The sequence below is a fragment of the Thunnus thynnus genome, chromosome 8, assembly GCF_963924715.1.
Source record: "Thunnus thynnus chromosome 8, fThuThy2.1, whole genome shotgun sequence".
Lineage (NCBI taxonomy): Eukaryota > Metazoa > Chordata > Actinopteri > Scombriformes > Scombridae > Thunnus > Thunnus thynnus.
Genome location: NC_089524.1, coordinates 2,326,617 through 2,470,795, shown reverse-complemented (window position 1 = coordinate 2,470,795; position 144,179 = coordinate 2,326,617). Strand labels below are relative to the sequence as shown.

Below are 144,179 nucleotides of genomic sequence, written 5' to 3'. Positions count from 1 at the left end.
TTAAAGCTCCAACCACAGGGCAGGGGTGAAGCCAGGCTGGTGCCGCGGTGCCCCATTAAACCGTACCGCGGTACCCTTTAAAGCTCTCGTCAGACATCGGTTCGTCTCAGTCTGCTCCTCTTCGCCTCCTTGAAGCGTCACCCCGCGAGCCGCCAAAAAAGCAAAGTGGAGCATCTATGCAGAATTAAGCCCCCGCCGCAGGGACATCGATTTAATCATCAGTTTATGGAGCTGGATTTCGCTGAGCCCATAGTCACAGTGCCCACAAGTATTTTCACATTTCATTAGCTTGCAGGCTTTTGCCAGGGTGGTGGCGTGGGCAGAGGGAGGGAGGCGGCGGCGGCGAGCTGGTGTTGATCCCACCGTTGGAATTTTGACTTCTTTATTTTCCACACATTAATTCCCGCCATATTCCTCTCCCTCCCATGCTCCCAGACGCCGGCGCTGCCATTTGCAACCATTATTAAAGTCATATTTCACAGCTTAGTTCATAAAATCACTCAACTTGCTTCAAATTAGTAGGATTGCTCTCCTCCCTCCCTCCCTCCTCCTCCTCCTCCGCTCCCTCTTGGCTCTCCTCCCCCTTCACAGCATCAGAGAGAGAATGATGGGTTAGCGCTGGATTTCACACAGTTTATGCCATCGAGCTGTCAGCTGCCATCTCGGGTCAGGATCACTTGGCTCACATCAGGTTCAGGTTTGAGTCTTGGCTCCTGTACACATGGCAGCGAATTTCCTCACACCATAAATACTGTGATGATTGAGACTGTGAAGTTGATAGAGTCTCTGCCTGCAGATACGAGCTTCCTGTTCAGGCTGTTGCTAACGGGCTGCATGCTCTCATGATCATCTCCTGCATTGGTATTGTTTTAGTAAACGTGTTGCAATGAATACCTGTCAGAAATTGGAAAAGGGTGTTTTGATCATGACCAGCAAGTCAGGAGTCAGATTTGCTGCCAACTGAAGAAAATCACTAAACTCTACGTGTACATTAAGCCAGCTAAACACTAAAATGCAGTTTTCGTGCAAAAACAACATGTGTCCATAGCAGGAGTTCTGCAAATACCTCCGTCCACATTAAAACGGCACAACAGGTCATTCCTCTCCTACTGGGCATGTGCGGAGGACAGACGAGGAAGTCAACCATAGAAAACCAGCAAAGAAGAAACAGTATACTCTTTCCGTTTCTGCGGTGGCTTCCCTGACATTTAGGGTGCATTCCAGTTCCCATACTACTATACAATTTAGTACACCAGAAAAAGATTTAGTATGTCCCAATACATAGTATGTTAAATGCAGAATGCCAAAAGTCCCAGGATGTCCTACTACATCTAGTTGCAATTTGCAGTATGCAGGCCAGCATGCTTTTCTGGTTATTCTGACCCACAATCCTCTGCACAGGGGAAGATGCATCACATCGACTGAGTCACCGCGACAGCGCGTCAACAGAAGCCGTTATGACAGATGAGAGCGCGTTCAAGCACCAACCATTTTGTCAACAATATTCAAATTGTGTGCTACGGACTGCGTCAGATGTAGGAGTAAGAGGGTCAAAGTTCACGGTGCAATGTTCAACGTGTGCAATGCAACAGCAGCAGTACGTACTGAAAGTAAAATGTAGAATTACAGATTACAACAGTTTGGTGGTAGATAGCTACGTTTAACCCTAAACTGTTAAAGTAGACAACTCATAGTTTCCCTTCTTTTTATGCACTTATTTATTACCGTAGAGCACCTGGTGACTCTTCAAAGTTTAACTTATTCAACTACTTTTACAAAATCCTTTTATTTCTGTCTGATTCTCCCTTCTGCTCCTTTTTTTTTTTTTTTTTACCAGTAATTTGATTTTTTTCTTCAATTCTCTCAAAAAAACAAACAAATAAACCTTTTGTGGCTGTTTTTTTTAAAAGAAGTATACCAGAAAAAGATATTTCTGATTCACATAAAACTCAATATTTGATGTCAGCTATGAAACACTTTGATTTGATCGTTAGCGTCAATGATTAGCGTCAGTAATCATCTCAGTTATACCCAAATTACTTCTAACTATCCTCCTTCCCTGGAACAGTCGGGGTAAATTACAATTAGGTTTGACTAAAAATGTCGCCCATGTGAGTCCAATAAATTCCCCCCTCACATCTTAACCACCGGGGTGTTTCAATGTTCCCCTTGTATACAAGCCCAGGAACACGACTGAACAATGTCTCCCTCCATCATAAACTCCTTTAGTGTGGTCTTAAAAGTTCACATCCTGTTTTCCTCAAAATGCAAACACTCTGCTTGAGGTTGAGAAACTTTGAGTGGCTTAAAACCAGGAGAGGAAAAAAAAACACACACACACACAAAGAAGCTTAAAGATGCTGCTGCTCATTCCTGTGTGGGAGTTTTAGGAGGAAGAGTCATTTCAGACTGAAAGAGGCTTTCACTGTCTCTCTTCTTCTGTCTCACTGCTGTGTAACAGCTGAAAATCTACAGCTGTGGGTGTTTCTCAGTTGTGGAAAGTAACTAAGTACATTTACTCAAGTACTGTACTTAGGTACAATTTTCAGGTACTTGTACTTTACTTGTGTATTTCCATCTGATGCTACTTTATACTCCACTACATTTATAACAGCTTTAGTTAGTAAAGCTGTCTACTATAACAAGCTTTTAAAATACAACACATTGTTAAAGATGAAACCAGTGGTTTCCAACATTTTTGGCTTTTGACGTCTTACAAAAAGCAGTGTGTAGTCGGGGTCACATTCAAATGATCCAATATTTCAGCAAAAATCAAAGATTAGAGAAAAAGTCCAAAAAACTGAAAACAGATTTGTGTATCAGAACTTTGTTTTTTCTTCTTTCCTCTCCCATTAATCATCTCACCACCCCTCAGATTTATCTGCTGACCCTTTGGAGGGGCCCGACCCCTAGGTTGGGAACCAGTGGACTAAACTAGCTAACTGTATATAAAGTAGTGTAAACTAGCTCCACCTCCAGCAGCTACAACAGTAACATGCTGCTCTAACACTGATGCTTCACTATTAATAATCTAATGATGTCATATATAATAATATATCAGTCAGAGGGACCAAACCACTACTTTTACTGCAATACTTTAACTACATCAAGCTCATAATACTTATGTACTTTTACTGCAATACTTTAACTACATCAAGCTCATAATACTTATATACTTTTACTGCAATACTTTAACTACATCAAGCTCATAATACTTATGTACTTTTACTGCAATACTTTAACTACATCAAGCTCATAATACTTATGTACTTTTACTGTACTTTTTCATGCAGGTCATTTACTTGTAATGGAGTATTTTTACATTGTTTTATTGGTATTTTTACTTAAGTAAAGGATCTGATTGCTTGCTCCACCACTGGTGTTTCTTTAAATGCCTAAAACAACCACTTTCAGAGGCGTCGTGCCTCCTCAAATATTTGAGATCGGTTGGCTTAAAAAATGGTTAAATTCTCTTTTCACAATAAGTGTCTTTAATTAACCTTAACAATATAGTATATAAACAAAAGTCACTTTTCTATATGTTTTTATTGGTATTTAACTCTGCCTGCCCTTATCTGTTTAGGCTAAAAGGTTCCTTTAAGCTAGAAAGCTCTACATAGCACCAGCAGAGCTCATAGAGCTGCTCAGCTGCGGCTGGAAGTTGTGTCGAATTGTTGTTAACCGCAGTGTGAGGTATGAATAACCAATCTCAGCTCACCACATAAGACAGTGTGACTTGACTGAATTTGTAAATTACTCAGAGCTTCAGAATTTCCCTTTAGGGTGACTTTAGCATCAGTGGTTTTAGCTATAACCCACAAGTCATTAACATGCTAGCTTATTGTCTAGCTGTTATTAGCAGCTAAATTTTTGCTTTTGTATAAACACATTCGCACTGAAAAACAGGATGCACATAAAGAGATTTTTTTTTTTACAAAGAGTCAAGAGCTAAATAGTGTCAAAAGTGTAAAATCAGCAGTTGCATGTTTGTGAGCTTTCTTTACGTGACATGAAATAATCAACAGTGCTGCTAGCTAACGGCTAACATTAGCCCTGAGTTTAAAGGCTTTTCATAAACATTGTCTTGTTAAATATTGCTATTAAATACAATATGGTGTTAATAAGTGTCATTCAATTATAGTTGTAGATGTTTCTAATGAGGGGGTGGTTTGATCATAAACATAGCAGCCAAAGCAGATAATTACTGGTAACAAGTTGGTTTGGTGTGAACATTTAACATTGTGAAACTGCCCACTCAAAAAAAAAAAAAAAAAGGGGGTTTCAGCTCTACGTCCAGACTAAACCAGCATTTTTCTCGCCCTAAAACTGAGCTTTACCCAAACAATTTGTCCATACTGTTCATCTTAAAATGCCACCTTTCAGTAAATACGCCGCAAAACCAAAACTAGGAGCTAAGAGAGGCTAAGAAGCTCAGTAGAGCTGCAGAGTTTAATACTCCGAACAACCCCTTCCAAATGACATGTAGTGATTTCATTCATTGTTAATATAAAAATTTGATCAGGGGAGCTTTAACAAAGTGTTTCCTGAGTGCTTTATGATAACCATACCTCACCCACACTGTGGTTGTAATACAGGGATATTGTGGGAATAATTGATTTGAAAAACTGGCAGTAAGCATTCAAAAACGTTGCCAATGAATGTAATGTGCAGTTTTATAGAATCGCCCAATTACAACAGTTGGCGAGGGGGCTGCGAGCTCTCACTGTATTATGGACATTCACACACACACACACACACACACACACACACACACACACACGCAAAGCCTTCACAAAATGAAATTGAATAATAAACTGTTGGCATCAAACCGCAACTTATTATGAAGGCCGAACCCCCACCGGCAGAAATGAGTTCTGCCTCCCAAGATCAAGAGACAGGAAATACCTGCCGCTGAAGGACCGACTCTCTCAGGTCCCAGCAGGTTTACTGGAGCAGCTAATGGCTCCAGCAGCAGGTCTGTTTCTCTGCCCTCCTTCTCATGAATACATCACATCACACTCACAACCGGACCAAACACACACACTCAGGCAGATATACACAAAGACACACACAGGTAGTTTATGCTTAAAGCAGCTATAATCTATATTTTTTCAATTATCAGCGACTCTGCAGCTCCCCTCGGAGCTTTATAGCGAGTTTCGGCTCATTGTTTAACTGTGTGGCTGCAACCTTACTGTTTTGGTTCACTCTCAGCGCTCTCATAGTGTCATTTTGGGCTGCAGCAGGTAGCTGTTTTCAGAGAATAAGCCCTAAAAAAGAAATGTCAACAGAGCTGCATAAGATGATGACAGAAGATGATGAAATATGATCCATGAGATGACTTTGAGGGATTGTTAGACACCATAAGATTTCTCAGTGGTTTCAATACGTTGACAAAGCTGGAAATTTTTGTGATAGTGATTTCAACCTTCATTTCAATGATACAGTAACAGTAATATGCCAGAAATGTGTGATTGCTTGCGTATTTGATTGGAAAACAGTGTGTCGCAGGATGACCTCGAACTGGGTTTCAGCAAATGTTGAACCAGATTTAGTTTAGTTTTTTGTTTTTTGCTAGAGACTCCTGTGACGACACCCCAGCTGTGTCAACGCAGTGGTCTCGTTAGACTACGTCTACATTAAGCCGGCTAAATTTTTAAAACTCTGCTTTCAAGCAAAAATGCGTAATTTTCGAACAGTTATACACTCTGGAGACCAGTTTTCAGGGGACAAAAAGATGTGTTTTCGAATTTAGCCAGTTTAAATGAATGAGGGGGCTTCATTTAGCAAATGCTAATGTTGGTATGAACAAAGCCTCAGTAGTAACATGGATTGAAACATCAAATGTATAAAAATACTTCTTGTGAAGAAAAGTGGCATTAGTTTAGTTGTCAGGTTACAACCATGAATCTCTCTGTGGTCTGAGGGTTTCTGTGCTTTTAAAAAATCAGTTGAGGAAGGAAAGAATGAAAAAACAGAATGAAGCAGCGAAAAACCCAAGCAGAAAAGGAGAAAGAAGAAGGAAAAGTGATGAGAGGGAAAGTAAAGAAAGAAGAAATGATCAGTTAAGCTGAAAGAAGATAAGCAAAAAAAGTGAAGTACCGTGCAAAGAGAAAATGAGAAGAAGATAAAGAAGGAAGGAAGTGGAGAGCAGGGAAGATGAGAGGAAGAATGCAAAAAATCTGTCAAAAAAATGTGTGGAAATAAAATAGAAGGGAGGACAGTGGGAATGGAAGAAAAAGAAACAAATGATGTCAGTGGTATTTTAGAGCTTTTCTCATGTTTAAATGAAATATCAGATTCTGCAAAATAACTCTAGTGCTTATATAATTATACTGAAGTAAAAACAACAATATTTCCCTCTGAAAAGTCTCCAAAGTGAAAATAAAGAGTAGCTGAACCCCTGAAATGTACTTGAGTAAATGTACTTAGTTTCTCGCCACCTCTGATGAACACACACACACACACACACACACACACACACACTTGACTCCACGGACACACATTTGACACACACACTTGACTCCCTGAAGACACAAAATGCGCTCCAAAAAACCTCGGCCTCGCCTGGCTCTCCGCTCTGACTCACGTAGGAAAAAAAGATTTAATCATGGGAGTAAATTGGCTCGGTGGAAAAATGATTCGTCTGGGCATAATGTGCATGTGCGAGCCATTTCGACTCATTATGCCGTGATCTGAAAGGTTATGGAATTGAAACCAGCATGAGGGACGGAGCTTCCAAGGGCACCGAGCAGCAGCGCAGGGCCCCGAGAGCGGCTCCACATGTTGTCTGACAACGCGCTACCACGGCAACCCTGAGGAGGGGGGTGGGGGTGAGGTGGCGGCATGAATTGTGGGTAAATCTAATTGGGTGGCTCTGTTCTCAAACCTCACTCAAAGCAATGAAATGAGGTGTTTGTTGTACGAAATTACTCTGAATTAATGTATACACTTGTGCTTACCACACACATACATGGATGCCATCACCAGTAGTGTTTGTTTCCAGCTGCGCTTCCAAATCCGCATTGTTATGTGTTGTTGGGGGCAAAACATGTTTGCTTAGGGGCGAACATACACCACATGGCCTGAAGTATGCGGACGCCTGAACATGACCGTCATATGTGATAGTTGAACATGTTTATTCCAACACCGATGGCTTTCATCTGCTGCTATAACAGCTACACTTGTCCGGTTTCAGGCTTTGCACCAGATTTTGTATCCTGGTTGCAGAGATTTACTCCCATTCAGACACAAGAGCATTAAATAGGATATATTCTGCACATTTCCAGGTCTATGTTTATATTCTGGGGCTCTACTTGAATATCTTTGCATGTTTTACAGTTAAAAAAACTCCTTATTTATCTTCTACTGGTCCTTTATGCAGCCCCTCAGTTCAGCCTCTGTCTGAAACAGGCCGTTTTAGCTCCTGTCTCTTTAAGGCCCGCCTCCTGATGAGCCCACTCTGTTCTGATTGGTCAGCTTCAGGAAGCTTCCTCTGGCTCCAGAGGCTACGTAAACAAAATATAGCAGCAGAATTTCACTTCTTTTTCTGCTGCATTGACCATGTTTAATATCCATATCCAACATTATAACAGTATAAAAATAACAGCCCAGCGTTTAAAAGAGCTGGTATATTACCTCAGATGTGCTTGTCGGATGGTCAAACTCTTTCGGAAACCCCGCTCCCCCCATTCCTTTCACCTTTCATAGTCTTCAAATATGTATCAATCTATCTATAATTTTGTCATCTTGTAATTTTGCTTTCTTGGTCTATTCTGTACACTCATCTGTTTTCCTTCTTTAACAGGTTTTGAATTGAGGTTTCTAAGGATAGAGGATGTTGTATTGCTGTACAGATTGTAAAGCCCCTTGAGGCATTTGTACTATGTGATATAGGGCTGTACAAATAAAACTGACTTGACTCTCAGACATCAGATTTGTGGGAGCTGCACCCGACAATTTCTGTAACTTTCTGAAATCGACAATCCAATATTCACACCCACGTCACGTGATTAGCCAGCAGGGCGGAAGTGAGATAAGCGTCAAAGTTTTAACTTCTCTTTTTACATTCCTGACATGACTTTTAATGTGAACAGCCATGTGCAACACTATGAACATCTTTCAGGAGAGACTGTCTAAAAATATGCACCGTTATTCGTGTATTTAAACACTGTTGCGTCTCGTGAAACCGGTGACTCTGTCTATGACGGTCGGCTTTTCACTTTTGCCTTCGAGTGGAGCTGTTCGGACTCTTATTGGTGGAGCTGTATCTGACAATTTCTGTAACTCTCTGAAACTGACAATCTATGCAACACTGTAAATGTCTTCAAGGAGAGAAAGTCTGAAAATATCTGTCCGTCCGTCCATCCATCCATTTTCTGCTGCTTTTCTGGGACTGGATCACCGTGGCATCCTTCACCCCAGCAACGCCATCGAGCCCCTCCTGGGGGATCTCAAGGTGTTCCCAGGCCAGAAGAGATATGTAGTCCCTCCAGCATGTTCTGGGTCTCCTACCAGTTGGATGTGCCTGGAACACCTCCAGGAGGAGGCGGCAGGTGGGTTCCTTTCGATGCAAAGGAGCTTTGGCTCTACCCCAAACTCCCCCCGGATGTCTGAGCTCTTCACCCTCCTCATCTCTAAGGCTGAGCCCAGACACCCTCCTTGTATCTGCGATCTCATTCTTTCAGTCACTCCCCAAAGCTTGTAATATATTATCCCCATATTTAAACATTGTCGCATCTCGCCCCTCTCTATGGCAGTCGGCTTTTCACCCTGCCATCGAGTGTGGCCATTATAAGAAGCTGTTAATCGTTGAGTGAACTAGTTGCCTTATAGCATAGCATGTACCTTCACGACCAACACTGATGATGGTAATAACGTCTGGCTCGTTGGAGTTGGATGGGGTTGAGGCCCAGGACAGCAAAGTTCTCACGCACCAAACTGAAATCATTGGACGGGGTGTCCACATACTTTCAGTCTTCATTTGTTTAAGTGTTGAGTTTAGTTTCGCAGCTTACTAAAAACTCCTGTTTTGGGTTTTTGTATTTCATGCTCAAGATGAGTTGAAGAAAGAAAGAATGATCCTCATTACTGGTAACTCAAAAATCATAGCCAAAAAATAAATTGCTCTAAACTGGAAGAAAAACTAGATTCTTACACTCAAACTGTGGTGCTTAATTAACTCATCAACGGCCTGTAGCTCCGAAGGGTAATGTTCTTGTTAAACCTGCATCACTTGATTTTTTGGCCAGAATAAAAAGCTGTAAACACAACATTGATATAATTATCACCTTATAAAGTTGTTGTGGTGAATGTGTTAGCAAATGCTTTCATATTTACACATCCAGCAAACATGAGGCCACATTATTTGATTCTGCATTTATTTGTGTTTCTGGCCAAACAACGAATGTAAGTCCAATATGCACTCTCCTTTTAGCTCTGGTTTGGTCTCCACTAAGTGCTGAGAAAAACATCTGGCTCTATAGCTGCTAAATGCTTCACTTTCTACACCAGCTAGTGTCTAACTGTGTCTGTCTGCTGTTTGCTGCTGGGCAGGTGGTTTACAGTGGGTTTATGAGACTGAACCAGACAGGAAATGTGCTGGAAAACCAAAACTAGGAGCTAAAAGAGGCAAAAAAAAGCTTAGTAGAGCTGACAGGTGATGATTTTCTGTGGGTTTGTTACTATAAGGAATCCCTTTCACTCATCATATTTATTATTTTGTTGAAAACCTACAAATATCATTTTAATTTCATTAAGTTTTTTGTCCTCTTTTTTTAAAATATATCTGAAACCAAAAGTACCAGATTCTGTTACTTTTGTGTTGTGTAATTCGGTCAGGTTGAATGGGACTCTGGTTGGTTTTCCCCCTTGGTGCGACTCCTTTGGGCGGATTTGAATGAATCGTACTCACAGAGACCCTTTAGAGGAAGTGGTCTCGGTCCGGTCACAAAGAAATTCTGGAGTGGTTCGTTTGTGGTGGGAACGTGATCCGACCTCCATCTGACCGACTACAAGGCTACAAGTTTGAGTGAAATCAATATCAAGGTCCGACCTGGACTAACAACAAAGTACGTTGTCTTCTTGATATTTGGGCAGGAGCTTCTTCAGGACCTCCTTCCCGTGTTTATGTTCTTGCTCCCACTCCAGACACATTTGACCAAAATAGAGCTTCGACTAACGATTTTTTTCATTATCAATTATTCTGCCAATCATTTTCCCGATTCATCGCTTGTCTCTGAAATGTGAGAAAATTGTTACCCAACTATTTCTGTAACTTTCTGAAATCAACAATCCGATATTCACACCTGCTTCATGTATTGATTGGCCAGCTATTCAGAGGGGAGAAAGTAAACAGGGTTTCAACTTCTCTCCATATCTCCGTTTTTTCATTCGCAACACAATTACGATATATGTCACTTTTCATGTTTACAACAGGATTGACAGAAAATTCAAATTAATGAGCGTTTCCATCCACTCCTGTTGTGTGAATATTGGGAGATAAACAACAGGTGGCGCTAATTCTCCAGTCGGTGCTAGTAAACCATTGCGGCAGAAGAAAACACATCGCGATGACGTCATTAAGAGTGGCAGTCAAAACTCAAACAATGGAAAACCATGTGGAAAACATGATGGAAATATGACATTTCTGTTTGTTTCACGTATTCATTTGAGGAAGGTTACAGTTTCCTCATTGCGCCACACAGATCTGATGTTTTCGTCTTTTCAGTGGAAGCTTGAGTCACGATCAAGCCACATGTTTCACGTGCGTCATCATTTGTTCACTAAGTCTGTAATTGCACCTTGTCGCATTTTTGTTTTTATTGATACAACAATTTTTCTCAAGCATCAAAACTTATGAAGTGTTAGAAAATAGTCACAAAAGTTACCTCTTTAAATGTTTTATTTTGTCCAAACGACTAATCGTTGCAGCTCTATTTGAAAACACTCTAATTCGGTATATTTGGAAGACAGATGGAAACGCACACACACACATTGCAGAAATGTTACACCACTCTTTTACCGTGTATAGGCCTCAGGGTCTGGATCTGCACATATAGCCAAGAACACACTGGCCCTGCATTGCTCCACAACAGTCACGGTGAATCACACACACACACACACACACACACACACACACACACACACACACACACACACACACACATTCACTGCTTTCCATGCCAGCTCCAGATGGGAAGAAATTCCTTCTTTTTTGTTGTTGTGAGCAATGCTTTCCGTCACACACTGCTCAGCAGGAAGGTCATTTTTGGGAAGAGAAATGATTCCTTCCCCTTTGTGTTGCACACACAGTTTTAAAGGTATATTAAGCTGAAGTTACCAGAGGGCCTACTGTACTGTTCCTGCTTTGAGACAGTCAAGATGTTGTCATTTGTCATCGTTTGCCTGGCTCGGAGATTAAACCCTCAAAGTCAGCAGCACCTGATCCAGGCTCCAAACCCACATTGCTGGATGAAATATTACATGTTCAGGGCAGGGTCTGTAAAAAGTCTGTGCTACTAATCCCTGCCCTCTGAGCTTGAGGAGAGCTGAGTCGGGGGGAAAAAAGAAAAAAAAAGAAAACCACCCTCAGACCCTCGACAACATGCTGGTGGAGTTAAAACTCTGGATGGGCAGCCAAAGAAAAAAGCAGCCCAAAAATCATCAGGTCTATTTTTTTTATTTCGTTTTCAGTGACATGATTTACTATGAGAACTGGAGATGAATAGAAAGCACATTCCTCTGGTCTGAATTCTCCCAGGGAATGGAGGTTAGGCTTACTCCTCACTCTGTCTCGCTGAAACCATCGCGCCTCCAGAGACTGACTGACTCAACTGAGGTTTCTCTCGACTGTAGATTCCACAAAGACTCAGACTGTTCAGGATGAAAGCTTCAGGCAGTCTGAGCTGGAGGCTCTGCTCCGGAAAATGACCCCTCTGCTGCTTCCTGGGGGTGTTTACCATCTTCACATGAGGGCGGAAGCTATAGTGTGACCATCACTCTGTGGGTTGTTGCATCTTTTAAAAAAAAAAACTAATACTACAGGCTAAAAGGCTAAAGACCTGTTAGCAGCCCCTAGAGGCTGCAGTGTTTATTACACCCATAATAATGCACTGAACAGAACAATGACAGTCTTAGAGCTTTTCCCATAGTGAGACTATGGATGTTTCAAGAGAACTGGATAATGTGTCACCATGTTTCTTTCACGAAGCAACTTCCTTTCTAGCTTAGACAATTACAAGTGCAGACTCCCATACACACATGAATATCTTCAGCACATTTCATGGAATCCAGTAAGATCCTGAGATACTGTCAAAGGTCAGAAAGTCAAAAATCAAAGTGTTGGTGAGGGGAAAATCTGACCCGATGATGGTGTTGGATGAAAAGATCATGGTCATCAAAATCAGAACTTTCACACTAAATTCCATTGTGAGTAGTCAACACATGTTTTTAAAGATTTAACATCGCAGCTAGCAGGAAAAAAGTGCTAGCACAGCCTCTAACATCATAAATTTAGCCTACTCCCGGTGAGCTATCAGACACCTGCTTTTTATCAACAAAGTTATGATGTAGACTAGCCTCTCACACTTTAGGATTGTCATGAACCACACAGACCAGGAGAAAAGATGAGTAAAGCAGCTAAAACAATGTTAGCAAGTTAGCTTGCAAGCTAACTCGTATTTTGTATACATGACTTACTTTTAGACAAGTTCCAAGTTTAGGACTGATTTTCTTGGCCTTTCAAAGAACAGCCACCTTTTGATTTTCACAAGTTTCATCTGTTCTGGGTTGCATGTGCCTTCTTACAGTACAGTAGTGCAGCCCCATGTAACTGTGTCCTGAGCAAACATCATCAACATGTCCGTGCACAGCGCTCTGGGACAGTTCAATGGGTACAGGAATGTTTTTTTAATGACACTGTACACATGTACGCATAACACTGTCCTCTTTTACTGGATACTTGGTTGTTTTTGGACTATTTAAAGTGAAGAAATATGCTATTTTCCACCATTAGTTTTACTTTATCCAGTAATGTTTGTTCCTATTTAGCAGCTCAGCTACTTTTTAGCTGACGTGGCAGCACTGTTGCAGCCATACCCCCATCCGTTATCCAGTGCTTATAATCCATCAACTAAAAAAATGTTGTTACAGATAAGCAATCTTAATGAACCTCTGCCAATAGCATACCATATTTACTTTTTATCCCACATTTTCCTCCTACTGTTAGTGCTGTAGCTTTGGGTTGAACTGTTCCCAGAAACATACGTTGGTTTGCCAGATTGAGTGTTTTTCCACCCAATCGCACTACATTTGATTTAATTGGGCTTGTAAAAATTGTTTTAGGCAGGTTGTGATGCTTTTTGTACCATTTGGGTGGTTTCCACCAACGAACAGTTATATTCCAACATATCGGCCTTCCTCCCATCTGAGTAGAAGGAGATCAACACTGCACTGAGCTCAGTACGCTGATGTTACTATAATTCTGAGTTTCCAACTTGTAAATAACATTCATGTTGACATTGTGGTCGCAATTACGACTCGGAACATTTTTCTAAAAGCTCCATTGTATTCTTCTTGGCAATTAATGCCAAGTGCTTGCTCATGGGGCAATTGTCGGATCTCTGTAAATTAAAGAGTCTTGACCTGCTCTACGTGAAACGTGCCCTGAGATGACTTTTCTATGATTTGGTGCTTTATAAATAAAATTGAATTGAATTGAATAATGATACGGAAGTGCCTGACGTTCTTAAACCAACTCTGTAATCATACAATGGTATCGATCCATCTCTACCATCCATCACATATGACCTGAACATCATCAGCCCAACATGGCTGCCAACTGATGTCCATCAAAACCAAATGTCATTCCAGTTTATTAAAACAAACTTTTTTTCCTAATCCAATTATTATTCTGTCAGAGTTCTGTGATAAAACACCTGTAAAAGCTGTCATCTAAAACATCTAAAATCACAAAATTGCATGATTTCTATAATAAATCTTTCATTATTACAACTGTGGTGTTGAGTTTCCCTAATTATACTGATAAAACAGAAGACCGGATGTCATTTTGGGATACTTTTATGACAATTAGACAGGTTCTAGTCTTTGATTGGGCTACTTTTTATCATTCCCATTTGGCAACACTGCTTGCAGATAAAGGTGATCACACTTGAACACAGCGTTGGTCTCTACCTCCCCCTGTCCTCCTCGTCTTCCTCCTGTCTCTGTGAGCTGTCTGAGATATACTCAGTCTGGACTCGAGCCCAAAGCTCTGCTCTGCTGACGTGACTGGACAAATTAGTGTTACTCCCGCTAATATATTCAAACTGCTGCCGAGTGGCTGCAGAAGACATTGAGAAGTATTAGAAATGATAGCCTTGACTGTCAGCGACGCTAACCACTCCTGAAAAGGTGACAGCACATTTGGCTGCTATTTGCTGGGGGAGAGAGAAAAAAGTACCTACAAGTTTAACTTTGGGGCATTTTGATCTTTAATTCATACGGGATGTGGAAAATGTGTTTGGTCTATTCACATCTCAAAAGAGTCATTCTGACCAGAGAAACATGTTGCGGAGATCATCTCACGCCATCGCGCCTTCAACACTTTGATGATTTTGTCCTTTTTTCAGTGCCAGGCTGCTCATTGACAAACTGTCCTTTCATGAAAAGCTCAGGGAGGAACAACTCCGCACCACTCCCGCCGAGCGCTTACGCACGCAAATGCTGAATATTTGAGGCGACTCCTGGATGTGTTTTATGCAGACAACATCTGACAGGCCTGAAATGAAGCCAGGGCAGATATGAAAGCAGGCACTGTCTGTCAAAACCAGGAAATAATCAAACCCCCCATCCACCTCAGGGCCCCAGCTGAAAGTCATTAGCCCAAAACAATGTGCTGTTTCTACTGTTAGTCTGAAAAAAATAATAATAGCAATAATACTTAGGAGAATTACCATAACGATTTGAGAGGATCTCAATTATCTCGTGTGTTTTGAGCCCACTCTGTGGAAGATTGCAGCTTGGTCACTGTCAGGGTGTGGACGGACTGCACTGTAGGAATATTTAAAGAAAATTGGTCGGCAGTTATGTTCCAGCCTTGATTATAATAGCCAACGGTGATTACCCATCTCTAATCCTATTAGCTTTTGTTTGGAACATGGGATGAAGAACATTATATATGAAAAGAGCATTCAAAAATCATAAAACTTTTCTCGTAGAGAGTTTGGTTCAACAGCTGAAAAACAAAGCGACCAGCTAACTTCAGCTGCATTTAATGAAAGCACACATATAACTTAATACACATATAAGACAATGCACTGAACGGTATTGATGCTGTTCTGGAAAGATTCAAGGCGGAATTTAAGCAGTTTAGTCTAAATAATTAGTCAAAATGTAAGCACAACACAGACAGAGCTGCACAGAGGAAATCAATATAAAAAGTACTCATATACTGTATTAATCTTCAGTATTACGAGGAAAAGTATAAAACACATACGTACATAAAAACTAACTCAATATTTACACCTGACCAACCTGTACTACATGCACTGAATCAACATGATCTCTCCTGTGACATGAAGTATTACAATGCTGCATTAAAAGGTCACATATGAGTCCATTTCCACCTGGTAATAACATGTGATCTGTGTCTGGATATTTGATCTGGATAAAGAGAAAACACAGGTTCATGCAGGTGTAACTGCATGCAGATTTCATTGCTATCAGAATGCGACTGGATAAGCCAGACCCAGTCCCAAGCCTGTGTTACACACAAATTAATGCATTTACTGCTGTAGCTAAGTCAACTTTTTAGTGGACTTTGCGGATCATCTAACTCTCTAGCCATCCATCCAATCCACCCTCTCCTAATAAGGTTAATTATCACCTTAAATTGACATCATTTGAATTGCATCACTTCCCCGGGTCATAATTACTACGGCCACTAGATGGCGTAAACATAACTATAAGTCGTTTTTGCCAGCCTGAATTTTAGACCTACACCCATTTTTCTTGTGAGGACGGGCTGGTGACATGACGTCCTTTTTCGGGGCCAAATGTGGGGAAATTTCATTGTAATGTCATGTTTCAGCTGCACACGACACAGATACACTATTTTATTCAATACAGCTGTCTACACAGGCCACGCTTGCATTTTACTTGAGCTATCGGCGCGTAAGCGCATCCCAAAGCGTATTTTTTTGCTTCTATTTTCCTCTGTTATAACACATAACTATGCTGATTGTGTGTTGGGCTGTGAGCAACCTCCAAAATCCAAAAACACCTACAAAGACAACTGCGGTTCTCATAGTTGCAGTTTTCTGTTGTTCATTTTGTAAGTTATGGTCCCATTTAATTTAAATTCAAGGATAAAGCAGGGTATCCTGGCTACGTTGTGATTGACAAGTCGCTGCCTCTGTAACATTGGTTAGGTAACATAAACATGGTGTAGCCCCAGATTCACAGAGTATAGGCGTAGTTGTAGCCGTTGTTGTTTCAGTGTGTTTTCACTTCATGAAAGTTAATTATAACATTTTGGTCGCCTAAAAAATTCTTGTTCAGCGTTTGGTTGTGCTGAAAGACCCTCTAAGGAGTTGGATGTTCAGTTTTTCCAGTAAGTACATTTTGTTTTAATGGTTTTAAGCCCATATTTTGCTAGCAAAAATTGGCATTAGCATTATTACAATTAACCATAGACTGCAACTGCATCATGCTAACCAAGCTAGCAGCTAGCATTAGGTTAGGCTCCACCCTCTTGTCCAAAAATCCAAGATCGCGACGGTCAAAATGCCAAACTCGAGGCTTCAAAACACGAGTCCACAAATCAATGGATGCCTGCACGGTGGCTACGTCCGTTATTTTGAGAGTCTATGACTTAAGGTCGATAAGCAACACAAAGGTGAGATTTATGCTTTATCAGAAGTGTTAGACTAGAAGCACCTGCGACCGCTTCACGCAGTGGACAAGACCGTTTCGAGTGGTGCTAGGGTTAGCTTAGCTATCACTCATGCTAGCAGGCTTCTCCACCGTCTCTGATTACCCTCCTACAATATAAATAACATTGCCCCAGTTAGCAAGGATACTGAAAAGTAGCCTATGAATGTCTTTGACTGCTGCCGTCTGTCATGTGACCTTAAGGTCATGGTGCTCTCTTGAGAGCCTGCCTTTACCTTGAACACACCATGTTTGACAGCTCTACCAGTTTTGCCTTCATAATTTCCATATTTAGATCCGTTCATAATACAGGTTGAATCACGATAACAAGAACTCTTATTAACACCAGGTGTAAATGCAAACACCTGTGATCAGACATCATTATCTGATAACATCCAGATACAGATCACAGGTTAAGAATAGTTAAAAAATATAAAGTTGTAGAGTTTTTAAAACAAATGTAACATGATACGTTATTGTTGTTGATATGTTGCACTTGTGATGTAACATGTTGGATTTAGTCAAAACTAAATACAAATCATTCACTCAAAGGAGAAACTCAGCAGTAAATCTGAATTCACATGTTATTCCAATGATCCTCACGGTTCAGACAGGAACGATCTTCTCCCTCAGAGAACTGAGGCTCTAATCTTTGATGTCATCATGATACAAAACCTGGAGGTGGTCGGCTGACGATATATTACAGTCTGCATTTGTGGACGCACAGAGTAGCTCTGTAGAAGTTTAATGTCCCGGTAAAAGCTTTATTTCATTTCAGCACTGAGCAGAAAAAATGCTCCTGTCTCCATAAAATCGCCCCGGGTGCCATCAGGCTGTCCACGCTGTTGTTTCAGGATTTATCTCTTGATGACATCGTGAAAGTTTCCTGCTGTGTTGTTATAGTCTTCAGAGGCTTGATCACAAATCTAAACTTAAACTAAAGTGGAATAACATGTGAATTCAGCTTTAGGGTGGAATTTCCTCGTAGTATTTGCCAAATGGAGCAAAGAACAATCTGCTTTTTACAGTAAAAATGTCCCTACTATTTCATAGCAATCATCCAGACAGGCATGATGACCTCAGGGAAGCCTTCCTGCTTCTCAACATCCAGGACCTCCAGGCCGGCTTTGGTGATGATGTGCTTCATGATGTCCAGGTGGCGGCTGATGCTACTGTCGATGGGGTCCAGCTTGCAGCCCTGCCGCGCCATATTGTCCTTTATTATGATGACGCCGTTTGGACGAAGGCTCTTCTTACAGCGCTTCAGGAAGTTCATCAGGTCCTTGTCTGTTAAGTGGCCTGAAGAGAAAGAAAGATACAGAATGAAAAGAAAAAAAATCCAAACTGACATCATGTATAGATTCCTTGTAGGGAATTTCTTCCTTGACTTGACTTCATATAAAAACAGGCTAAACTGCAGGTTGTCCTGCTGCAGGCTGCTGGTCAAGACAGGCACTGACATAAAGACATTTTTTTCTTTCGTTTATTTCTCCATCTCGCCATTCAAGCTAAGTGACCCGGACGTCCTTCTCCACACTCACGTTCTCCAGCTCCTCCAGGAGAATCTTGCTGTGTTTCCAGGCTGGATGGGATATGTAATTTCTCCAGAGGGTTTTCTCTCAGTTGATCATGTCCAGAGAGGCGTCGAGGGAGCATCCTGCTACCACAATCCCCAATCTCAGCTATTAACCCGGTGCGTACAATGTTATTATAACCTTTAGTAGCAATAGACCATTTCACAAATACTGCGATGGTGGATTTTGACGAGCCAGTGACATTGACACAGTGAGACTCATAGTTTGGCAACATTACAACAAAAGCTAGTCGTCCAACACAGTAAGACTAACGCAATAAAAGGGTATAAATTAATGGAAAGAAGACAGTTTTGAGAGCGGAACAGTTGGAGAGTTAAGGAGCTGAAGAAAGAAAACAGTGTCTGTTAGACTGTGAAATCTCCATCACAGACCGAAAGAAAAGACGTTTTAATATCACAATGTCAGACGGCTCATCTGTTAAAACTCCAGCCGAGGGCAGATCGGTGTGTTATGTTTTATGTAACACCTGTAGGATGTGTTCTGACATATGCAAGAACTTCCCATCCTTCAGTGTTGATAATTTGGTTTTCTAAAATATTTATCACCGTGCAGTGTTACAACCAAAAATATAGTATGTCCACAACCATTTGTGCAGATATTAGCTAATTAATTAAACACAATTCACACGATTAGAGTCACGAGAACTTTATTGTCAGCCCATCCATGTACAAGTACAAAGTAGGGATGACATTTAGTTTCTCTGGGTTTAATGGTGCTACTTTTAACATTAACATTGCAGCAGTGCAAACAACACATAAAGTGCAGAGTCAGTGTAAGGATGTAGGATGTAAACTGTGTAGACATTTGTCTGTATTTATAGACTTTGACCTTTGAGTTAGAATGGTTGTGGTAAAGTGGATGTGTGCATTTAAGGTAGTTAAATATATTTATTACATTTAATTGTCTTAACAACTTTAAATCTTGGGATTGTGGATTTTTCTGTTGAAAAGGAAATTTATTTTGAGTGTTATGGTTCTGGGTGGTACTTTGGCTCTCAGAGAGAAAAAAGAGGTCAAATAACATAATTCATAAGTAAATGAAAATATCAAAATAAATAAATGATCTCTGTGATATGCAGATTGCAGACTGAGACGTCTCTCGTACTTACACGCCACCCACTGCATCCAGATGACGTCGTACTTGTTCAGCGGAGGCGTTAATTCTTGCAGGTTGTAGCAGTAGTAGGTCTCGATGCGGTCGGCGTCATCACCCAGGTACTCCTCGTGCGCGTGGAGCAGGAAGTTCTCAACCATGTCCGCCATCTCCATTTTCTCAAACACAGGGAGGAGGACACCTTTGGTCACACGGCCGATCCCGCAGCCGCAGTCCAGAGCGCAGTGTGTGTCGGCCTTACCGGGACCCTGAAGATGAAAAGAAACGGGACCAGGAAGTAAAACAAAATTCTACTTTTACTTAAAGGTTGAGCTGAAAGTTAAATACCTTAAATGGAGGATAATTGTAGAGGTGAGCTTAAAAAATACAACTTAATTTATGTTTCACAAAAGAAAAAGTGCATTTAAATGTCAGATTCCTTGCTGCATGTTATTATCATATCTATAGAAGGTCTATACTTCATTTTCTGTGTTGCCAGATGTCGAGATTCTGCACCTCAAAAGCACCGACAGCACAAACAAGCAGCCTTCAGTTCCTCGGGGCAACCAGACTATGAACTTTACCACGAGGGAACAAAAAGTCACCTCACTTGAATCATGCTGGTTTTTCTTCCTTTTCATTTGGTATTCTGACCTCACTCCAACCCCTCCACACCAGGGGCCCCCGGTGTGTGATTGTATGAAAGATGGGGCCCCGGGGAGCTCTGCGCTTGTTACAGGAGGCTTCCTGGTTTCGGTGAATTACTGCCATATTGCTCTGTGAGTATGTAGCTCAGTTTAATCTGGATGTAGTCTAAATCTTTTTCTGCAGCACTTACTTTTAATGGAGATGTCAGGGTTTTAACAGGAGTTGTTTGAAGCCACAGAGGAGTTTTTTGGGAGAGGATGATGTGTCGCTGAGCGCACGGCCGTAGAAGAGAATCCTTTGGATGTATTTTGGTTTATTATTTAGCTTTCAAGTGAGATATTTAAAGTGGACAGAGCCATTATCACCAGCTTTAACTCATACATTTGCTATTTTTAGAGCACATTTTCTGTTTCAGTGTCCCAACTTTAAAGAGACACTACCTCCTAAGTACAGTGTATGGTCGAAAGTATGCGGACACCCCGGTCTGCATATGTTTGTGTGTATTTTTGGTCTGGGGTTTGTTTTTACATGTCTGATCTCGATCTTGATAATAATAATGTGCTTCCAACTTTGTGCCAACAGTTCGATAATGTCTTTTTACCCGTTTCAACATGACAATGCCGTACACAAAGCCAGATCCATGGAGAAATAGTTTTCCCAGTTTGGTGTGGAAGAATTTAACTGGCCTTGACCCCGACCTCAACCCCATCCGACACGTTTGGGATGAACTGGAAACACTGGCAGCCAGCCAGGCCTTCAAAAACCATAATAACTCTTTTATTTTGAAAAGATGATACCCAGTGATATAATAAAAGATGAAATATTGACATGCAAGTGATATTAAACTGGTTTCAAACCTATTTCTATCAAGTTTATTTTGTCTGTTGTCTCTAATCTGTCTGTCAAACAGCAGCAGTTTATTTAGTATCATCATGTTTTAAACTGTGAATGTTTTTCTTGTGGTAATCTTCTTAATACCAAAGCTGTTAGTAAGGTTGTAAAACATGACAGTAAAGGAGAGAAATTAATATTTTAATCAGATCTGAGCCAGAAAAAAAAAAGTTTTATGATTAACAATTTATTAATCGCTTCAAGCAACAAAGAGGTTCCAGCTTTTTAAGGAGTGTGAGAATTTACTGCTTTTTCTGTTTCATATCACTATCATTTGAATATATCTGGGTTTTGAGCTGTTATATTTGGCTCTAGGGACTCGTGATGGACACTTTTACTATTATCTGACATTTTATTGACTAAAAGAGTCATCACTAATGAACATAAATAAATAGTTTCAGCCCTAATCCTCTATTATTTACTGTTGTACTTCTCTTATTGTATTAGTCTCACTATGTTTTCTTATTTTTGATCCTGTGACACACTTTCTTCACTCTCTGTTATATTATTATCATTCTTATAACTCTATACTAAGTGTAGCAGCGAGCGTTGAGTCACAAGGAAGTGCCGATAGGAGCTGTGATAAATCTGGGCTTGTTGTGTTTACATTAGCACCAGAGGAAAAGTAGCCACTTAGCCTTCTGTAGTTTCTTTAAACCATCCGATCTTAGCCGTTTATAATTAGACCCACTGCAAAAATGATCCTCTAAATAACCCGGCCTCTGGGCCAAACCCATTCCCCTGAATTAGCACTTGGACACACTCGGCATCTAAAAAAAAAACCCCCCCGTCATCGACACTAACATGTGTGCATGCATACATGTGTGTTAATTATACACTGTGCATGCAATTTATGAAACTACAGATATTTCTCAACTGAAAATGTAAATGTATGTCATGTCCCATCTCCTCTCTGTGAACAAACTATACACACAGATTAACAACTGCTGGCTCAGCTCGATCTGTATGGGTGTTTATGGGGCTGACATTGAGTTTATGCTACTATTAGAATCTGCCTCCTCCCACATGAAACAAGAAGGAATTCCTTTAATGTTGGAAGATGTTGGATGATGAAATCCTTGCCCCTTAAAATAGAGTTTGACATAAATATTCAGAGAAGGTGATGGAGAAACAACAGATCTTCTCAGATGTGACAGTATCAGTTTCTTATTGAGCCCTTTTGATCTGTTGTAAACTCACATGTGAGTCGGTATCTCATTACTCACCACAAACCTCTTCAGAAACTCGCGGGAGCCCTCCAGATCAACGTTGGATATATCCACAAAATCTCCCATCATGCCTTCCTCCGAGGCGGGGACGTCCTCGTAGAACTGCTGAGCCCGGTAGTAGAACTGTTTCTCTCCTTTGATGTATTCACAGGTGATCGGAAACAGCTTCACTGTTCAGACAAAGTCATAAAACACACGTTCAGGGTTACAGGTTATATTATCAATTTATCAATTTAAAATACTTACACATTACATAACCCTTAAAGTCTCCTCCAGTAATTTGGTATTTATTTCCATAAAGAGAGGGTTTGTTTTAATGAAAATATTCTAATATATTTAAAAAAAAATCTGATTTTCTGGATTTCCATTTTAAAACATGAATGGTTGAAATCAAAGCAGCGGAGACAAACTATCCTGACTTTTACATATGAATCAAAAAACACTGCATCCTACAATTCCCATAATGCAACACTGTTCATGAGTACAGGCTCTCGACAGCCACAAAAGACTATTATGGTGTTTTTGTAATTATATTTTCACCGCAGGCTTTGTATTCTAAACAGAGAGCTGGAGAGAGCAAAGACCACATTTATAGGAAATACATCCGGCTGAAATAACAGTGACTAATGACATTTTTACAAAATAATGAAAAAAAAAACTTAAAATTGAAAGTTTAAAGCCTCAAGAAGCCACAATGTTCTTTACACCCCACATTACACCAGATGAACAGATGATTCTTAAGGCCTGTCTAACTGTCTTTACACTCCCCCCTTTTTGTTGGAAAAATACAACAATTTATATAACTTTTCCAGAGCAGATATTTCCAATAATCACACAGGTTCAACTTCTCTCTGCAGCTGCAGTCAGACAGAAATCCACCTGGCTGAATGCATTGGCGTTATGTAGCCAAAAAGCAAAGGGAGGGACATTTCACCGTCATTAATCTGTTTGTGTTATTTAATCTGCGGTTATAAAGCAAGAATGTACACAATAAATATTTCCTGAATGATTCCACCTTCTCTCTCAAACCAGCTGCACATTAGACAGTCAAGTTCAATCAGACTGAACTCTGCATGAAGCAAAGGAAAAGGGGGGTTAATTCCTGACCAGAAGCAAATGTGTCTCTCATCGTGTTCCACATAGAAATGAATGGAAAGCGACTTTCAGACTGACTGACATCAAGCAGCTTTTTTTTTGTACTCTTCACAGAACAATTTCCGTCACTTTTCATGTGTACAACCTTTCGTTCAACCTTCGAATGTGGCCGTTTGGAGCGGGAACACTTTTGCCTTTGCACACGGTCGGACGACGAGTTTTATCAGTGACGTGACTACAAATGTAAGATTTGACGTGAAGGTCATTTTATGACAATCTGCCCTCAAGATTTTTAAAATATCTGGTGCACAAGCGGATATTTTGATCCGACGGTGGCACTAATAGAGAGATAAGGGAGGCAAATAATAAGACATCAGTAACGTACAACATGAGCGTGGACTGGTCTGTATGGAGAGGATCACTGTTCACAATCTCAAAGGAAATGTAGAATGATAATTTGATTACCAGAAGACTATAAATAAGGACGTGCTGTGCTACTCTTACACTCCGCTCAGCTGTTACGTGACATAAGATAACACGCTGATTGATTCATCTCCACCGTTGCGCATCTACAAACGTTTTTAGGTTTCTGTTGGTGTATTAAACATTGTATTTTGATAACAGGATGTCAGTATTGCGCTGACATACTGTAACATTAAGAAACATGACAACTGGCTTTCTTAAACCATCTCAAACTCTCACTGCCTCGGTTTTGCAGAGCTGAAATCAATCCCGTAGAATGAACGCAACATTTCCGAAGGCTTAGATGACACATTCCTGAATGTCCGTTCACTTGTCAAGGATCTCCAGTGGCAGAATTCATGACACCACAGTGAAACAGTGAGATGGGGGGGGGTGGGGGAGGGATTTATTTCCAGCTGGACTCCCTTCTCCATGTTAGAAACATCAGAGTGAGACAGACGGCCAAGAAAAGGGAGTGAAATACTCGGCGCATGGACATCACGCTGAGAAAACAAAAGGTGAAGAATCAGACGGTTCGTGCCGTGACTTTCCTGGCAGGTGGTTATGAAATGTTTGAGGACTGATAAGACTGGCTGGAGTAGAGTCATGTGGCTGCTTAGCAAGAGGAAGGGGTAAGTATAGAAACATCCAGCAAGATCAAGAGGGAGGGAAGACAGCGTGACGACGTATCTGTCTGCCAAGGAAGCGTCAATCCGGTCCCACTATGTCTCTCTACCTCACACGTTCAGAGTGGACCAGCTCATTAGAAGCTGAGAGAAGAGTTAACAGAATAAGACATCTGATGAAACAATACAATCCACATTTACTGTATTAAGATCTAAAAAAAAAAAAAAAAAGAAGAAAAAATATATATCATATAGTGCACTTAAAGCTGTCATGGCTGTTGGTCAATAATCTGTCTGCAGCCTCTCTGACAGTCACGTATAGCACTGACTGACATGAGTTAATGCTTTCATGCTTGACATGCAATGCCATTAATGGGCCTTGTATCGAGTTAGTGGTAACAAAGTAAGGCTTCTTTGAGCCAAAGCAGCCATAAGGTCAAGATCTCCTGTTTCTGCAAGTTGTGGTTTCATGACAGACAAGTGCACACAGGAGAGGATTAAGGTTTGACTCGAACAACAGAAAGCACTGTCCGGATGTCAGGAGCATCTTCATATAAGATTCATGGAATATGTTGTTTAATATTAACAAAGCCTATTTTACTTTTGTGTAAACTTAAAGCTCTGATCCAAAACAGACATGGACGTGATTCTACATCAGCAGACATGTTCACACATGTGCAGAAGGTGTTTTTACAGTCCATATTATCCCAAATTTTGTCTGATATGCTGGACGTCTGCATTCATACTGTATCTACAGTTCACTAACTAGTAGTTTGCTACTGGTCATACCAGACCAAGTAAGACAATAGTAGCCAAACATCTTAGTCTGGCCTATTAAATAGAGCGAGATTGTGTTTCTTACTTATGAATTCAACTTTTCATTTGTGTTATTTACTCTTTACTTTACTTCCAGACATAACATGGGACAGAAAAACCCCAGAAGCATGGTTCAGCTTTTTTGTACGACCAATGAATGAAACCATCGATGAGAAAAGTAGAGTTCCATGTTTATTAGAGCATCTTTAGTGTAAATATTCCTTTTATGACATTAACAGATACAACAGATGTCCTATCTGAAGCTGTGATGTATTTTCAGCAGGTGTCTTTCCATTAATCTGGACTGTATTTACATAAGACAGTATATTTACATCTTTAACAATGTTTTAAAGATATTTATGCATGAACACTGCAGTAGATTCTATAACAAAGGCAGATAAAACATTGTAATACTGTAGGTTTATACACATTTACAATAAAGTCTGTATACTGCTTTATGATTTTCCAAACATGGAGGCAGGTAAACGTATTTTTCTACCTCCCTTTCTTTTTCGTTCATGCAACTACAACATGGCGATCAGCTCAAGAGAGGAGATCAATCACATCATGTCTGTTTTCATTTTTCTCAAACATTGTGCCATTATTGTGGGTTAATGCAGTGCAGAGTTTTCAAATCAGTATGCACTCTCAAACGCAACCATTACCATGTGATGAATTAGTGACTTTAACCCAAACTAATTAAAAACATGATGTTTAAAGTCTCTGTAAGTTCATTTCCATGCAGGGGGAAATCAGTAGCTGTCTGAAAGGGAAACTGTTACTGTACATGGTTTGCTTTTGTAAAACAATCAGCAGCAATGTTAATGATTTGTTGTCAACCAAAACATGCAAAAACCACCAGTGTGCTTCTCTTGCTTCTTGCCCGATCCTTCATGGAGTCAAAGGGCCGAGAGAAGGTTGTAAATCTTAACCTTTTGACTGGCGTGTGGTCCTTCTTACCCAGAGGAATCATCTGCACCAGGTACAGGTAGCTGGCAAAGAACTCACTCCTCACTGTGTGAAACAAGTGGAAGGACATGCTGTGGCGACACATGCTGTCATCTGCCTGTTTCCAGCGATCCTTGAACGCCTGGTGAGCGCCCCTGTACGCAAAGTTTTCCGGTTTACTGCTGCCATCGTCTTCAATCGAAATCTCCATTTTGACTTTATTTGCTCTATTGACTCTTTGTGGCGCTTCACCCAAATATCCAGAAGGTGTTTGACTGAGCGGTGGTAGAAGGAGAGTAGCACGCAGAGTGTTTGGGACACTGTTTCTCCAGCTGGTGCTATATCTGTCTGGCTGAGTGTTCAGCACGTCTCTGCCGGCGTTCAAGTGATCGGCAGAGATCTTTTTCACAGGGCAGCGCTCAGGACGTCCCGCCACATTTACAGATCACCTACTAGGGACACTGGCTTTAGAGGAGTGAGGGAGGGGAGCCCGGGGGGGCACGGAGCGCCCTCTGTGTCGAACCAACAGCCTGTGAAGAGGCGACTCAAGGAGACTCAGGCTGCAAATTCCAGCAGCACATGAGGGAGTCCATACGTCCGTCGTCAAGGCCTCGCTGCCATAAATGTGGTACCTAAAATTAGCAACGTCTTCTCATGTTTGTATACATGGTGGCTCCGGTTTTGTACTTGCACAGTTCTTCAGACACCAGAGAACAAAATTACTCAATTTGCTCAATTTATTTTATTAATTTATTTATTTTGTATTTATTTGAAATACAAACAGATGTACACAAAGTCTTCAAGAGAAAAACACAGAATTTCATACAACACTACAGCCACTGTCCTGAAGGTATTTTCACTCTCTTCTAATTATGTGGATAAGAAATAAAAACATGTCCTCCACAATTAATTTTTTTTATTTACTAGACTCCTTTTTCCAAAACCAAGCAAAGACATAAGCTGGAAACAACATAACTGCTATCTGAACTTCAAAACAGTGGTAAGTGTTGTTAAATGCAGAGGTGGGACAAAGTTAATGCGCTTTTATGCATGGATGTTTTCTTAGTTTTCTCTTATATTTGTTCGTGCATAAAGCAATAAGAGGAAAATAAGAAAATCCTACATGGGATTCAACAAACTCTCTTAACTGAACTTGATGAATGCCACCTGTTCATGAGATGTGATCATTAGCATAATCTTCACCCCGGTGACAGTCAGACAGTAGATATTAGACATGTAGAAGTTGCTGTGCCAAAATATGGCCATAAAAACATAAAATCTAAAAAAAAACCTTTTTCCTAAAAAATCATTTTTTTAGTTAATTTGGTACTATATTTAACCTCAAATCAATTCAGATCAGTGCATTATAACTGTAAGTCAAACAGTTATAGAAACACAAAGTGTTTCTCCCCAGTGAAGAAAGGTAGAGATGATCTGTTCATGACTCATACTACAGGTCTGGACCACTTGAAAATTTCATTCATACCTGAGTGAAAATTTTAAGTATGAGAAAATTGATGAATGCCACAAATGTACTTAAATCACTCATATGTGCATTTTAAGAACAAATCTGTTTGTAGGAGTGCTTCTTGCATGACGCAAATTGTTTTGCAAGTCTCAAGTGTTGGCTGTGAAGTCCTCCAGCCTGGTCGCCAGAATAAAATGTTGGCAGTCTACGTTTCTGCAAACCACAGAAACGTTGAATATCTACGTTTCAACACGTGAAATACGTATCATCTCAACATTTCTAAAGTGACGTAGTTCACATGCGATCTATATGAGCTGATCTTTCCTATTAATAGGAGGAGGGGCAGGTGGATGGTTAGTAAGTTTCTTGGCAGCAAGTTGGAAGTCAGCAGAGAGTACAGTTCGAGACCACCAATGACTGCTTCCCGTTTCAACCGACAAAACCGGGTGTTTTTAGTGAGACCCTAACCCCTAACCCTAACCTCAACCCCCTAACCCTAACCCTAACCCTTTTAACCCAAATAATGATCTTTCCCTAACCCTAACCAAGTGGTCTTTGTGCCTAAACCTAACCAGACCTTAACCACAGCGTTGTCACACCATAAAACATCATTATTCAACAGGTAGAAATGTTAATATGCTACGTTTGTAGAAATGTTGACATGATAAGTATTACACATGTTGAAACGTAGATATTCAACATTTCTGTGGTTTGCAGAAACGTTCAATGCCAACGTTTTCTTCTGGCGACTGGGTTGAGTCCTCAGTCAAGTCCAACAAGTCCCAAGTCAACTAACAAGTCTCAAGTAAAATGCAACAAGTCCCACATCAAGACCAACAAGTCCCATGTAAAGTTAATCAAATCCTAAGTAAAGCCAAACAAGTCCTGGATCAAGACCAACAAGCCCTAATTCATATCCAATTCCCAAACTTAATGTTTCAAGCTCTAAACAGAATTGCAGAAATATCATGTTATAATATTACTGTACTGTAGGTAGAATTATATCAAACACTTGTGCAGTGTGGCTTTATGTACAACATTCCCAAATACGGTTGCAATCCAATTAAGCACTGAAGAGTTCTGGCCCATTCATCATCCACACCTTCAAAAGTTTGGCAACAAATTACAGACAAACAGTAAGTGATACCCAAAAATAAACTTAAACATTTGGTCCAGGGTCATCTAAATATGGTATTCACCAAGTTTGGTGAAGATTAGATAAAATATGTGCCAACAGAAGCAAAAAAATCCTAAATTGCGGATATCCTGGACCAGCTGGGCCTTCCAGGATCCCCCAAATACTACTTACCAAATGCAGGGTTGCCGTTAATTTACTGCAAAATGAAAAGTGTCTTGCTGTTGCTGAAATTAAGAGTTTGTTGCTGCTTTTATAAATACAGCATAAAACTGTTATTCTCTACTTTTACAGCAAAATGCTGCCAAATGGATTGCATTGTTTATTACTGTTAATTTGCACTTTTCACAAGTGGCATACTTAAGAGATTTTTACGGTAAACTGCAAAATGTACAATATACTACTCGACACAAATACTCATTGACAGTATTTACAACAGTGAATAAACAGCCATTTGAATTGTGACTTAAAATGTCAAGACAAATTACACAATTTCAAGGTATTTCTTTCAAACCATGTCTTACTTTAACATTTTAAATGAATGATGCGAAACATTTGTACATAATTAGAAAGTAATAGAAAAAAACAAAGCATGGAGCTCATTCAGTTAATTAAACATTCAAAAGTCATTTAAAAAGTAAATACTTAAACAAGTAGTGCAGTCTGTCTGAACATTGTACACAAAAAACAGAAATGTATGTGTCTCATTTGCTCCCATTTACTTACATTGAAAAAAGCTTAATATCTTAAAAAGTATAAAAGTTATAAAAATTAAAAAGTAATAGCATAAATCTCCTTAAAGAGTGGAACGTATTGATATATGAATGGATTCTGTAAATGAAAGCACAGGTAGTTAGCAAGCAGTGATTTTTAAAATTTAAAATTTGAATTTAGAAGTGAAATGATCAGCTGTGCTTTAGTTTGTTATTCCTTTCACATAATTATTTCTAATTTCTGAGCAGAATGTTTTGCATGTTTTTTTTGTTGACCACATGATCTTACTTACTGCTGCTCGTGTAACGTGATTGGCTGCTGTCATTTTAGTATGAAGTTTATCCATTTTCTGTAAAATAAATAGTTGAACTGCTGCACTTTTTACCATGATTTTTCATCTTTAGGCTTGCGGAGAACTTCAGGTCGTTTCACATCAAAAGAACTCCGAGTGAACTCACAAGTCACTAGTTTCAAAGTCAAAATCGAGGTCTTTTTGATTTTGTGGGGGTCGAGTGTAAAGTCACCTGGTTCATGACTTCAGTTAGACTTGAGTCCAAGTCATGTGGAGGTTCTCTGAGTCTGACCCACCATGTCTTACTGATCTCTTTCAGTCGACACCTTGTCATTTGACCTCAGGATGAGTTGCAGTGATTCAGTGCTTTAATTAGCTGTTAGTTCCAAATTTTGACCTAAAATATACCTCGAGAAAGCTTAATAGATGACGTGTGAACCGCAACCGTCCCTGAGAAGAAGCGACTGTTCTGTCTGCATTTGTAAAACCGAGTTCAAACCTCACAGAACAAATGGTTTTCTTGTAGCACCAGTAATCATTCAGTCACCAGGGTAAACTGTATATTTTTGACCCCTAACAAAAATAATATTCTGATGTATCCATCACGAGCCTCAGACTAAATTTAGAGCGGTGACATCAGCTGTCACATATATGGGTGGCATATGGTTGACTGAGACAAGCAGATTCTTTCTGCAGAGCAGATTTACCGTGTTACAGTATTGATTACACCTGCTGCTCATTTGTTTATTTCTCACTTCAATTAACTTGTCACAAGGCTGGAAGGTCGTTAACATGGAGCTTGATCAGGTTTGTGAATTTTACAAAATGCTTTCTTGGCAATTTAAGGCCTGATTTTACTGAACAGTTAGAATTAAGGACTTGTTGGTCTCATTTTTCTTGATTGTATATAAAGAAAGAAACATTACAGGAAGAAAATATTCCCACTATTTTATAATGAACATGTCATTCTATTGATTTCTTTTTTTTACCTCAGTTTACTGGTTTGTCTTATGTTATGTGTATTAGCTAGTAGCTGTTCATTATGATATATGTTATATATTTACTGTAATATGTTGTTTTGTGTTTTTTATCTATTTAAAAAGTTAATTTCATAAAATGTATTACAAGAATTATCCAAAATTAACATGAAAAATGCTTCCCTGAAGTGTCCCCCCTAAACTACAAGTGCATTTCAACCAGTTTTATTCTGTCTTCATTCAAGATATTGACACTCGATTATTGTAAACTTTTGACAGAAATTACTCGACTTGTATTGGAAACAGGCAGATTTTTTACACAGAACTTTTAAGGCTCAGTAAAAGACATAATTATTGATAACATGGACAGTTTTTCTTATTTCAGAGAACATTTACTGTGCTTGTTAAGCAAGTCAAGTGTTATAATGATAATAATAATAATCATAATAAACTTTATTTATATAGCACAATTCTTAACAATGTTACAGAGTGCTTTACAAAAAGAAAATGAAACAAGATGAGGCAGATAAAAAGATCAGATGAATAAAAACATATCAGACATTTCTAAAAGCTTTTACAACCAGAAAAGTTTTCAGAAGCGATTTAAAAGAAGCTGGTGAATTATTGTATCTGAGTGCAGCAGGCAGAGACTTCCATGATGTGGGAGCTTTAATAGCAAATGTCTGATCATCCTTAGTTACCAACCGTCGCCTGGGAGTCACCAGCAGGGCTCCATCTGCGGTTCTTAACGACCAAGAGGGCAAACACCAGGTCATAAATCAGATGTATTTAGGTGCCACGTTTAAGACTTTAAAATCAATGCAAAATTTAACATAGAAAGATAGAAGGCAAGCAGGGGAGTAATGTGATCATGCCTCTTTGTTCCAGTTATAAGTCAAGCAGCAGCATTTAGTACCAGTTGGACGGTGGAGGAGCTCTGGCAGATAAGTGCTGAAAGTCATAATATATGAAATTTGACTGAAAGAAGTATAAATAGGAAAGAGAGAAGTGAAGCCAATACCAGGTTGCATAACAAGCTGAACCTTAAGTTAACAGATCCTTTTTTTTTTTACCTAGCTCAGGTCATATTCAGTGTTATCCAACCCTGACTCACCCCGGAGGCCTCTTTGACTTCCATCCTGCAGCCAGGCCATCCATCACATCTGCAGAGGCATTCAGTCTAAAAGAGGAAACAACATTTTGACTGAACTGTTTTACTTTTTTGGCAGAACAAAAAAAAGATGACCAAAGCATTGGATGATTATGGTTATAACATCGGGTATTCCTGGGTATTTTTACAGCTGATTTGTACATTATATTTTGTTGTATAAAAAAAAAAAAAAAAAAGTAAATGTCTTGTGGATATCATGGTATGACACGCAGAGTGAACTTGCCCTGTAATTTGAGGATGTGGTGTCCCAGAAAACATCAGAGTTTTGGGGGTCTATTGCAGTAAAAGTAGTGGTTTGCTCCCACTGACTGATATATTATTATATATGACATCATTAGATTATTAATACTGGACTTTTTCTCTAATCTTTGAAATATTGGATCATTTGAACATTTATTGAAATGAAAGCATGTGAGAAGTTTAGAGGGAAAAATCACTATTTGGTGGAGCTGTTAACAACTCATAGACATGTGAAATGTGACCCCGACTACACACTGCTTTTTGTAAGACGTCAAAAGCCAAAAAGGTTGGAAACCACTGGTTTCATCTTTAACAATGTGTTGAATTTTAAAAGCTTGTTATATAGATATATATATTTATTTGATAGGGACGATGCAATTTAACATAGTTCCGATACAGAGCATGAAACTGATGTACTGCACAGAGAGTTTTCAACTCTAGTTGGGCTTCACATATACAGTGTAATTAAAATATATAGCTGTCATCATCATAAAAACCACAGTGCATTACAGATATGGGAGTACAATAAAATACACATACTGAAAATACATTGATTGTGATGTATAATTTGAAAAAAAAACCCAAAAGCAATACAATACAATTAGCTAAAAGTGGGTACAGCTCTGGTTTGCTTTTTGCAGCACTAAACCTTTGTTGTAAAAGATTTTATATCTGAAATTAATTGTTGGTGATGTGTTCCAGTATATTATCCATTGTGTCAAATCTTCATCTGAAGAGTAACTAAAGCTGTTAAATAAATGTAGTGGAGTAGAAAGTATAAAGTAGCATCACATGGAAATACTCAAGTACAAGTACTTCAAAATTGTACAATTCTACTGCAAAAAGTAGAGTACTTGAGTAAATGTACTTAGTTGCTTTCCACCACTGTTAATCATCAACTATTTTAATTATTGATTAGTTGTTTCTATTTGCAAAAATTCCAAACTTTTTTTTTTTTTTTTTGCTCAACAGGGAAACACTGTCCGAGGAAACACAAAGAGGGAATTTGATGCTAAAAAGACTGTAAATGTGTCAGATATCCACTTGATATGACTAACTCAGACTGATGAAGCTGAATAGAAGCTTCACAGAGACTTTTAAACGACTGTGTGGACACACTGTGGATTTTGGCCTCCATCACTTCCATTAAAAAGCACATTTGAAGGATCTTTTAATATCCAGTATGAACAGGAGGATGGGTTTCAGTGGGGTTTCCAACAGACTCCTCCGCGGCTGCAGGTGGCAGCATCTCTCCCGGACCGCCTGTCGCCGTGGCAACAAGCCGAAGAGATAAATAACATCCGCCCTGCCTGTCTCAGCATCAGCTGATACCGTTGTGGGAGGAAGAAAATCTGGTGTTGGCTTTCCTTCTTATCTAAAAAAAAATGGATAATTTGCAAGCAGGAGATCCGCGATACATGACAAGGTAACAGCTGCTCCGGTTGTAACGTTTATAACAGGTCGGTGAGACAGGCAGACAGACAGGCAGACAGGTAGGCAGACGGGCAGACAGACAGACAGCAGGATGCTCAGCTGCGCTTAATAACCGCAGGATATTTAGAGTGAATCAGTGTAATTTGGGACACATAAGCTCGAAAGTATCTCTGTCTTTTTCTGCCAAATGTTAATGATCAGTACTGCTGTCAAATTAAACCTGGAGTCATGTAATGAAATCACGTGACTCCACACATATGATGTCATAGCCTGGGCAGGGCAGCCTTCCTGCTGTGAGGTCCAGTCAGAGCTCAGTGACAAAGGATTAAGAGACATTTAATGTTAAAGATATTAAATAAATGAAGCAATGTTGCTATTAGATTATCAGATTGTGTTTATGACATATTCATGCCTCAAAATATCCTTTAATATGGTGAAAAATTTCATTATCACAGTTTAGAAAATGTGGTTTGAAATGTGGGACAGTCATAACGTAAATGTGCTTTTAAGTACATTACATATGCAATACTAACAGTTATTCAGGGGTTTTTATGCAGGTTGCAAAATATATTATTACTTATATTAATACACAATATAATATGCATGCAAAAAGAGCAAAGATTTATCCTGGAGGTAGAGCAAAGTTGCATAAAAATATAAAATGGAAAGAGTTGGATGATAAAACAAAGCAACATATTAAATATTCATAAAGGCTTTTCTATAGAGGAATGTTTTAAGAAGTGTCTGGTCACTCTAACAGCACAGACCTGGTCACTGTTGGTCACCAGCTGAGAATAACCAGCAGAGCTCCGTCCACCAGTTTAAAGGAACACTCAGGCACACAGGGAGTCAAAAGTAAATGAATAATTCATTTGGAGAAAGGCCTTTTAAAGCTTTAAAAGTGATCAATAGAAGAAGAAGGTTCCAGTTCATCCTAAAGGTGGAGTCAAGTTCTTCCACAGTAAACTGGGAAAACCATTTCTGTATGGAGCTGCTTTGTGCACAGAGAAAGTGTTGCCACAAAGCTGGAAGAACATTGTTTTATAAAATATTATATGCTGGATTCATCGGAACAAGAGACCAGAAGTACAGTAGAGTGCATGAAAAAGGAAACCACAACAAGTAAAGTGGTTTCTGGATCGGATCGTTAAACTCCACTGAGATTGAGTCCATGTTTATTTTGTCTGTGACCCGCAGGAGAGTGAAGGGATGCACTCTGGACGTCCATCCCACTGAGAAAGCCCTCGTGGTTCATTATGAAGTGGAGGCAACTATCCTGGGAGAGCTGGGAGACCCCGTGGTTGGAGAGCGAAAAGAGTGTCAGAAAATGTAAGAATAACATAAAAGGATTTAAGAATATACTGTCATACTGTAAATTACAACCTACTGATGTGATTAGAAGACTGAGTACCAAGTTAAACCAGATTATAATAGTATGATTATATCTGACAACTTAATGTTTCTGTCTAAAGCTGTAATTTTGACTGTTAATTTCTTTGTTTCCTCCTTCAGCATTCGCCTGAAAAGCTTGAACGCCAACACCAACACGTCGTCTTTGGCTCGTAAAGTGGTGGAAGAATGTCGGCTGATTCACTCGTCTAAACTGCGCGAGGTGGAGCAGCTGCTCTTCTATCTGCAAAACCGCAAACAGCCAAACGGTACCTAAACAAGCGTTTCCACGACTACTTTAATCTTTAACTACAAACAACTCTCTGATGCATTCGTGGTTAAAATTATGAAGTGATTTATCATCAGAGGACTCTTTGTGATGTTTTTTTTTTTTGTGGCTGGAACGCAACAGTGAGGTCAGTCTACGAACACGTATGTCTGTCTGTCACTGAGTCACTGACTGAGTGATGAAGGTTCACCAGACAAAAAACATCGTCCTCTGACAGATATATGGAGACGCACAGTTCAACAAATATATCAGCTGGAATACTTCACTTATAAAATCAGGGGGAATTTGAAGCTATTTGAAAAAAGATGGTCCAAATGGTCAAGTTATTATAATAAACGAACAATGAACTGAAGCTTGTGGTTTAGACATTGTAAGGCTGATGGTCACCCAGGGGTGCACTACATGTACCTTACTTGGAGTGAGGACCTTTCTTTACCTTCCTCTTCTAAAGAAGAAGGCGGGAAATTCTGATAGAAGAATAAACTCTGGATTTATGGAAAACTTCAAGTAGATTCTCAAATATGAAATGTGATCAAAGTTTTTTTATTAATTCAGAATTAATACAACACTGTAATAATCAAAGTCACTACTGTAAAATTGTCATTATTTATTTATTTATTATTTTAATTTATTGTATAATTTATTGTATGATGATGTATCACCGGGTGACACACCCACACACGTTATTTACGTATATCATTAAAAAAAATGTATTGCCATCATTACATGGGCTATATAACATGTATGAAATGCCACGATGACAATAAAATAAAGTATAAAAAAAAACAAAAAAAAAAAGAAGGTGCACCAGACAGCCAAGTATCCCAGAATGCATTACGCACCAACCGTCAGCGATGGCGTGGATTTTGAGCCAGAAGCTGTTAATATGTCACTTTATTAAGTTTTAATATTTGTTAAGACGAGAAAGTAACCGTTTAGATTCCCAATATGTGGTCTGTTTATCCAAATAACACTGATGTCAGAGATGTGAGGAGTTTCATTGCCATGTGTCACCACTTCCTGTATGTCGTTTTAAATTAAAAGCCCTCCAGTGTTTCATACATGGTCCAACCTGGTCTTGTTTGTACTTTCACAGACAACCACGAGAGGAAACGCATCTCACCTCGAGACTTCACGCCGTACGCAGGAGTGGAGGTAGTGATACGCAGCGATATTATACAGTATATACGGTACAATATGTGTGTGTGTTTCTCAGTCCAGATGCTGAGCTCAGTGTGTTAAACTATTCCGTCCTCTTCCAGCTGGACGAGGAGGCGAACATCAGCAACATCGACGAGTACGTGGAGCTGCTGTATGAAGACATCCAGGAGAAGATCAGAGGAGCAACACTCATCTTCCAACTGGCTCGTAACCCGGACAACCTGGAGGAGCTCATACAGAACGGTACCTCCGCCTCTGTTTTCATTAGGGATGACTTAATACTGTATAAAAAAAGAAAAACATGTTTCCTCCTTTATCTCTCTTCTTTATCTTTGAGTGCTGAAACGCAGGAACAACACGCTCACAGCCAACATCAACATGTTTTCAATGACATGTTTTCACTTTCACTACAAATACTGATAAAGATTTTCCAAATCAGAACAAAAGCAGGTTCAAAATAAGTTAAGTTTAAGATAATAACATGCTTTTTTTATTATATAATACTTCAATCCAGTTCCTTGTTTAATAGTTGACATAACAACCTTATTTCCTATACTTTTTATTTAAAAGAACAGATTTGAATATATTTTCTAAATGTATACTTCATTTTCTAGCTCCTGCCACTGTTAATTATGGAAAATAAACATTTTTCAAATGCATTTGACTAGCTGACAGCTCTGTGATTAGTGGAGCCGTGCTGAGTATCAACTGACCGGAATACATCAGTAGCAGAACTGGAACCTGGCGTCACGTTTCCAGTCAGATTTGTTGTTGTTTACTTTCTTTGATCACATAGTTCCAGAAAAAATAAATAAAAATTGAGCCCATTATAGACTTTTATTAAAGCAAAGTTCTTGTCTGACTAAGCATTAGGTAGCAAACAAGTATATTACAGTGTTGGTATTAAAACTCAGGTATCATGTTTCATGACCATTTAGAACTGTAGACATGGTAAACATGTTCACCTGTGCAGATACTCGATAATACAAACAGAACCACATGTTTATCTGCCTTCACATACTGGAACTGTGACAGAACACTGGTGGAGCTCATGTAGAGAGATATTTAATCACAACAAACCTCCACAGTTAAGGTTTAAGCTAATGATTATTCTGAATTTAACCTCTAAAAACTTCCACCTACTAGCTTTTTTAAGCTTTCAAAGGCATCTCACAGTCTTCCTCAGGTGGTCACATAGATTTTAACCCCTTGTTTCTGGATTTGACTGCCATCCTTCATCTTTTCGTTTACAGCTTATTTGAACTGATGTAGTTTTGTTTGTGTTTTAGCCACATGCTAAACAAACACATTTCCAGAAACTAGAAGATGTCACTTGTCAAATGAAGCCTGATACATGCATCATGGCCTTACAGTTCTTCTGTTAGAAGCTTTTCCATTTGGCAAAATAGGCGAAAATTCTATAAAAAGGGTGGATGTTAAGGGGTTAAACATCATGAACAACACACTGTATCTGCTTGATTTTTTTCCTGGTTTTCTAGTCATAATTACGACTTCTGAACGCAGCGTTATCACATGACCAAAGTTCCAACTGAACAAACTCAAAGACCTTGAGATGCAGCTGAAAGCTCTCGAGAAAGCCAATAAGTGGACCTTGAGTGAAGATTTTTCAAGGAACTATTTTATTTTCACGGACCAGAATGAACTCTCATGGTCAGTTATTTGAAATGTGTTAATTTTCTGGAAACCCAATCGTCAAATAATGTCAAACGTACAAACGCTGGAGTTTATTTGGTTGAAAAGATGTTTTTGCTTGAGTGTAGAATTCATCAACTCATATCAGCTCATCTACTTTTGCTCCCCATCGACTTTGAAAGAAAACACAGCTCGGCTCCAGCTCAGCTCCCTTCCGTGACAACCGGGCTGTTTCTTGCACAACAGCACGGCGCCATCATCCTCTGCAGCCGCCATGAGATGGCACAGCTTCATTTGTTTCTGTCATAACGCATCGTCGGCTCGCTCCGTCTGTCGCGCCGCATCAACCGGTCCGATGTTGATAAGACCCGAGTGTTCGTGTGAACCGAGAGGCCTGGGGTCAGCGTGGAAAGACGAGACGAACCCAGAGACGCCGTGTCTTTACGTTGAGGAGCACCCATAGCTCAAAATCCCCAGGAGCCTCCGACCTCATCGCATTCCCCCCACGTTTCTTTAAATTAACCTCCAGCTGCACTTTTTCCTTCCTTCCTTCTCCTCTCTCATCTCCAGCCCTTCATTCCTGTCTCTCCTCCTTTGTGTCTTTTGTGTCACGTCATGTCTGTCCTTGTCTGTGTCTGATTTTGTTTCTGTGTGTCTGTGGTCAGAGACGGCCCTCGGAGCTCTGGCCAGAGTCCTGAGGGAGGACTGGAAGCAGAGCGTTGACCTGGCAACAACCATCATCTACATCTTCTTCTGCTTCTCCAGGTAAACCAACAGAAACTTAGTTTAAACAAACACAGAAGGCCAGAAAAAAAGTGCCCAGCTTTGTCTCTAAATAATAAATAAGATACCGTACATGAATAAATACTTTATTTATTTTCTATCCAACTATCAGTCAATCAAATTTTATTCATATAGCACCTTTTGTACAGGTTAGTGCTGACAAGCTCATAATAAGACAGAATAACAAATGTGATAAAAAAAAAAAAAAAACTAGAAAAAATTGCTACAAGACAATAACAAATAAAACAGATAAGAGGGAATAAAACATCTTAAAACATGAATACAATAAAATAAAAGATTAAATAAAGTAAATTATGAGTATAAAACATTCTAATCAACTTCAACACTCTCAGATCAGAGAACGAAACGTAAAATCTGCCTCAACAAACGTCTTTGTCCTGCAGTCGCGCCAGAAGACCTGAAGGGGACGTCCTGGTTCATACTGGACCAGTCACATGTTTAGAAACACTTTCTCATTCCAGGCAGCAGGAATATGAGTCCAAACGTTTGATACTGGTACTGAATATGAATAAATCACAAAAAAAACAACATAAGATCACTCAAAGAAGTAGAAATAAAGTAATAAAACATAAATAACTAAAATCTTAACTAGAAACTGAACTAAAACATCAAACTCTAAATATATAGGACGACAGTTTCTGGTAGTATTACAGTATTACATATACTATATATTGTCTTGTACTGGTTGCCAGGGTGTCTGGTTAGAATTGCATAGATGAATATTCGTCAACATAAAAACATTTGACCAGCAGTGACGCCCAAACAGTCTTCAGCTAAAGAGTTCCTTCATATCAGCAGCATGACGACTTTTAAAACAATCTGATGATCTCAGATGATGCCATTGCCCTGTTCTGTTTCATAAATGATTGTCACTTGCACATTATGGATAAATGTTTGTGTCTTACTCTCCTCTCACTTTGCAACCACAATATTGTCGAAAATATCGATTGATTTAGATTTTTCTTAATTGGAACTGAGTGGCCTAAACCATGAAAAACCGACCCAAACCACAAGTCAGGAGTCATTTCTTCAATGAGCCAGTTATACATTTTGATTTCAGCAAAGTTCTTGTATTACTGAGCATTAGGAAGCACTCAGACATATTTTAATGTTTTTACCAAAAACTCAGGTATCATATTAACACCGGTATCAAAACATTTCCAGTCCTACCGGCATCATGACTGGTTCAGGGTGCAGAGAGCGATGTCAGATAAAACCATGACTGAGATGTAAATGAATGCATTTATTCAAATTTAAACCAGTAATAGTTTCTAGTTTTTGCATCCATGTGGCCACAAGATTCCACTCAACATAAATTTCGTCATCTGTCCACGTCTGCGAGGGTCTTCGAGGACCGAACACGTCGACAATGTAGTATAAAAAGAACATATATTTGTTCTATATGCGTCTCTTCACACTGGCGGAGCTCGTTATAAAGATTCCTCTTATTTGGAACAAAGTGGCCCAAAAGTATGCAAAACTTGTAGTTAGGGCCGTCCACATATTTTTGTCCTTAAAGTGTACATTCTTAGTTATTTTCAAGCACAACCTCAAGTTTTTTACTGAACTTTCTGTTAGCTCTTTCTACATTTTTGAACCTTACAATTACTTTCCTTTTCCCCCTCTCTCTTCTCTGTTCACTTGCTCTCCTTCTTTCTTACAGTAGTTCCCTCCACCTTTGGCAGGCGTACCTCGGACTGAAGTTTCACTCTCCAACCGGGGGGTTCGGAAACACTAAAATTAGCCCTCGCTAGAATAATACATAAACGTCTGTCAGAGCTGATTTAGGCTGCGAGAGGACGTGTTCGTCTGTAAACCGATCGTCATTCTTGGCTCGTCTCCATCTCCGTGTTATGCTATTTGGATTTTGAAACGGTTCAAGTCGGGCTGATTATAAGTCGGACCAGGACATACTGTTTGACTGAACGTGTTTTGACTTTGACAGTTTACTTTGTAAACTACTTCAGGGGTGACGGATTGGGTCATTTTAATGACAGCTCCCAGCTGGAATCCCAAATATGATTTCAGTTTTGAGAATCCACTTTTGGATAAATGGAAGTCTTTTTCTCTCCCTCTCCCCCCACCTCCCCCACCTCCCCTCTCTAATTTTCTCCTTCAGTTTCTCCCAGTTCCACGGCCTGGTCACACATTTCAAGATTGGGGCCCTGTGCATGAACATCATCGAACATGAGCTGAAGAGGTATGACCTCTGGCAAGACGAGCTGCAGAAAAAGAAGAAGGCCTATATCCTTTCCAAGAGTTGTCCTACTGAGGAATATTTCCTCTAAACTCCAGCTTTTGCTAAATACATGAGTAATGTTAGTGTGTAAGGTATACTGTGTATCTATGGCATAAGGAGACAAAGCCTGCTGGTTATTACTGTGGCACTCTGGGTAATTTTCTTTAGTGTAAACAGAGTTTCTTGACTGATTTCACATGAAGAATCAACTGAGAACCAAAACCTGAAGAAAGAACATGAGAAGTCTTTCAGAAAGTACCAGAGCCTTCTGACCAAGCAGGAGCAGCTTCTCAGAGGTACAGATGGAATATTTTTGACTCCAGAAGAAGGATGTAAATCTCATCTTTCACTTCTTGGGGCCAGCTGTGCATGCTGATCATCTTTGGTTGCATGAGTCTGTTGTTTTGATGGTAAAAGGCAAAACTGCATGTAAAGGTTTCTGTCCCATAGGAGCATTTTTTTTAAATGAAATATTATGAGGTTTTTTTGGCAGTTTACTCTGAACTAAATTGAATTTGGCTTGATCTCAGACTGCTGCTGAATACGCTGCTACAAACAAACACCAGTATACCCACTGCAGCTCCTGCACCTTTAGTTTAAACCCTGCCTGAGATCCAGAAGAAGTAGCAGACATATAAGATATTTGTAATGAACATTTCTCTCAATGCAAGCATCAAGCTGCAATGAAGAATATACTTATACTAGAAAAAAATACACTAAACCAATCAAAATAAGCCTTAGAATAAAATGTGTGATTTTTGTAATGTATCACTAAGAATAAGGAGGCTGATACTGCTCTGTCCTCCATCTCTAAACCCTGCAGTGTGTCTTTGTCTGCTGCTGAACTTGGCCGAAGACACCCGCACGGAGCTGAAGATGAGGAACAAAAACATCGTCCACATGCTGGTGAAGATCCTGGAGCGGCAGGACGAGGAGCTGCTGCTGGTGGTCGTCTCTTTCCTCAAGAAGCTCTCCATCTTCCTGGAGAACAAGAACGACATGGTGAGAGATCGTGCACAGTGTCCCTTCACTGTGCACAAAGCGCCGTTTAAGAAATAAGTTTCCCCGGTTTCAGGTGGAAGAACTCAGCTGCCGTTAACGCTTTAATGCAGCCGAGTTCCAAAAATCTGGTGGAAAACCTGAAAACAGAAGAGTGAAAGTTTGTAGTTTTTGAATTACACACTGTTACATATGTGGGTAGGACGTTGGGGTGTCCACATAGTTTTGGCCATTTAGTGTAAACAGTGAAAGGTTGTTGAGGATTTTAAATTTTAAACAAGCTAATTATCATTCTGACCCATAAAGATTTAAAAATATATAGATATAAATATCCAAATATCAGATGTAACTTATAGGAGCAGCTCAGTTTAACATTTTATTGTTTGATTTTAGACTCAATTAATCCGTTTCTACTAATAGAATCAATAACTTCATTATCTTTTCTTTACCTCATTTCATTTCGAGGCTCAATTAGTCAAACTTAAAGGAATTATTTCTTTATTTGTTCCCCCAAAGGTCATTTTGACAAATAGCTGTAACCCTGTAGAGTTCCAGTTGAAACCACGCTTATCAAATTTCAATTTAAAAACTGCTTAGAGGGTCCACTTCTGTCGACGTGTCCCACAGCGCTCGTACAGGAACATCACCGCTCCCTCCGCCGACCCCCACCCGCCCCCCCCCACCCCCCTAATCCAGCCCCACCTGGTTCCAATCTCACACAGTTTGTGGGTCTTTATCAAAGCCAGACCCTGTTAGGAACTGGTTTTATCTCCTTGTTTCCCCCTTCAGTGTATCTTTGATTCAGATTAAAGAACGCTTCGGGGGGTTTTAGACCCACTCCAGCATGTGTCCAGCGGGAAAAATAGTGGTTTCAACACTTTGACTCGGTTGGACTGTATCAGTTTACACAAGAGGAAAAGAGTTGCCCGTTTAAGGACCTGAATGTTTAATTGATTGAAAAAAAGACTTATCCAATAAGGATACAGTATGTCATACGGTTTTATTTACACAGCAAACATGTTTTGACTTTGTCCAAATCAGATAAGACTTCAACACAGACTGATATGGTTTTTTTTTTTTTCCCCGCTGCTGTCACTAATGGAACGGGAATGTCAGCGGTAATTGACACAGGCTGCAGCTGATTATGCTGCTCGAGGTCTGGTTTGTGATGGTGTGACTGGAGCTGGTTTCGCACACAGTAGCAGCAGCAGCAGCAGCGAGTGCGTTTTTTTTTTTTTTTTTTAACTGGGAGCAGGTTGCGTCACCATGATGTCTGGCTGCGGGGAGAGACCACAGGAGAGGGGGGAGCAGACATGTTAACAAGCAGCAGTGGACTGACTGACTGACTGACTGGCACTGGCTGTGTCACCCTGACAGTCACGGTGACAGCAGCAGCGTGTGCGTGTGTGTGTGTGTGTGATGAGGCCTAAACACTTCCACACACACACTCACACTTTCACACATCAGAGAGAGAGAGAGAGAGAGAGAGAGAGAGAGAGCCGGCAGTCGTGTGTTAATGTTTGAGTTGGTGTCATCAGCTCAACACCTCCACCTGCCTGCAGGTCATGTGAACCTGCTCCAAGCTGCACGTCAGGGTTAAAAGAGGAAGAAGTTTACTGGTTAGTGAAGCTTTTATTTATTCAGGAAAGAGACTAAACACTTCCTCTGTTGAGACACGGACTCGGATGATAAACTGATAAACAGAAATCAGTTTAATTATTTCTCCATATAATCATATTGTGACAAAAATGCATTGTTTAAACTGTCAGATAATATAATCAACTAAAAAAGAAGGTAAAGAGCTCATTTCTTCTGTTTTTTAAAGCTGAATGTGCCATTATAAAAATATTATTGTATTATTCAATTAATTATCCTATTTCTTTTTATTTTCTCACTAATTATTTATTCTAAAAATCAAATTACTGTATTATTTAAGTATTTTAAATCCCACACTGTTTACACTGATGGTCACTAGCTTTCAGTCTTCTTCTCTGGCTGTTTTGGTGCGTTGCTGTTATTCTTTGTGCATTAAAGCCACAACCTGTAGGTCAGTAGAATAATATAAAACCATTAACAAGATCATTTTAGCATCTAGTCGGCACTAGTATTAAAAAAAACCCCAAAAAACAATACCTACACATACACATACATATAGTTATATATTATTGTCCTGCTCCTTATTTCTTAATGATGAAGCTGTGTGTGTGTGTGTGTGTGTGTGTGTGTGTGTGTCTTCAGGCTGAAACACTTGCCGTGGAGAAGTTAGCCCGGCTGGTTCCCTGTGAGCACGAGGAGCTGCTGATCACCACGTCCCGCCTGCTGCTCAACCTTTCCTTCGACACGGCGCTGCGCAGCCAGATGGTCCAGGCCGGACTGGTTCCCAAACTCTCCTCGCTGCTGGGTAATCAATCTGACAGCTCGCTTCTGGTCGTGTGTTAAATGTTTTGTTTGTTTTTGTGTTTGTTTACGCTGGTGTGTGTTTATAACTGGGACTGTCCTGCGTGTGTTTAGCCTCTGTATCGGGGCAGCTGTTGTTTCAGCGCATCTGTTCCAAGTTTTTACTGACAGAAACAGACACACGTCAGCGGAGCCTCTAATTTGTCATAACTGAGGCGTGTGTGCAGGTGCGTGGGCCCCGCCTCTGGTGAACTTCCTGAAAGCTCCGGAGCGTGCGAACGGTGCGTTGTCTCATCCGCGGGGTCGTGTGACACGGTCAGAAGCATCCGACGGGCCTTTTGAAGCCTCTCAGGGGGAGTCTCGGGTAACGGCGCATAATTAATATAATATATTTGTTAGAACAACATGCCAGAGCCTCTGCGCAAATGTTGTTTTTGTAGGAGGCGGCCCGGAGAGGTGATGGGGTCTTCGGAGATTTAGGCAGGGTTGTTTTTTTGGGAAGTGGCGGATGGGGGGGTGGGGGGGGTTGCTCATTCAGGAAGCAAGGCACACATATAATATAACTTAGCACTGAAATATCACGCCTGCTCACCGTTCTGACACTGTTGAGTTTTCTCTGCGTTGCGCGTGTGCGTAATGCGCTCTGTATGTGAGCAGAGGCCTCATTAATCATCCGCTTTCACTGCCGACCGTCCTCCTTTCAAGCCTCTCCCCCCGCATGAGGACTCTCATCGTCTTATCTCCAAAGACAGAAAGAAAGAAAGAAGACAGCGAGGAGGCGGAGGCCGTCAGCCGTCACTCTCTCTCCATCCAGACCCGACCTCAGGTCACGACCCTTTAATGATAAGATGAAAGCCTCCACTTGATCCGTCCCACCAACACCTGAGGAAAAATAGAAGATTTCTGTCCATCAGCTTTTATTTCTTTACAGCTGCTTCTGAAACAGCTCATCAGTTAATCGAGAGTCATTTGATAAAAGGGAGACAGAGGATTTTCTTTCAGTTTACAGAAAGATGGACATGAACCAAACAGTTTTTCTCATCTCTTTAATTATCTTGTGACCCCTATAGTGCGACCCCTATGGAAGAAGTGATTGATGGATTAATAGATGATGGAGATAATTGTAGATATCAGCTAGAAGTTAAACAATAGTACCAGTGTGTCTCTGCTCTAGTTGGAGAAAACAGACAATACTAATCGATAATCCAAACCATCTATAGATGAATCTGTAATAAAAGTTATTGTCAGCTGCTGCCTTTTCCCCCAGCGTTGCCGCTGGACTCCATCTCTCTGTTCCATGATGCGGCGTCGTTACATCGCAAAGACAAATTAGTGGACTGGAGCGGAGGGGTGTGGGGGGGGTGTGGATCTCTTTTTAAGAGCAATTGACTCTGTTTTGTGGCGTGTGATGTCTCTGAAGACCAAACCCAGCTTTGCTTATTTATCCAGAAAATGCAATAACAATGGCGCAGCGCTGTCCACAAACCGAGCCCAGACGCCTCTTAATGTTGTGCGGGTGTAATTTTTACGAAGGTTAGGCGGTTTTAAATCAGGCTGGGGTGTAATTGGAGTTTAGCTCTCCCACTAACTGCCCCTGAACAGTCTAGTTAATTCTTAACAGCTCCCCCTCACCTCTTCTTTTTTTTTTCTCTCTCTCTCTCTCTCAACCTGACTGGTGTTTTGAACATTTAATGGGATCTCTCTCCTCGCCCATAAAGGATCCTCCATGTTCCTACCAGCAAAGTGAAGGAGTTCGCCGGGTCTGGAGGAGCTTATTGCCTCTCTGTGTGTGTGTGTGTGTGTGTGTGTGTGTGTGTGTGTGTGTGTGTGTGTGTGCTTGGTTGTTTTCATGTGCATTTTAAGGTACTGGTTGAGGTAAAGGATCGCTAATGAGAAGCACATGTTCCAACCAATCGCTGGCTGCAGTGGAAGGGCCCAAGCAGCGAGCAGCGTAGCTTTAACTTATTAAAGGCAGTAAAATTGATGCTTCCTCCTGTTTTCCCAATTAAAGCTAGAAGCCGTCTCCACTCTCGGCCCTCTCTCTCTCTCTCCCCTCTCCTGATGCCAGGGGTTCACTGAGGACATCTGGATCTAATACTCGGTGATAAGGCTCCCTGTACGCCAGTGACCGAACACGGCTGGGACCAGTTTTAACTGGACCATGTTGGGGGGGCGGCTTTGGAGGCTGGTGGGCATTACAGGAGGTCTGTCAGTGGTTCTGGTCCAGTGAAGAGCCTCTCTCTTAACACTTCTCTTAATGAAAAGTCTCTGGGTCAAACTCTGGTCTGAACTCTATTAATTCTCTCTGGCTGGCTCCTCCTGCAGGCCTCCAGCCCCCCAGCTCTGGTCAAAGGTCAAACTCATAAAGGTCCCGGGCTCACTGACAGTCTAACACTCAATCAATTCTGTCTTTATCTCCTTCATGCTGCTGCCGAGGCTTGATAAGTATGCAATACTGCGCTGATAGGAGAGGGAATGTGCTCATGTTTTGGTTTTTTTTGACTAATCTTAAAGGGAGGGGCCACAAAATTACAAAGAAACATATTTCCTTTAGTGTAACTGACTGAGATTTAGTTTTATGTGTTCAGATTTCTGTCTCTGCCCGAGTGTAATGGAGGTAAATGACAAACCCTAACTCTGACCCTGCACTCAGAATCACACTAATGTGTCTTCTGTCTTTTTGTTTTACTTCAGACTTTGTTTCAACATTCATCAGCTCACCTTAAATCTCAGTTTAACATGTTAACCTACAAGCAGGATTTGTTAAATCGCAACCAGTTTGGAGCCAGTCGTGGTCCAGTGTGTAATATCTCATGTGACATCTTCTGTCCAGCAGTTAAACTTTTGAAATTTTTAAATGAGGGAGAAAGATGAGGCGTCATTTTAAGATTTTGTTAACGAGGTAATTGAACCATGTCAGACACACGTGATTATTTCTGGTATTTCTATATGTCGTTAAACACGTCTGGAGGGAATCTTTAATGTTGACAAAATGACAAAGTGACAAACCCACAGAGAATTAGCAGCTAACTCTACAGAGACTTTCAGTCTATTCTGGATCATTGTTTTGGTTTTCTGGCCCACAAACACGCTCTGATAAAACCACTGTAGAGACCAGCTGGTGATGTCAACGGTTTTCATTTGAACTACTTTCTACTTAAGTTTTTATCCCAATGAAATCGCTCTCTAGTGTTGTCTGTGGGTTATCCAGAGTAACAGGGACGTTGCTAAATTCCATTTGTCTCCGTTGTATTGAGTGAATATAGTGAAATAAAACCAAACGTATCTGCATGGAGAGATATCACTAGAAGTAAGAATATGTTATTTTGTGTAATTTGGGGGGACTGTCCCTTTAAGCAGCATGGAAAGCTCTCCTTTTCCATCCAGTAGCCTGCTGCAGCTCCACATTTATCCTTTTAAATATTGTTTTTTCGTCTAAGCTAAGCTGCCCGAGGAACACGACAAACTGAGAAACTGCAGTCGACTGCTGCTGATTCCGCCCTGAATGCCAATTGACCTCCGACTGGAATCGCTGTTAAAAAGGCCATTCAGCCCATTAATATTTTCAAAAAACACACAGCTCCCCTAGATGTGGTCATTGGCATCCTGCAGAGCGTTGCGGCACAACCAGTCATTCATCCATTGACTTCCCTCCTCCTCCTCTGTTTATGTTGCAGCTGACGAGGGCCAGAGACAGCTCAGCATGTGCATTCTGTACCACATCAGCATGGACGACAGATTCAAGTCCATGTTTGCCGACACAGACTGCATACCGCAGGTAAGGCTGGCTAATGTACAGCGCCAGTAGACCAAGACAGACACATTAGCATCGGCAGCTAACGGCACCCGGGGAATTAATGCATGAGAAACAGAGCGAGAGGGAAGGGAAGCACGCCACATCTGGAACCAAAAACCACCATTGGACCGCTGCTCAGTCTTCCCTCTCGCTCCGATGACAACTCTGTGTTTTCCCTCTCCTTCTCTTTCCACCAAATATCCTTGCACCATATTATCATATACACATATTATCCTCTTAGTTGAGACACCAGCACAGACACAGAATTGTCCTGAAAATTCAGTTTGCCACTAAACCCCCCTCAAATTTCTTTCAACTTTCGATCATAACATTTTTGTCGAGTTACTCTCCCTCCTGATTGAGTTGACCCGGTCAGTCGCTGCTCTCATCATCAGCGATTAGCCAAATGTGCGTCGTGTTTGTTTGTTGAGATTGGGTGTAAATGCCGGCCAGATGTGGCGAAGAGAGTCGGCCGTTTGTTCAGAAGGTCACGTCAGCAGCAGCGGCAGCAGATCTGAAACTCTCGGGGGTTTCCGTGTGGCAGAGAGCAGCACGCTCGCTTAGCAGCATGACCAGGATGTGACCTCTGACCCCGCCCTGAGGCCCGCTCACTCTCCTCTGCCTCCGTTCCTCTAACGTCCTCCATCTATCAGCTCAGCTCAGAGAGTACGTCCACGTGAAACCACAGTAAATTTTAAAAAACGCATCTGAAAACTGAGCTTTTCCCAAAATGGTCTTCAGAGCGGATAAATCTGAAAACTGAGGCCTTGTGTTTTAATGTGGACGAGGAAAACGAAGCTTTTAGAAAACAGTGGCTGCATAGAGAAGAAGAGAAGAAGAACACTTTCCATCTCAAAGCTGAATAAACTGAATAAAAAAGAAAAGACGAAAGAGCTGCGGGACAAATTCTCAAGTAGCTGAACAGGTTCAAATGCAATAAGAAAGAGCGCTAGACAGTTTTCATTTTAAATGATTAAAATAAGAAACGACTGTAAGTAGACGAATGCTTCATAAATACCATAAAGGTTAAAGGGGCTCAAGTGTAAAGAGGACGACTTACAGAAGATATCACAGAAGCTTAAAAGAATAAATAAAATGTCACATTTTAGTGTTTTTTATTTATTTATCTTTTTAAAATCATCGGTATTTATTATATTCTCGTTACCGCCCCGTCATTGGTCACTTATTTTAACTGTCAATATAGCTGATCACAGAATCCAGCTGTTGTCATTAACACAGTAATTATGTTAATTTCGTCTGATAACATTGTGCTGCAGGAGTTTCTGTTCACCTTCACACTCACTCAGCTGTTTGACAGAAAATTACATTAATGAGAATAATAAAACAGTGAGTTATGTGTTTATTATAAACACATAAATCACAGAGAGCAGGAATAATGAGACTGTCTCACTGCTCAACACATGCTGGCTGTGATCGTTGTTGCCGATATAGAAACCAGTAAGAAGACATTAAACAGCGTTTGAATATAGACGGAGATCTATACATAAACACGATCTGAATATGCGAGTGCTGACGTGTCATTCTCACGTGTAAAAAGTGTTTCCAGATTTAAATTACATAATGTGGACATAACGTCTCAGACTCAGTGGTTCATTTTAATTTCCTCTCTTTCTCTCGAAGGCAAATTCCAAATCAAAACCACTTCTGTCCCCGTCTACATGTCCCCTCCGTCTGTCGTCTTTATGAAAACACGTCCTCGACGTACTTTTTTACCCCCGTTTACCACCTTTTATCCTCTCTCACCTATTTGGTACTTTTAAGACCTCTCTTTTATCACTTTCCCAGGGTAGTGACTGACCTGCCCCTTTCCCCTTCTCCAGCTTTTAATGGGGTCACCGTTTGGTGCTGGATGTGGGGCTTCAGAGCAGGGATGTCAGGACCGAGGGGAGGGAGGTGAGGAGCAGAGGTGGAGGTTGAGGTGGAGGTGGAGGTGGGGGGCGGAGGTTGCCTGTGTTTTGGTCGGACTGCTGGCCCTTACTGGGCCGCCTCCGGTGGCTGTCTGTGGTAAATAAGCAGAGGCAGGTGCCAGAGAGTCTAGACGGGGCTGATTTGGGGTCCAGGGCCCCTGGTATGTGATACCTAACCCAGGCCCGGCCCAGCCTTTCTCTCCCTCTCTCTGATTCCTGACTCCTCACAGGGAAGCAGTGCACCTCTGCCCCCCCCCCTCCCTCCCTCTGCTCCCTCATCCCCCAGCTCAAAGCCTTTCCTGTTTAATGTTAAATCAGCGCAGGAGAGACGAACGGACAGACAGAAAGAGGGAAGAGGGAGGGAGGAAGAGGAGGAGGAGGGTGTTTGGGAGGTTGAGGAATGACGCCCACCGTCTTTTATCTCTAACACACCCTTTCTAACTCACAGACACACACTTAGTTTCACTGTTTTATTATTATTTATTTTATTTTTCCTCCTCCTTCGCCCTCTAAAGGCGCCTTTACACTGTCTGAGATGAAAGTCGACAAGCACGAGAGAAACGTGGTGAAATCTTTGGTCGCAGATCCAAAAACAGTGCTCCTAGATCTCACTGTGGCTTTTGAGGGTTTTTGGTGACCATAGATAGCCTGAAGTGAAATTCTGACTTTGCTTCATTTTCAAAAAGAAAACATCCGAGCTGCAGATGGATGAAGAGCTGATGACGTGTCTCTGCTTTCATCTGCTGTTTTTCTGTTTCCATCGTAGCGTCACGATTCACCACGAACTCATCTGACAATCTGACAAGCCGATATCATACACGGATTAGTTTTATTAGAGCCATCTTGTTGTTGTTGCACAATCTAAAGGCGCCTTTATATTTCAGAGCAGCTTAAATGTGATTGGAGGAGACTGCAGGGATGCTCTTTATTGATTTATCTATTTATTAATAAACTAAATCCGGTGTACAGTTTTCTAACTGACATTGACTGATGCATATGTAGATTCTGGGTTGTGTTTGTTGTATTATTACATGTATGTTTGTGCTTGTGTGTAAATATTTGATTCTCATTGTTGGATATTTCCTGGAACATTATGTGTAGACTCTTCATTTTTGTGCTGTCGTGTTTTGGTTTGTCTGAATAATTCCATGAAGGATGAGTCATATAAACATCCTGACACCGATTTTCAGTCATTCATTCACAACACTCAAGCATTCAGACATTAGCTTGACCTCTGCTACGTTTAAACTCACTTCAGAAAAAAGCAGATGTGCTCAACCAAAACAACTTTGTCAGTCTAGTTTTACAGTTTGAGTTATTTTATGAAATATTTACAACTTTGCAAAGAGGAACAAACATGTGAACTTCCATGGAGTTGGTTGGTTAAATAAACAAGCTGATGATTAGTCTAACGAAACCTTTTAAAATACCAAAACCATGAGATTTATTAACATTAAGACACTAAATAAAGACTATAAATGATAACAGCAACACTAAATAAAATCCCAGGCTGTGAGGCAGAAAGAGCAGCAGTCCACAAACTAGAAGCCTGATCCTGCAGCAGGAACCTGGAGCATTTAATCGCTCCCTGTCCTGGACCAGGTGCACCTCGTTGAGGACTGATCAGGTGTAGAAGACCTGAGCAGAGGGATAGTCAGGAGAGGAGAAAGAACACATAACAAATGGCTACAATAACATGCTTGGATCTCAGTGCTGATTGAACTCATGTTAAATCTGTGATGTACAGCTGATGAAGATGGTGTTTAACTGTGTGGAGGAGAAGATGGATGTTGAGCTCATCGCACTCTGCATCAACCTGGCTGCTAACAAGAGTAACGCCCAGGTCATCTGTGAAGGTACGAGCTCCAGAGGAAGGTTTAACACATTATATGGATGTCAACATTTTATCCCATCCTTAAAAAAAATACACTTTGTTCCTCTTTCGTCTTTCTGCTCTCCAAGGTAACGGTCTGAAGATGCTGATGAAGCGGGCGGTGAAACTGAAGGACGTTCTGCTGATGAAGATGATCAGGAATCTTTCTCAGCACAACGGACCCACCAAGATCCTCTTCTTGGTCAGTATTTAAAAAAAAAAAAACAAGTGCTGCCAAAACTGCAGATAAGCAAAGAGTAGCAGGATAATCTTCTATTCTAGACCACAAATCAATGTTTATGATTGATCAGGTTCTCCACTAGTTGCATGCTGATAACATGAACACACAGACATCATAAACATACTGTAGTAATCATTGTAATCACTCTTTTTCCAGTGATAACAGTTGCTTAAATCCATTATGTTCACTGCATTTAGAACATCAGCGGATCTGTTTAGAAATCATATAAAAGACGCTCTATAACTTCAGCTCTTGCCTCATAATCATCATGTTTAGATGTTTTTATCAGTATGATTAAAAACTGTTCTCAGTATCCTAACAAACCAGCAAAAGAGCGTAAAAAATATAATTTTGCACACATATTTAATCTGTAGTCAGTTGAAAGATGTTTTGCAAGTTTGTCTATAGACGACTAATCTGGGTTGTAGGTGGAAGTAGACAGACTGCCATCACTGCAGTGGCACCTCACCAGTAAACCAGCGTATAACACTAATGTATGTGACATATTTCACTTTTGAAGCACTTTTGCTAACAAATCTGTCCAACAGATCCTGTAGAAGCAGTTATGTCTTGAAAACCAGATACTATTAAGGTTAGAATCTAAAAAATTTCAGAATTTACTCCACTTTTCTGTTCTGTGGTGTTATCAGCTGCTAACAGTAAATATCAATTTAATAAGTAAGTAAGTAGGTAAAACTTTATTTATATAGCACCTTTTTTAACACAGGTTACAAAGTGCTTTACAGTGACATTGGGACACAAAGAAAATAGGACACAAAAACCATGAAAGACACATTCAAGAACACATACAGACATCTCACACATACGAACACAGCGAGCATACAGTCATCACCCAGAGCACACACTTGAATTTATGAAATGTTATGAGAAAGCCGTTCTAAAAAAGTAGGTTTTTAGGTGTTTTTTGAAACAGTCAACAGATTCAGCTGATCTGATGGAAGTGGGGAGATTGTTCCAAAGTCTGGGTGGGGGTTAGGGCGTTAGGGTTAGGGTCAGGGTTGGGGTTAGGGGGTTAGGGCGTTAGGGTTAGGGCATTAGGGTTAGGGGGTTAGGGTTAACAAAAACACAGTCGCCTTTGGTTTTTAGTTTGGCACGTGGTACGTCCAACAGGTTTTAGTTGGAAGACCTAAGTGACTGCATGGTAATATACGGGCTTAGTAGCTCGGATATATATGCAGGAGCTAAACCGTGTAAGGCCTTATAAGTGATTAAGAGAATCTTGAAATCAATCCTGAACTTCACTGGCAGCCAATGCAATGAGGCTAAAACAGGAGTGATGTGGGATCTGCGGCCAGTCCTGGTTAATAGCCTAGCTGCTGGATTTTGTACAAGCTGAGGACGTGACAGGTCAGCTTGGCTAAGGCGAGTGAAAAGGGAGTTACAGTAATCGAGACGGGGGGAAAAAATGAAGGCATGAATGATATGTTCTAGGTCAGAGGCTGACAGTAATGGTCTGATTTTTGCAATGTTCCTAAGTTGAAAAAAGCAGGATTGAAGCATTTTATTGACATGGTGTTCAAATTACAATTTAGGTATAAACTGAAAGTAAAAGCCACAAGTCTCTGCTCCATGAAACCTTTTCAAAAAATATCCATTAAACCCTCATGTTTTGATCACATTTGGAGCAACATGCTGACAAAAAGGACTGACTGGAGGCTGCTTCCTGTATCTGTCCTTCCAGCCATGTACCACGTTTTGATATCTTGTTTTTATAAAGCCTGAGTCACAACCAGTTTCACACTAGTGTTCCAAGACTGAAGAACTTCCACATTCACACAGACTACCTTCATCTACTGCTTTTATGTGATCCAGTCACGTCCCTCTGTCTGCTGGTAGGATCATGTTGGAGACCTGGCAGCTCAGATCAGTGAGGACGAGGCTGAGGAGTTTGTGATCGAGTGTCTGGGCACGCTGGCCAATCTGACCATCCCAGACCTGGACTGGGCGCTGGTGCTCAAAGACTACAATCTGGTGCCCTACCTGAAGGATAGACTCAAACCAGGTGTGTGAGTCCTCCACCGTCTAACTGTCCAGCTGCACAATCAACCTCTTTAGAGTGTTTTGGTTTCATATTATTGCTCTTATAAAGGTAAATTCATAGAAACAAACAGTAGTGCATCCATACATGGTCCCACCAGGACAACACTGCCTCATTTCTCTCAATTATCCTTTAAACCCAAAAGCCAGGTCTCTCTCATGCCCTGTCTTAACCTCTAACTACTCTCCCTAAATCACACTATCAGTGAAGTGTCACCGGACATGATGATGTGAGGACAGAGGACCCTCATTGAGGTCTGGGCCTCATCTTTACCTTTCAGGACCACTGACCTCCTGACCCTGCCTCCTCCTTTTCTGTCTTCATCAAAGGAGAATTTAAAGTCAATTGTACCATTTTGAGGTTATTTAATTGACACTGATTGATTAGTAAAGAGTAAACAATGACCAATACATTCTTAAAAACATACAGTAGACTTTTTTTAGTAGAATCGTGTCTCCTGTTAGGATGTTTTAGAAGATCTGTGAAGTTTCTCTGCTCGTTATTTACTCAGCTTTATTCACTTTCTCCTGACGTCAGGTTCTGCTGAGGATGACCTCATCCTGGAAGTGGTGATCATGATCGGTACCGTGTCCATGGATGACTCTTGTGCAGCCATGCTGGCCAAGTCTGGCATCATTCCTGCTCTCATTGAGCTGCTTAACGGTAATGACCAAACCCTGCACAGCAGTGTTGCTTAAGCTATGAGTTAGAAAGCAGAGAAAGTTCCAGCCTGGTTCATCGTTGATTCTACACAACTCAAGTTACAGATCTGTTGGTTAATGCTAATAACAGAGAAGAAATGCTCATAACTCAGCTTTTACATGCATATTGCCACGTGACACCTCAATCTGATCTGTTTCAAAAGTTAAACGTCAGCTTACAGTTTGAAGTTGATCTCTGGTCAAAGTTTAAGTCTAAAGTTTTTGTATTTTATTCAAGCTAATAATCTAAGTAAAAGCTAGAAAGATAGTTATTAGTTAGAAATGAAAAACTCAGTGTTAGTCCCACCCTGTTGTTGCCCTGTTAGACTGTCCAGATCCAAGCAATTAAGTTTAATTGTTATCATTACCAATAGGTGGCCTGCATTACAAAAATACAACCCAAGTTATGAAAATTGACCTTTCCGTTAGCAAAATTAGTGGAAGAACTGTGACATAATCCACTTGGAAGTCCTTGTGAAATGGTCTAACATCTCTAGCTTCTGTAATATGACATATATCTGAGTGAAATGGAAAATGTGAGCAGTGTTTAGTTCTGAGAGGGATTTGATCAACTGTTCTGGGATTTGATTTGATTGCTACAGAGTGAGCATGACTTAGCGAGGGTGGAGTCTCAGAGTAGAAACACAGAGCTCAGTGAAGCTGCCAGGATCTACTTCACTCGAGCATTGATGGCACAGCTGATCTGCCCAAAAGGCGACCCAAGTCTGGACGTTGTCCTGGCAGCCTCGATGCGTTCGGTGTGTTTCTACTGTCAGCAGTTTGAAGCGTGAATCCACCTGCTGTATGTTTGTAGATGATGCAGCCGTACCTCCCTCACCTGTGCTGTTAGATCAGGAGGACAAGAAGAAAATAAATTAAAGGGGCAGCGTGTAGGATTTAGTGGCATCTATTAAATAACAAACTGAATATCCCTGCCCCTCCTCTTCCAGGCGTGTAGGAGAACCTACGGTGGCCATGAAAGGCCCTTTCTAGAGTAGAAACATGGCTCCCTCTGTAGATATAAAGGGCTCATTCTAAGGTAACAGAAACACAGGGATTCTTATTTTCAGGTGTTTATACGCTAATTAAAACAAATTAACTGTATGAATATTATATTGCATTCCTGCCAAGTCCGTTCCGCTAGATGCCACTAAGTTCTACACACTGCACCTTTAATTTGACATCAACTCCATTTTGTTTGGAGATGTAAAAACAAAGTTTTTGCCAACTGATATCCAAACGCACATCTCCAACTCCATGATATCAGTCTAATAGCTTCTGAGGTCAAGTGTGGTTTAATGTAAAGGGAAAGGGTAGCTAGTAGGGGTGTGCCTGAATACAAATACATTAATCGGCAAAGTACAAATAGTGGGTTTTATATTTGTTTCATACAAATATTTTAAAAATTATTTGTTGAGGATGTTCCCCAGAGATAAAGCTGAGCTACTGACACATGCGAAGTGTTCCCAACGGACTCTCCATAACCTGTTGTTCCCCTTCTCCTTTCCACAAAGTTAGGTTGTAAAAAATAGAAAATGAAAAGTGCAAAGTAATAATTGCCTTTGAAGTTCCTCCCTACATGTGTGCACGGTGTGCCGTCTCTGTGTTATTATGGGTGTATAAATAGGTAGAGGTCTGTCTGCAATGAGGCGATTCATGAACACTTATTGTAACACTTTAATTTCCTAAAATTAAAAGTGTAATAAAAACACTTTCATTCGAATACAAATACAGATAATTTTGCTGCCTCAACAAATACAAATACAAATACTGGACATCCCTAGTAGCTAGTTGCCCCAGTCACATTATTGATCATTATTGATTAATGTATACACCCCTCGAGTTCAACATGAGTCATCAAAAATATTTTTACATTTTAGAGGAAGAAACAGACAAACAGAGGAATTTCAATATCGTATATAAATAATAGGATCTGAGTTATTAAAGCATTACAGACATAAGAAAAATTGAAGGGATAACATGTTAAAATGAAAACATTTCATCTAAGCTGTTAAAAGAAAAACACAAGACATACAACATAAAACTAAACAATTAAATCCTGAAATCCCAAATTACATCACCACAAATGATGTAAATAAAGACAAACGCCCTCATCAAAACAACTAAGTACAAGAATAACAAGTTAATGGCTTAAGTAAATATATTTGAAATTTGATGAAATGAGTCCTGACCTGACTTCTATATCATTTATCCTTTTATTTAAATATATCTATTAATAGACACCAAGACATAACAGAACAATTAACACAAGCACACATGATTAGAACTAGAAGAATTAATATTTCATTCAATGTTTTTAAATATGAACCATTATTGGTTCCACCTTCTAATATTTTTGCTCGTTTCCACTTCAGCCCAGCAGGAGGACGATGAGTTCGTGTGCCAGATTGTCTACGTCTTCTACCAGATGGTATTTCACAAAGCTACCAGGGACGTCATCATCAAAGACACACGTATCCTTTTGCACATTTATTGCAGACGTTTCTGCCCAATGTGGTGAACATATTCCATCACAGTCGTGGTGAGACGGGACTCTGTTCACTAGTGCGCTCCAGAATTATTCTATACTCAGTTTTCAGCATATGTTTCTGTGGTAGCTTGTTGTACCGCCCTGTATGTATCTTTCGTCACTGTTTATTATCATCTGCATCTCCATAGCAACTTCTGTAAGCCCTCGATTTAGGTTTTTTTTTTTTTTTTTTTTTTTTTTTTTTTTTTAACTTTCTGGGTATTCAAAGCTGCCTGTAATTGACCACAGTTGTGGTTGGTGGTGGCTTGTGTCAAATTACAAATATGCTCTCTGTCAGCATCTTCTGATTGATGTTTTTCTTTCTGCGTGGAGAATATAACAGGAATTTCTGATTTAAGCTCTGCTGAGGGAGGGAGGGAGGGAGGGAGGGAGAGGCTTTCGACAAGACTCCTGTCTCTTGTCTTGGTCTTTAAATGAAAGAGCGAGAATCGTCACTCCTCCTCCTCCTCCGCAGTTTCACCACATCCCCACATTTCCCACTTTCATTGATTAAAGGATACATCTGGTGATATTCTATGTATTTCTTCTGGTCAACAAATCCAATGAAAAGACAACAATGAACTGATCTACTGACACGTATTGTGCGTGTATCAAAGCCTGATATATCTTATTCCTCTGTGCCGTTGTCCAAAAACTATTAAAAACATGTTTATGAGCCTTCTGCCTCTGAAAATAGGCCCCAACAAATGCACTATTTTGTTAAAAACTAAAATGGCCAGATGTTTTAGGATTACTGAGCCTTTTCTTAAACATTCATTTGATTTGTTGACAATAAGAATAAGAACTATTGTCTTTCCTTGAGTCTTGATCCCAGAGGCCCCGGCTTACCTCATCGACCTGATGCACGATAACAACGCAGAGATCTGCAAAGTCTGTGACAACACGCTGGACATCATTGCTGTGAGTACACAGATGCTCTCATGAGCAACATTTCATAACAGTCACTTGAATGTCTTTTATTTTTTTCCTGCTAAACTTCAAAATACTTGAGACGCTTCATCCTGCTAAAGTAGAAATGTTTGCAGAAATGCCAGAAGGAGTTCATAGGAAGCTGTAGTGTGATATTTACCTAATAGCTGCTACATGTGGAATTTAAAGGGTCAGTTCACACAAATGTGTACATAATAAAAAACCTTTTTTTTAATCATTTTCCTATAAAATTCTCTCTCCAGTCAGATTTAGTTTCATCTGTTTTGTAGATATCTGTGAGATTTCTGCCTCCAAACCAACACAATGCAGGTTAATGTAATTCATTTTTTGGAGCTCACAGCAACATGTCTTCACATTCACAGAGTTCCTGTTACTCACCGATGACAGTTCTTTAATAGGAAGAGTAAATATAGTTAGCAGTGCCGCCGCTCCACATATACAGAGTACGCAGAGCGCTTGGGGCCTCAAGTACCAGGCGAGGTTATTAAGGTTGATTAAAAATGTCATAATAATTATCACATTATTACATTTTAACACAAATTGAAAAAATATATAAATTAGTTATGGACAGGCCCACTGTTGGTGTTTTCATTGTATGTCCTCTATCACTCAATTTGGGCAAATTAGATGTTTTTACCTAATATAAAAAAAGAGCCCCCCCGCCCCCTTCCTCGAAATGGTACAACCTTCAAAGCCCTCGTCTGTTCGCTTCAGAGTTTGCTTCGGTTCGCTTGTAGCCTACTACCTGCCTCTCACCTGACGTTTGCCATAGTATCCTGCTTTATCAAGCTGTTTTTGAATGAGGCATAATGGCGAATAAGAGACAACATGAATCTGGTGCTGAAAAACAGAAGAAGAGAAAACTGAGAGATGAAGCCGGTGCCAGTGTTGTAGTACTCGAGTCTGACTGGAGTCCTGATTTTCTGGACTCGTGACTCGACTCGGACTTGGACTCGAGCATTGACTGCATTAGCTGCGATTTTTTTTTTTTCCGGTTAAATTTTCACATAGCCACAATATGGTTCACGTCACGCACACAGCTACGGCACAGACACTACAGCCACACACACACACATCGTCGGTGGTATGGAAGTTCTTTAGCGTGAGTGAAATGACACAAAGCTCGCAATTTGTAATACCTTAAAGTCCGAAAAAAAAAAATGTATTTAATTCTTATAAAGAAAATCAGAATCGCCAAAAATCCAATAAAATTGCAATCAGTGCATCATTAATATTAATATGAAATCACAGCTGTCATTTTTGTTTAATATAGACTTTTTTTTTTTTTAATTTGTATATCAGCTCTTTTGGCCAGATTGGAGCACTGGAGCCCATTTTGGGACTCGACTCAGGGCCCCCGTGACCAGTTATGCTCAGTGCCTCCAAATGGTTAGCAGCGGCCCTGATAGTTAGTAACTCTATAGTGAATCTTCAGATGCAACGAAGCAAGAAACATGAAGAACTAAATACAAAGAAAAAAGCATTATGTGTGCAGATAGGAGGTGTACAGAAGCTAATGTTTGTTTGCAGTCGTCCTTGAAATAACAGTGCAGCAAGTCATAAAATGTGAATGTTTTAAATGTATTTCATTCACAAGATCAGCTCAGGTAAGAGAATCATTTTCATTTAGGTTTCCATACAAATATCACATGTTTTGACCTTTTCTACAGTAGATTTCCTTTCAGTGGCATCACGATCCCCCTCACACACTCAACACCCTCCTCCTCCTCCTCCTCCTCCTCCTCCTCCTCCTCCTCCTCCTCCTCCTGATGCCCCAGAGTCAGATTTGACATTAGCGATTAACTAACCGATGAATTCCTGAATTACTTTGTGACTGACAGGTGTGGTCAGCTCCCAGTCAGTGTGTGATCGCTGCCAGACCTCAGATCAGCGTAATTAGCTGTAGATTACAGCCCGGCTGTGTAGCAGGGGCAAAGGAAGTGTTTCATTGAAATTATCAGTGAGACCTATTAAGCTGTGAACCACATGAAAGGCAGCCGGTGGGCTCTGGAGTGTGTCAGCGGCTGGACAAGCAGAGGTGAGAGAGAAAGCAGAGCCGCGGACACAAACACACACACACACACACACACACACACAATCGTTACTCCTGGACTGCACGCAGTCCTTTTGGCAGCACACGCCTTAACTGTGCAGTCCTGAAATGTTCGTCTTTGATCAGTGTGGCCCCGTGCATGTACAAACACACACAAACACACACACACACACACATGGCTTCGCGGGGAACTTTGTAGATGCTCCAAGTGGGACAGAGGCCTGATTCACAGTGATATTCTTAGCCCGACCATATTTCCAGAGGAATATTTTTGAAAAGATCCCAAAAACTGCCATGCACCTCCTGACTCCTGCTGTGATGAGCTCATCTTGTCATGACCTCAGCTGCTAATAACTGATCGGTCATATTAAACTAATTTTAAGGAACTAATTGCACAGTCAAAACCTGAGTCACGGCGCTGCTTTAGCCTCTGGTGACAAAACGTGTCACCCCAGGGGCGGAGCACCTCCGTGTGACGGTCAATGGGCCCGTTTGAGTCCGGGGGCTCTCGGGTTGGCTGTCTGTCGGTGCCCACGGGGGGCTCTGCTTTGCGTCTGGATGATTAATCTCTCGTGCCGGGACGTCACAGCCTCAAAAGCCGCCTTTATCGCTCCCCTTCAGCTCCTGCGGAGAAAAGAAAACAGAGCTCTGCGGTCGTCCTCCAGCGGCAGGACAGGCGGAGGTTTTTATTAGCTGTAGTGAAGAGGATACACAGTCATACACTCATGTACCTGCACGCATACTTCCCCTCTCATTCCCTTAACGGAACGGGTTCATAATTTTTCAAGTCTGTCAGGAGCTCAAATGAACATCCACATCTTTCAAAGTTAGTCTTTTTAGTGCCAAAGTCCCTCTTTTTGTTACTATACTTCCATCGCAGCTCAACAAGGAAACACTGTCTGAGGGAATTTTACACTAATAAGACTTAAATTGGATATCTACTTGGTTCGACTAACTCAGACAAATAAAGCTTCATATTAGCTTCAGATAAACTTTTAAATACATTTTTACTCAGGACTGTGGATTTTGTCCCCATCACTGATAATGTAAGTGCATTATGAAGGGATCTTCTAATGGTCAGTATGAACAGCAGGGATGATTACAACAAGAAAAACCTCTTTAAATGTTTTATTTTGGGCACCTGATTGTTGCTAACTCGGCCTTTTAAGTGTTTGTCAGACACACACACTCACAAATCTCTCTCCTTCCATACTGAGATGGATCTTTAGGGTGATGATCAGTACGGAGAAGACACTTCAAACTCAGAAAGGAAGTTTCTAACTGTTTCTAACTGTGATTTTGTTTAATTCAGGGCCGATAGCTCGCTTTTTTCTTTGCATCATGTTTCAGGTAATGTCTCGTGTTTATCCCATCTTCATGCCTGTGTAGCATGAATGGATGGTGGGTTGATGGTCATTACGTGTTAACAGGACAAAACAGTGTGATTGTTTCTGAGAAATTATGCTTTGTCCATCATTTTGGCGGATGGCTAAAAATACTAAGATACCTCGGCTGTTGTTGCCATGGAGAAGTAGCCAGTCAGAGGTGCTAATTAGAGTGGTGGCAAATTCAAAAGGTTTTGTCATTGTTGATGTAAACAGAACATGACGCCATAGTTGCTGAAATCATCTTCATCATTCAAAGTGAACTGATTTAAATCGCAGAATCCATCTGCTGCTAATGGCACACATAACATAATATTAAGCTCTGTGATTGGCTGTTTCTTGATAAGATGCACCTTGGGAGTTGTAGCTAACTTCTACCTTCAACAGTCTTAAACCTTTGACTTTGGAAAAAAAAGAACCAGATATTTTCTAACACAGTTGTTCATCTTTTATGATGCTGATTCAACCATGTTGATCCAAACTGTGGAAGAGTTCCAACTGTGAGTCATGTAACATTATCTTTAGGAAAAAATTAACGAGACTTTTACTTCCAGAAAGTCAGAAACAGCTCTTCCCACCTCACAACAAAAACAAGCGATCCCAAAATTTGCAAAAGAAATTACAAGGGAACCAGTGTGATCACACTAACAGACTCTTTGTCCAGCAGAATTACAAATAATCCAGATGTGGTGTGTGGTGGTCTTTGAGTATGTTTGAAATTGTGAAATAGTTCTTTAACCAGAAGTCCAGGTTTGTTAGTAGTCATGTGTTATGAAGACACTTTAAATAAGAGCATCTGCCAACTGCTCAGAACACAGATGGACCTGCAGCTGTATTTATTGCTGTCGTATGGATTCGTGCATAAATCTCTCTGTTTTTCCGTCTTAACCTCCATGTTTCTCCAGGAGTATGATGAGGAGTGGGGAAAGAAGATCCAGAATGAAAAGTTCCGCTGGTACAACGGCCAGTGGCTGGAGATGGTGGAGAACCGTCAGCTGGACGAGGCAGGAACGCCCTTCCTGTACGGGGAGGACGCAGAATCCTTTATCGGGAACGGAGACATCCTGGAGAGACCAGACCTCTTCTACAGCGCAGGTATAGAGGACATTAAAGTCTAAACACTCTTCTTCTCTGTCTTTCTGAGAGTGAAGATGTTCAGGTTGATTATCAACCTCATGTGTATTATGTACAGAGCTGGACTTAACCTAGCTTAGCATAAAGACTAGAAGCAGGGGAAACGGCTAACCTGGGTCTGTCCAACATGAATAATTAACACCAACATATCTTGTATGTTTTACCTGCACGTATTAACCTGTGTTTGTATTATTCTGTGCAGATGGGATCATCAGTCCTGACTTCTACACCGACTTCCAGAACGGAGAACTGGGACAGACTGGATTCATGGGAAGGTACTGAGCACCACGTTTATCAAGGAATTGGTGATTTGTTCAATCTGAATCTGGTATTAAATCAGCTTATCAGATATATCAAATCCACTTAGGTTCAGCTTTCAGCATCTGTAAGTCACTAAAGTTACGAATGACTGAAACTCAGATATTTATAACCACAGTTTGAAGGCCAAGAAGACAGAAACAGTTTTGAGTTCACAACGTGCAGCTCCAACCTGAAAATGAGCAGCAGATGATATGAAATGTTGATTAAATGTATATCTGTAGCAGGAACCTACAACCTTTCTTTATAACACCTCTTTATACTGAGCGACTTGTTCCAAACACAAGAGGTCCTCATTCAGAACTGATAAATTGATCTGCTTAAAATATTGATATGATAAGCATGAAAGTTTAAAGGTTTCTCACCAAAACACAGTTTGTGTATCCTTGAGGTGGCGTACAAAAACTGAAAAGCTGATTTTTTTATTTTTTTTTTGTAATTTTTTTTATTGCAAAATAACTGAACAAGAACAGTTCAGGTCCACAGATCATTATGTAATCAGTCGGTTACAAAAATACACAGAGACAGAGAGAAAAGCAAATGTAGCCAATTAAATTGTTCATACTTTCGTATTTTTATTTATTTATTTATTCGGGTTTACAAACACAGAAAAACAACAACAGGTAATGACATGACATAGAACGTGCCTTACAAAAACAAAACAAAGAAAGAAATAGACAAATAAATAAAAGTTATAAAGTAACTTTGTATATACAAATCTGACTGAATGGATACAAAGAAATAGTTAAAGCTGTAGGTGAAGAAACCTCATGGTGACAAATGCATTTTAACTGGTGATGATTCTTACATCACACATTGGCTGCAGAAGATGAAGAACAGTTTAAAGAGTTTAAGGAGCAGTAGACAGCTGGATGTTTTCTCTAACATAAACTACGAAAGGATTCCATATTTTATAACATTTATTCATGGAACCTCTCAAAGAATATTTTATTTTCTATAATTTAATGAAAAACAGTCGGTCATGAACCCATTGTGTAAAACTGGGTGGAAAGGTATCTTTCCATTTTAAAAGAATCAACCTTCGGGCAAGAGACTCTGCTTTTGAAAGGGAAAACAACAAATAAGACTCAAATACTTTGGTATTTTTGCTAGCTTTCAGCGATCTTGTTCACTGTCTTTTTGGGGTCGTTGCTGTGTTTCTTGGTACATTAATGTCAGCAGCTGTTGATCAGCTGAGTAGTGAAAAAAAGTGATGACAGGATGTGAATCACGTCATGCAAGGTATAAACAAACTAAACTAAACAGGAACCTGCTCCTAAAAAACATTGCTCCATAGCGTTTTGTGTAATGGGGAGGTTCTAGTATCAGAAACTGATGTAAACTCATCAGCCGATAGTTTCATTAGAAAAGTTTATCCAACTTGTTGAATTGTAGAAACAAGTCATGATAGAGAAATGTTCACACTTGTAGTCCGTTGTTATGATTCACCCACGTGTCGGTGTTAGTTTATGCATAGTTGGCTAACGCTAGCTAAACTGTTATTGTTTGTAACTAAAACCAGTTAAGTGTTAAAGTTATTCTGGCATTTTTAGCTGCATTAACACCATCCTCTGGACTGGAGTAGAAACATCATCACTCCTGTTTTAGCCTCACTGCATTGGCTGCCAGTGGATTTCAGGATTGATTTCAAGATTCTCTTAATCACTTATAAGGCCTTACACGGTTTAGCTCCTGCATATATATCCAAGCTACTAAGCCCGTATGCTACCATGGTCACGTAGGTCTTCCAACCAAAACCTGTTGGCTGTACCACGTGCCAAACTAAAAACCAAAAAAACGTAAAAACTGACTGTGCTTTTGTTAACCCTAACCCTAATCCTAATCCTAATCCTAATCCTAATCCTAGCTCTAGCCCTAGCCCTAGCCCTAGCCCTAGCCCTAGCTCTAGCTCTAACCCTAACCCTAACCCTAACCCTAACCCTAACCCTAACCCTAACCTTCTAACCCGAACCCCCACCCAGACTTTGGAACAATCTCCCCACTTCCATCAGATCATCTGAATCTGTTGACTGTTTCAAAAAACATTGAAAAACCTACTTTTTTTTAGAACGGCTTTCTCATAACATTTCATAAATTCAAGTGTGTGCTCTGGGTGATGACTGTATGCTCGCTGTGTTCGTATGTGTGAGATGTCTGTATGTGTTCTTGAATGTGTCTTTCATGGTGTTTGTGTCCTATTTTCTTTGTGTCCCAATGTCACTATAAAGCACTTTGTAACCTGTGTTAAAAAAAGTGCTATATAAATAAAGTTTTACCTACCTACTTACTTATTTGCAGGTAGCAGGAAAAAAACAGACAGATTGTAAACAGATTTGTGATCTGGCCAACAGAGACGAATATATGTGAGTAATGAAAGTGTCTTAAATCTCATCGTGAGACACTTGAAACAACAAGTGATAATCAGTGTCGGTTGTAAACGAGAATCCTGCTTTTCGCTAATTAAAGAGTAAAGACTGTTAAAAAGATATTTGTTAGTCTTGGAGCTAAAGCCAACCTGGGACAGGATCCAGAATGAACCCAACCCTGCCCTCCTGCACTCAGACACACAAACATGATCGTGAATGTGAGTATGTGATGGAGGCTGTCAGCAGGGCAGGTTGTCTTTGTCGGGAAACGCTGGCCGTGTCAGAGAGGAAACACTAAACTGTGAGTGTTTACCTTTCAGTGTCCCAGAGTCTCAGCGGGCTCGTCCAACCGGGCCAGCGCTGCCCTCGCACATTGTTATTCTGAATCACTATTCGCTGATGTGTGTTATTGAACCAAGCCGGGCCTTGAGTCAACAACCCCTTCAGCAATCCCAGAAGGCATTGCTCCACCCTCAACAGCAATACTCCAGCTTTTGAGAACAAACACACTCTCTGGCTGTCTCTGCGTCTCCATGTTCTCTCTCTCTCTCTATCGTCCTCTCTCTTACAGTCTGCATGTTTCTGTCTCTTGTATATTCCTCTGTGGCTCCGATATATATCAACTGCTTTTAATCCCAGTGCGACGCTGACATTCCACTGCGAAACATGAAACTGAAGCCTCGGAATATTAAAAAAAAAAAAAGGATCCTGTTATCACTAAAAACCAACTCTTGAGTTCCGTTTTTAACCCCCGATATCGAGGGGGCAGCTAATTCGATACGCTGCTGAGATGATGAATAGTCGAGGAAATAGAGAGTTTATTGTGAGTAATTTGTCTTATTTATTATCAAACCTCTGCTTTGCGTGCGATAAAGCTTGTGTCGATAGATTTTTTTTTTTTTCCCCCCTCTCGCCAGCAGGAATGTTTAGCTTGGCTGCCGTTAAGAGGCCGACTGTGTCGATAGCTGAATCCATGACACAGTCAGTCCAACGAGAGGACCGCCAGAGAGAGAAATCCCAATCAGCGATCCCTTCACTCATTTCTTTATTGTCTGTTTTTGCTCTTTCTCTCTCTTTTTCTTTTCTCTTTCTGTCACTCTTTCACTCTCCCTGTCTCTCTCTCTGCCGGCTTTGTAACTGATACCTTTTAAATATACTGAGAGCGCCGGGGGAATTGGCGTCTGTGAGACTGTTTTAATTTGGCCGCTGTACTCTTGAGTGATCCAGGTTAACATAATAATCAAAGCCAGCTCCGCCGCTTATTTTAAACTATGTGTGAAACATGGTGTGAATGGAGCCTTTTCAAATGGACTCGATATTGTACAATCAAACTGGTATTTGTAGGAATATCATAACTATATAAAATGTAAAGCCAGACCGATATGTTGGTCATAAATGTCATCTTGGGTTCGTTGATGTGACCTTTTTTTGTGCTGCGTCACAAACTGATGAGCAGGACTATTTTATGGCAATATTATTTTAGTATCAATGTGACAAAGTATCTAAATTTGTCAGATTTACTTCACTGGATTGGACAAAAAACAGAGATTTCTGTCTGGTTATTGTTTTTATCTCAACTGATTTTCCAGAAAATTTACAAAATCTCGATATCATGATATAAAACTACACATATTGACAGAGGATTTTATCCTTATTGCTCCTAACGTTGGCAGATAAGTGACATGGATTTGCAGTATATAAACTGAGATTACCAGTAAATGAAGAATAAAATGACACATAAAGATAAATTAGTCACTACTGGAATGAAAGCTGCGCTGAAAGCACCGTTTTTATTATAAAGCAGAATTGTTTTTAATGTTTTACAGACTACATCTGTATATATTTGAGTCTTATTTGTTCTCTCTCATAAAAAGGCGTAAAATGCACCACAGATTTATACTAAAAAATGTATTTTTCTTTTTCATAGTTCCAATCCAATTTAATTTCTAGTGTAGTTTACTTTTAAAATGTTCTGGTACATTTGGGCGTCTAGTTTACAGCGGTGGGGTTAATCAAAGATGATGAGCTGCATGTGTGGCAGCCTTATGAGCTGCTGATATCACGAGTTTAATCAGAGTTTAACAGAACATTATCTGTAAGATTTTAGTTCACCGCAGATCCATCAGATTCCAGACTAAAAACAATCACATTTATCTGCAGCAGCTGACAGAAAAACACTCGCCCTCCAACTTCTTAAAAAATATTAAAATTGGATCCTAAAACAACATAGTCAACACATTTTCCCCAAAGTGGCTTATTGAAGCAATTACAATTATGTTGCATAAAATAATTGACCTAAAATTGAAATTGATTATGCCAAATAAATGTCCTGAAAGCAGCAAGAGATAAGTATGTAGCGCAACTTCACTTAATTTATCATTTGAGGCTTTGAATAATTATTATAATTCTATAATATCCCTGTAGAACATTCATTCATTCATCCATTAAGGTTTAAGATATTTTACAGTTTTACATACATGTTTACATACTTTACATTCTTGTATGTGATTTCTAACATCAGTATAATGTTTTTTCATATTTCTCAGTTTATATTTCTTTCCTCTCTTATATGAGTCACAGGCAGCTGTTACAATCAGTATAGTATCAGTAACAGTATCTATAATGATTGATCAAGCGTCGCTCATTGATTTCACAAAGTATTTGCAACGGAAATCAGTGAATCTACAGTAAAAAATCAGAACCCAGTTAATCAATAAATAAAAAATAACGCTGTTTTCTTGCTTTACACTCCGCTCGGAGCCTATTTTAAAAATAATTTTGTCAAGTAAATGTGTGATATCACTCAGCTTGGAGCGTATGAGCCGCTCTAATCTCACTTCCCAGCTAGTGTTTCCAGTTATTGATTTTGACAAGTTTATTTCTCAGCTGAAAATGTCTGAATCGGTTCATATGTTGGTCACAATTCCTTCATATCCAAATTTAACGGATCCTCATCATACGTTTGTCTGTGTGTTACGTGCCAATAAATAAATATCAGTTTATTTTTATCCTCAAATATTTCAATATCGGCCTCCATAAGCCAGCACTGGTGGAGCTGTAATAAAACAGCAGTGAATTCTGTACCTGAAGGACAGAGGGGACACATTTCCCAGAAGTGTTAACAGTGCTTCAGTCAGGTAAAGAGGTGTCCCGTAGAAAGAGGCGTGACAGACAGACAGACAGACAGTGTGTGTGTGTGTCTGTGAGCACGAACACGCCAACAGGAGAATCAATGAGCGCTTTGAGAGGCTGTCAGGATGTGTGACGAGGCTCCGTGGAGCGAAGTGAGGCAAAAATAAAGGAGGAGAAGAAGGAAAAAGCAGAACGCTGTCACAATCAGGTGAGACGTGGAGATACGCAGAGAGGGGGGGGGTGAGATCTGGATTTTTTTACCAGGTCCAGCGTGTTGATTCGCTGTAACCTGAGAAGTGACGGCAGGCGGAGATCAAAGCGAGGCCCTGGAAGAGACAGACGCAAGGAGGGCGGGGGGGGGCGAAGGGTCACGCTGAAGGAGGAAAAAGGCCTGATTCCCTTTCCTGTTCACTACCGAGGAATGTTCTCTGCGGGATGGGACGTGTCCCCGCCGCTCAGCCCGGCCGCCTCCTGCAGCCGCTCCTCTGGGGCCCGAACTGGCATTTGTTGGGAACACTGGGCCCCTTTGTCTTAATGACCCCCCCCCTCCCAAACACCCCCCTTCCTCATTTTGTTGACACACGTAAATTGAATAAGGTGGCAGACAGGTTGATTTGCATGTTTCATAATGAGAAATATCACAGCTGACAGAAGCTGTGTCAGGCATCATTTCTAGTATTCAGACCTGTTGGGTATAAAAATATTACAAACACGTCCTGTAAAACTACCAGGAACAGCAGTCAGTGTACTATAACTGAGCAGGTACATAACGTGAGACATCACTGACCCTGTTGGATGAATGATTCCAGGTATCAAAGTATAGGTTTAAAAGTTTTTGATACGAATGTTGATACCTGTGTTGTGGTACCAATAGCATAACTTTTTTCTGTACCTTACTTTAAGTGGCTATAATGTATATTTTTATAATAACACAGTCTGATCTGTCAGTGTGTAAATGTGTGGGTCTGCAGCTCCTCTCAGCTTTATGGAGCTTTATAGTGAGTTTCAGCTCATTGTTTATCTGTCCGGCTGCAACTTTACTGTTTTGGTTCACTTTCAGTGTCTCATAGTGTCTCATAGTGTCTCATAGCGTCTCATAGCGCTCTCATAGCGCTCTCATAGCTTCTCATAGTGCTCTCATAGCTTCTCATAGTGCTCTCATAGCTTCTCATAGCGCTCTCATAGCTTCTCATAGCTTCTCATAGCTTCTCATAGCTTCTCATAGCTTCTCATAGCGCTCTCATAGCTTCTCATAGCTTCTCATAGCTTCTCATAGCTTTTCATAGCTTCTCATAGCTTCTCATAGCTTTTCATAGCTTCTCATAGCTTCTCATAGCTTCTCATAGCTTCTCATAGCTTCTCATAGCTTCTCATAGCGCTCTCATAGCTTCTCATAGTGCTCTCATAGTGCTCTCATAGCCCACTGTACACTACTTGCTCAGCACCAAATGGCAAACAGACACACTGATGCTGAAGTACGACTGTATTGTTGCCAGCCGAGTGGGAAACTAATGTGCATTTATCTCTTGTTTCTCTTTTTACTATGACGACTCAAGTGCTGCAGGAACTCAGAGATACACCGCCTGACTGTCATTAATAACATGGATTGATAGTAATCGATGTAAAGAATGATCAGGAATTGAAGACTTTTATTAGGAAATAATTTCCATCCCTTATTGCCTCTGATCAATATCCTGAATACACTGGCCTGGACTGTAAAGCTTTCCTTTGCTTTAGAAGCAGTGTTTGTTTACAGCAGGTGGTGAGCGCTGCGTTACAAGAATACTGTGAAACTATAAAACTAAACAACAAAAACGCAAAGATTAGGGAAAAAAAGTCTGAAACCAAAACACGGAACAGAATTGTGTTTTCTTTTTCTTATTTTAGTTTGTTTTTATGATGTAAACTGGGCACGCTTCTAGAAGAGGGCTCCAGCACCTCACTGTGTTCTTTCCAAGTGTAAATAAAGTTGTATTCGGTATTGTGCAAAAGCTTTAGGCACTAAAAGTAAAGTGAGGATGCTTTCAAAAATAATAAGTAGTTTTTATTTGTTTGTTAACTTGATCCAAAGTTGAGTAAACAGCAGAAACCTAAAGTAAATCTGTGAGCAGCTTTGTCTTTAAAACAGCAGCAGTTCAGTGTTTCAGGTGCTCGGCAGGTCGGTTGTTCCTGCATCTTGGAGAAGTTGCCACAGTTCTTCTTCTTCTGTGGATTTCAGCGTCTCAGCTGCTTCTGTGTCTTCATGTTAATCCCAGACTGACTCCATGATGTTGAGATCAGAGCTCTGTGGGGGCCAAACCATCTGTTGCAGGACTCCTTGTTAGGGTTCAAACCCCGAAGGGGTAGAACCCTTCTGAGTTTGTGCTGATTTATTATTATTTGTTGTCTTCTGCCATGGCTCAAATTGCCGTGAGCTGGAATGAGCTAAAACCACGAAACTTGGCCCAATAACTGGAAATGATGTTCATGTGTTTCATGCACATGCACATCATTAACCGTTTGTCAAGTCATCATAAATCTTGGGACATAACTTCGGTCCGTGACTGGGAACAGGTCTGCCAAAGCATTCTGAGCCCGACCCTTAGGGGGCGCCACAAATACCACAAGCGTGTATCTGAAAACCCGGTGGACAGAATTACAAATTGGTGTGCACACTCTCGGGGCGAGTATTAACCAAAATCTGAAGTGCTATATTGATCGGTGCAAATGGGTGTGGCCTATCGCATATCTGCTCATAACACAAGATGCCTTTTTAGAAATCCAGATTAAACTCAGTGGAGACGTCCTGCGCTGTCTCCTGAAGATACACACTGAGCTTTGTTCAAATCCGATGAAGGGGGGGGACAAATGGCAGAACTTTGAGTGTGCGATTATTGAAATGTTGCAGGTTTTGTGACGATGACAGAAGTGTGTGATCGGTCTCGCTCCTTTAAACGGAAGTAGCTGAAATGACTTGTAATGCTGAAACCTGCTCGTTGCTGCTCGCGGCCTTAATTTTGGCTGATTGAGCTGCTTCCTTCTTTAGAGCACAAATGGTTTGAAGCCGCAAATTGCTGCTTGCATCTACATTTCTTCTCGTTGCTGAAGATAGTTCTTTATGACTCTGGCTGTATGTTTTGGCTCCTTGTCGTGCTGCAGAATGCATTTGGGACCAATCAAACATATAAAGTGCCTAAAACTTTACCGGAGTACTGTATATTTTTTCATGACCCCTTAGATTCATCTTGCCACTGCCCATGAGGGTCCAGACCTCCAGGTTGGGAACTACTATCTTTTCACCATTAAAGCTGTCCTGTTTTAAAACTTATATATTAGAATAATGCCTCAATGTCAAGACTTCTACAGGACTTATTCAGGTCCTGGAAGTCCTGAGGTGCGGCCGAGCTCTGCTGCCAGGCCGGGGTGTAACCAGCCAGCCCGCCACAGAAACAGGCAGACAGATGGTGTGACTCAGAGCTCCAGTGTTCATCCAGCCTCCTTTAGCCCGGCTCTCAAATCCCCCCTGACAGCCGTAGCGTGCGGAGAGGAAAAAGACATATTTCTGCCCAGAGAGGAGGGAGAGGAGATGGTGGTGGTGGTGGTGGAGGAGTGAGGGTGGGAGGGTTGGGGGGGGGGGGGGGGGGCAGGGGGCAATGGCAAAACAGAGAGAATGAGGAGACGAGGGAGGGGAGTCGGGGGGATATGCAGCAAGCTGTGTAACTGATCGCTGGAAGTGATTTGGCTAAAAACAACACGTCATTATAGGCGCTTGCAGGGGCAAAGCAAACAGCTCGTATTTTAGAGGGCCGGGAGAGGACGACGGGCCGGGCAGCGAAACGCTCCCACTTCCAGAAAAAGAGAAGAGACGGAGAGAGAGAGAGAGAGATGTGTGAGATGTGGTGTCATCCATCAGATCCCAGTTTATCCATCATCTGCTTCGTCCTGACGAGGCGGCCGGGGCCCCGTCGCTCTGACCCCAAAGCTAGAGATGGACGTTTCAAGCAAAAATACTGTTCAATATTCACTGGGAACTGTTCAACCATTCTTCAGAGATCACCCCCCCCATCACCCCCCTGCACATATGCACACATGCACAAAAGGGAGAGAGAGACCCATTCACGATTTTTTCACAATTCTGTCTTTTTATTTTGATGTCATGTTCTTTAGTGATGCAGCGCTTGAATCTCATCAAACTTTACTCCGTCTGGTGACAAAGCTAGCCGTGCATCATTGTTGATCTGTGGACGAGCCCTCCCCCCTCCTGCTGGGTGCTTCACTCTCAAATGACTGATGCATAGTTGCTGTAGACTTGTGATACGCTAGCTTTTACCTGGCAGAGTTTGCACACTGCACCCCGCTTTCATTTATTTTTTTGAGGGAGTTCCACACAGAACTTTTTTTGGCGTCTGTAGAAGTCTTTGCATGTTTCTCCTGTTTGTACAGTAGCATCTCACAGCGCTGTAGCAAATGCTGCACTGCCCTCATGCGGAAAAGATCCTGGTAGGAAAGCGTTACCACCAGGTGCCGGTAAAAACAAGGATCTTTTTTAAGACAAGACAATAGTCACATGGTCTATTGGATTTTTTTTTATATATTAATGACTATTTGAAAATTCGAAAATAATGACCAATCCCTGCCCAAAACCAGACGCAAACTCCCAGCAGCTGCTCAGAAGATGGAGTGTGAAATCAGCCCCCACCCTCTGTATCCACATCCCCATAGTAACTGATTTATACGGTGTAGATACAGGCCTTTTATCATCCCCCTCAACAGGCCTCTGTTGCCGGGTCAGAGGGGCAGCCAGGTCCTCCGAGCTTGGCCGTCAGCCTCCGCCCTCGTCATGGCGTTGTGTTTTGACATCTCTACGTTTTTTTTTTGTTTTTTTTTACGACTTGGCTGCTCTGCTGTTTACCCCTCCAGCCATTAGCAGTCTGTAACTCACACACTCATTGTAGATGTCCAACACCTGCAAGCATCAGGGCAGATGAATATTACATTAACTTTTTATGAGCCTTTTTTTTTTTTTTTTTTCATCCATGACTGAGGGTTTGATCCGGCCCTGGGGTGGGGGGGATGTGGGGGGGGGTTCCCTGAGAGATGACTGGTGTCAGAGCTCCACCTGGTGGTGTGGATGTGATTTTTCTTTATATCTTCCCTCTTTTTTTTTTTCTTCTTTTTTATGTTTAGTAACTGTTACACAATAAAATACGTCCCTGAAATGTCTTCTAATATTACACTCTGTAGCCAAAAGTATGTGGACACCAAATTATTTATGTGATAGTTCCTCCTACTCTTCTGGTTTCAGTCTTTCTAGCAGATGTTGGAACTTGGCTGCAAGGATTTTGCTCCAGTTCAGCCATAAGAGCATCAGTGAGGTCCAGCACTGACTGAGTTGGGTGATCAGGTCTGGCTCGTTGGTGTCGGACGGGGTCGAGGTCAGGACTCTGTGCAGGCCAGACAAGTTCTTTCACAGCAAACTGGAAAGCGAACTGTTTCTTTTATGGAGCTGGCTTTGTGTCAAAAACAGAAAAATAGACTCAGACCAAAAGTACATAAAGTACATTTCTTGATTCCTTAACGGTACTCGTAGTACATTTTACCCCACTACCTTCACCGGACAGCTGTGCTGGAGGTACAGGTTCAGATTTGACACCAGCTCATAAAATACGGCTTTTGTCTGGTAAAAATCTCCAAAATGTCAACAATTTATGAACATTTTGTGACATTAGGCCTATTTGATTTTTTTTTTTGACAGTGGCCATATGAGAATATGAGGAGTCCCGTTACTGGGGTAACGCTTCTCATTAGCGCTCATATCCCATTCGTCAGGAACAATAACATGTACGAGGCTTTTGTGGACTCACCTGTTGGCCTTGTGGTGTTTAATCATGTTTCAATCAGCAATTTTTTTATTTTTTTTGTCACATTATTAACAAATGTTCCCACTTTTCAAAGAGTATTTATAATTTTCTCACTTCAGTACATTTTATTATAAACTGAGGAAGGACTTTTACTTGTGACGGAGGATTTTTCTTTAAGTTTTGCTACTTTTAATCAACAGGACTAAAGCAAAGCCACACACGGCGCCATATTTTAGTGCTTTAAATGTTGGTTTGTTACTAAACTCTTCCTGCGCTCTGATGCACCTTTGTAATGTGTTTCAATATGTCCCGTTATTCCCAGTTGCTTCTCTGTTTCAAGTTCTTGGCTGTTTTTACTTTGAATAGGCAGAGTTGTTACTATTACCTCCACCCTCAAGACTATACGTGGCTTATTTTAAATAATATATCCAAACATAGTCCAACGTCTGCTGAACTGTCTAAAACAAGAGCTGCTGTCATGTCGCGTCATGTGAATATCATCTATCAATCAACTAATCATTTAAGTAGTTTTTTTCTTGCATAAATTCCCAAAGTTCCCTTGTTCCAGCTTTTTACTTGTGATAGAAAAATGTGTTTTAGACTGTTTAGACTTCACTGTTTTCTGACATTTTATAGACCAAGCTTTAATAATCAAGAAAATAACTGGCAGACTAATCCGTAATGAAAAGAATTAGAGCTGCAACTAATGATTATTTTCATTATCAATTAATCTGTTGATTATTCTCTTGGTTAACTGATTAGTTTTTTGGTCCATAAAGTGTCAGAAAATGGTTTAAAATGTCGACCACTGTTCCCCGAAACCCAAGACGACGTCCTCAAAAGAAACCAGAAAATATTCACATTTAAGAAGCTGGAATCAGAGAATTTGGAACTTCTTTCCAAACAATTAATCGACTAATCGTTGCAGCTCTTAAAATAGTCGTTAGTTGCAGCTCTATAACTTTAAAAACGGTCTCAGGGATTGTTTTATCTATGGATTGTTATATAAAAAAGAAACGTATATTTATAAAAAACAAAAGTCTTAATGATGCGCTTGTTAGCTTTTAAATTTTTGTGATTCTTCCACCTCTGTGTTTATGTGATATTTCTGTCTGTATAATTTTTTCCCATCTTCCTCCCTTTTTTCCCGCCAGTATGTCGGACCAGTTTGTCACATCATCAGATCGACCCGTCAGCGCCTACGGCTTCCGACCTGATGAACAGTTCTTCTACAACTACGCCACTGCGTCCCGGTAAAAACCCGGAGCTTCTCACACATATATAAACACTGAACGAACTGCAGCCTGATATCTATCTGTGTGCTACCAAAGCTGTGTGTAGATTGTGGAGAAATAGTATCTAGATGTGTCTTTTCTTTATTCATCTTTCTCAGAGCTCTTTTATCATCTATCTATCATTAGTCCAATAATATGGTTTTATTAAAACATGTACAATGCATCAGTAGTTACTTCACCTGTTAGGCTTGATGTTAGAGCACAAAATGTAACTGTTTTACTTTAAGATGTCGACACTGATTCAGGGAAGATTCCTAAAATAAAGAGTTTTTTTTTCTTGTTTCCTTAAGACTTAAAAAAGAAAGTGACTTATTCATACGGACGTATATGTATTCATGTAAACTTTAAACCCTGTAAACCTTCAGTATATCAAGGTCAGAGTTAGATTTCATTTTAGTTTTAAAGGTGCAGTGTGTAGAATTTAGTGGCAACTAGCAGAACAGACTTTGCAGAAATGGAATATAATATTCATAAGTATGTTTTAATTGGTGTATAATCACCTGAAAATGAGAATCATTGTGTTTTCGTTACCTTAGAATGAGCCCTTTATATCCACAGAGTCCACCATGTTGCACTGCCATGTTTCTACAGTAGCCCAGAAAGGACAAATGTCTCTAGAGAGAGCCTTTCATATTTTTCGTGAGTTTCATGGCCACTGTAGGTTCTCCTATAGGCTTGGGAGGGTTATTCAGTTGTTTGCAATCTGCAGCTTCACCACTAGGTGCCACTAAATCCTGCACACTGGTCCTTTAAAGGGAAGGATTTGTAAATAATAATATTTTTATTTTGAGGAACTGCACAGCTTTTTATTTAACACTGAAATGAAATAAGATTTTTCCGATTCAGGTTTTAATTTTATGTTTGACACAGTAGAATGTTTATTTATTTATTTATTTATTTACCATAGTCTGCCTGAGGTGATGATTCACAAACAAAATCTCACACGTAAAAAAAAAAAAAAGAAAACTGGGAAGAATCGATGTGTCTTACTGTGTGTTATTCTATATTTTTTTCTTATTATCAACAAATCCCATGTGCAGACTCAAACCTACTGATAAATCTTTTAAAAACAGCTCACAAATATACAGTTTCATGTTTTTAGAAAATGTAATTTTCCAAAACAGCTGGCCACCGTAGTTTTAACAGACAAACAGGAGGATATAGTGCATTTGTTGGGGCCTATTTTCAACGGTGGATGAATCCACATTTGGTGTGTTAGTGCATATTTCTGGCAGAAGGACGGTGTGTGTGTGTGTGTGTGTGTGTGTGTGTGTGTGTGTGTGTGTGTGTGTGTGTGTGTGTGGGACTGAGTCAAGATAAACTACAGTGAGTTCATGGTGATGAAGAAACATGTCATCCAGTGCAGCGGTGTGGCTCACTGATGTGTTTTTTAATAGTTTTTGGACAACAACAGCACAAAGGAATAAGATATATTAGGCTTTGGATACACACACAATACTTGAAAAACATAAAAGTAAAAAGTAAGACTCTTCATGGGGTTTGTTGGCAATAAGAAACAAAGAGTACTGTCAGACTTTTCCAGAGTTGTGGAGGTTCCTGTAATACAGCCGTGTTTCATTTAAACTTTTACTTTGCTCGTGACCCTTTAAAATCAACACGACCCCACAGCGCAGGCCTTACTGTGGACATGAGTTGAGAGCAGTTGGACCAAAAACCCTTTAATTTTAACGATTTAAAAAAGCCTTAAAGCGGTGAAACTATCCAGTGTTTCAAAAGAAAAAGAGCAAAAGTTGAAATAAAACGCACTTTTTCTTTCTTTCTCAACCCTTTAATCATCTTTTTACTGCTCAGATTTATCTTGATGTCCTGAACACGGTCGGTTATGTATTAGTTAGAAAACTCTATATTTGGATATTTCCTTGTTCTGCCTTTGCACTGTCTGTGGAAACTTTGCACTACACTGTATTGAATCAAAGCGCTGGATTAAGATGTCATTTATCTTTATTTATGTGAATGTAATTTAAGAAGAAATGTTAACTGCCTCTAATGTCTTATCTTAAAAAATGTGTTTTTAAATAAGAACAAATGTTAAAAAGAATCTGCTGTATTCTAGTATATTTTGTTCTGTATCTCGTCCTTGATGTGCCTGGAGCACTGCTGAAATATGATATATATACTTTTTTCTGTGGTGCAATATATCAAATAAATACAGGGAATATTATTGTTGTCAGACTGTATTTAATCTATTTCAGATGTGGGATTACTTGCAGGTTTTTCATATTTCTCAGTGCAGTGTGTGATTAGTTAAAGAGTTCTTGTGGAGCATAAATAAATAATCAAAACATCATGCTGTATTTGTTTTATTGTCAAATAAAAACTTTTATTATTTGTGATGTTTTCCCTAAAATTCAAACCAGTTCACACAGAAACAGTTTGAGGGCATGTTTGTTTATAGACTCTTTTTTATTAATATTTCCACACTGTTTCCATTAACTAACATTCAGAATTCCTCCATGTACTCGTACTGTAACTGTCTCAACTAACCGTGTCTGTGTTAGATGCTTTAACACAGGTAACAGGCACTTGGTGGAGCTCAAGTATTCACAGACTTGGACCAGTCTCTACGGCAACCGCATCCACATGAAAGAGGCCGGTTTCCTTCATGGTGGGATCTAAGGCACGTGGAGGTGCTGTGAAGGCACTTTGAAGAACTACTTCTTCAGTTTCCTTTAAAAAAAATTCCTTCACTAAGTCAAAAAATAATCATGTTAAGGATAAATAATATTCTATAATAATATAAACTAACAGCTTTAAAAAGAACCGGGCAGCGATATTGATCTAGTTTATGTGGTCTAATATATTAAAACATCTGTTATACTGATTTCTGAACAAACTAAAACTCACTGATGATTTCAGATTTTTTTTAAAAAGTGACTCTACTGCGTTCTGGTGTAGTTTGTTTTACAGGAATAGTTTGATTTTAGGAAACGTTTTGAGTCGGATCAGAAGATGGATATTAGTCTCATGTCTGTGTGGAGTTTAGAGCCGGAGTCAGGATGTGGTTAGCTTAGCTTAGCTTAGCCTAGCTTAGCATAAAGACAGGAAGCAGGGGGAAGACAGCTAGCATGGCTCTGTCCGAAGTTCAGATATACACCAACCGACACCTCTAAAGCTCCCTGATGAACACATTTATCTTGTTTGTTTCATCAATACACAAACAGAAATGTAAAAATGACTCAGCGATTTGTGGTTTAATGTGTTAAAACCACTTAATTTTTATATTTTAACATTTCTGTTTGTGTTCAGATTACAGAAACATGCAACAATGTGTTAATGACTGAGCTTTAGAGGTGTTGGTAGATGTGTGCACAGAGTCAGGCTAGCTGTTTCCACCTACTTCCAGTCTTTACGCTAAGCTAAGCTAAGCTAAGCTAACCATATCCATGACTCCAGCTCTGTACTTAATACCACATTTCTATCATACTATATACATATGTATGTTATGGATGGTAGAGATGACAATATGTTAACATCATCTGACAACCCAAGACGGTTATTACATTACGATGACCAACTGTGGCTGATGTGTCCATGTTAAGTGCCCAGTCGTAATTACGTTCTTTACGAGTCATAAACTCGTAATTACAATAATTCCTACATGTCATGAACGCAGCATAAAGGGGTTTTGTTTGTTTCTTATGTTTATATTCAGTGTATTTGGTATTTTATTTTGTCCTTTGTTCTTTATGATTACTATATAATAGAGGTCAAAAACTCCAAAATGTTCCTTTAATGCACAGACATGAGATTGATATTCATCTTCTCATTTAACTCTCCAAAAGAAAAATAAGTCTTTCCCAAAATTGTTGAAATATTCCTTTAAAATTGATTAATAATCTACCACAGTAAAAGTCTTTTTTTTCTGACTTGTGTAATAAAATAGCTCTAAATCTAGTTTTCTAAATCAATCTGATGCTAAAATAATTTTAGTGTTTAAAAAAAATATTCCCGTCAGTCAGTGTATGAAACTGATCTTTTTTTTTGTTGTTTTTTTTTTAACACCTGACACAGCTGATGCATTAATTTGTGTAAATGACATTGATTTGTATAAATAATTTACCATAATTTCATGCATAAAATGTTCATGGAAGCTTTTGTGATCTTTTCTCAAGAGTCTTTTCCTGTTTCTGCTCAGAGAAAATGTCCTTGTTTGTTTTCATCGGAGGACACTGAGACTGTCAAAAAAAATGAAAGCTTTCTTTATATTCTGGTAATAATTTGTTTCCTCTCAGCAGAACATCTTTAATTATCTCGTCCCTCATCCTGCTGGAAGGACAGTCGGCCCGTGTTGTTTGTCAGTCCTGTGATGCTTCACTCCTCCGTCGGTACTCCGCCCGGATAACGCTGCAGCAGCTCCTCCACCTCGATCACTTCCACCACCAGGTTGCGGATCTCCTTGATGCAGTCCAGGGCGGGCTGAGCTTCGGGACTGGAGGGCGCTTCCTCTTTGACGGGTTCAGCATCCGCCGCCTCTACCGAAGGCTCCGCGCTCACACCTGCGTCAGTGTCGCCGTTCGCAGCTTCTGTCTGAGGCGACTGCGGCTCTTCGTTCGTAGGTTCGTCTGAGCTCACGGGTGATTTGCTGATGTCAGCCTCCTCCTCCAAAACATCAGTGGTTGTTATGACGTCATCCTCGCTGCTCTGCAACTCTTTGGTTTCCTGCGTGGACTCCACGTCCGAGGGCGGTGACTCACTCACTGACTCATCCGGAGAATTAGGGTCTGAGACGACGACGGCCGCTGCTGCTTCTGCATCCTCTGCTTTCAGGTCAAGGCAGGGTGCGAGTACAGGTGCTTCACCAGCAGAGGGAGCCGCTAACTTGACTTCTGAGCTCTCACATTGTGTCTCTTCACTGCTGTCTGCAGTCTGGGAACCAGTACATTCTGCTGCAGTGGTTACTGGTTCACTTGCAGGTTCAGGATCTGGAGCAGGAGCCTCACTGTCTGCTGGTGCTGCTTCTTCTTCTGCGTCTGTCTTTATACTTTCTACAACAGCTGGAGTTTCTGATAAAGTGATTTCTGCTTCTTTTGGAGCATCTGTGTTGTGGATCTGCGGCTCAGAACATGTCTCAACGTCAGCTGTTTCATTGGAGATCGCTTTCTCTTCCTCGACCACAGCTGCTGCTCCGTTAACGTCCTGTGTCTCACTCAGGCTGGTTGTTGTTGTTTCCACTAAAGCTGCTGCCTCAGGTGTGACGGGGCTGCCTGCTTCTTCCTGCACAGTCTGGACGACTTCTTCTGCTTTGGGTGCCGGCAGCTCCGCCTCCTGACTGACGGCGACGCTCGCGGCCGCGGCGTCTTTCTGTTCGACCCTTCCCAGAGGCGTCTCCATGACCGTAACGTCTGCGGGGGATTCGTTCTGCAGCTCGCCGTCTTCTTTCTTCTCCTCCTTGGGGCTGGAAGACAAACCGTTGAACACCAGAGGAGACGGGGGCGTGGAGGTTTTAGTGGGGCAGGCCAGCATCATGGCGGGGCTGCCCGGGGTGGACACGGAGGGGGAGGAGAGGCTGGAGCGGCTGGACTGGCTCACCGGGTCTCTGCTGTCTGTGAACAGGTTGTACTTCTTCAGGCTCGCCGCCTCCTTCACCACTGCGGGACGAGCAGAAACAGGAAGCGTTAGAGAGAGAAAGAGAGAGAGAGAATGCGTGCGTTGCCAATTTAACATCATTAGCGTAACTTGTTGGCGTGATTGTACCTTTGGTGACCTCCTTGTCTAGAATTTGGAGGAGGATGCTCTCATAAACGTTCTCCACATGGATGAAGTTGGAGTGGTCGGCGTAGACGGACTGCTCCAGACCCTGAAGCTCCTGTAGAGAGAGACAGAGACATGAGGGTCAAACTTAAGTATCTGTTGAGGAGAGAATTGAGATTGCAGTCGTATATCTTTTTCTGATTGAAAGCTACAACTTTATCCAGGAAAAAAAACGAAGCAGCCAAAGATTTTTAACTTGTTCTCATGTACTGAAGATTATTGGATGTACTGAAATGAAGTTACCTTCCTCTGACACCAATTGTTCAGGTGTGTCTTAAAACAGCAGTCAGGTGTCCATATGAACACTGAAAGAGGTTTTCCTCGCTGTAATTATTCCTCCTGTTCATACTGGATATTAAAAGATCCTTCAAATGTGCTTTTCAATGGAAGTGATGGAGGATAAAATCCACAGTGTGTCCATCATTTAAAAGTTGAGGTGAAGCTTCTATTCAGCTTCAGCAGTCTGAGTTAGTCATATCAAGTGGATATCTGACACATTTACAGTCTTTTTAGCATCAAATTCCCTCTTTGTGTTTCCTCGGACAGTGTTTCCCTGTTGAGCTGCAGGTGGAAGTATAGTAACAAAAAGAGGAACTTTGGCACTAAAAAGACTGTAACGTTGAAAGATATCTACTTGATTTGACTCATTTGGACGCTGAAGCTTCATATTAGCTTCAGATAAACTTTTAAATACATTTTTTTGCACAGAAGGAGGACTGTGGATTTTGTCCTCCATCACTTCCATTGTAAGGTCATTATGAAGGGATCTTCTAATGGTCAGTATGAACAGGAGGAATGATTACAGCAAGAAAAAAAAACAAGCAACATCTTCTACTCTTTATACGAGGCAGCAGCTCTACAGGAGGAGTGTAGTGAGTTTGAGTTTGAGACTTACAGTTTTGCAGGTGGGAGCCAGATTCTTCTTGATGAAGGGCAGAGTGATGGAAACCAGAGCCTCCTGGAAGGTCCTCTTCCTCACTGTACTGCTGTCATAATCATATTGCTGCAGGACACACAGAGGTCAAAGGTCAGTACATGTGAAATTTCTTTTTAGTTTGTTTAATGAGTTTAGTTTTGTAGTTTTAACCACATATTACTAATGGCTATGAAAAGATTTCATCACCATCTTAACTGCACAAAGATACTGTAGAAATTTAAAACCTTTACGAACTTTCTCATATTTCTCATAACTATAAGAAACTCATAATTAGGATCATCAGGTAGTTAAAATGTGCTTCCATAGATTATTAAAAGTCAACACTTATTTAACAGAATCATCCAAAAACATGAGGATGGCCAAATTAACTTTCATCCCCTTTTTTTTTTTTAAATCATAACATTAAACAAATTATAAGTTTTATGTTTCTAGTTCCACTATGATTCATATGTTTTATGTGTATTTTACTGCTCTTATCTCATTTTATTGTATTTTATCCTTTTTTTGGATTTTATTGACTTGAGGTGCTGATCTGTTTTTCCTGCATAGAGCACTCTGTAACATGTAATACCCCTAATATAATAATTATAATCATAATTAAAATTCAACCAATAAGACAACAGTAGTAATACAAAATTAAGCTATTTATTATTTTTTTTAATTATAATAATAGTAATAATTTTATTTTTTTGGCACTTTCAAACTGTTTGAACTCATAATTTAAACTAATCTAACTCCAGCAGCAGGTTTTGTGTTCTCATGTCAGTAATAATAATCTGACCTTGAGAACTCGGTGTTTGGCCTTTTCTATGGCGGAGCCGGCGCTGTCTGGGTTGTCCTGGACGGCTTTGTAGAGCAGCTGCTCGAATGTGCACGCTGCGTTCTCCATCAGCTGAACCAAAAACAGGCAGACTGCAGTTTACTGACCCAAATACACACACACACACACACACACACACACACAATGCAAACAGCTGGAAGATGAATCAACAGGTCACATCTGATTCATCACAAATTTAATCACTATGAGCTACAATCACAAGTGTGTCATAAATGTCACAAAATTACTGAGTCAGAGAATTCCTCCACCCACTCCGTCTAAGCAGAGACTCTATGTGTGTGTGTGTGTGTGTGTGGAGATGGCAGTACCTGCTGCAGGTCGATCTGCGTACTGTGGATCACTGCGGTGATGTTTGAGAAGCTAAATCTCTCCTGCAGATGTTGCAGTTTCTGCTGCAGGGAGCCGATCTTCTGGTAGCAGCTCAGCAGGTTTGGCCTCGCCATGTCAGCCAGAGCCTGACAGACAGACAGAGAAACTACTTACAACGTAAACTTCTCAGAGAACTTCAGTACAAAGTTAAGAGGTTGTGATGTGTAGCACGACAAGCTCGTGAAATAAACAGAACATGTTCCTGCACATGCTCAGTGTGGTCTGCCTTACACAGAACTACTCTCTGGAGACTGAAAACATGATGAGTCTTTGGAGCCGTTTCTAAACGAACTAACGTGACCAAACTCTTCATGATGAAGGAACATGTGACCCAGTGCAGCGGTGTGACTCACAATACTTGTTCACCAGACATATCCTTTAAAAAAAAGCCTGTTCAGATCATTCAGATACAACTGTTAACACTTTATTTGAATGAGTGGAAAGGATCCCAGAAGGGACAATAAACCAAATTTGTGCCTAAAATTACTTAATTGTGTTTTATTCAAATTAATGTGAAGTAAATGTTACAGTAGGAACGGAAAATAATAAGATTTAGCATCTCACTCATATCAAACTGTCAGACTCACGATGGACAAACAGAGATATTGTCTTTTTTTATTCCATGCAACCTGTTGCCTACATCACCCACAATGCAACTCGACTGCTGACAGTTCAGTTGGAGTTTCAGGTGTGTTATGCTAGTAGCGGCTAATGTAGCCTCGAGCTACAGTGCTAGTAAATGACAGAACAAATATTCAGAGATTGGTGCTAATGTGACGGCACATGTGTGACTGAAAAGAAAAATAAATCCTAAATTAACAATAAAAGATGTTAATAATTTATTTCCTACTAAGCTTGTTTGATCTTTGACAACATAAAAAGCTAAAAAAGGATAAATATGATCAAACCTTTTTCAGTTCCTCGTGTTTTCCTCCCTGCAGAACGTCCTGACACACTCCGTCCATCATACTTTCGCTCAGCTGTCGTCCCTCCTGGAAACCGGAGCTGATCGGTTCCATCAGTTCCTCCAGGACCGAGCCGAGGTACGGCTGCACGCTCTCACAGCACAGCTTCTCCGCCGGCTCCGATACTTTGGCTGGAGGAAGAAAAACATATTTATTTTTATTTATTTTCAGACCACGACCTTGAACCCCTCCTGCAGCCTGAAGGAAGGAAAGTTTAACCAGAAGCCTGAAAAACGTTTCTAATACATTCACAGCATCGATTCGCTCCACATGTGTGAGAGATTCCACTAAAATTAAAGTCCTCCTCCACTCAAAAACCTGTTCCCTTCTTCTTGTTCCTCATCACACTTGTTTAAGTTGCATACTGGACCACGATTGGCTCCAAACTAGACGTGATGTCACACATCCTGCTCATAGATTCACATGTTTAACTGAGATTTAAGGTGAACACAGAGAAACCTTGAAAACGAACTCTGCACAGAGAAGAGAACAACATCCAACTGAAGGAACAAGAAGAAAAACCTGTTTCCGAGCGGAGGAGGACTTTAAGAATTTTGAAAAGTAATTTAAAACATATCTGAAGTTGATCTTTAATAACTCTGGTCTCAGGTATTCATTTCTCTCTGTGTGCTGATCTGACTTATCTAATAAATCTGCGCTGTAACAACAGCAGCATGACAATCTCCTGAACATCTTATCAGCAGAACATTTTTACAGACTGTTAACACAGAACAGAACTCGCCTTCGACTCCTCACACCTGCTGATCATCATCCAGCCAGCGGCAAGTTTCATTCACATTTATCACAAGAGGAATGCAGCTCATCCTGTGTCTGACGGAGTATCAGTCGGCCTCCGAAACAAACAGGAGAATAAGAACTTTTTACCTCTGACTTTTTCCTCCAGCTGCCGTCTAGAGTTGAGGATCTGGTCCATGTCGGAGTGGATCAGCACCTCCTGCTGCCGGACCGACACTCGACAGTCCTCCTTCAGCTCGGAAAGACCCTCCAACAGATGCTCCTGGACCAGGATGTAGGCCGCCTCCACCGTCTGAGCACAAACACCAGTCATTAAATATATGTCAAAAGAAGAATTGGACACTGTCTTCAGAGTTGATATCCCTCTGGACCCTTTAATTTTCTTACTGGAGAAGATACCAGAAAACTTGCTCTCTAAGGACCAATGCTATATGTTACATATTCTGTTAATGACTGCGAAGAAAATGATTACTGTTAATTGGATGCAGCCATGTGCACCCACAAAAGCTCAATGGATACAGAAGATTAAGCAGGTACACACCATGGAAAATATGACTGTTATTTTACAGTTTAAAGTACCACTATTCATAAGAAGATGGGCCCCAGTCATTCTGGGACTGAAATTATGCTAACACCTTAAATGTAATGTACAATTTTATATCATATACTTTGACCCTGCACAACCAAGAATTGCGGTATAACATTTAATGACAAGGTGACCTTTTTGTTTGTCTGTTTTGGGTTTTTGTTTTTGTTTTTTTTGCGTTGCTGTCTCAGTTGGTGTAATTGCTTTTGTTTTTGTTTTTATTTGTCTGTTTGTTTGTAGCCCCCTATGGGAGGGTTAGGTTGTGTATATTTGTATTGAATGTATGTCTGTGTTTGTATTGCCTGCAAGTTCGATAAAGGCAATAAAGTTCTAAAAAAAAATAAATATATATCAGCTTTCCATTTGCCTCATTTCTGCATTTGTAAGATCAGATTACTAAATACAGTTTATTAAGAGCGTGACTCACGGCGAACCAGACTCTCTTCTTCTCTGTCTTCTTGGCTTTGAGGCGAGGCAGCATGTCTTTCTCCAGAGACGGCAGCAGCTGCTCCATCACCAGGTTCGCCAACACCTGAAACGCACACAAACACGACCGCAGCTGAGATTTTACTTCCATCACCGATTCACCGATACTCACAAGTCAGCGTAAAATAAAAGTAAAATAAAACCAGTGGAGCTTACTGGTGAGTCAAGCAAACCAGACAAAACAGCGTTCAGGAGTCAGATTACTAAAGATGTTTATAATGAAATTAAACAAAGAGAAGTGAAGAAATCCTCACACTGAAGAAGCTGTGTATTATTTTGTCAATCAATTAATCAATTGGTTTATTAAATGTCAGCTTACAATGTTCAGTTTACTCTCATGTATGACAAAGAAAAAGCAGCAAATCTTCATTATAAAGAAACTGGAAACAATCATTTTTGCTTGAAAAAAAAGACAAACGATTATAAAAATAGTTGCTGATTAATTTCCCAGTAATCAATTAAATCAATACATTGTTTTAGCTCTGCATATAGATACATCTGCACATATTTTTGTATGTGAATAACTATAGTATTAGTCAAGTCTGTTAACTTTGCGGATTTATGACTTTGCAGCTGTGCTTATAAAACACGGCGAAGCTGTTTGTGCTGTTTGTGCTGCCAACATTTCAGTCATTCCACTAATTTCTCAGCTCTTACTCCTGTCTGTGTGTGTGTGTGTGTGTGTGTGTGTGTGTGTGTGTGTGTGTGCCAGGCGTGTGCTATGTGCTGAAGGGGGGAGGGGGGGGTGAAAAATGCCGGTGAGTGAGTACAAGCATGTGTACTTTGCTACGTATTTTTACCGCACGTGTATGAACGGCATGAAAAAACAGGAAATGTCTGACTTATTGCTGAAACTAAATGACCTCAGCAAAGGCTTCCTGCAGCAAGTCAAACTTCCTTTCACCTCCAACTAATTTTGAACAAACACAATGCGAGTGAACGACCACACAATGGAGCATTTTACATTCTCATTATGCTCCGCTTTAAAGGGAACCGAGGGGAAACCGAGCAGGAAGCGCACAGAGAGAGAGAGAGAGAGGAAATAAAGAAGGAAAGAGAGTAAAAGATGACTGTCTGAGCGAACAGAAGCTCCTCTCTTCTCCTGTTTTCACCCTCCTGCTGCTGGAAAGATTAAAGCAAACAGACTGTGAAGCAAATGAGCCGTGACTCTGTTTCATACACACCCTTCATCAACAGCCTGAAAATATGATGTTCAACCTTTTCTCTCGTTTCATCTCTGAACTCAGAACCGCTTACTGTAATTATATAAACAGTTAGCAACATTTCAGCTGTGCTCACTTTCACTTTTACCTCCAAAAAATGAAGTTGTTTATCTGAATAAACTGTTGGCTTGTTTACAACATGACTGCTCATGTGTCTTGAATCATCAGACAACATGTTCTCAGATCTCAGCTATTAAATTAAATTAAACATGTCCAAGTTGTAATAAACTGGAATTTAATAACGTACAGGTGTGAGATTGATATCTGTCCTCCCAGCGTATTTCCCAAAATGTTGAGTTTAATGGGAGGAAATCATTTCTGTAACAGTATTATGGGCTGTATGTAGTGTGAGAATGTATTGATTATACTGTGTTTGTAGCTGCTGGCATCGTTAACACGTGACGGCGGTGATGGAGAAGCGACGTACCCTGACATCACTGCCGATCAGCATGTCCCAGGCTTCATATCTGCCTTTGTCCTGCCTGTACAGCTGGATGGCTTTGAGGAAGGCCTGAACCTCACACGTCTTCTTCTTCAGGAAGTCTGACAGAGGAAATAAAAAATAAAACCAGGTTCATTGTGGATAAAGTGGCAGATCTACGTGTCCGTCTTGATTCAGTGCTGCAGCTGAATTTATTTCAACGCTCCGTCAACGTGCTTCGGCTGCACAGAGCTGCGTTCTGCTTCAACGTGATTAAAAAAAAGCTCCTTTCCTGTTCCATTGGTGGACCTTGTGTGATGAGCCTGTTGCCATGGCAACTGCTGAAAGTGGTTCAAGTGATGCTGAACAGCCAAAGTCTATCAAACACTCACGTTCCTTGAGGGCTTGAGGGGTTAAAAGTTCAGATCATACTGATCTTCTTTAATCATTCCTGCAGCATTAATCCACCTCTGCAGATATTTAGGAGTGTAATATGGACTGTTAATGACATTAACGTCTATCAAACCATCCTACCTTGGTTCTGGTGTCGGATGCAGTTGGACAGGATGGAGAGGAAGGCGGCCTGCTTGGCCTGCTGTCTGAAGCAGAAGTAGGAGTCTCTCCTGTAGGGGAGACGCAGGTAGACAGGAAACTGACCCGGCATCCCCGACAGAGTAGGAGCAAAGTCCTCTTTCACATCTGGAACAGAAAACATGTTTGTTGTTCAAGTTTTGTTATCGATTAATCGATTAGTCTATAAAATGTCAGGAAACAATGAAAAAAAAAAAACATGAGGAGATAGTAAGTAAAGGTAAGTAACAGTAATCATTATTTTACAAAGGGAACTGTATGAAGGTGGGTCTTAGATGAAAGGTTGTATCTTAAACAGCAGTCAGGTGTCCATATTTCCTCGCTGTAATCATTCCTCCTGTTCATACTGGATATTAAAAGATCCTTCAAATGTGTTTTCAATGTAAGTGATGACAGTCATTTAAAGGTCTCTGTATATTCAGCTTCAGCAGTCTGAGTTAGTCATATCAAGTGGATATCTGACACATTTACAGTCTTTTTAGCATCAAATTCCCTCTTTGTGTTTCCCTGTTGAGCTGCAGGTGGAAGTATAGTAACAAAAAGAGGAACTTTGGCACTAAAAAGACTGTAACGGTGAAAGATATCTACTTGATTTGACTCATTTGGACGCTGAAGCTTCATATTAGCTTCAGATAAACTTTTAAATACAGTTTTTTGCACAGATGGGGGAAAATCTGACAGTGAATTTTAATAAATACAAGATGAACCCTTGGAAAACCTTTGAGATTACTCCTTCATAACTTTTTACACTTTTTTTTAATCCACACTGAGCCCTCAGCTGTTGCCAAATAATTGAAATCAAACACTAGACAAATACACTCACCAAGCACTTTATTATTAGGAACACCTGTGCAACTTAATGCAATCCAATAAAAACAGCTCTGCCATAAATTCTATTTTTATGAAGCTTTTAGTTTTTGACCACCCCATTAACATACATGAGGGGTACACCAGTACACCACCACCACCACCACCCACTACGACTTCAATAATAAACATAAAGTATAATTATCACCTTTCCGACAATGTCAACAAAAACTGAAAATGTATAAGCTTCATAAAAGTAGAATTTATGGCAGAGCTGTTGTTGGATACAGGTGCTCCTAATAAAGTGCTCGGTGAGTGTACATGATACTCGAGAGGTATTTAAACGTACCCGTTATTATTTTTAACTTAGCTAGATTGGATGACCTTTTGCCTCCTTAAACGTCAGCAACACATAATGTTTGTCTGTTAGTGAGCAAAAAAAGTTCAGGTACTTAAAAGAGTGCTCCACCGATTTAGCATTGCACTCTGATTACAGTCTTTTTTTTATTCCACATAGTTGTCTTCCTTGTCAAAACCTACATGGTGCCTACATTACCCACGATGCAACTTGGCTCGATTCACTCGACTGTGCAGATTCGGATGTGAGTTATGCTAGTAGCAGCTAACGTAGCCTGTTAGCTGAGAGATGAGAAGCTCCAGAGAGGTCTGCTAACCTCACTACTTCTTTCAAACTCCAACAACAACCAGATTTTTTAAATTTTCAAAGGTGTCGTCTTCCGCCTCAACCGACGCTGACTCAAGTGACATCATCACTGACATCATAAGATGGAAAATCAGTGCAGTTACCCTTTAATGCTAATATAATAGACCCTTTTTATAAACAACTGTCAGGACAAACTTTACCTGTTTTTTTACTCTACTAGTTGTTAATATTTTGGTTGTTAGTGTGTGAACATTAGTCCGGCTGTTGACATTTAATTCTAATTAAATGTTGGATTTTCTGTCCTGTGTTGCTTTTCCCAGGTGTTTGATCACCTACCAATTATTATATTACGAGTGTCTCTCCTGACTAAACAGTTGGATCTGTTGAAGGATGAGCTTCTTACGTAATGGTGTCATTTGACTGTTTGCACACAAACATGCACTCATACAGGAACGCTAGACACAGCAGAGTAGAGTATGTTCCTATATGTGCTTTGTTCACCTGTTTGCCACAGAGTACAGGTGTATAATATGTACTCAGTGACATAATGCAGAAGTCATGCTGCAATAAGTGATCAAAAATGTGATTTTTTTTTTAGGTCTTTGAATCCTCCTCTGCCTCCAAAATAGTTTTTAAAACGTAAATAACTTAAAAAAACAGGGAAACTGTGTCAACATCTCTCTGGATATTTGTTTCCCCCCCCCCCCCCCCATCTCTTCATCCGTGTTTAAACTTTGTGTCTTAACCGCAGAAAACCATGTTTCCCACCTATAGGTGCTCTAACAAAGATAAAAGCAGCTCAGGTGGCAGTTTAGGGAACACGCAGGACTGAAGGAATTTAGTAAGAACAGTGTTCAGGATGCCGGAGAGCAAAGACTGTCTGAACTTTTTGAATTATATTGTTTAACTCTGTACATATTCCACAAAATCTGGTGATTACGGATGCCAAAATATCCCTTTAGAAAAGCGCCATTAAAAGTTCCTTCTAGCCAAAGCAGCGGTTAAAACGGGTCAAATCTGTTTTATGGTGCAGAATACAGTTATTTTCACAAGACAACTTACAAATGTCCATGTGAAAATCAGGGAATAAATCCTACTGGCACTGCACACATAGTTCATGCTTTATTATTTGTTATAGCTCTCTGGACTCGTTTTTACTTTTTTCACTTTTTTATGGAGTTAAACATTTTCTGAGTGGTCTCTGCTGCAAGACAAGCTCGTTCACTATGATCAGCATCATCCAGCAGCTGGAAACAACCTCTGGATGTGTGGGTGTATGGGAAAGGTTTTAATGTACACTGGGGATGGGAAGGACATGTCCCCCTAATTTATTAAAATCTGAAAGTCCAACTGCCAAAATTAAAGATGAAAGAAGCTCTGAGTTGACCAAAATGTTAATATGATTACCTGAGTCACCTTCAGTTATTACTGTACACTCACAGCTGTTTAACTTTAGATCAGCAGAGTGTTTTGCCCTGGCTTTCGCCTCTCAGGCAACATATGGAGCTGTATGCTGCCTGACAGGAAGCCTGCAGACACTACTCAGGGCTCCCTAAACCTCTACTAAAGAATAACTATTATTTACAGATAATTCTTCTAAAAAGACGCTAGAGCTAGGGCTGTGACTAATCGATTAGATCAAATCTTCGTTTTCGTATTCCTTTCGTCACTGCCCAGCTGAATAACTGGTTTCCTGTGTACCTGCAGGCAGGTTTGAACAGGCGCCGGGTCAGACTCTGTTTCCACGGTATTTACTGTCAGCCTTCCCGCAAAAGCCAACCATGAGAGTCACTCCATGACTCACAGAGATCAGACTCACCGTGTGACAGAACAGAACATCAACCTGACGTTAACCTGAGTCAACACATCTGATTTTACCTGGTTTCATGAGCCAGCCTCTAACCACTATTTAATTAGGCCCCTTCAAACATGACAGGGCCCCAAAACTGACCCATTAAAAGTTTAAATATGAACTTTTGACTCTGTTTTTAATCAGACCAAGTTGGAGTCTAAAAGGATTTGTCTGGCAATTTTCTATATTTTTCCATTTCTCAACAAATTTCATGCGCAGTCAAACCAACAATGAACTGACCTACTAACAAGTCTTGTGTGTGTTTCCAAAGCCTGATATATCTTATTCCTCTGTGCCGTAGACCTCCGTTATTGTCCAAAAACTATTAGCTATGAGCACCTTCAGCAAACAGCTGCTTATTTCCACATCCAGCAGTTACGGAACAACATTATCATTCATTTGGAGTCGTGTTTCTGTCCACCTGGTGAATGTAAGTCCAATATTCACTCTCTTTTAGCTCTGTTTTTGCTCTCTAGCAACTCCTGAGGGAAATATCTGGCTCTTTAGCTGCTAAACTGTGTCTGTTTGCCGTTTGGTGCTGAGCAGATAGTGTACAGCGGCTTTTTACAGCTTTTTCTCTCTGAAAACGACGCTATGAGAGCGCTGAGAGTGAACCAAAACAGTAAAGCTGCAGCCGGACAGATAAACAATGAGCTGAAACTCGCTATAAAGCTCCATATAGCCAAGAGGAGCTGCTGATAATTCTCTGTAGGTTCATCACTACGAGCCACAACCAACACATCACACACTGAAAAGCTCATATATTGATATTATGAAAATATTTATTATAGTCGTTTTAATGATTGATTAAAAGATAAGATCATATACAAGTAAAAATGAGACCCAATTTGTGATAAAACCAGAATTACTGTGTTACTGTGTGCACTCACTGGTGTCATCAGGGAAGCATTTGTCCACCATGGCCATGTACTTCTCCTCTGTGGTCAGAACAGTGCCCCCTGTAGGCAGCAGCTTGTGGCGCGGAGGAATCCCTTTAACAAAAGTCTAATAAAAAAGGACAGAAGAAGAAGAGGAAGGAAAGTGTGGTGGGGTGTTGGAGGAGGAAGACAACAACAAAACATAAGTGAGATTATTCAGTAGTGACCCTTTAGTGTCTCAGATTGACTCCATTGGACCGTCGATAGCAGTTTCATGGTCCTGCTCACCTCCAGGCTGTCGTGACACTCCAGACAGTAGTTGGCTCTCACCACCACGTACCTCTCCCTCCACTTCCTGGTGTCGTCAAAATAAAGCACACCCTCCTCATACAGCACCTCGCCTTCCTCCAGTGCGTCCTGTTGAACACACATGAACAAACAAACTGCTTCGATTTCGTGCACTGAGGAAGTTATAAACAGAGGCCTGTTTCTTACACAATACCCTCAAGACCTCTGAGTCGCTGCTCACGTCTCTGTTTTATTCATTGATTCAAATAGTTCAGCTCGTTAACGGCCGTAGCCAATCAGAGCTGTAGTGAGTTTAAGAATGGAAGCAAACGTCAGAAAAATGTCCAGTGACACATAATTGCCACAGAAATGGCAACAAGCACAAAAGACATCAACTTATAGAAATAACTCTTATAAATCGACATATTTATTTCTTTCTTCACATTTCTAAAAGATGAATAAAAAATCTCCTCCTCTCTGCAGTTACAGTAAATAAAGGCCCTTAAAAGGCCTTAGTTTAATGATCCATCATGCTACATATTGTTTGAAATCAGTTACTGCAGGTTTTCTATCCCCATTGCCTCTTTTTTTCCATTTCACACATTTTTATTACCAAGAAGCTCTGACACCGCCTGATAACATAACAGGTGTCAGTCACACCTGCAGAAGTGCTGATTGGTGTGATTCTTCTGCCAACATGGAACCAAACCTCTATGGAGCTCCCAAAGGGTCACGGCAAGATTTTTTTTTTGCATTCCCTTTGCAATAGTTTTGCGTTCCCATGTTTCCTCAGTGAAACCCCTCTGGGATCCAGCTCTTTCATAATCAAGCGGACATCCTCTTTTCTTTCTCGTAGGCCGTACTCTACATTTATAAGACATCCATCTGTATCTGTGCAGTTGCCCTTGAGTACAGTAACTGGTCACAAATGAAATTTCTGAGACCTCTTGATCGCAGAATTTGTTTAAGTTTACTTTCACTAATTACATAACCAGGCCTATTGAGCAGTAGCACTACATCAGCAAACTCAATGCCCAGTTCAAAGTAAAATTCGATGAGCTGATCCATTCTGGGGCGTTGCGCTGGGAGCAGCTGAGTGGAAATAGACATATGGCTCAGAAGGAATGGAGGAATATGGAGGGCTCCATAAACCTCTGACTCATTAGACCATATTTTTTAAACTGTATGGTCGTGCTGCTGATTCAGAGGTCTGAAACCAGTGTAAACATTCAGGCACGTACCCTCTGTTTGAGCAGCTGCGTGATCTGCTCTTTGTGCTGCTCCAGGTCATCTTCTACCTGAGAGAACCGGGACACCGAGAACTGCTTCCTGTAGTATGGACTGAACCCCTTCAGCTCAGCCTCGGCTTGGCCTGCAGGAACACACACACAGAAAATATATTAAAAATATTACTCAGAAGTTGGACCAACACAAAAAGCACCTTTTGTGCTGGAGGTTTGGCTTTAAATACTGAGTATCAGCCCACTGCCTGGTCAGATGTCAGACCAGCTTTAAGAAGGTGAGGACATGTTGCTGCAGGCAGAGGATGAAATATGAACCAGGAAGTTCAGTTCAGCTAAAAACACAAAAGAGTCCATATTTGTACTTAAATGACACCAGATTCTACAGGTTTAAAGGAAAGACAGTTAGTCATCATGATGTATTTGCTACTTTGATGAACAGTAGGTTAGCTGCAAGTTAGGAAGGAGTGGAACGGTTATATGAATTTACAAATATTTTGATAGTTTTGAAGTTGGTGACTCCCAAACTGGGATCACACATGACCAGTGGAAAACTGATAAATCAGAGTCACTTGGGAGCAATAAACAAATATGAGTGCTGTGATATCAGCAAGGCAATCCAGATTTGTTAACAAGACTTATTCAGAACAAACACTTGCACGCACAAGAAGAAAAGAAGCAGTGATGCTCATCAAGCAAACATGACTCACATCCAACATATGAAATAACGCATGTTGCTCATAGTAGTGAGGTCAAAGTTGACAGAACAAAAACTAACTTGTTTTAAAGGGGACATATTCTGTATTTTATGATTTTCTGTCATTGTCAGGGCTTCAACCTGCTTTGAATGTTTCATTTGCAAAAGTGACCCCTACTTCCTCCTCTTGATGACATTAGATTGTTCACACATGCCCACAAACGGCCGTCCGTTCCATAGTCTTTGTTGCTAAGGTTGTTTGCATTGTCCAATCACATATTTCGGGTCATACATGTACGGATGGATTTGAGAAGTTGACATTTGGAGTAAAGAAGGAGAAAAAGAAGTGAAATCCTGCTACTATAGTTTGTTTATGTAGCCTCCGGAGCTGAAGGAAACTTCCTGAAGCTGACCAATCAGAACAGAATGGGCTTATCAGGAGGCGGGGCCTTAAAACGGCCTGTTTCAGACAGAGGCTGAACTGAGGGGCTGCAAAAAGGACCAGTAAAAAATAAATAAGGAGTTTTTTAACTGTAAATCATGCAAAGATATTCCAGTAGAGCCCCAGATTATAAACATAGAGCTGGAATTGTGCTTGATATGTCCTCTTTAAGTTATTTATGAAGCAATATTCTCTGGTTTCTGCTTTTCAAATGTGAAGATTTACAATTTTCCTTTGTTTTATATCATTACAAACTGAATATTTTTGGGTTCTGGACTGTTGGATCAACATCACATCGGGCTCTCAGAACTGGCTAGGCTAACTACATCCTGAGTCCTCACTTTTAGAATGAAACCTATTTCACAAAATACTAAAAATTTTCATTTTAGATTCATCTACATAAAAGCAGCTGTGCTAATTAAAACCATAAGGAGCTGAATTTGAAATCTTTTTGTTTTGGAAGTTTGTGCATCATTTTTGCCAAAAGCTTCACACACACACACACAACAGAGGTTTCTAAAAAAAAAAACAAAAAAACAAAACCTGAGCTCAATTTGACACTTATTTTCCATCTCAAGTCTTCCTCCAGCCTGACTAAAAACACCAGATGATATCACACACGGTGATTCCTGCACAATACTGTAATCAGGTCACCAAGGCTGCTGTTAGCGCTCGTTAGCATCTTTCTGGAGTTTATGAGTAATTTCTGTCCAATACACAAGTGTCCAATCAGACTGTGTGTCTCTGTCAAAGTCTCTAAGGCCGCTCTCGCTATACAGCATCAACCAGATCTCTTTACTTTGTGTTCTCTCTCAGTCCCTGCTGTGGTTTGTCAACCTATGACTGCTGGCAGTACATTCACAAGATCACTGAGAGAAAAGAAAAAACGTCTCAGATTTCACTCTGTTCCTGCTAAAACCAGACCAGATTCCTGACGCAGGGGGATTCAGTTTCTTAGGAAAAAACCAAACAAAGCTCAGCAAACAGACAGACTAAACCTCTAAAAAAAAAAAGTCACCGGATAAATGTTCCCATTTTTGCTTTCTATTTTCTCTCTGTACAGCTGCAAACTACATCATCGGCAGCAAAATTCATTAAATGAGTATTTACTCAGCTTTAAATGCTCAATATCCACAAACTATTATAGGTAAGTCCCTGTGACACACCACCCACTTAACGGATAAACATGCCTGAGAGTGCGGCCGCTGTTTATCCTCCTTCACTGTACGCTGAGTGTTAATGTCGGGGTTGATCTCTCTCTGTCATTATCTTGCTGGGTAGCTGCAGGAGGTTTTTCAATGGGGATGATGGAACGAGGCCACACAAACCCGCTCAACATCACTATGGAAACAGAGGCTGCGGCGCTCCATCACACTGTATCTCTGAGCTGCAGATGAGGTTTTAAAAACAGGGAGAGTCGACTGATGGAAACAGGTTTTTGTAGCTGAGTTACAGAAGGGAGAAAGTTTCAAAAAGAAAAAAGTCTATGAGGTATAAAATGAATCCCTTAATTTTTATTCTTTAAATTTCATTCATTTAATGATTAATAATGATGTAATTAATGTTTAGTAAGGGGACAATTAATGGATTACAATATTAAGGTATTATCTGTGTAATTTAACAGCTTTTTCAGGGGTAAAAAACACTGAAAATTTACCAAATAACAGAAGCATTTATACCGTTATGTCCTGTGTGGTGTGTTCTGTGAACCTGCCCTTTCCCTCTAGTTTCAGGGAGTTGAGACCAATCATTGCTCCTATTGGTGGCAGCTAATCAACCTATAAAATGCCCTACACCTGCTAACCCTAGGAAACGGCCCCGCTGACACTTCGTGAATACTCAACAACAGCACTGATCTTGACTGGAAGGGGTTGAACTTGTCCCTGATTTACTTTCTTGCCAAGTGTGAGCAAGTGTGAGTTTTTGCAAACTCACACTTGCTCAGGTTCAGGGGTCAGTGAGGAATTTTCAAGGCACTGGAAAACAGTCAGGAGAGTGTTCATGGGACTCTCCCAGTCAGGTGACTACACTACGACATCATCTAAATACACTACGACATCATCTACATAGGCCTCACAGTCGCATCAGACAACATTTTCCACATAAGTCGCTGAAAGGTGGCAGGGGCGTTACATATGCCAAACACCATCACAGTGTACAGCAGCCTTTAAGCAAATCTAGCTTGGTCACATAGCAATCTGTTCCCACCCTATCAATGCAGTCTTCAACACGGGGAAGAGGGAAAGAGTCAGGCTTGGTTACATTATTAACCTTCCTATAGTCTGTACAGAACCAGAGGTTTTGGAATCAACAGAAAGGAGAAAGTGCTGCAAGACTGCAAGACCATTGCTCAACTTGTTTGTGCATTTAGCACACTTCATAGGGGTCACGTGGTAAGGATGCGGCTTGATAGGAGCACTATCACCTACATCAGTGTCATGCTGCAGTACATTTGTGTGTGTGGGGGGGTACATCTGAAAACTTTCTGACTCAGGAAGAGCCTTACCTTAAAAAGGCCTTAAACCTTCCAATGAACCCTTTAAACAGCTTCACTCAGGAGCTGAATGAAGGATACAGAAAATATACTGTATGAAACAATTTGATCAACCTAATAAAAGGTGTATGTATGTTACACCAACACCACACCTATAGGATGTTTTTCACACTATTTGGTAAACCTTAAAGGTTTTTAACACGCTAAAAATCCCTTATATTATGGTGATAGTCTGCTAATACCCCTAAATATCCATTGACCCCAAATCTGGAGTGAACCTCTGAACCTTTGAACCTTTAAATTAAGAGAATTTTAAGGTGCAAGTTGAGGGGTAACGGTGATGTTATTTTTTATATTTTAAAGGGTTTTTACCTCCTTTAAATGGTGGAGATAATCCATTAAAAAACCCCTCAATATATTCTAGTCCAAACATACTACTTTGTTTTTTTCTATTGGAATTTACATGTTATTATCGTTTTTCAGGGATTTTTTAAAGATATATATGTTTATCCTTTCTGGTTGTAATGAGGAACAGCATTTCATTTTTTTTTTTTATGTATGACAGTAAACTAAATCTTGAATCTTAAAAAACCCTCAAAATCTCCTTCACTTGCACCTCAAAATATTTCACACACATAACATTAGCTAAAACATAAACATAATTACACCTTCAATTGAAATATTTCAAATGAATGTGATCATTCAGGGGGAAAGTCATGTATCCCTTAAAATCTAATTGATTTGTTAATTAAGGGCTTTTGAAAGCAAAAGGTCACTGCTACCATGACAAACATCTTGAACTGGATTCAGGTGTGTTTTCAGGGGTAAATTGCAGGTCAGTTAAAGGTAGTTTAAGTGGTTGTTGTTTTACAGTGTAAGTAAGGCAGAGGTTGGTGGTTCATCTGCAGCTGCAGTTTGAAGCTCAGACAATCCCCCGGGAATCATCTTGTTTTTTCCTCAAGTCTAAACAATGCAGCATTTAAAAGCTTAGATCTGTCTCTCATGTCCCTGTTGACCCTGACCAGGCCTTTTCCCTACTGATCAGCTAATCAACACACACACACAGCACAATATCCAATCATGCACACACACATTAACAAGCACACTGTGGATATCCTGCTCCTGTTATGGGCAGCTTCCACCTCCTGACCAGTAACTCTCCACCGAGATGCCATTCTTTTCCACATGTTTTCCCCTCCTAGTGCTGGATGGTTATTTCAGAAGGTCTGCTGGGGGGGGTCTGTCCAATCGATCTGCCAAGTAGATATCTTGAAATCTACTGGGCAGATTTCCATCAAAACCATGATCCCTAGAGGATGAATCCACCTCTGGACGTGAGGTCTTTACTGTGCCAACATTTGGAATCCACTCCAAAACAGACCCATGAAAAACAAACCTGACATGAACACAGGGCTGATACTAATGACTGTTTACATTATTGTATCTGTCTTATCTGTCAGCTAATTTCTCGATTAATGGATTAGTTTATAGATTAGTCTATAAAATGGCAGAAAATTATGAAAAATTTCAATCACTGTTTCCCAAAACCCAAGGTGATGTTCTCCAATGTCTTGTTCTGTCTGGACCAACAGTCCACAACCAAATATTCAATCTATCATAACTAAAGAAAACCAAAAAATATTCACATTTAAGAAGTGGGAACCAGATAATTTTGGCGTTTTCTTCTTGAAAAATGACAAAATAATTGCTCATTAGATTTCAGTCAATCAATTAATCAACTAATCATTGTGGCTCAACATGCATAAATTAATTTTTAATCTTCAAAGGACCTGAAGACGCCAACACTGGCAGCTGAATGATGCTCAACCACAAAAAGACATTTGACATATGCACACACAGATCTGAGACCTGCACCAATACAACAGGACCCTACCAGACCTGATCAGACTAAAGATAACTCAGACTCTTGTGGTTGGAAACAGGAAACAAACAAGCAGTCTCCTCTGGCAAGGTCCACTGTTGGGTTAATGCCTCCATCCACCCCTCCTCCTCTGAATGAGGAAGTCTGGCTACATATACGGATGACATCTGTCACTCAAACATAACTATTACGACCTTTTATGTTGTCTGTCTTGGGAGGACCGTCTCCATTTATGATGCTGAGAATAAGAGGTGCAGGTTTCAGTCTGCAAGTTTTTATTCCAGTCAGTTACCTCAGCAGGTGATTTGATGAGTTCTTCCCCTCTAATTGGAAGAGTGCAAATCAGTTGATGAAATCTTTAGTTGGAATTAAAAACCTGCAGGCTGTTTGTGCTCCATGGCTCATGGTTTACCACCCCTGATCTGATCTAAAAGACAGAAGTTTTGCAGAGTCACAGGCTTTCCTCTGGCACCATAAACTTCACTTTTTTCTCATAAATATTTTTTTTTTTTTTTTTACTGAAGCTCTGTTATTGTTGGTGCAGATGTATGCTTAAGTTTTCCATAAAATAAAGTCAGTACAAGAGAATGCAGAACATTATGAGCCCACAGAGAAAGATAGAAAGAGAAAACAGATGCTTGAAAAAATCAGAGGGGGGATGATTCTGAAATGTTTTTATTCATGAAAATAAATCAGAACCACAGTGGACCTTTATAGACTCTGAAGCCTATTAGGCTATTTCTTGCAGCTGTTACATTAACTTTAATAAAAACAATTACGGAACTTGAACTTGACCACTGCATTTGCAGGAATATTTGAATCCATTTTTAAAAGTTTAATTCATCAAGCAGCGTGATATTTTCATTCTCAGCGCTGTGATCTCAACTTCACGTCTTGTCCTTTCCTCACTGGACACATAGGAGATGTGATCATATACAATAAATCAAAAAGGTTAAATTTTAATTTAACATGACAGAATTAAATCCCCCCAACGCTCCTTTCAGTGCTGTGGATACTCGGCCAGACACGCCAAAACACTTAATATCATTCTTGTAAGTCACTGTTTAATTCAGCTCTATGTGCAGCGCGCAGCAAACTTTAATAATTAATAGAAAATAATCAAAACATGTAATAGCACAACATGATGTCATTGTAAAAATAAATATACTACAGTATATGCCTACTTGTCAGACTAAGAAAAGAGTCTGCTTTGATGACAGACTTTTGTCTTCTTTTTATGCTTCTTCTGGAGGGGTCATCCGCGGCGTGTCAACGTGTTTGACCGACATCTCTGCAAATCTCTGAGTAGGGAAGGAGGCGGCCTCTGGTCCATGTACTGCGTCATCACGTAACTCCTGGTCCATTCACTGTGCCATCACGGAGCCACTGGTCCATTTACTGCATCATCACGGAGCCACTGGTCCATTTACTGCATCATCATGGAGCCACTGGTCCATTTACTGTGTCAACATGTAGCCACTGGTCCATTTACTGCGTCATCACGTACCCACTGGTCCATTTACTGCGTCATCATGTAGCCACTGGTCCATTTACTGCGTCATCATGTAGCCACTGGTCCATTTACTGTGCCATCATGTAGCCACTGGTCCATTTACTGTGTCATCATGTAGCCACTGGTCCATTTACTGCGTCATCATGTAGCCACTGGTCTATTTACTGTGCCATCATGTAGCCACTGGTCCATTTACTGTGTCATCATGTAGCCACTGGTCCATTTACTGCGTCATCATGGAGCCACTGGTCCATTTACTGCGTCATCACGGAGCCACTGGTCCATTTACTGCATCATCACAGAGCCACTGGTCCATTTACTGCGTCATCATGGAGCCACTGGTCCATTTACTGCATCATCATGTAGCCACTGGTCCATTTACTGTGTCATCATGTAGCCACTGGTCCATTTACTGCATCATCACAGAGCCACTGGTCCATTTACTGCGTCATCATGTAGCCAGTGGTCCATTTACTGCGTCATCTCGGAGCCACTGGTCCATTTACTGTGTCATCATGTAGCCACTGGTCCATTTACTGCGTCATCATGTAGCCAGTGGTCCATTTACTGCGTCATCACGGAGCCACTAGTCCATTTACTGTGTCATCACAGAGCCACATGTTTGTTCCCATCAGGGATAAAAATAATTCAGCAGAGGCAGGGATATACATTTGCTCTCCCAGCAAATCACACTCTGCCTGAAAAGATTCCTGGATGTAAAACATTCAACATTCCCAAAGACATTTCCAGTGAGACAATACCCAGTTCTCCTAGGACACTGAAATGAAGACTCAGCTTATGTAACTGCCAGCTGTAAACTGCAGCATCCAGTCAGGTTGGAGGTTAACCTTTTTCCAATAAAGTACAAGCTGCAAATCTCTCAGGGAGGATCATAAAAGCAGCAGGTTTCATCTTACAGACACTGAAGAAGAAAATTTCTTCTTCTGCACTGCGGCTGCATACCCTGAGAGGACAGAAAATGTTTTTTTATTTGTTGGCTGTTTGTTTTGTGTTATAATACACTAATTATCTTCATTAACTCAAGAGTGGAGAATGAACATCTTCTTCGGAGTTCACCTTGGTTCACGGTGTTCAGAGGTGATTTGAATGGCTGTGACGTCGGCCTTCATCTGACTGCTGCTGTTTATGCAAAATATCTCCAGCCGCTTTTTGTTTACTATTTTCCCTTTTCAAGGTTAATGGTTATGCAAACGCTGTGTGACAGGAAGGAGGCTGGAGGATGGATGAAATGTTCAGACACACCTTCAGAAGACAGCTTCACTTCTCAAATGGGAGGATTTAGGCAGGAGTTTTTTTTATAATGAAGCAAATAACTTCTTACTCTTGTCACTGATTATCAGACACAATAAGCTCTTCTAAAAAGGGACGGTACGGAACTTATTTCAGCCTTCATAAATTGCAAGATTTATTGTAAGCAAATGTAAGAGTCTACAGCCGTGCTAGCAGATCTGTGAGGCTGTACTTAAAGAGTAACTTAACATTAAATCCACTTTTTTGAGTAAGCAAATTACATGTAGTCTATTGATCCTGGTTCTATATCATAAAGTTCATTACAACACTGTCTGTTGGAATAACTCTTGTCTGCTTGACCCCAAAAAATCCACGTGTTTTTATCTGGATTTTCAATTTACACATAAAAAATCAGAATCAAAACACCAAAAATTTAGAAATATTGCAAATAAGTTTTAAACACTTGGCTGAAAGAGTTAGAAGTTGGTGTATTCATAACAGCAAAATGTGACAAAGTGCACTGTGAAAAGCCTAAGTGAATAAATGACGACGTACATGAAGCGTGTGAGTTAAACGTCACTGAAGAGACGAAAACATCAGATCTGTGTGGAGCGATGATGAGGAGACTGTAACCTTCCTCAAATTTATACATGAAACAAACAGAAATGTCATATTTCCATCATGGTGGGTATTTAGTTTTATTATATTGATATTACATAATTATTTTTCTTACATACAGTGTACATCTTTCTTCTATCTCATTTGCCTGAAGTAATTCAAGTGTTTTGTATTGTTGTTCTGTGTTCAATTTAAAAATTAAAAAAACATGACATTACTTTATTGTTTTACAGTGTATCACTCCAGCAATCTTTATGATTAAGTACAGCAGAGGCATGATGGACATGATGGTGCTAATAAAATGTCAGGAGATCAAAGGTATTCAGATTCATCCTCTGGGGAACATGAATCATAATCAAAACATAAATTTCACAGCAGCTGTTGAGATATTTCGATTAAGAACTACAAATGTCAATCTCATGGTGACGCTGGAGGAAAAGTCAGAGGATCATCAAAGTCTGTAAATACATCGTCTGGGAACCATGAATGTCTGAACCAATCCATCAATTGGATAACAAGATATTTCACAGCATAAGTGAAACTTTGACCTGCTGGTGGAGCTTCATTCATAGCTCTTTATTTTAAAGTATGGCCTGAATATTCACCATTTATTACTTTTATCACTTTATCATATTCTAATCTCTCTTCATCAGTGAAACATATGATCCAGCTCTCTTTCCGCAAACCAATAATTTTCAAACAGTCCCTTAGAAACACGTTTGGAGTCAGATAATTCAGATATTTATAAACAAAACAATAAATTAATTATTAAAATAATCACAGATTATTCACAGTTACTGATTTGGTTTTTGTTCCTGTTGTTTTCAGGGACTGTTCACATTAATCAGCTTTACTGTAAATGTGCCAGTATGAGCCATCTGCCTCCTTCTCAACTGCTGTCTCTGTGCATGTGTAAAAAAAAAACAAACAAAAAAACATTTACACCAATTAAAACTGAATATTGTGCAAAGCGGTTTGCACAGATCGTAAAGACATTGTATAAAGTGATACAGTTAAAGACAGAAGTGCCATAAAAACAATGTTATCACGTAATGGGGTGTGTGTGGGGGGGGGGGGGGGGGAGGATTAACTGCAGCAGACAGAAGAACCAAACTTCCTCCAAACACATTCAGTCATATAAAGACAACACACATACACACACACACGTCAGCTGCTCACAAACAAGTCGAGCAAACACTGAGATGTTGACATGCACACTAATAATGTGGTTAAAACAGTGATGTTAAGGTGGAACCCTGTAAACCACAGACTATCATTATGTTTATGACAGTAAACCCACAGTCGGAATAAATGTCAAATATGTCAAATACACAAGTTTTCTTGTCGCTAATTCCAATAAAACTCTTTCTCTGAATCTTCCAGTTCATTTGAGACACATTGCTTCAAGGCTCTGGGAAAGTTAATGGATATTAAATATTCATGGTTTTTAAGTTCAGATGAATGCTGTGAAGCTGAGTTGATTTCTCGTGGTTGGTTTGGTGAGAGACTATGCAGACGACAGGTTGATTTACCTACATAATTATGATCTCCTAACGGACGCTATAGCGCTCAGAACAAAGAGCCAATTTACATATAATTTCCCATTGGGGTTAACACTCCATCCATTATGTGTACCTGTTTATCCTGTGTAGGTTCGCAGGAGGCTGAAACCTACGGTATCCCAGCATGTACTGGTCAAGAGGTCAAACTGACATTTTACTGCATTAAAAGAAAAAACTGCTTATTGACCATTGCTCAATAAATGTAAACAAAATTTCTCTTAAACTAAACATTATAACTTCATGAAGGTAGGGTGTTTTGCATGGCTGCTGGATTAGATTGCATTAGTTTCAGCTGGGTGATGTATGATTGGCTGCACTATGTTACACCTGTAGCAGTTAGATGTAACATGAGGAGCCACACCTATGGACTGATCCAGGTTGGAAGCACACAAACTGCTCTTACTATGGTTTACGTCTCACCTGTAAACCCAAAGAATAATCCTGCATAATCCTGAGTGATGAAATGATTTCACTTTTCAGTAAACCTGTTTTCACAGAATGACGACTGTGTATTTTAACAGTACTTGACTTACAGTGTAGTCATACTACCCAGAGACTGCCTCGGGGCCAGGAATGATTACAGCAAACAATAACTCTTTCAACACACATACAGTACGTGCATGCAAGTAATGTAATAAGACTTGGAAAAATCCAAACCAGCCGCTCGACTACAAGCCCTCGTTTCACAGGAGGGACCTGCTCCTCCACCTTCAACATTAATAATGTCAGACACCACAAGATAAAATATCCTGTCTTTAAACACAGAGAAGCTTTATAAGTTTAATCACGTCAATTAAAGTGAAAAATAAGACAAATTTAATAAATGAAAACATCCAGCAGTTATGGAGCAACGTTATCATTCATTTCGAATCGTGTTTCATGCTTAAAACCTTTTCTATTGTTTAGTCTCTGAACTCAAATTAGATTTGTATTGAAACAACAGAAGAAACACTTAAACCTGCAATAACTCAATTTTTGTCCTGTTCAGCAGAAGCCAGCTGTGAACTCAACACTGACACATCATCATCTTTTAAGCTGATATGTTTCCTTATTTCCACATCCAGCAGTTACGGAGCAACATTATCATTCATCTGGAGTCGTGTTTCTGTCCACCTGGTGAATGTAAGTCCAATATTCACTCTCTTTTAGCTCTGTTTTTGCTCTCTACCAACTCCTGAGGGAAATATCTGGCTCTTTAGCTGCTAAATGCTCCACTATGTTCACCAGCTAGTCTACAGCTTACTGTCTGTTTGCTGTTTGGTGCTGAGCAGGTAGTGTACAGCGGCTTTTTACAGCTTTTTCTCTGAAAACGACGCTATGAGAGCGCTGAGAGTGAACCAGAACAGTGAAGTATAGCAGAAACTCGCTATAAAGCTCCGTAAAGCTGAGAGGAGCTGCAAAGTCTCTGATAATTCTCTGTAGGTTTATCACTATGAGCCACGACCAACACATTACACATTAACCAGGTTTCCATAAGAATAAACAAGGACGAGGGCGTGTGAACGATAACGCTGAATCATCGCATTTTTGCATGTTTCACTCCTGCTGTGAGAAAGACACGGTATGTGTGTCGTGATTTACCAAATATCTTCTTTAGGAGATATTCGAGTTTTAAGGATGTCAAATTTATAGATTTAGATATAAGATATGAAGAACAGTTATTCTAAATAAGATTAATTGATCCACAGCTTGGAAAATTAAGGCTGAGAGGTCAAAGAGGTCGATTACAATGAACTCAAAAGTTTTTTGGACCATTTTGGACAATGAGTGTTTCTGTTGTTATCTGTGTGTGTGTGTGTGTGTGTGTGTGTGTGTGAAGACAGACAGGTCAGCACATGTCAGCTGTGTTTTCACACACTCTGACATGCAGATACGCAGGTATGCAGTGACATGGTTGACATCTTTTCATCAGTTTTACATCTAAACAATGTGTGTCATCGCTCACATCAAGTCAAAACTAGTTTATAAAAGACATTTAAGAGGAGCTAAAATACAACTAGATCATTAGAGTGATGAAATAATGAATGGGGTTTTTGTACATTTATTCGACATCATGGTGACCGGCTGCTCGGGGGGATTCTACCAAACTGTGAAATCCAGAGAAGACCCTCTTTGTGTCGGGAAATACCAGACACACTGAGCAAGTCGCTGCAAGGCCGGAAAAAAACTGCTGGAGAGGAGGGGGCTGTGAGCTGGTGAAAGACATATGAGTGTTTGTGTATTTTTGTCTCTTTTTTTCATAGTTTTGAGAGAACACACACACATGCACACACACAGCGAGGTGGAAACCATCACACTGCTCCTCTCTTGTATAATTTGTTCCCCAAATAATTTTAGGTTTATTGCCTTCATCAGGTTTTATGAGGTTGTTTCAGGTTTCTTTATAAACAGCCCAGATATATGGAAAAAAAACCTTACTGCGTCACCCTCATATTTGAAAAGCCGACAACATTAGGTGATGAATCAAGTAATGATTTTGATAATAAAATAATCATTTGAATCACTTTTTAAGCAAGAATGCTAAATATTTTCTGGTTCCAGCTCCTCATATGTGGCGATTTGCTGTTTTTCTGACAGTAAATTGAACATCCGAAGGTTTTGGACTGTTAATCAAATGAAAACAAGCAAATTGAAGACATTCTTGTGGCCTCTATGTGATTGTGAATGCCATTATTTCATTTCTTTAACATTTAATAGACTAATCAATTAATTGATTAAAAGAAAATAATCTGCAGATTAATCTATAGAGAAAGTTATCGTGAGATGCAGATATTTAATCGACAATCAGTGATTAAAGGTAAGATAGTCAATAGCCATGTTAGCAGCTCCAGCTAACATGTTAATGTTTACCATCTAACATTTGATAATTAACACTAAACACAAAGTACAGCTGAGGCTGATGGTCGTGTGATGTCGTTTTGCAGGTATTTGGTCATAAACAATCATTGGATATCATTGGAAATTTTGACTTGAAGATGGCGCTACATAAAAAGTCAGATGACCAAAGTGTTTGTAATTCATCCTGAGGGGAACATGAATGTGTGAACCAAATTTCACAATAGTGCATCCAACAGTTGTTGAAACATTTGACTCAAAACCGCAGATATCAACCTCATGGTGGCGCAAGAGGAAAAGTCAGAGGATCACCAGAGTCAGTAGGGTTCATCATCTGGGGATCATGAAAGTCTGAACAAAACGTCATGACAATCCATCAAATAGTTGTTGAGATATTTCAGTCTGAAAGTGGCGGAGCGACACTGGCCTCCCTCGAGCTACGCTGCTAACTCGGGTATTTAAAAAAAAAAAGCACATAACATTAAATGACACAATCATGGCTCTGTTGTGGTTTCAGTCTAATGGAAACTTTTAGAGCCGGAGCGTCTGTTCTTCAGTGGTTCATCTTCATTTACAGCTGCCATATTTGTTTGGATTAGAAAATGATAGAGTTGACTAAAGGAGTCTCTGATGATTCGAAAAGTTCAGGGAATTTTAAAATATCCTCAGGGAACCTTTAGATAAACTAAACGTAATGATGCATGAGAGTCACAAACTGTAAATAACAAGATATAAAGCTGCACCTGCAACATTACGTCAATAAACATCCGTCACAGAGCTGAAACGTTTTACTACTCTGACGTGATTTCACCGACCCTCAGGATGGTCTGTTCCCTCTGTGACTCATCCTCCCTCCTTATTAAAGCCAAGCTGCTTCAAATGGGCGTCACTGATTGTGAGCTTTCTTTAAAACAAAATAAACTCATCTGTCTGTCAGTGAGACTTGTTTACGAGCTGCAGAGCCTGTTTAACACCTGCATACCATCATACCTGGATGACATAAGTAAGAACATATAGAGCTTTTTGCCCACATTCCTCATGTTTATACCCAAAATAAGCTGCATGCAGACGTGAACTTCAGCCCAGACAAACGTGCATCTGCAAAGGCCGAAACTAGAGCACAAAAACACAAACGAGTGCATGTTTGTCTGCAAGGTGATTAATGCAAACATCTCTTCTTTCACTGTCTGTAAATGTGTTCAGTTCCAGTGTGCTGCTTTAGAGAACAACACAGGAGTGAGTGAGTGAAAGCAGAAATGTTTGTGTTAATCACGCATGAAGGTCGTCTGTGTAAACGTGGATGTTTTTTTTATTCTAAAAAAAAAATCAGTTGTGACGCAGGCTTTGTTGAAAAAATAACATCTCCACACCTCCACAGTCTGGAAGTGAAAGTGTTTGTGTTTGTCACTCATTAAACCAGCCTGGAATCACTTTCATTCATCTAACTCCTGATTTCTCTCTCTGTAATCATACAAATCTGAAACACATGATGAACAGCCAGCTAAAGCAAACTAAAGCTGAACTTTTATCAGAGCCAGGCTAGCCTTTTCCCTCTTTATGCTAAGCTAATCCTGACTCGAGCTCTGTATTTAAAAGCGTGACAGTGACATCCTGAACATCTCCCTCTTAGAAAGACAGGAAACAAGTTTATTACCCAGAAATGATGAACTTTTCCTTTCAGTGAGAAGAGATGTTTCTTTTGTGTGAATTGACCCTTTAATAACCAAATGGCCTCTAGTGGTGTCCTGTCCTTTCATACAGATTCAGTGACATAAATATATATTCTCCTGCCTATTCAACGCTGGTTTAATAGTGGAAAAGTTGTTTGAATGGCAGCAGATTTTGCTGTATTTGCATTGTGTTCTCAGGACGCTCAGTCTGAGTAAACAACAGGTGGGTTTCCAGCAGAGAGCCGCCTGAGCAGCAGCTTCCTCTCTTTGTGGAGCGAAGTGGATTCAGATCTGAAAGGGGGAAAGCTTCACAGTCTCCCAGCTCCTCTGAATATCTGAGGGGTTGTGTAATGGCAGCTGGAGGCAGAGTGACACAGCATGAATAATGGCAGCCTGACAGCAAAAACAAAGACTGGGGAATCTACGTTCCAGCCATGTTAGTAACATTCAGGCTACGAGAAACATTTGTAACTGAGAATAAACTGTCTTGTGTTTATTATAATGGACATAAACTTCATGTTTTGGGCGACAAATATACTGTTTTAAAGATGTTTAACTGCTGCACTGATAAATTCTGTGTTTCCAAAGCAGTTAGAAGGAAGAGACATTACATTTGTTTCGCCATGATGATTATTTTGCTTTTTAGTCTTAACTGTCATCTAAACTGTGCTCTCACACAGTGGTAGATGCAACATAAACAGATTAACAGACTGCTTTAGGGCTGCAACTAACGATTATTGTCATTCTTGATTCATCATTTAGTCTATAAAATGCCCACTGCAATTTCCTAAAGCCCAAGGCGACAAATCGCTTGCTTTGTCCAACCAACAGTCTAAATCCGAAAGATATTCAATTTACAATCATGTACGACAGAAAAAGCAGCAAATCTTCACATTTCAGACACTGGAAACAACAGCAGCTCGCCATGACTGAAGACAATTTGACAATTTTTCCACAACAGTCACCATGTTGTTTTTTTTTTTAGATTGATAATTGAAAGCAGAGAAGAAGAAAAACATGTTTATATCCCTCTAAGTAAGGTAGAAAAAAAAGTATCATTGGTACTGAAACTTAGGTATCAGCACAAGTACTGAAAGGTGCGCAGCCCGAACTGTAATAGAAATAGCAAACGTAAGTTGTCAGCACTCGCAAACAAATATGTAACAGTTTTAATGAAGCGCAGCAGCAGCAGAAGCAGAAGAAGGAAACTGACATGTTTCTGTTCTCGGCTTTCTTCAGTGTTTCTGAGACATTTGTGGGTGTGACTCCAATTAAACAGCAGCCAGGGACGTGCCGGTGATTAACCAGCTGATACAGATCATCAAAACAACATCAAATGCTAGTAAGAAAAATTACAGTAAGAAAAATTAAGTCATAAGAGGAAATATATCATGTTATGCTATTGCTACAACCAGATAAGTGACCAAATGATTTACACACTAACAATAAAAAAAAATGTACATATGTGTGTAAACTCATCATGTATAGAACCTCCATAGAAAATACATCAATAATACCCATCTTTATTCATAAAAAACAAGACAACAATTCATCATTTATGCCCCCAGGATCCTCAGTCTGCATGTAGTGTATCCAACAGGCTTTTAGCATCTAATCCTCCTCTTTAACAACAGTCTGTTGTCTTGACTACCACCTTTTAACCTGTTTGTCAGTTGGTTAAAGGTGTGGTCAGAAAACATTGGCATTGGGTCTAGTGACCCCGTTGTTGGCAGAGAGTTTGTTAATCCTCCCATATTCATTATTAAAGCGATCAAGTAATTTGAGGGACAGACTTGTGAAGACAGATCTCTGTGTTTGGCCTACGCATTTTTTAAAGCTCTCTTTCCTCAGGAAATGTTCCCTGTTTGAACTGTGTGCATTGTAATGATCAAAGGAGACCTTTTTTTTTTATATCCCCACACAGGCACAAAAATGAAAGCCAGAGGTAGAATCACATGTAGGACCACACACGTAGTTCACCTATAGAAACGTCCTTGTGGGTTTGGTTATGTAGGTAAGACACAAAGGGAACTGAGCATACTGAGCATAAGAGTGGCATCAGAAACAGGAAGGAGAGGTTCTCCAAAGAGAAGCTTGTTGGATACACTGAGTATCTTGGGGGCCTACATGATAAATTGCTGTGTCTTGTTTTTCTATGACTACAGATTTTTTTTTTTTTTTACATATGTACATACATGCGTTTTTTATTGTTAGTGTGTAAATCATTTGGTCACTTATCTGGTTGTAGCAATGACTTAATGTGATATACTTCTTCTTATGACTTAATTTTTCTCACTGTAATTTTTCTTACTAGCATTTGGTTTTTGATGATGTTTTGATGATCTGTATCAGCTGGTTAATTACCGGCACGTCCCCGGCTGCTGTTTAATTGTGGTCACACCCACAAATGTCTCAGAAACACGTCCGTTTCCTTCTGCTGCTGTAAGTGTTACTTACTTATTTGTGAGTGCGGACGACTTATATTTTTAAATTTTGTGACTTTTTTTCAATTGGCACCGATTTCTTTTATTTGAGTGAACTGTAACAGAACCACAAACACGACAAATGACATCAGTCAGAAAAACTGCTGCACAGCGTTGAGGGATGTGTCTCCACCAAGACTGGACTGTTGTCAATTCATGAATCATCTGTAGCGCAGCAGGAATCGTCCATCCAACCAGCCTGGTGAACCAAACCCAGAATCATCCAACCCAGCCCTGAACACTGACAATTATTCAACAAACACACCCACCCCACCCTCCCCACACACATTTTACAGCTGCAGACTGAGAGGAAGGAATGTTTTCACGATGAGAAATGGATGCACAATGTCACTGCTCTGGCCTAAAAGTCTGCCTCCACTAAATGGCAGCCAGGAAAAATTGACGAGGCAAACATGAAAGCACGGACAAGTCCTAAAGTCTGCAGATTGAGGCCATGAGCTGCTTTTACAGAGCTCCAAAATATGAGCTGTAGGAGATAAAAAGCACCCAGAGGACCCCATTAAACAAGAGTTTGAAGGCTGGTTTCCTCCAACTTGAACATATACAGTGTAATATTTACAGTCTTATTTACAGGATCCAGCAGGCAGAGTGAGGATTCCTGTGATTCACAACATACACAAAACTACAACTCATTTATATGATTTTCACTGTTATTTTACAGGTCCCCTAATTTTATACTAATTTTTTGAGTAATTTACACATATTTAAGTTATTTTTTTAAGACATTTGGTACAAATTATAAGAAAAAACTGAAAAAAGTGAAAAGCTGGTTTAGTTGGTAAGAACCTGCTCATTATAGGCTATTTGGGTTCATATGTAGATGCTCTTTTTCAAAATTTCTTAAACTTAGCTGCTGTGTGACTGTTCATTCTTAGGGCATTTCTTTGAAAAGGTTATATGATTTGGTAGTATACAACAAATGCTTGTTAAAGAGTTTTTAAGAAACAGCCTTCAGTAATATACTAATATGTAGTTTGACCTTTTGAAGTTGTTTCTTAACATTTGTACCAAATTGCACCACATTCTCTGTAAAATATCCAAAAAATTAGCTGTTAAATACCTCCAAACTACTCAAAATTAAAACCTGTGAATTAAAGCGTTACCTGATTTCTGTTTCACAAGTACTTCGAACACGTGGGCGTCACAGTGTGGCACAAGATTAATATTATTAGTTTTTCATTCCCACTTTGAACTCATGTCCAGAATGTGTAACCACGGCAACAGCAGAGACGATGCAATCAGTGTAAACATCCAGCGTTTACATTTTTTCAAATAAAATTCAAATTTTCTGCGGACTTCAGTAACGACTGAAGGAGACGAGATTTTTCTGCGTTTTCATCGTTGTTGCCATGTTTTAGTCTTTGTTCTCCATTGTTCATACGTTGCTTTTCTCTGACTTTCCACCTTTATTTTGTTTGTTTACAACAGCAGGTTTTTAGCTGAGCGTTGACCCTCGTGTTGTTCATGTGACCCGGGTGTTTTCTACTTTTGAGTTGAGGTGAGACCAGCGTACAAAGACTGAATCTCGGCGTGTCCTGATGGCCTACGGAGGTTCGAGCACCAACCATGAACTGCAGTGTAGAGCCCAATATTTCAGCTGATATTCACTCAACTGCAGATGTATCAGTGTTGTGTACATGTTGGACGATAAGTCACGAGAAACTGCAGTAAAGAAACGTCCACCAGAGAGCGCTGTCAAGGCGATTTTTCTACTGTGACTATTTTAAGAGATCTGAATCAAGATAGTAATTTTTTATAAACATAAAACACATCAGCTGATATATCACTATTAAACACCCAAATATCAATATTAGTATCCGCTATCTCTCTCACCTCATTTCCTGTCATGTCTCTACTGTTAATGATCAAATACAGACAATTTCAATGCAAAGCAGCAAATTTTATCCTATGTAAAACTAACAAACGCAACAAATGATTATTTTTATTATCAATTAATCTGTCAGTTATTTTCTCGATGAATCGTTTAGTCGTTTGGTCTATAAAATGTCAGAAAATGGTGAAAAATGCTAATAACTCGCGTCCTCAAACGTCTTGTTTTGTCCAGAACCCAAAAACATTCAGCTTACTGTCACCGAAGACTAAAAAAAACCCAGAAAATATTCATATTCGAGAAGCTGGAAGCAGAGAATATTAGTATTTTTTTAAAAAAAGACGACTAATTGATTATCAACATAGTTGGCGATTAAGTTTCCGTCAGTCGACTAATCATTGCTGCTCAAAATCAAATTTTTAATACAGTATAATCAAATAAATATAATTAAAGTAATCTCTGTGGATTACCTTAATACATCCATCCTTTAAACTTCCCACTTTTGTCAAAATAGATGATGGGTGGATGATGGTTTTGCACATTTGTATCTATAAGTCACAACACTGATCAATAACCTTTATAAAGAAAAGTGGAAACGACCTCAGATATGCTGATAAAAGACGAGATACCCAAAACTGCTGGAAAACATCCAGAATCTATGAATATGTTAATATTTCAAAAGTTGACCTCAGTGATTGTGCACTGGAGGCTTCAAGTTTCCACATCACTACTTGTGTAAGTTACATACTGAACCACGATTGGCTCCAAACTAGTTGTGATGTCACAAATCCTGCTCGTAGGTTCACATGTTAAACTGAGATTTAAATTGAACTCAGAGAAACTTTCAACTCTCAGCAGATGAATGTGAAAACAGACTCTGCACAGAGAAGAGAGCAACTTCCAACTTAATAAATAAAGAAATTAAACATTTTTTGGGTTGAGGGACTTTACATCGTGCAGCGGACAGAAGTTTTTTCCACCCAAATTCTTGGAAGATTCTGGAAATACCCTCAGTAAGTTTAGTAGGGCTGCAACTAACGATAATTTTCATTATCGATTATTCTCTTGACTAATCAACTAGTCGCTGGTCTATAAAATGTCAGAAAATGGTGAAAAATGTCAATCACTGTTTCCCAAAGCCAAAGATGACGTCCACAACCCCAAAATATTCAGTTGACTGTCATAGAGGACTAAAGAATCAGAAAATATTCACATTTAAGAAGCTGGAAACAGAGAATTATGACTTTTTTGCTTTACCTAAAAGAATGAATCAAAATAGTTGGCGATTAACTCAATAGCATGCAACCAATCGATTAATAGTTGCAACTATAAAGTTTTGTTAAAGGAGAAGCAAGCTCCTGATTCATCTTATCTATGTACATTTGAGACAAATATCACAAGTCCAGCAGCAGCAGCAGCAGCAGCATCCTTCTGCATGAACACCTGTGAGCGTCTGCACCTGCCTGCAGTCCTTTGTATCTCATTCACACAGAAAAAAAAACAAAACAGCAGACGTATCTTTTGTCCTCCACATATCAACCTGTGGACACACCCAGCAGCAGCAACAGCAACAGCAACAGCAACAGCAGGGGAGACAAAAGACAAAAGGGGAAACAGGTCGTGGCACTCAGAGGACTCACCCCCCCCTCCTCACTTTACTTGTAGGACTGGAAATGCTGGAGTGACCTGATCATTCCCAAAGATAACTGAGTTGAAGTTAAAAAAAAAAAATGAAACAGCAAAACCAGAATTAAATCCCTGCCTCAGTATGTAATCTGCCAGACAAGCTGCCTGGAGGAAGGTGAATGTTAGTGTAGAAGAATATTATTGTGGAAAGATACAAGAAAACCTGCCTGACAGGTTTCCACAGAGCAGCAAAGACTGAGAGATTCAGATCTCTGGGAGCAAGTTGAGGAGAAGAAATGTGCTGCTTGTTATTTATTTTTTTTTTTTTTTTTTTTTTGAGGGCTGAAACTCTCAGCTGAGAGATCTTTTCATGTGAAAACAAGAATGCAGCTCAGAAATACAAAAACAGATTCCGATTAACCAGGATAGAAGCTGAAATTCATTAATTCCCCTGAAGCGTAAAGACATGAAGGCGCGCGTCTTCAGTCGATTCACCGATTTCTACTCATCAGCATTTATCAGATTAAAGCTCCACAACAACAGAAAGGCAGAGAAGTGAAAGTTTCCTCTTTTAAACCGACAGACACAGTCAGCTGTACGTGTCCTCGGTGTTAAATGAAACGTCCTCGCAGCGTCGCTCCAAACGCGTCAATCCGCATGTTTTTATTTATTTATTTATTTATTTTTTACCTTTGATGTAGTTAGATGTGGTGTCATCCAGCAGACTGGACGCGGAGATCCCCATGGTGCTGCTGCCGGGAGAGGATCCACAGGTAGGGTTCAGTCCTCAGGTACAAACAGCGTCACATCGATCTGCAGCAGCCGTGAAGGAGGGAGGGAAGGAGGGAGGGAGGGAGGAACACGCCCTCCTCATCCTCCTCCTCCTCCTCCTCTTCCTCTGAACACTGTGTCATTCAGTGACGCTCAGACACACGACAGCTCACATTTTTATCCCCAAAGGTGTCTGATAATCAGCCACGATGCTCCGCTGCTCTCCGACTAATTATGTTATCCAGCAGTGATTTGATTATATTCAATTAATTCATAGACTACAAAAAGAAAACCATAATAATCTGGGGCGAGATGGAAAACGGATGGAAAGCAACTAAGTACATTTACTTAAGTATTTCCATGTGATGCTACTTTCTACATTTCAGAGGGAAATATTGTACTTTCTACTCCACTACATTTATTTGACAGTTTTAGTTACTTTTCAGATGAAGATTTGACACAATGGATAATATAACAAGCTTTTAAAATACAACACATTGTTAAAGATGAAACCAGTGGTTTCCAACCTTTTTGGCTTTTGACGTCTTACAAAAAGCAGTGTGTAGTCGGGGTCACATTTCACATGTCTATGAGTTGTTAACAGCTCCACCAAATAGTGATTTTTCCCTCTAAACTTGTAATAGAAATCTCACATATCTCACAACTTTTTTTACAAATGTTTTAAATATAAGCACAATTATAACAATAATATAGACAGAAAAAAACTTGAGGTGAAGTCTGGAAAAATGACCTGAGTGATGTCATAGTGATGTCATCATAACAATTAGGGCTGCAATTAGTGGTTATTGTCATTATTGATTAATCTGCTGTTTATTGTATCTTAGACTTCTAGTTGTCAGGAAATAATGAAGAATGTGAGTCATAATTTCACACAAGTCAAGGAGAGTTAATAAAATGTCCAAAAACCCAAAGATGTTCAGTTTACTGTCATATATGACACATGAGAGCAGGGCAGGTTTGGGCATTTTTGTTTGAAAAAATGACTAAAACGATTATCAAAATAGTTGTCGATTAATTTCCTGTTAATCTACTAATCGATTAATTGACTAATCGTTACAGCTCTAATAAAACAATAAGTGTAACAGTCTGAAGGAGAAGCTGCAGCAGGTCTTGTTTTTGCTGACCTCCAGTGGTCCAACTCCTCACTGCAGCTCTGTACAGGTGAACTATTATAACTAACTATTATAACAATTCAACAAAATCTCCCAAGAACAAAGCAAAGAAAACAAATTGAAATGAAAATGAATAAAAAATAAACTGAAACCAAAAAAATGACCTTAAAGGTAAAACTTAGTTTGCCGTCACTTTTTTCAGTTTTGCTGCTGAATCTTTAAATTTCAGCTAGTTGTTGGGAGGGAAATAATAGAAGCTGTACTGAAATGGTTTCTTCCTATAGATAACCGATACCTCCAGCCGGTGTGGATAAGGCAATGACAGACAGCTGTCATCTACCTTGAACGTAGTTCCCAAAATCTACACGCAAGACCATCTGAGCCTTGTTTAGGGAACCAGATTCAGCCTGGCTCCTATAATCACCAGCTGTCATTGAACCACTACCAACGGGCCTATTTAGTCAGGAATCCTAACAACCGGGATCACAACAAAGTATATTGGTGCAAATAAGTGTTGGAGGTTTGAAAGTCCTCCAAGAGCCTTTTAACAGGTCGTCTCTGGAGGAGGCTCTGACACTCTGACAGTCAAGGGCAGCTAACAGTTTAGCCAATTAAACCCTGAATAATACATTTCTCATCCTAATTCTGTTCTGAAATCATACATTTATCACTATGTACTGCAGGATGTTGACCTCAGTCATTAAATCTGAGCCTTCCTGTTATTCAATAAACACTACAAGTTTATCCTTAACAAATTTCATCATAATTTTTTAATCTAATTAAATTTAAAACTAATGTCAGCTGTTCCCAAAGGAGGCATCTTTGCTTAACTTAAATGAACACCAGAAGACCTCAGAGATGAGCACAAGTCAGGAACTTTGGTTGGAGTGTATAAAAATACAAACCAGTTTTATTTGGTAAGATGGAAAAAGTAAAACACGAAAACTTGAGCAAAAAGTTAAAATGCAAAAAGACTAAAGAGAGTCTCAAAGAGATCTCTCAAGCCATAAGGAAAAAGGAACCCCGAGTCTCTCCTGGCTTTTCTTTTTATAACTCTACAACTTCCTCTTATTTGTATAACCATATATCATCAATCTCCAGGATGTCTATCGCACACAAAATAGTTTCTTCAGCTGTCACTTACATCACACACTGTGTTTCTGATGTTTGTTTAGTCATTCTTGACAGTTCAGATCTAGTTCAGTACAAGTAAATTCCCCACAAATGGTGCAAGACATTAAACTGTATTCAATTTGTCACCAATTAGAATTCAATAAAATAGTCAGAAGGCTTGAGTAGAGTTTGTCTCGGCCACATATAGTAGAGCTTTCAGCACCACTTGTTACACTTTGGACCACTGACCTGACCCTCCAAAAGTGATTTGCCACTGAGGACGCAGCCCTGTTACGCTCGTCCACACGAGAGCTTTGTGTCAGAACTGAAAAATTAAGCAATGACTGCAAAATACAAATCAAATGTTTCACTCTTGTACAAAAGTTTTCGTTTGGTGACCCTCTGACATCACATCCCTCAGAAATCCACAAGATTCAGGTTTTGCAGAAAGATTTTATTATGGTTTTATAAGACAAGAAAGACATAAAAATACAAGTAATAAGCTAAAAAAAAAAAAAAAAAGAAAAAAATGGCAAACTTGTACCATATAAATTTTCAAGAGCAATCTAAAATAAAATAAATAGAGAAACAGAGGATAAAATGGGCTCATCTGTGCTGCAGGATCAGTTTGGTTTTTTAGTCAAAGTCTTCATCAGTTTTGGTTTCTGATTTAAGAGTTTTTTTACTTTGTTCTAGTAAAAGCTTGTCTGAACAGAAAGCAGTCGGCGGGTATTTAAGATATCAGTGCAGTAGTCAGAACTTGATAGAAAACAGCAGCGGCGGAGTCAAAATGAGACATAAGTCCACCTCAGTCCTGCTCATTTTTTTTTTACGTCACTCACACCGTTTTCTCTGTGCTCACACTCGTCTGAGTGGCGGTGGCGTTGGGGACGCTGTATTTGGTGAGGACAGATTTAAACTGCACCAGCGTGGCGTCGGTCCGAACCCCCGTCGGGTCGAAGTGAGTCCGACTCACCCTGAAGCCGGCCTCCGTCAGGTACTGGAGGAATTTGTTCAACCTGTACAGAGAAACATCAAGTCAAATTATAGAGACTTAGAACTTTAGTCAGCACTAAAAACACTGTAACGTTGAAAGATACCGACTTGATTTGACTCATTTGGACGCTGACGCTTCATATATGCTTCAGATAAACTTTTAAATACATGTTTGCACAGAAGGAGGACTGGGGATTTTGTCACTTACATTGAACAAATGAACAGGAGGAATGATTAAAGCAAGAAAAACAGGTTTTAATGTCCATTTGGACGCCTGATTGTTGTTTTAAGACAGACTTAAAAAACCTGTCCTTTAAAATCACATCTGTGTGTAACTGGGAGGACATTTTGTCTAATAATTCATGTTTTTAATTTCTTAAATTTGGGATGAAAACAAGTTTTATATGAACGGCCACATTTCAGCACTGGGCTGTACTGGAAAACAGTTCACTAACTGCTACACACCCAGAGGAAACCCAGAGGCAAAGAGGTCAGAGGTCACTCACTTGGGCATGTTCATGCCTCGGATGCTGTGGCGGTGGATGCTGTAGTAGAAAGGCGGATGTTCCAGAGACGCATCAGGCTTCAGCTTCTTCACGACATTCCCCGACTCCTCTCCGCTCTTCCTCTTTCCTGCAGAGAAACAAGAAATTATCTCTTAACAGAGAGACTGTGTTCAAACCCACAAAACTTTACTTTCAATTCAGGTGGAGATCCAAATAATTCCAAAGATACCAAAAATGTCAGAGTGAACTTTGGGGATATGTGTATGAAATGAACAGAATATTTCCATTTGATGTGATGGTGCAGCCATTGAAAAATAAGCAGATATTGAATACATAATATGAGAAACTGTCACACAATGTAGGAAAAGAGGGTGTTTCCTGGATTAAAAGACACTCAAGAAGAAACTTAAGGGTGAAATTAGGAGTTCAAGAGGTTAAAGATCAAATCTAGGTTTTCACTTCGATGTCAAGTCTCTGCCATCTAGTGGACAGAAGTAGAACTACAAGGACAAAAGCTCAGTTAATTATGAGACTCACCAGACTGATCAGCAGGTCCCGACTCCTCTCCACTCTGTAAAGTCTTAATGACGACTCCGCACTCCACTGCAGAGAACATCACATCATTCTGTCAACATGGGTTTTGGTCATTTTGTCACACAGACATCAGAGCAGAGAGGGAGAGGTTGTGGTTTTACCCTGGTTGGTGAGAGCAGACGGTCCGTGGACTAAAGACTTGAGAGTCGTGCACTCAGACTCACAGATCAGAGATTTGACGAGTGGCTGGATGTCGTCCATGCTGTGTTTCACCGCCGCTGACAGCATCCTCCTCAGGAAGCCTGTGTTAAACAGAGGGCCGGCCCTGCACACACACACACACACACACACCTGTAACTGTACTATACATGTGAGGATTATCATCATTCTCTAGCTTTTACAGTTTTTTATGATTGGTTACCTGCACTGAGTCCACACGTTTAATCTCCTCACACAGTCGACACAACAGCAACAATTATGGATCAAACTGTGACACAAACCCTAACCCTAACCGTCTAACCCCTTAACCCTAATGCCCTAACCATAATCCTAACCCCCTAACCATAACCCTAACCCTAGCCCTAATGCCCTAACCATAACTCTAACCCCTAACCATAACCATAACCCTAACCCCCTAGCCCTAACCATAACCCTAACCCCCTAACCATAACCCTCTAACCCTAATGCCCTAACCATAACTCTTACCCCAACCCCCTAACCATAACCCTAACCCCTTAACCCCCTAACCATAACCCGTAATGCCCTAACCATAACTCTAACCCCCTAACCATAACCCTAACCCTAGCCCTAATGCCCTAACCATAACCCTAATCCCCTAACCCTAATGCCCTAACCATAACCATAACCCCCTAACTATAACCCTAACGCCCTAACCCTAATGTCCTAACCATAACCATAACCCCCTAACTATAACCCTAACGCCCTAACCCTAATGTCCTTACCATAACCCTAACCCTAGCCCTAATGCCCTAACCATAACCCTAACCCCCTAACCATAACCCTAATGCCCTAACCATAACCATAACCCTAGCCCTAATGCCCTAACATAACCCTAACCCTAATGCCCTAACCCTAATGCCCTAACCCTAACCCCCAAACCCTAATGCCCTAACTATAACTCTAACGCCCTAACCCTAATGTCCTTACCATAACCCTATCCCCCTAACCCTAATGCCCTAACCATAACCCTAACCCCCTAACCCTAGCCCTAACCCTAATGCCCTAACCATAACCCCTAACCCTAACACCCTAACCTTAATGCCCTAACCATAACCCTAACCCCCTAACCCTAGCCCTAACCCTAATGCCCTAACCCTAACCATAACCCCCTAACCCTAACCATTGTTTTCACATAGAAAACGTTCAGTGACTACAGCAGGGGTATTCAACTAAAATTTAAAGAGGTCCAGTTAGAGAAAATTTCTTGAAGCAAAGGTCCGGCAGATCATAATGTCTTAACTATTTAGTGTGATATATATTTAAGTGGCCTTGTAGTTGTATCAACATCTGCATGTAATCAATACCTGACTGTCAAATCAAATGAATTCAGTACAATTCAGAAACTTTTTGACAATATTTATTGTCACGTAACATAGAACTGAACATATCTGTATGACTGCTGATATGTTTAATGTAATAATAATAATAATGATCTCATCTACTAAATAAAATAGGGCTGCATTTGAAAATAAGAGAAAATAAATAAAATGTTCAAATAAATTGCTTAACTTCAGAATTTCCCCTTTTCTGTTTCACATCTCGTCTTCTCAACCTTCACCGTCTACCGTAAAGACTACAAAAGCTGCGCCAGTTAAAATAGAAGCTCCCCGTCAGGTTTTAAATCATAACCTTCTGTCTTGGCTGTAGGTCTGGGTCCGTATGGGACAGTTTCTGGGTCCGGACCGTGGTCCGCCAGTTAGTGACCTCTGGACCACAGCCTTCAAATGTCAATACTTTTCTCACTCAAACACAAACAAGCAACAAAACTCTGTTTATCTGCAGCACATTTTACACACGTTTACATCCTCACTTCCGAACTCTTCAGCTCATGTTCAAACACTAACATGTGTTCACATGGATCATAACCACACTGAAATACATCTTGTTTATGTAAAGAGTAAATCACACGTGACAAAAAGAGATTTGTTCAGTGTTTGAGGAGGTGGATCTGCTTTATATCTACAGGAATCATTTGTGTTGTGATGTTAACTTAGGGCTGAGTGATATGGGCAAAATCAAAGATCATATATTGGTGCTTTCACAACATATTTACAGTAATGTGGGTATAATGACTATGTGGATAAAGGGAAATAATAGAAAAGCTAGAACAGTCACTTTACTGTAGTGCAGCCTTTAAAATAAGGAACTTATGCCATATCACAATATTACAATGTCCAAAATTTAAGACGATATCTAGTCTCACATCACGATATCAGTATATTAACCGGCCCTAACAGTTTTAGCTTTTTACTGAAGTTAGAAGAAAAACGGTTTAAAAATATCTCAAAGTCAAAATTAAGAACATATGTGCGCTTATCAAACTTCAAATCAGATGTTACATCTAGTTTATGCTCAAGTTCTTTAGTTGCACAGTTGAGAGCTGCTGTTCTATTGAGGAGGAAAACAGATGTTGTTAAGAAGAAGATGATTTAATATTCCTTGAAAGGTCTCAACAAAGCCCTGAAATATTCTGGTGTACAAACGTTCAAATACTGGAATTAATTCTGACGTCTTTAACTTGTTAACTTTGTCTCAAAAGCCTGTAAAAGAAGGCAAGATGGACTTTTAATTATTATTGATTTTGATTTCTCCAGCACTATACAGTAAATGTTTCTGACAGTGATTTATTAATTTTATTTTAGACAGTGATCTGAAAATATGAAAGTTGCTTCTCTATTTTTAGACTTTTCATCTGTTTCAGGAGTTTTCAGGTGACACTGAGAGGTTTACCATAACGGTCCCAGCTGCACCGCCGTCTTTCCAGGCAGACTTCCATGACAGTTACAGGGCAGCGTGTCTGGAGGAAACACACAAGGATCACAACATAATTTACTTTCCACAGTTACTGCAGCTTTCTCCATCTCTGCAGAAGAGGAGCATTACAGAACGGCAGGCAAAGAGAAACTGATCAGACGTTTGTAGTTCAGCTGGCTCACTGAATAATCTTAGTTAGTTACAGCTGAGAAGAAGAGTTAAGAAGCCAAAACTCTGCCTTTGACTGTATTTTTTTTTTTTTGTCAGCTGAGAAGCCAAAACGGTTGATGACTAAACATAAAACTTTTTTTTATAGCTTAAACACATGCAGGAACCAGTCGTACAAACAAATTGTTTCAGCTCCTCTAATACGACTGCTGACACTGCTGGTTTCTGACAGCAGCAAAATTCTTCTTTTCACTCTTTTCTGGGAACATTTTTGTGAATGAAACTCGCCGAGCGGAGCAGGTCGACATTTTAGGGGGGCGTCTGTCTGTGATGCTAATGATGATGGAATCTCAGAGATTTAGGAGTAAATAGAAAAATGTTCTTGCATGAAGCCTGATGTCAATAATGAAAGTTAGAAATTGAAATCATGGCTCTTAAGATTAAAAACAAGAGGGTAGATCCCCTTTTATAACTCACCACAATCTTTACTACTAATTACTAGTTTACTCTTATTAATTCCTCTTGATTATAGGAAGAGAATACAGATAGACCATTTATTGACAAATTTTATAGACCCTTTTTATTTATCTATCTTATTCAGTATTATTATTTACTTTTAAAAAAAAATCATTTTCTCTTTTTGGTCTGGCTTAAAATCTCTCTTTTTATTGTATAATTGTATTGTATGACATTCTTATGAATTTATATTTCTTTCTGTTATATTTTATACGATCTGTCATGACTGGTTTTCTAAGTTTCGATCATTAAAAACACAATAAAAACTGTTTAAAAAAAAAAAAGAAATTGTACTCAAATTGTGATTTTGATATAAAATGAAGTGATCGTTCATGATGGAAGCTTCCTGAATGTCTTTCTCCTTTTAGTTGATACTATAAAAAACCGTCAGTAAAAACACACATTCCTCTACTTTAAGGTGCAATAAACAACATTCAGCCTCACTGGATGTCAGCAAACAACTATTTGCTATGATATAGTGGAGTAATGGCGTCCTGAGCAGAGAATGAAGTCATGACTCCCTCTGCGTCTGTTGTTATCCGAGTCTCTCTGCTCTTTGTTTTGCCACACCCAAGACACATTGAGGACAGATTGAGATCCGATCACTCAGATCACATTCGGAGGAGGTCTGGGCCGCATGTGGCCACATTCATTTAGCAGTGTAAACGCAATGCATCCTGGGCCACATTGAAGGACCGCCTACTCAACTGACGTCCTCTATTTTCAGACAGACTAGACACAGGACTCTCCGTCCAAAACTGTTCGACTTGTCTGATGACAGGATAAACAAATTATTTTGTTTTTCATGTGAATTAAAAACGTAACCCACCTCCCGTTTTTACCTGTTTTTCTCGTTCCCCTAACCGGTTTCCCTCGAATAACCAACGAATTTGGTCTTTGAAAACGGAAATGATGTCCTTGTTTATTTGCATATAGAGCTGGGAAGTGAGATCCGATCACAAGTGGTCACTCAGGACGCATATGGAGACGTATGTTAATACCAGTGTAAACAGGGCCTGAGTCCCTCCATGTCCACCGTGTCCATTTCCAACATGGCGGCCGCTTCACAAACTTTGTCAACTTCCAGTTAAACAGTCCAGTAAAATATGTTTCTGCAAACATTTCTGCCACACAGTAACAGAATCTTGATCCGTGTTTGATCAGCTCTGCCTAGTTTGACAGTTTGATCTGAGTTTAAGGAGCCGTTGTGTGTTTCTTTTTTTTTTTTTTTTTTCGAACTTTACTGAGTAAAGGAAACACACATTTGTTTTGGTCTAAGATGCTGGTGTTAGTGCGACATCTAGTGGGGCTGAATGTCATATGTAGAACCTTTTAAAAAATATGCTGCAGTATCACATCGAGCGTGCTTCCTCTGTGCAGATGTGAAGTTTCTATAACGGACACCGCTCTTGTCGAACTCACCGTCCACCATGTTTCCTAGTTTGAGGAAGACTCTCTCCTCGCACCACTGACAGTGAACCAGTTTCCGTAACTTCTTGGTGGACTCGTCCGCCGGCGTGGGACCTCTGATGACTCTCACCACCACCAGGACGAAATGCTCCACCGCCACCGCCAGCAGCACCTCGATGCCTTTGTTACATCGGGCTGCCGCTCTGGAGAGTACAGACAGCGAGGAGTCAGGATGGTTTTTTCTCCAGTTTTAAGTATCACATTTAGAACAGACATAATAAACACGTCTACCTGGCCACGGTGGCGACCACCATGCGTGCGGCCAACTCTCTGTAGTACTCTGTGCGTACAATGTGGCAGCCGTAGTGACGCAGGGTGACGTTGGGTGACTTGGAGTAGAGCGAGCCCGTGTCTGTAGACGTCACAGAGATGATTCCCATGTTCCGGACGTTCCTGAAGGCAGCGTCCAGGTAGTTCACGGCGGTACCAAACGGATCCAAGTGACTGAAAGAGATAAAGTGATTAAATTAACAGCATATACAGTATTTACGATATTTTTTGTTTTTTTTGTTATGCAAGTTTTAAAAACCCCATCATGCATCCAGCTTAATAAAAGGGATCATAGGGTAAAAAAATGACACCAGAACAGAAAACAAGCCACTAACAACTGTGTCTGACTTTTAAGGACGAGTTCACAATTTATTAAGTCAACAGTCAGGAGCCTATATGAACATTAAAGCTGTTTTTCTTGCTGTAATCATTCCTCCTGTTCATACTGACCATTAGAAGATTCCTTCATAATGACCTTACTATGGATGTGACAAAATCCACAGTCCTCCTTCTGTACAAGAAATGTATTTAAAAGTTTATCTGAAGCTAACATGAAGGTTCAGCGTCCAAATGAGTCAAATCAAGTAGATATCTTTCAATGTTACAGTCTTTCTAGTTACAAAAATCCCCCTTTGTGTTTCTCTGTTGAGCTGCAGTTGAAGGACAGTAACAAAAAGAGGAAATTTGGCATTAAAATGACTAACTGTGGAAGAAATTCACTTTATTTGTCTAACTCAGATGGCTGAAGACTTCAGATTAAATAAAAAAAATTTAAAAAACATTTTTGCGCAAAACACAGACTGGATTTTGTTGCTCATCAAAAAAAACCTTCCTACAGCTTTCAGCGTCACTGAAAGCTGTCACTGAAAGCTATATTGGCCATGAAAAAAGGTTTTTTTTTCATGGCCAATATAGAATGATTACAGCAAGAAAAACCTGCATTTGGGTGCCTGAATATTGTTTAAAGAAAATACAGAAAATTCCAAGATATCCTTAAAATATGATAAATGTGAGGTTTTTCTTTATTTTCTAATTCTATTTTGAATTTTTGTGTTTTTTTCTAGACTGTAATGTGTCTATTTTTCAGTTAGACGGTGCAGTTTAACAAATATTACACACTAAAGGCTAAATTATCACTATAATGTAACGTACTCTTCTTCACCCAACTAGTGTCAGAAAGTATTGATAAAGGACTTTAAATAATCAGAATAATAAGCTTGATCAAATCTTCCCACTCACATGTAGTCAAAGGGCCGCAGATGCATGATGACGTTAGCGTCCATCTTGGCGACCTCCACTGTAGCTATGGGTACCCCCTCTACTTCTCCACCGGCCCCGTCGGGCCCCCGGGGGCCTCGTGAACTTCCGTCCACTCGGATATGGTTGAGCTGACAGTTCTCTTTGATCATTTTGACGCACGTGTCGCTGATATCCGTTATGGTCACTTTGACTGCGTTACGAAGGTGCTTCGCCCACTGGAGGCCCATAATCCCTGAGAGACAGAGAAGAAGAAGGAGTGTGTGAGTCTGAGAGCGTTAAATGTTTAGACTTTCTACAACTTTATCTTCACTACAAAGAAACATTTGTCTGAACACGACATTCATTCTGAGATTCTTCAAAGCTTTAAGCAGCTACAACTAAAATCTTTATAATATCAATGTATGAGTTGACAGTGTGTAATATGTTAGAGAGAATTATCAATGACTCTGCAGCTCCTCTTGCTTTTACGGAGCTTTATAGTGAGTTTCAGCTCATTGTTTAACCATCTGGCTGCAACTTTACTGTTTTGGTTCACTCTCAGCGCTCTCATATCGTCATTTTCAGAGAAAAAGCTGTAAAAAGCCGCTGTGCACTACCTGCTCATCACCAAACGGCAAACAGACACAGTTAGCTGTAGACTAGCTGGTGAACATAGTGGAGCATTTAGCAGCTAAAGAGCCAGATATTTCCCTCAGGAGTTGGTAGAGAGTAAAAACAGAGCTAAAAGAGAATGAATATTGGACTTACATCCACCAGGTGGACAGAAAAACCACTCAAGATGAATGATAATGTTGCTTTGTCACCAGTGTCGGGCAATAATGTGATTACTTTAGTGTAAAGGATTTCTAATTTGAAGATCTGTAATTACATTACAGTTACTAATTCCAGCAACTAACTTCTCATTATCGATTAATCTGCCAGTTAATTGTGCATTAATTGTTCATAAAATGTCAGAAAATTGTAAAATTTCCCACAGCCCAACTGACTCCTCAGATGTCTTGTTTTCTTCAACCAACAGACCAAAACCCCAATAATATTTAGTTTACTATCATGCATGACAACAAAGAGCATCAAATCTTCACATCTGAGAAGAATTTAGCTTTAAAAAAAATGACTGAAATGATTATTTGGTTCTCAAAATAGTTGCAAATTTATGTTCTGTCGACTGAATAATTGACTAATCGTTGCAGCTTTACATGTATTAATGGTTTGCAGGATTACAGTAGATGTTTTCTGTCCCACCTGTGGCTCCAAAAGCATCCAGACACTCCAACGGGTTTCTCTCTTCAGCCAGAACAGCCAGCGAACAAAACACCAGCTGCCTGAAACACACACAAAAAAAACCCTCAATGTATGTTCACAGTCAGTGTTAAAGATAAATTCATAAAGCAGAAATATGTCTTGTTTCATCATGAATGTGAGCGCTGCTGCTGACCTGTTGATCTTCATCTTGCGGTTGAAGTAGGTGTCGCTCTTCTGCGGCGTGGTGTGGTTCGGGAGGAGCTGGACGTTGGTTCCCAGTTCTTTCATGATTTCGTACGCCTGACCAGACGGAGCTGTTGACACATTAAAAGAGACATTAAAGCACACTGAAGGATTGTCACTATATCAGTACTTTTTACATTTATATTTATCTACATAACGATTATCGTATTTTATTTATGTCTGTATTGCTTGACTGTGTTTTGTTGCTTCGTGTTGCTTGCAGCTGTATACGCCAAAATGGTGTTTGTTGCTGCTGTATTGTTTTGTTTATGGTGTCTTGTTGTCTTCGTTCTGTACATTTTATCATTTTCTATGTTTCAAAACATCTCGTCAAAGGGCTGCAGTTGAAAATTAGCCAGCTGGCTAACGCTGGCACTTTTACAGAGATGTTGATTTAAAGGTATAATATGTAATTATTCCACATTAAAATGTCTAAAAACAACTAGACCTATGTTATATATGTTGTTGAGTTGTGTACTTACATTATCTCAAATGTTTCAAACAATTTTCAAACCCAGAGAAATCTGTAATTTAATCAAAGTAACGGACCGTTTCATTTGGTCGCCTGTCGATGGCGTCATACCTCCTCTACCAAAGAGTAAACACACACAAGATGCATACGGCGGCGCTGTGTTTGTCCGCTACAATGGCGTCTACCAAAGAGTAACTTACACACATACAAGATAATACATCGGCGTTGTGGTTGTTCCACAGAAACTGTTATAAATTGGCTTTTATTCAGTTTTAAGCCACATTTTCATGATAAATTTAGGTCGCTTTTAACTATATCTTTTAGCCGGATGACGGATTTTAGTCATTGGATGTCTGGATCTAAAGTTATCAGAGAAATAAACTGGGCAAACGTTAGCAGCAGCTCGGCTAACAGCCCCTCCAGGAAGTCCGGTGGTCACCAAACATCGTCAGAGAAATATTGATTTTTTTTTTTTTTTTTTTTTTTTTTTTTTAGGTAAAACAGCTTTAATTAGTATTTTAATGATTTTAATCTGCGTGTACGTTTGTTCTGGAGAGGAGGAGACCTCTGCGGGTAAAAACATCCCGAATGATGAACACTGGAGTAATCCTATCCCGGTGAAGCTGGTTATTTAACAACGAAGACAACAACTCCCATGATCCCTTGCTACTTCACACCATCATCACACTCTGTCTTTTGTTATTGTTTTGATTGAGACCCCTAGCGGCTGAAATTACATATTGTGCATTTAATGTGTGTCGTCCTTCCAAATAAAGAAATGAAATATTGTTGCTTGGGGATGTCCACGCGTTAGCCAAACTTTGAGCTCAAACTGGTGCCTCAACAGACGGAGGCAGAACTGAGGAAGGGTCTGGATGAGGAGATCTGGAGCACATGAATGTAGTAAAAGCTTTTTAATAGCAGCTTCGACATAAAACAGGTGACCCGGTGGTTCCTCTCAGGTATTCTGGCTCGGTAACATGAGGTGCGTCTGCTGGGAATTGTAAGCCCTTTTAATAAATCCTCCCTCGGACAGACGGCTTTTTCTGTTCCGAAGGATCAACATGTGGAATCATTTTAAACTCAGATTGAAACAGTTTTTAAAGGTGGGATCAGTCATGTAGTCATGAGTGATATGGTGCTTATGGTTTTATGATACTTTTATGGTATCACTGTTAGCGTCTTGTGCTATTCTGTACTTTTTTGTTGAGATTTGTGCTTAAATGTGTGTTTTGTTGAGTCTTGTGCAGTTCCATATGTATTTTACTGTTGAGTTTTATGTATTTTAAAAGGCCCATCTAGGGATGTGTATTGCAAACTTGCAAGCTTAGGCTATAAATGCTGTGGTATGTGGCATTAGTTCATGCTATATACTTGTCCCTATACAAATGAATATTCAATAAATTAAGGTAACCAAAGTTTTAGAGAGGGCTGCAACTAAAGATTAGTGTCATTATTGCCTAATCTGCCAATTATTTTCTTGATTAATCATTTTTTTTCCATAAAATGTCAAAAAATTATGTCTTAGAGCTCATGGTGACGTCAAAATGTCTTGTCTGATCAACAGTCCAAAACCCAAAGATATTCAGTTTATTATCATGTACGACACAGAAAAGCTTCAAATCCTCACGTTCGAGATGTTGTCACTAGCAACTTTGTATTTTCCCTTTAAAAAAAACAATTATTCCATTATTAAAATAGTTTTCTGTTGATCGAATAATCAATTAATCAACTAATTGTTGCAGCTCTAGTTCCAGACAACATCTAGTCTGATTATGTGAGCTGTAGGATTTGACTAAATAGCTGAAGTAGCCCTTTAATGAACCGTCCAGCTTCTTGCTGCCGGAGCACATGTGTGCTGAGATGTCAGTGTTTATTACCTGGCTCCTCAAACGGTACATCTGAGCTCCCGCTGTAGCTGGCCTCAGTCTCTCCTTTGTTGACGTGGCGTTTCAGGTGGCTGATCATGTCGGTCTTACGGGCGATGGTGACCGAACACACCACACAGTGATAGTGAGCCACGTGTCTGCCTGACGCCTGGAGGGGATCATATAAAAAAAATAAAAACAAAAGAACTGCAGCTACAGTACTTCTCCATGGCAGGAACACAGATTTTATCCAAAATGTTTCTCACAGAGCGGTTTATACGATATGCAGATTATTTTACGGGTCCTGCAGTTTCCTAAAGCAATTTAACTGTAAAATCTTAGCAAGTTTCCTGGTTAGGATGATTTAATTTAGTAGAAATCATGAAGAAAATGGAGGAAGTGTTGTAATCTTCAAGTTGATTGAGTTATTTTTTAGTGTAATTAATGAATTCATTCATTCAAACCTTTATTTATTTAGACCGCTGAGAGCAAGCTCTCTCTTACATGAATGACCTGATTACAATATAAGTATAAAGTATAAGAAACAATTAAGATAATTGGCAAATATAAAAGAAAATACAAACAGATAATATAAAAATATATTAAAGCAATAAAAAGCAATATATGCACATTAAAGTTAAAGCTGAATTAATGCACACTGCCCTGTGTCAGCTAAAAGAGATTTAAAATGATTAAAAAGGGATTAGCTCGTCTAATATTAATATCCTCTGCCAGTTGTTCCACTTGTGTGGAGAAGAATATTTATCCAGTTTCCCAACGTCAGCGCTAACACGTTGATTTAATAGTTTTGGGACCTGCTGCAGTGTGAATTTGAGCTATAGTTAATTAATTAATCGCCAACTATTTTGATACGTGATTAATCGTTTGTACAAATTCCAGCTTCTTAAACGTGAATAATATTCTGATTTCTTTAGTCCTCTGTAAACTGAAGATTTTTGAGTTGTGGACAAAACAAGACATTTGATGATGTCATCTTGGTCTTTGGGAACCAGTGATCGACATTTTATAGACCAAGCAACTAATCAATTAACCAAGAAAATAATTGACAGATTAATCGATAATGAAAATAATCGTTAGTTGCAGCCTGTAATGTAACCGAGAGTCTTTCACTCAGTGCACAAATCTTGCAAAAAAACTAAATTTTCAGTCAAAAGAACGATAAAGTTGTTCTTCATATGACGAGTGAAGTAGGTGAGATACAATCTGAATTAAGTTTTTCACTGTGATTAAAAATTACAGGGAGGTTTTTCAATAAAACATGAATATTTACTTGAGTTTCAACGTAGTCTGAGTAATTTTCTTTATGGGTAACACTTTATTTAGGTCCTTTACTTTTATACTTATTTCCTGGAAATTTTCTAAGTAATTTGCAGGTATAAAACAGTTAATTTTTAGGACATTTTACAGCCTGAAGCTGCTGTTCGAAACTAACGGTAACCTGAGCTGCAGACTGTCTGTGTGTTTGATATCTCACCTGATCTCCGCTGAGGCTGGGCTTCAGGTTTCTGCAGGGCAGGTGGCAGATACACATCCTCTGGCCTGTTAAAGGTCAAAGATCAACAAGAAGAAGGTAAATATACTAATTAAACTGTATGAATGTAGATTTGATTAGTGTCTTCAGATACAGCCTGATTATGTGGCATATGTGGCATATGTGGCCAGAATTATGTGGACATGTTTTACAGGTCGCTTGATTTTATACTTATTCCCTGGAAAATTTCTACGTAATTTTCAGGTATTTTCAGGACATTTTGGTGCAAATTTGGATTCATATATAGTTCTTAATTTTCCACAGTAAATTGAATATATTTGGGTTTTGGACAAAACAAGCAATTTGAAAACACTTTTAGGAATTTGTGATCGGAATTTTTCATTGTTTTGTAACTTTTTATATATCAAACAATTAATTGAAAATGTATAAAAATTTCTACGTAATTTGCAGGTAGGAAATGGTCAGTTTTCAGGACATTTTGGTGCAAATTTGGATTGTTATTTCCTTTTATTTGATAGGGACGATGCAATTTAACATAGTTCCAATACAGAGCATGAAACTGATGTACTGCACAGAGAGTTTATAGCTATTGCTAATTTTCAACTCTTGTCCCTAGTTGGGCTTTACATACATATACAGTGTAATTAAAATACACGGCTTTCATCATCATAAAAGCCACGGTGCATTACAGATATGGAAGTACAATACTGAAAATACATTGATTGTGATGTATAGTTTGAAAGAAAAGGAAAGAAAATAGAAAAATTAACAATACAATTAGCTAAAAATGGGTACAACTCTGGTTTGCTTTTAGCCAGCGCTTAACTTTTGTTGTAAAAGTTTTTATATCTGGAATTAATTTGATTTTAGTTGGTAATGAGTTCCAGAGTTGACAGCCCTGTATGGAGAAGGGTGATTGTCCAAATTTAGATCTACGATATGGTATTTTACAGTTGCCATTCACCATGCTGCTAGTTACTCCGGTACTGTCTTGTCTTTGGATATATCTAGAAAGAGGCTCAGGGGCTAAACTGTTGATACATCTGAAAACTTATCTAAGAAAACAAAAATGAGTAAAGCTCTCAAAACTAAGTAGATTGTATTATTCCAGTATGTGACAGTGATGCCACCGGACAGGTTTTGTATAAGGATGTGAGGTGTCTGATTGTGGATGGTAATGCTTGAGTCCATACTGTCATACAATATTGAGAAATGAGAGAAAAATCATAGCGTGCATAAATAACTGGAGCTGCCTGAGTTGGTATGTAGTGCCTGATTAATTTAAAACAATTAAGATCGGTCTGTACTGCTTTTAAAATCTTCTTTACATGTTTATCATATATATATATATATATATATATGTATATATATAGTTTTTAATTTTCCGTTACATATCGGGATATTACACTGAAAATCTCCAGGAAATTAGTATAAAATAGAGGGACCTGTAAATAAATGAATGGTTGGTTGGACAGTAAATTGAATATATTTGGGTTTTGGACACCTTTAGGAATTTATGACAGCAATTTTCCTTGTTTTGTAACTTTTTATATATCAAACAATTAATCGAGAAAATAATCAGCAGATGAATCGATAGGGAGAATAATCATAATAGTTGCAGCTCTAGTCAGTCGTCTCATATGACAGGAACAGTCTTCCAGGTTTTTGGACGCAGCCTCCACCCGTGCTTCACTTTCTTACCTTCAAACTCTACGAAGACCTTCCAGTGGAGGTTCTGCAGGTGTCGGCGGAGCTTGTGGCTGTAGCAGGCTTTAAACTTCTCCTCAGGACACAGAGGACAAGACTTACGCCCCGCTGGAGGGTGAAAACACACACACAAAAAAAACACAAACACAGAACTTTTATGCCGTGTGAACACTTCGCTTGTTCATTAAGCCGTTTAAAGTTTGGGTTATTTGGTTCGTTTGAGTGCATGTTCATCTCTTTTTATGTTGGTTGTTTGATGACAGAATAAAACCAAACCACAATCAATCTCAAAATGTCCTTTCATTCCCATTTCGTCTTATTATATTTCAATTATTAAGCAGCACAGAGAGACTAATGCGCACTTTCATAACTAGCAGGCTATTACAAGTTTTTACACTGGTTGATAGACCTACATGGTGTTGCATCAGACTATCTATCAGAAAGGTTTTTTATTTATTTATGAACCAGCTGGCCCCTCAGATAATCTGGTTCTTCTGTTTTTAGCATAAAAAGCAGAATGAAACCTACTGCTTTCAACCATTACGCCTATTTTTTTACCTTCCAGAGGATCTGAGAGGAACTGAAAATATTCATATTTTTTTTTTAAACATGGACTAAAAACCCATCTGTTTATCCTGACTTTCATGTAGTGTATCATAATTTTATAGTTTTATTATTATTATGTAATTTATTTTTACAGTTTTATTGTAATCTAGTGTTTTAAAATTTAAATTTGACTTTTATTGTTTGTATTTTCTTTCATTATTTTAACTTCTCTTACCATTTACAGTCATCTTATTAAATTCATTCTTTTAAAGTAGATTTTATTCAATCTTTTTTCTTTCTAACCTATTATTTATGTATTTATTTATTTTACTTACATTTTACAAATCACCTTGTTTTAATTTTTTGGTATTCTACTTGTATCTTATGTGCATTAGTCTCATCATCTATATTAACCATCCTGTGCGTTGAATTCGACTTGTATGAAAGGTGCTATATGAATAAAATTTGATTGATTGATTGATTGATTGATTTTCCACTCACCACCATTGAGGTCGACCAGCAGCTCCAGGCCCTCCAGTTTAGTTTGGATGGAGATGTGTCTCTCTGTTGACAGCAAAGAAAAGCAAAAAATATTTGTCATTTTATTTGTTTTTCAAGTTATTTAAAAAAAAAAAAAAATTGAAAATGTTAAGTTTTAGTCCACGATCCTGTCATGAAATTGACAGTTCAATAAAGTAAACTTATCACTGATGTCCAATGATCAATATAAAACACAAACTGCTGTTATTAAATTACCAGTCATCTATTGATGACCCAGACTGGCAGGAAGTGTGGATCCATGCTATGGAAATATTTATCTGTAGTCAAACTAAATCTACTCAGTTTAGGATTATACAACACACACACATATATATATCACCTGCTCAAAAAAACAATGCTAATGTGTCTCCACTCTGCTGTAATTGTAACTCTCAGACTGGTGATTACATTCACAGTTTCTGGTCATGTGTGTGAAGCTACAAAGCTATTCGTGTGGTATTATGGATGAACTGTGTGTTATTTTTGCTGCTCCAATAGCGTTAGACGCTACGTGCCTCCTACTTGGTCTTCCAGATGGTCATATTATAAATATTAAACACAAGACTTCTATTCAATATTGACTTTTGCTGCCAGGAGGAATATTTTGCTATTTAGGATCAAGGATGCTGCTCCATTAAGAAAAGTCATGACACAATCTTATAATGGAGTTTATCTTTAATGAATACATCTTCACTCCTCAGTGGACGCTTTCTATAAAGTTTGGGACCCAAACTAAAATATATTGGACCCACGCTGTCATCTTCCATATTACAGAGAAAAACCTTGCTATTTGCTCATATATTTATCTCTTTTTTCTCTTCATATTGTCTTTCTCTGCTGTAGGCTGGTCGAGGGTTGGAGGATATTATTCCCATTATTTTTATTTCTTACTCTTACCTACTCATTTTATTTGGAATGTCACGTCTGAGCTGTTATGTAATTAATATATTCTTTAAAAAAAAAAAAAGAAAAAAAGTACCAGTGGTGGTGGAGGGTTTGGTATCAACGTCTGCAGCAGCTTCATTCTTCACCGTCTGGTCTGCAACTTGATCACCAGCTGAAGGAGCGTCTCCACCATCACCGCCTGCAGAGACAGAGACGTAAGAACATTATTCCACCCTAACGGGGCAACTTGAAATACAGAAGTACACAAAGACGATTCTTTTACTGACCTCATTGTTTTTCTATTTTGATTTATGTCAACTGGCTGCTGTAACACTTTAATTTCCCTTTGAGGTTACTGAAGTCTGTCTATCTATCAAACACCTAATTGATTAAGAGTTCAGATTAAGATTTAAGGGTGAGATTAATCAGATTATGTAGACCCAGTGCTAGAAGAAGTACTCATATCCTTTACTTAAGTAAAATAACTAATACAGCAATGTAAAAAATACTCCATTACAAGTAAAAGTCCTGCATAAAAATCATACTACAGTAAAAATACATAAGTATTATGAGCTTGATGTAGTTAAAGTATTGCAGTAAAAGTACATAAGTATTATGAGCTTGATGTAGTTAAAGTATTGCAGTAAAAGTAGTGGTTTGGTCCCTCTGACTGATATATTATTATATATGACATCATTAGATTATTAATAGTGAAGCATCAGTGTTAGAGCAGCATGTTACTGTTGTAGCTGCTGGAGGTGGAGCTAGTTTACACTACTTTATATACAGTTAGCTAGTTTAGTCCAGTGGTTCCCAACCTAGGGGTCGGGCCCCTCCAAAGGGTCAGCAGATAAATCTGAGGGGTCGTGAGATGATTAATGGGAGAGGAAAGAAGAAAAAACAAAGTTCTGATACACAAATCTGTTTTCAGTTTTTGGACTTTTTCTCTAATCTTTGACTTTTTGGTGAAATATTGGATCATTTGAACATTTATTGAAATGAAAGCATGTGAGAAGTTTAGAGGGAAAAATCACTATTTGGTGGAGCTGTTAACAACTCATAGACATGTGAAATGTGACCCCGACTACACACTGCTTTTTGTAAGACGTCAAAAGCCAAAAAGGTTGGAAACCACTGGTTTCATCTTTAACAATGTGTTGTATTTTAAAAGCTTGTTTTATTATCCATTGTGTCAAATCTTCATCTGAAAAGTAACTAAAGCTGTCAAATAAATGTAGTGGAGTAGAAAGTACAATATTTCCCTCTGAAATGTAGAAAGTAGCATCACATGGAAATACTCAAGTAAAGTACAAGTACCTAAAAATGGTACTTAAGTACAGTACTTGAGTAAATGTACTTAGTTACTTTCCACCACTGTGTGGACTAAGATGATTTGGAGGAAATCTGAGGCTGCTGGGGCTCCTGGGTAGTTGCCCGGTTTATAATCCAGACTTGATATCGATCCAACGGCTCCGTGAACATAAAACCGTTAATAACCGGACAGCTCTGCGGTCCTGTAGTGCAGCTCCGTGAAGAGACCGTGTCAACCGAAACTACAGCACACCGCTTATTTTACATTCTGACAAAGCCTGTAAAGAAAACTATACTATAGCAGGCAGCTGGTGGTGACAACGGCTCGGCTAATATTAGCTTCAGCCCTTTTGTCGCTGTTGTTGTTGACTATTTAGGTCCTATGGCGGAGCTCCGTGGTGAGGCCCTCGTTTAGTTCAGCAGTTATAAACTCAAATTCTCCGTGAATTCGTAGCACAGCGCTGATTATGTCCAAACTACGATTTATTGTCTTCTTCACGGTCCTGAAATTAGTGAGCAAACGACAAACGGGTGTAGTTTACTTACGTTTGATATCGACGTCCTCCTGGTGAAGCTGAGCAGCGTCTGCCTCTTTGAGCTCCGCCATTACTAACTACAGCAACATACGCAGGAAATGTTCTGCTGTACGTAAGTTACGTAAAGTGCGCAGTTTTAAAGCGTAAACGGTAAAAAAAAAAAAAAAAAAGCAACAGAGACCGAAACAATTTTTAAAATTGACGTCTTCAATAGTAATCTGTACCCCTTTATTTATATTTTAATTTATTTTTCCTCTGTAATATTTTTTTTTATTGAATGTAAAAAAGCTTCTTGCACAATCCTTTTACCATTTTTTTTTATTTTAAAATAACAACAACAACAACAACAACAACAACAATAATGATGATGATGATGATGATGATGATGATGATGATAATAATAATAATAATAATAATAATAATAATAATAATAATGATAATAATAAGTTCCACCAGGTTCACCTCTTGCCCGAAGACTGGGCAAGAGGTGACCGGGAAGACAACCCCTAAATATCTGCTATATAATAGCAGATATTCCTGTTCGGCATGACATGTAGTCATGCTGTGCAGCGTTTACAGAAGCATATCACAGACCATAGTCACTTGGGAGAAGATGTGCGGTTCTCGATAGAAAAATGTTTCTACATGGACAACTGCCTCCAAAGCCACCCAACAGCCCAAGAAGTAGTTTGCTTGTCGACAAACTACGCCAGCTGCTGAGATGGGTTTGATCTACGACAGTGGGCTAGTCACGTGCCCTGTGTGGTCAAGCATCTTCCCAAGGAAGCCAAGTCAGACAGCTTTGAGTTGTGGCTTTCACAAGACAAAGCAGATGCCCCAGAATTGATCCTCAGCCTTTGCTCGCTCTGCCAAGCTGATACTTTAGGGTACGAGCATCGCCCAGTCCATTATGAAGTTCAAACCATGAGAATTGTGTAAAAGGTACTTGCATCACAATACGCTCCTCTTGGCTTTATCTTACCTCGCATCACACAAGCTAAGGCATTGAGAGTGGGAGACCCCCTGCACCCTCAGGCCTGTGTTGTTGCTGTAGTGTTGTTTTAACCATCTAGTTTATCCAGTGCTGCTGCTTCATGTTACAGTAATGTTAAAGTAGCTTGATAGTTTGGATAGCTTGGTGGCTGATGCATTCACAGTGTGTTGTTTGTCCACAATTACTGTAATTTACACCATACAGGTTAAAATTCTGCTTCATGCTCACTCAGACTTTTAAATGAGAGGCTTTTTTTTACATTTCCAGAGTGAGGAGAGAGGAGACAGAAGTGAGGAAGAATCGCGAGATATATAATGTTAATGGTGTTTAAAGAAAAACAAGGAGAGAGTAAAGAACTGATTCAAGAGGGAAGAAGGTGCAACTGATTCAAGATTTAAAGAAAAAAAGTTTAAGCAGGAAAGAGAAACACATAGAAGCAGCCCAGGTCAGGGCTATGCAGAAACCTTTAGAGGGGGAAGAGGCTGAACGTTAAAAATGGGCACATGGACCAAGATTTTAAAACATCATACACCCACATAATTTACAGCATAACCTGTTGAATTATGGCAACCCATATTCAAACAGAATGTATCATGGAGTCTTACAACAAACTGAATCATACTACATCATTGTCCCCTACCTGATGAAATTGGAGGGGGACTTTGATTGGTTCAATGATAGGTGCTCTTGGCATCTATTAAACTTCACACAGCCAGGCTGGACAAGGCACACTGAGAGCTGAGAATCATAATGACTACAGTATGGATAATAAACTGTGAAGACCGAGGTTTTGTTATTGTCAGGGTAAATGAATGGCAGGATTAACCCAAGGCTTCAAGTAATATTTTGATGAAGGAGAGACATGAACAAATTCAAAGCAGGAAAATTGGCAAAGAACTTACCTAGATTAATTATGTTGCTGGTAAATATTTTGTCACGTCCAGCCTGCAGAAAATGTTGCCTTTGGCTGTGTGATGTTTAATAGGTGCCAACAGAACACACACACACACACACACACACACAATAGAGAGTGAATATAGGGTAGGTGACAATGATATAGTATGATGCGGTTTGTTGTAAGAGTCCATGATATGGGCTGCTATATTTCAACAGGTTATAATGAAAATTATGTCAGTGTATGATGTTTTAAAATCTTGATCCATGTGCTCCTTTTTAACTTTGAACACCTGCTCCTCTAAACATTAAATGACTCCCTTTACACTTAGCGTTTTGGGTGATTGGATTGCAATTGGATAGTGCTTGACAACATGAAAGTACAGGTGTAAATGCAAATGATCCGATCGGCCAAACCACCTCCGGACGCATTGTTACCACGTTGAACACAAGTGTAAATGCAACTGCATTGTCAATTCACATACAAAAACTACACAGGCAGAAAAATGTCATCTTGTGCGACTGTTCCAAACCAGCGAGGTAGCAGCCATTAGCCAGTTAGCGAGCTAAGCTACTAGCAAGAAAGCAGCAAGAAAGCTATTGATATTCAACACACTCGTGAATGGAGTCAAGACGAGACCAAGTGTTGGCTTCTTCCCACTTTGAAAGGCAAGCAAAAGTCCATACAATAGCTTCACAGATGACTATCATCTTTTTTCTTTTTTTTTTCAGTTGTTTGAGCTGGACAGAGCAATCAGATCTCAATGTGGACACTGGAGACACATATTAATACCAGGTGTGAATGTAATCAGGTTAGATAAGGTGTAAAGGGGGCCTATGTGAAGGACCCAGGCCAGATTTTCTGCAAAAATCCAAAGGATGTTACATTTTTTGTGTACTCCCGAGTTCCTTGCCTCTCCTTCTTGCTAGTAGCTTAGCTCGCTAAGTGGCTAATGGCTGCTACCTTGGTTTTGAACAGTGACAAGTGAGTGCATATTTCCACCCACCTAGTTGTTGTATGTGGATTGACAACACAATTGCATTTACACTTGTGTTCAATATGGTCACAATGCAACCCTGACCACCTCCAGAGGTGGTTTGGCCGATCGGATCACAATCCGTCCTCAGTGTGTCCTGGGTGCATTTACAGCTGTACTTTCATGTGGTCAAGCACTATCTGATTGCAATCCAATCACCCAAAACACATTTTAATCAAGGTGTAAAGGGGGCCTTTTGTTCTTCAGTCTGTCAAACTGTTAAATCAGGGTTCACTTTCTAAGCAGACCTCAGTGTTCCCGTGTGGACTAAACACTGAATGTTAAAGGGAGTGACCGAATTGATGCACTGCAGCCACTTATTCGTAAGGTCTGATGTAACATATGTCGCTGTATTTGTTTTGTTTGGTTAAATGTTGTGTTTTGTTATTTATATGAAACAGTGTACGTCTTGAGATGAAAGATAAATTTCACAAGAATATTCTGATAATAAAGAGAAATCTAAATTAAATGTATTACTAGTATTATTTTAAGTAGCATAAAATGGTAAAATACTCAAGCAGAGTTTCCTCTGGCATGTCAAGTTCATAATTTCAGTTTTCTGTTTTGCTGCTTAAATGCAAAACAAAATATTTTCTGTTGTGACAACAGGGTGTGCAATAAAGCCTTTACTGACCTAATCATTAAAGTAAATCGTTAATCAAATATTGTTTTATTGAATAATAATTAACAGGAGTTGTTGCCTCATTGGGCAGATGGGTGTATCATTACACACAGCCAGAAATGTCAGTGTTATTACCAACAAAGATGAAGCTCTGGGTGAACTCGGCTTAATCTCAGATCTTTTCAAGTCCTTGAAATGCTCCTGATCCAATATTTGTTATTGTTGACTTTTTCCTTTGTATTACAGCTAGACTTCCTATTGAGCTACAGTAACAGTTCACTAAAATACAGTAACATCAGTCAAGCTGTTTAAATCTGTTTGACAGCAAACAGTTTGTGGTTTGCTGTTGTATGTAGACAGGAGTCAGAAAGCCTCTCTTCATCTCATTCATTAGTGTGGACTAAATATTGTTTTTTTATGTATCTCTACATACCAGGAGCCTATTGTCTCATAATGCATCCATGCAACCACACAACACTGAAAACAGCACAAGTGGAGCAATATAACAATTAAAAACATATCAAATAACCGCAACACTCTGCAGACAGCCACAGACTGCAACAGAATGAGGTTCAACAACATCCCACTCTGTCACTTCTTGTCAATCAGTACAGATACATAAGGATTTATTTGTCAAAAATCCTGACCTGACTAAATACTGAAGTTAACTTGCAGAGAGTTCTGGTTGTTTGTTTTGTTGTTGTTTTTGCTCCTATGGAGATGTGTTTCTTTTATACATCTTTACATACCAGGGGCCTATTGTCTCATGATGCGTCCATGCAACAAGACGACACTAAAAACAGCACAACAGGAGAAGTACAATATTTAAAAACATATCAAATAACTTCAACACTCTGCAGACAGCCACAGACTGCAACAGAATGAGGTTAAACAACATAACAGATATGAAACTATCACCTCTAAACTTCCCCAAAATATGAATATAGCAGTGATTACAGTGTTGAAACTTAACAAATGTACCAAAGATCCCACTCTGTCACCTCTTATTATCAATACAGATACGTAAAGGATTTGTCAAACATCTGGACCAGAAAACTTGGACAAAGAAACAACCTGAGGGATGATATTTGAAATTTATTTGGTTGGTGGCCTGTCTGCACATTTCTGCACTTTTTGAAGAATCATTGCTTTAAGGCAGATAAACAAACTGTTACACAACCACCCAAATTTTATCAACAGCAAGCAATTTCCTGTTTTCCTGTAAAAAGATTGTGAGACATCACTTCCCATCAACACAACACCCAAAACATCAAGTACCTTTAGTCTGCATACCAATGTCTTTTGATACAACTAACTTCTGTCACTTTTTAACCGATTTTAACAGTGTAGACTCTGATCTGTCTGATGGCTCCACGTTTAATTATTAACTTACTGAACTAAACCTCAAGTCCAGTGGAGATCCCAAAGTTTCCTCATTTAAACAGTGGTGGGAAATAAGTACTGTACTTAAGTACAATTTTGAGGCACTTGTACATTTATCTTACAGATTTAATTACTAATTACGGATGAAAATTTTACATAAAATATCATAATGATAAGCTAATAAATTACATAACATTGTTAAAGATGTAACCAGTTGTTCCCAAACTTTTTTGCTTGTGGCCCTTTACAAAACTCAGTGTGTATTTGTGTCTCTTTGTAATGTTTCAGATGTCTATGAGATACCTGAGACATTTCCCTTCACGTGGTTTCAAATAAATAACAGTTTGAGGCCCAAAGAGGTAAAACTCTTCAATATTTCACAAAAAACACAAAGATTAAAGAAAAGTTCTTAAAAAATTAATCCAAATTACTGTAGCACAACTGTTTTTTCTTCTTTCCTACCTAATATATCATCTCAAGACCTCTGAGATTTATCTTATGACCCTCACAAAGTAGTTTAAACTGGATCCACCTCAAGCAGTTACAATAATTAAATGCTGATTATGCATCAACTCATCAGTATAAATAATGTACTTTGCTTTTTTTTTTTTTAATATATCAGTCACAGCCCAATTTTTGACAAAATAAGTATTTTCACTTTAGAGATCTGAGTACTTTTTCCACCAATGAATTTAAATGTGTATAAAATGATGCACATGACATTGTTAATATAGCTGATAAAAAGGTGCAGCCAT

General features: G+C 39.8%; 4 protein-coding genes and 1 long non-coding RNA gene across 6 annotated transcripts; 2 read left to right on the top strand and 3 right to left on the bottom strand.

Moving 5' to 3' along the window:
- Nucleotides 1-12,027: 12,027 nt before the first annotated feature.
- ntmt2 (N-terminal Xaa-Pro-Lys N-methyltransferase) lies at nucleotides 12,028-26,969 on the bottom strand. The gene is made up of 4 exons (XM_067596113.1): nucleotides 26,347-26,969; nucleotides 22,385-22,557; nucleotides 19,636-19,888; nucleotides 12,028-18,231 (listed from the first exon to the last, which is right to left on the bottom strand). Exons 1-4 carry the CDS (start codon nucleotides 26,543-26,545, stop codon nucleotides 17,975-17,977), a joined length of 882 nt encoding a protein of 293 aa, XP_067452214.1. The 5' UTR covers nucleotides 26,546-26,969; the 3' UTR covers nucleotides 12,028-17,974.
- LOC137187308 (uncharacterized) lies at nucleotides 18,121-21,118 on the top strand. 2 transcript variants are annotated; one of them, XR_010929186.1, is made up of 5 exons: nucleotides 18,121-18,211; nucleotides 18,441-18,625; nucleotides 19,810-19,991; nucleotides 20,119-20,398; nucleotides 20,904-21,118. It is a non-coding gene; the product is annotated as an uncharacterized lncRNA (long non-coding RNA). The 2 variants fall into 2 exon arrangements; XR_010929185.1 differs by having other exon boundaries at nucleotides 20,119-21,118.
- Nucleotides 26,970-33,606: 6,637 nt separating the features above from the next.
- On the top strand, nucleotides 33,607-78,480 carry kifap3a (kinesin-associated protein 3a). The gene is made up of 20 exons (XM_067596122.1): nucleotides 33,607-33,757; nucleotides 34,963-35,094; nucleotides 35,278-35,423; nucleotides 36,540-36,598; nucleotides 36,706-36,847; nucleotides 38,923-39,022; nucleotides 41,181-41,305; nucleotides 41,498-41,596; nucleotides 42,124-42,302; nucleotides 44,538-44,700; nucleotides 48,374-48,474; nucleotides 52,168-52,276; nucleotides 52,383-52,495; nucleotides 54,392-54,557; nucleotides 55,131-55,256; nucleotides 57,670-57,768; nucleotides 58,660-58,745; nucleotides 63,119-63,308; nucleotides 63,550-63,622; nucleotides 76,158-78,480. Exons 1-20 carry the CDS (start codon nucleotides 33,717-33,719, stop codon nucleotides 76,258-76,260), a joined length of 2,352 nt encoding a protein of 783 aa, XP_067452223.1. The 5' UTR covers nucleotides 33,607-33,716; the 3' UTR covers nucleotides 76,261-78,480.
- A 1,334-nt stretch (nucleotides 78,481-79,814) lies between these two features.
- On the bottom strand, nucleotides 79,815-116,760 carry niban1a (niban apoptosis regulator 1a). Its single transcript, XM_067596119.1, has 14 exons — nucleotides 116,591-116,760; nucleotides 94,976-95,106; nucleotides 93,735-93,863; nucleotides 93,459-93,573; nucleotides 89,189-89,353; nucleotides 88,661-88,776; nucleotides 86,952-87,056; nucleotides 86,068-86,230; nucleotides 85,126-85,313; nucleotides 84,157-84,303; nucleotides 83,789-83,899; nucleotides 82,966-83,073; nucleotides 82,014-82,125; nucleotides 79,815-81,907 (listed from the first exon to the last, which is right to left on the bottom strand). Exons 1-14 carry the CDS (start codon nucleotides 116,643-116,645, stop codon nucleotides 80,631-80,633), a joined length of 2,922 nt encoding a protein of 973 aa, XP_067452220.1. The 5' UTR covers nucleotides 116,646-116,760; the 3' UTR covers nucleotides 79,815-80,630.
- A 2,538-nt stretch (nucleotides 116,761-119,298) lies between these two features.
- Nucleotides 119,299-138,606, bottom strand: trmt1l (tRNA methyltransferase 1-like). Its single transcript, XM_067596120.1, has 16 exons — nucleotides 138,505-138,606; nucleotides 136,742-136,846; nucleotides 135,724-135,786; nucleotides 134,671-134,784; nucleotides 132,952-133,016; nucleotides 131,469-131,625; nucleotides 129,067-129,187; nucleotides 128,874-128,953; nucleotides 127,611-127,863; nucleotides 126,333-126,545; nucleotides 126,054-126,244; nucleotides 123,924-123,990; nucleotides 121,115-121,278; nucleotides 120,957-121,022; nucleotides 120,420-120,546; nucleotides 119,299-119,936 (listed from the first exon to the last, which is right to left on the bottom strand). Exons 1-16 carry the CDS (start codon nucleotides 138,563-138,565, stop codon nucleotides 119,756-119,758), a joined length of 2,028 nt encoding a protein of 675 aa, XP_067452221.1. The 5' UTR covers nucleotides 138,566-138,606; the 3' UTR covers nucleotides 119,299-119,755.
- Nucleotides 138,607-144,179: the final 5,573 nt, after the last annotated feature.

Bases quoted from the DNA above. Each gene is read 5' to 3' on its own strand.
- niban1a (XM_067596119.1), bottom strand. From the start codon at position 116,645: ATGGGGATCTCCGCGTCCAGTCTGCTGGATGACACCACATCTAACTAC. The intron at 84,304-85,125 runs GTTTGATCATAT...TCTGTCTGTCAG, and splicing joins AACACGAGGAACTGAAAAAG to GCTCTGGCTGACATGGCGAG. The intron at 83,074-83,788 runs GTCAGATTATTA...TGTGTCCTGCAG, and splicing joins CCAAACACCGAGTTCTCAAG to CAATATGATTATGACAGCAG.
- kifap3a (XM_067596122.1), top strand. From the start codon at position 33,717: ATGGATAATTTGCAAGCAGGAGATCCGCGATACATGACAAG. The intron at 39,023-41,180 runs GTAAACCAACAG...TTTCTCCTTCAG, and splicing joins ATCTTCTTCTGCTTCTCCAG to TTTCTCCCAGTTCCACGGCC. The intron at 52,277-52,382 runs GTACGAGCTCCA...CTGCTCTCCAAG, and splicing joins CGCCCAGGTCATCTGTGAAG to GTAACGGTCTGAAGATGCTG.
- ntmt2 (XM_067596113.1), bottom strand. From the start codon at position 26,545: ATGGAGATTTCGATTGAAGACGATGGCAGCAGTAAACCGGAAAACTTT. The intron at 19,889-22,384 runs GTGAGTAATGAG...TTTCATCTTCAG, and splicing joins AGTTTCTGAAGAGGTTTGTG to GGTCCCGGTAAGGCCGACAC. The intron at 18,232-19,635 runs GTAAGTACGAGA...CTTTCTCTTCAG, and splicing joins CTGGATGCAGTGGGTGGCGT to GCCACTTAACAGACAAGGAC.
- trmt1l (XM_067596120.1), bottom strand. From the start codon at position 138,565: ATGGCGGAGCTCAAAGAGGCAGACGCTGCTCAGCTTCACCAGGAGGAC. The intron at 129,188-131,468 runs GTAATAAACACT...ATGTGTCAACAG, and splicing joins TGTACCGTTTGAGGAGCCAG to CTCCGTCTGGTCAGGCGTAC. The intron at 120,547-120,956 runs GTGAGTCTCATA...GTTTCTCTGCAG, and splicing joins GGGACCTGCTGATCAGTCTG to GAAAGAGGAAGAGCGGAGAG.